Raw genomic sequence first — 144,179 nt, forward strand, 5'->3', positions numbered from 1 at the left:
CGGTATGTTTTTTTACGGCGTGTTTTGTAAAAACAATCATCTTTCTGTAAACCCGTAATGAAGTGCATTTTCGAATACCTGGACGTTATCAAAGTTTATGGCATTGTTCCAATACGACAGAAAACATTGCAAGCTACAATTAAAGGAAAAGGAGATTAGAAGACAAAATAAACTTACTGAAACGATATGTAATAATAGACTGCTGAGAACGTACTTAGCTATAGGATATACTGCCTAAGATAAGATCAAAGCAAACAGGAGTTTGAAATAGAATTCCTAACTCTAATGAAGGATCTTCAAAGGTTTTCCTTTATACATACTTTCTTAGTATTTCATAGTATTTACAAGAATTTACCGTTCTCCTTAATTTGAGGAGAAAGAAACCTCTGCCACAACAGAAACAAATGCTATCTAGTACCATGTAAACAGCTTACAATGCAGTTGATACACACGCAGAGCTAAAGTGGTTAGTATATTGCCTGGCTTAACGATTTCTTTTCCAAGACAACACATTACATATGCATACACTATTATTTCAGGATTTTTCTTTACAGGTTTGTTTCTTGGTCTTTAGTTAGGTGAAAAAGTAATCTGTCTGCCATATTATTTGCATCATTGCGGTGCTGAGAGATTCTTGTTTAAACGAGCCCGCTGAAGTTGAGGGCAAAAATACCCTTACATGACTGTATAAAAAAATACAGAAACAACCAGCCAACATGCAGGAGTAGGCAGAACTGGAAAAGAGAGAGGGGGTGACACCAGGAAGTGGTTCTCCTGTGAGAGCTCTGCGGGGAAAGATCTGTTGACAGCTGCCCTGTCTTGAGAAGTTACACTGCTTACTGGGGTCTCTTCAGAAGGATGGCAGCCAGAAACTAAAAAGCTTCATGCAGTTTGTTTAGTGCTGTTGTTTCAAGTTGACGTCAGTGAGACAGCCAAGAGAAGACTGAGAAAAACCATAGAGATCTGTGAGCGGTGTGTGAGCGATAGTAAAGGACACCGGAGAGCAGATAGCGCTTTTTTTCTTTCTTAAGTTCCCATCCCAGCTGAAGGGAAATAGTTGGGACGAGCCAGTTGAATCAGGAGAATCAACGAAAAGGTTACCGGACTGATTCTACAGCCGGGAATTCAGCTGTTTACATCGTGAGCTTTCCTTGACAAACTCAGCTAGAGACTGATGAAGTGCATCTGACAGAGAAGAACAGCATCTTCAGGAACAGGCTTGCCAAGGTGGTGAGCAGAGTTTAAAGTTCCCGGCGAAGGGGAAACTCGAGACGTTCTATTCCTATCGCTCTGATGTCAGTGGAAGCAATAGGTGCCCCAGTAAACAGAGAAACATCACAGGAGAGCAGGAGAGCTTCTGAACTGAAACATAAAAACATTCCAACCACGCGAGGCAGTAAGTCAGCTTACTCAAGAGTCAGCCTAAATGCCTCCAGTCAGTTGTGCGTATCGTGGGGAACGGACACGAGGGGTTAGAGAAGTATGAAGGAAGCCTGCGTGGATGAACAAGAAGCTCCTTACCAAACTCAAACAGTCAAAAACGGAAGCCTAGAAAGGGTAAAAGCAAGAGCGAAAACTGTGGGAGGAATACACAGACATTATTTGAGCAGCGAGGGAAAATTAAGGAAGTTAAATCGCAGGTGTATTTGGATGTGGCCAAGGTCACCGAAGACAGGAGGAGAGTCTTCTGCAGGAACGTTGATGACAAAGGAAGGGTAGGGAAAATGCGGACCCTCTTCTTTATTTACCTGGGAACGTTAAAGTCCTGAAGCACAGAATGCCATTCTTGCCTAAACCTGACTCTGTCAAGTGCTTCATTCACGCTCCTCAGTTTAAACAATCCGATGTTCGGCATTGAGAAAATGGAGTACCATCTACTGTAGGAGAAGGTTGAGTTTGAGACCGTCTAAGGAAGCTGAAAGTACGAAAGTTAGTGGGTCCTGAGGGTCGTGAGAGAACCGGAAGTTGAAGCTGCTGAACTGCTATCCGTCATGTTCGAGAAGTCTGAAGAAGTTCTAGGAGAAGTTCCCACAGGCTGAAAAAGCGGGGAAAAAAAAGTCCTGAGGGGGAAGATGTAAATGTGAGTGAGACACCAAACATCACCACCTTTTTAGACCTTATCGCTGTGAAGGCTGGGGAGAGTGAAATGAAACACGAAGAGTCGACAGCATGCATGGATTACCAGGAGGTTCTCTTGTATGCGCTGTTGACTTTATCACAATTGAGAAACTTTTCATCCTTTACCACTGCTGTCTGGGAGAAGTTAGGGCCAATTCACTGATAGAGGACCTTACTGTTTGTAAGTGGGTTGTATGTAAGATGTATGTTGAACACAGCGAAGAAGATCTGTTCTGATGCTACAAGAAACTGAGAGAGCTCTCTAACTCTACTGAGCGCCGACAAATTCCCACTTGTAACAAAGCCAGAAAGGAGGACTTAAAAACGGCACGTCAGCACTCTCACCTCCGTGCTTTGCGTGGTAATGGAGAAGATCCCACTGGAAGCTCCCATAAGTTATACGTTAAACAAAAAGCTACCCGAGGACAGACAACGACGTTTCACTCAGGACAAATCACGCCCGGCAAATCTGGTGGCATTTCATCATGGAATTACAGCGTTGGAACACTAAATAAGAACAGACATAATTGACCTGATCTTGTGGAAAAGATTTTTCACTGTTCTGCATTACAGCCTTGGCTCTTATTACAGTGGGGAAGAATGGATTTGACAACCAAATTACTCAGTGGCTAAGAAATCGGTAGATGGTTGTGGTCAGCAGCACGATGTCCATGTGGAGAGCAGTGGAAACAAGTTGTGCTCCACAAAGCTTACTAAAAGGGCTAACGATATTTAACATCTTTACTGATGACACGGACAGTGCGATAGGGTAACACCCTCAGCATGTCTGTGGTCATCACCGAGCTGTGCGGTGCAGTCAACACGCAGTGGTAACGGATGCCATCCAGAGAGACCTTATCAGGTTTGAGAGGTGGATCCCTATAGACCTCTGGCAGTCCAACAAGGCTAAGAACAAAGTTCTGCACTAGGTTCAGGGTAATTCCACCTGAACATACTGGCTTGGGGGGAGAATTGTTCGGCGGTACTCCTGACGAGAAGAGCTCCCTGATACTGGCATGTGTTCCTGCTTGTCTGCAGGAGAGAAAATCATAGAATCACAAAGGCTGGAAAAGACCTTCCGGATCATCCGGTACAACTGTCCAGCTATCGTCAGCATTTTCCACAATACCGCTTGCCTCAGTCCAACCTCTAAACGTTCCTTGAACACCTCTAAGGATGATGACTTCACCAGTTCCCCGGGTAGCCTGTTCCAGTGCCTGACCACTCTCTCAGAGAATCATTTCCTCACGTTCAACCTGGAATCTCCCCTGGCAGAACAAAACTTGAGGCCATTTCCCTCCAGTCCGATTGCTACCTATGGGTGAGAAGAGGCCAATCCCCATCTCAACACAACCTCTCTTCGCGTAGTCGTAGAGAGCAATAAGCTCACCCCCGAGCTACCTCTTCTCCGGAGTGAACAATCCCAGCTCACTCAGCTGCTGCTCACTAGGGCTGTGCCCGGCACCACTTCAACAGCTTCCTTGCCCTTCTCGGAAACGCTCCAGGGGCTCAAAGCTGAACTTGAGCTGCGGCCTCACAAGGACTTCTTCACTGATCTTGCTGACAACCATTTCTGGTATAGGCCAGGATGACACACTGGCCTTCCTTGCCACTTCGGCACACTGCTGGCTCACGTTCAACCAAGAACTGACCAATACTTCCAGAACTCACCCACTCATCCATCTATTCCACCTTATTCTCGGCCTTCAGTGCTTCAAGCCTGTGACACAGAGCCACCTGGGGAACCGAGGTAGGACGGGATGGGAGTCACCTCGTCTCCGAGCTGGGACCTGATGCCATTTCTCCTGTCTTCTCAAGTTGGCTCTCTCGATTTGACCATGGCAAGGGAGCGGGTCCACCACAGTTTGGGGGTTGCAATCTCTGCTTCCTTCTCCAGGAGTCACACCGCCAGTCTATCTCCCTCTCACATTCTCTGATGCTTCTTAATCTCTTTACCTCCTCCCTAAGCTACAGCAACAGGCTGAGCAACCCGTCCACCTCGCGCAGCTTGAGTCCATCCCGTCCTGCCGCGGCAGCAGAGTTCTCAGGCATTCCACATTTCTGGGCAGGCCCTCTGTCTGGGTCTTCACGCTCATCTCGGGGCAAAAAAAATTTGAAGTTGTTTCCTCATACAACTAGAAGTGGAGATACTGAGGAATTTCTATTTAACTGGTAGAGTTATGTTAGATACATAAATTCAGCAGAGTACACTGATCGCATCAGAGTATTAAGAACATAACCAAGACCATCAAAAGTGATATGTATATAGCCCGAATCATTTATTTTGTTTTATCTTATTTTTAATTCTGTTCGTGCTTACAGTTAACAAGTATGTCCTCGTCGTTCAGCGGACACGAAGAGTGGCATTAACTCATGCAAAGAACAGGTGCGTGGAACAGCACACTGTTTTTTTCAACCACGTTTCTACTTATACTACGGATAGATAATACAGAGAGATGTATAGGTATATATATTATATATATTACATATAGCTTCTCTGTATGCTATTATTGTATCAATATTTTATATAGCATTAACATTATATAGCTTCTTTCTGGGCCCTGGAAAAGTGATTCAAAGGGAGTTGTCCACAGTAGACCTAAGCTTTTTTGGTAGGACAGTACTATCTCTTCTCACAACTGTAAATTATTTCAGCAACAGATATCTAATGAAAGGGATGTCTAGTTAACAGTACAACCACCTGTAAAAGAGAAGAATAATAACATTTATTTCGGTGACGTACTAGAAGAAGAATTTTTTCACTCAGAAAAACAAGCATAAATACCTATCAATGAATGCTACGCAAAACGTGAAGAATGACACCAGTAGATCTGCGCCAGACTTTCCTTGTGCAGTGCTATATATGGAAGTAAGTGGAGTGGGGGGACCCACAGACCCAAGCTTTGGGACTTGGTGGGAAGGAGAGTAGACATAGGCCTACAAAGAAAACAGTGGCAGTGAGCTGAGGGAGGCATGTTTTGATATCCATGATTGCCAGATATCACTGAGGAATTATTTTACACTCCAAAGTAACTTCGAACGGATTATTCTTTGTTTTTTGTTTGCTTTGTTCATTTTCACTAATGTACTCTCTAAGCTGCTGTTATTTGAGAAAGCGTTTGTTGTTTGAACTGCTACATGTTATCATATTTCGTCTTCTTTTTATTTTGCTACAGTATTGGTATATTAATTTATTGGGACGTAGTAAAAGTGGTATTATTCCAGCTTAGTATCGGAGCAGTATTAGAAAATATTTTTATCTCTGCTAAGAAGTGGTTATAGATAGAACATGAATCAATTCATCCAAGATTTAGGTCATTTAAACAAGTAAACAAGTCACCAGCTGATTCTTCTTTGCATACATCATTCCACATTAAATTTCAGAAAGTAGAATTTCTATCTGATTTTATCATAAAGTAATAGCTTAAAGAGCTTCTTCACACTGAATTTCAGATTGTATCGGAGTAAAAGAAAAACTGTGCTCTTGAAAGTGGGAGCGTCTCATTATTAGAATTGAAGTGGCGGCGAGTGACAAAAGTGTTAGCAATGTAGCCAGCATCTTTTCCTTACCTGGACTCCAGATGTCAGGGTGTTCGTCACCTGTAGTGAAAGACAAAAGTGGATAAAAAAGATAAAGTGGCGATATGACAATGACAAAATTAAGCATATTGCTCGGTATGTTTTTTTACGGCGTGTTTTGTAAAAACAATCATCTTTCTGTAAACCCGTAATGAAGTGCATTTTCGAATACCTGGACGTTATCAAAGTTTATGGCATTGTTCCAATACGACAGAAAACATTGCAAGCTACAATTAAAGGAAAAGGAGATTAGAAGACAAAATAAACTTACTGAAACGATATGTAATAATAGACTGCTGAGAACGTACTTAGCTATAGGATATACTGCCTAAGATAAGATCAAAGCAAACAGGAGTTTGAAATAGAATTCCTAACTCTAATGAAGGATCTTCAAAGGTTTTCCTTTATACATACTTTCTTAGTATTTCATAGTATTTACAAGAATTTACCGTTCTCCTTAATTTGAGGAGAAAGAAACCTCTGCCTCAACAGAAACAAATGCTATCTAGTACCATGTAAACAGCTTACAATGCAGTTGATACACACGCAGAGCTAAAGTGGTTAGTATATCGCCTGGCTTAACGATTTCTTTTCCAAGACAACACATTACATATGCATACACTATTATTTCAGGATTTTTGTTTACAGGTTTGTTTCTTGGTCTTTAGTTAGGTGAAAAAGTAATCTGTCTGCCATATTATTTGCATCATTGCGGTGCTGAGAGATTCTTGTTTAAACGAGCCCGCTGAAGTTGAGGGCAAAAATACCCTTACATGACTGTATAAAAAAATACAGAAACAACCAGCCAACATGCAGGAGTAGGCAGAACTGGAAAAGAGAGAGGGGGTGACACCAGGAAGTGGTTCTCCTGTGAGAGCTCTGCGGGGAAAGATCTGTTGACAGCTGCCCTGTCTTGAGAAGTTACACTGCTTACTGGGGTCTCTTCAGAAGGATGGCAGCCAGAAACTAAAAAGCTTCATGCAGTTTGTTTAGTGCTGTTGTTTCAAGTTGACGTCAGTGAGACAGCCAAGAGAAGACTGAGAAAAACCATAGAGATCTGTGAGCGGTGTGTGAGCGATAGTAAAGGACACCGGAGAGCAGATAGCGCTTTTTTTCTTTCTTAAGTTCCCATCCCAGCTGAAGGGAAATAGTTGGGACGAGCCAGTTGAATCAGGAGAATCAACGAAAAGGTTACCGGACTGATTCTACAGCCGGGAATTCAGCTGTTTACATCGTGAGCTTTCCTTGACAAACTCAGCTAGAGACTGATGAAGTGCATCTGACAGAGAAGAACAGCATCTTCAGGAACAGGCTTGCCAAGGTGGTGAGCAGAGTTTAAAGTTCCCGGCGAAGGGGAAACTCGAGACGTTCTATTCCTATCGCTCTGATGTCAGTGGAAGCAATAGGTGCCCCAGTAAACAGAGAAACATCACAGGAGAGCAGGAGAGCTTCTGAACTGAAACATAAAAACATTCCAACCACGCGAGGCAGTAAGTCAGCTTACTCAAGAGTCAGCCTAAATGCCTCCAGTCAGTTGTGCGTATCGTGGGGAACGGACACGAGGGGTTAGAGAAGTATGAAGGAAGCCTGCGTGGATGAACAAGAAGCTCCTTACCAAACTCAAACAGTCAAAAACGGAAGCCTAGAAAGGGTAAAAGCAAGAGCGAAAACTGTGGGAGGAATACACAGACATTATTTGAGCAGCGAGGGAAAATTAAGGAAGTTAAATCGCAGGTGTATTTGGATGTGGCCAAGGTCACCGAAGACAGGAGGAGAGTCTTCTGCAGGAACGTTGATGACAAAGGAAGGGTAGGGAAAATGCGGACCCTCTTCTTTATTTACCTGGGAACGTTAAAGTCCTGAAGCACAGAATGCCATTCTTGCCTAAACCTGACTCTGTCAAGTGCTTCATTCACGCTCCTCAGTTTAAACAATCCGATGTTCGGCATTGAGAAAATGGAGTACCATCTACTGTAGGAGAAGGTTGAGTTTGAGACCGTCTAAGGAAGCTGAAAGTACGAAAGTTAGTGGGTCCTGAGGGTCGTGAGAGAACCGGAAGTTGAAGCTGCTGAACTGCTATCCGTCATGTTCGAGAAGTCTGAAGAAGTTCTAGGAGAAGTTCCCACAGGCTGAAAAAGCGGGGAAAAAAAAGTCCTGAGGGGGAAGATGTAAATGTGAGTGAGACACCAAACATCACCACCTTTTTAGACCTTATCGCTGTGAAGGCTGGGGAGAGTGAAATGAAACACGAAGAGTCGACAGCATGCATGGATTACCAGGAGGTTCTCTTGTATGCGCTGTTGACTTTATCACAATTGAGAAACTTTTCATCCTTTACCACTGCTGTCTGGGAGAAGTTAGGGCCAATTCACTGATAGAGGACCTTACTGTTTGTAAGTGGGTTGTATGTAAGATGTATGTTGAACACAGCGAAGAAGATCTGTTCTGATGCTACAAGAAACTGAGAGAGCTCTCTAACTCTACTGAGCGCCGACAAATTCCCACTTGTAACAAAGCCAGAAAGGAGGACTTAAAAACGGCACGTCAGCACTCTCACCTCCGTGCTTTGCGTGGTAATGGAGAAGATCCCACTGGAAGCTCCCATAAGTTATACGTTAAACAAAAAGCTACCCGAGGACAGACAACGACGTTTCACTCAGGACAAATCACGCCCGGCAAATCTGGTGGCATTTCATCATGGAATTACAGCGTTGGAACACTAAATAAGAACAGACATAATTGACCTGATCTTGTGGAAAAGATTTTTCACTGTTCTGCATTACAGCCTTGGCTCTTATTACAGTGGGGAAGAATGGATTTGACAACCAAATTACTCAGTGGCTAAGAAATCGGTAGATGGTTGTGGTCAGCAGCACGATGTCCATGTGGAGAGCAGTGGAAACAAGTTGTGCTCCACAAAGCTTACTAAAAGGGCTAACGATATTTAACATCTTTACTGATGACACGGACAGTGCGATAGGGTAACACCCTCAGCATGTCTGTGGTCATCACCGAGCTGTGCAGTGCAGTCAACACGCAGTGGTAACGGATGCCATCCAGAGAGACCTTATCAGGTTTGAGAGGTGGATCCCTATAGACCTCTGGCAGTCCAACAAGGCTAAGAACAAAGTTCTGCACTAGGTTCAGGGTAATTCCACCTGAACATACTGGCTTGGGGGGAGAATTGTTCGGCGGTACTCCTGACGAGAAGAGCTCCCTGATACTGGCATGTGTTCCTGCTTGTCTGCAGGAGAGAAAATCATAGAATCACAAAGGCTGGAAAAGACCTTCCGGATCATCCGGTACAACTGTCCAGCTATCGTCAGCATTTTCCACAATACCGCTTGCCTCAGTCCAACCTCTAAACGTTCCTTGAACACCTCTAAGGATGATGACTTCACCAGTTCCCCGGGTAGCCTGTTCCAGTGCCTGACCACTCTCTCAGAGAATCATTTCCTCACGTTCAACCTGGAATCTCCCCTGGCAGAACAAAACTTGAGGCCATTTCCCTCCAGTCCGATTGCTACCTATGGGTGAGAAGAGGCCAATCCCCATCTCAACACAACCTCTCTTCGCGTAGTCGTAGAGAGCAATAAGCTCACCCCCGAGCTACCTCTTCTCCGGAGTGAACAATCCCAGCTCACTCAGCTGCTGCTCACTAGGGCTGTGCCCGGCACCACTTCAACAGCTTCCTTGCCCTTCTCGGAAACGCTCCAGGGGCTCAAAGCTGAACTTGAGCTGCGGCCTCACAAGGACTTCTTCACTGATCTTGCTGACAACCATTTCTGGTATAGGCCAGGATGACACACTGGCCTTCCTTGCCACTTCGGCACACTGCTGGCTCACGTTCAACCAAGAACTGACCAATACTTCCAGAACTCACCCACTCATCCATCTATTCCACCTTATTCTCGGCCTTCAGTGCTTCAAGCCTGTGACACAGAGCCACCTGGGGAACCGAGGTAGGACGGGATGGGAGTCACCTCGTCTCCGAGCTGGGACCTGATGCCATTTCTCCTGTCTTCTCAAGTTGGCTCTCTCGATTTGACCATGGCAAGGGAGCGGGTCCACCACAGTTTGGGGGTTGCAATCTCTGCTTCCTTCTCCAGGAGTCACACCGCCAGTCTATCTCCCTCTCACATTCTCTGATGCTTCTTAATCTCTTTACCTCCTCCCTAAGCTACAGCAACAGGCTGAGCAACCCGTCCACCTCGCGCAGCTTGAGTCCATCCCGTCCTGCCGCGGCAGCAGAGTTCTCAGGCATTCCACATTTCTGGGCAGGCCCTCTGTCTGGGTCTTCACGCTCATCTCGGGGCAAAAAAAATTTGAAGTTGTTTCCTCATACAACTAGAAGTGGAGATACTGAGGAATTTCTATTTAACTGGTAGAGTTATGTTAGATACATAAATTCAGCAGAGTACACTGATCGCATCAGAGTATTAAGAACATAACCAAGACCATCAAAAGTGATATGTATATAGCCCGAATCATTTATTTTGTTTTATCTTATTTTTAATTCTGTTCGTGCTTACAGTTAACAAGTATGTCCTCGTCGTTCAGCGGACACGAAGAGTGGCATTAACTCATGCAAAGAACAGGTGCGTGGAACAGCACACTGTTTTTTTCAACCACGTTTCTACTTATACTACGGATAGATAATACAGAGAGACGTATAGGTATATATATTATATATATTACATATAGCTTCTCTGTATGCTATTATTGTATCAATATTTTATATAGCATTAACATTATATAGCTTCTTTCTGGGCCCTGGAAAAGTGATTCAAAGGGAGTTGTCCACAGTAGACCTAAGCTTTTTTGGTAGGACAGTACTATCTCTTCTCACAACTGTAAATTATTTCAGCAACAGATATCTAATGAAAGGGATGTCTAGTTAACAGTACAACCACCTGTAAAAGAGAAGAATAATAACATTTATTTAGGTGACGTACTAGAAGAAGAATTTTTTCACTCAGAAAAACAAGCATAAATACCTATCAATGAATGCTACGCAAAACGTGAAGAATGACACCAGTAGATCTGCGCCAGACTTTCCTTGTGCAGTGCTATATATGGAAGTAAGTGGAGTGGGGGGACCCACATATCCAACAATTTGGTGGGAAGGGGAGTAGACATTGGCCTACAAAGAAAACAGTTGTAGAATACTACATATTTATCTCTCCATGTTTTAGAGATTCTCTCTGTGTTTGTTTTGTTTTGTTTCATCTTTCTAGTAGTAATAATAATGCTTATGTACTGACTACTGGCTTTTTCTTTTACCTCACTGTTAGCCAAAGTCTTCATTGTCTTCTAAAAATCTCCCTAAAAAGCATTTTTCACTCTTCTGCATTTCCATTTCTAGTCACACAATTTCTCTCTTTCTTTTTGAATTGTGCACCTGTCATTGATATAATGAATAGTCTGCTGCTTCACAATAGTTTCTGCCTGATAAAAATTTGTTGATTCTGGGCATGTTTCTTGCTCTTTTTATTATCCATTTTGAATCAAGACACAGAATGAATTTTTCTGCGAATTTTTCCCAGCTTTCTTGTAATACCGCATAAAATGAGCTGTACTACTATTACAGCTTGTCAATTGAAATTAGGTATCAGAGAATCACAGGATCGGAAAAAGCTAACGATCCCTTAGTCCAACCATCCACCCAATACTATTGCTACCACAAGCTACTAAATCGCACCTTATATCTCCTCATTCAGGATGGCGACTCCACCACCCCCGCAGGCATACTATTCCAGTGCCTGACCACTCTCTGAGAGAAAATGGTTTTCCTTATGTCTAATCTAAACCTTCTCTGGTTCAGCTTGCAGCCATTTTGTTGGGTTCTGTTTGTTGCCTGGAAGAGGAGGCCAAGACCCTCCTCATCACAACCTCCCTTCAGGAAGTTATAGAGTACCGCAAGGTCCCCCTGAGCCTCCCCATCTCCAGACTATACAATCCTAGCTCCCTCTGTCACTCCTCATATGATTTGTGCTCCAGATCCCTCACTAGCTTTGTTGCCCTCCTCTGGACATTTTCCAGGGCCTTGATATCTTTCTTGCAGTGAGGGGCCCAAAACCAAACACAGTACTCAAGGTGTGTCCTCATCAGTGCTGAGTACAGCACTAAGTATCTCAAAGATGGCTCAGTTTCTAGAAGAAAGAGCTGCATCATACCTATTCCTCTCTTTTGATCATAGAAGAACTGAAAAAAATGTTTGAGAGAAAACAAGGAAATAAATCAAACGGTAGATAATGTCCTTATGAATAATAATAATAATGAAGCATGGACGGGAATAGTAAGAGGCTGGGAGGGAAGCTCAGGGTGTCTGTCTCAATCAGCCCCAATGGATATTTTCTATCCTTTGGTGATATGCTCTTCACTTAAACTAATTCTAGTGCTTAAAGACTGGCTATGTGTCCGTTTGCTGCTGGGGGACAGTGTCTAATTGCCTTTGCATCACATTTTTTTTTTGTCCCTCTTTCTTTCACATATTAAAAGGCCTTTCTCTTGATACACAAGTATTTCTCACATTTCGTTTTCTTTTCCTGTTCTCCACTATTTTAGCAGTGTGGAATAAGCAAGCAGCTAATGACTTCTTAGATACTGAATGAGGTAAAAATATTAAAATATAGTTAATTTAAATGTAACATAGAAAAACATAATCTTAGCAGCTACAAAGAGAATGGAAAAAAAAGAATGAAAAAAATCCACTCTTTGATCTGTTGCCATAATTATTTACACTCAGTAAGAAAACTTTTTTTGATAAGGGAAATTGGATAAATTATTACAATGACCACCTTCGCATAAGTAAGGATCCCACCTGTAAAGGTACCAAAGATGAGTATGAAGGTTGCTTTTAGGATTGGCAAAAATTGCTGTACTGCTAATGTACTGAGCTATTCCAATTAATTCCTCATTTTGTTTTTCTTAAATCATAGTGAGTTTTGCTATTTTCATCAAATACTGTGTTTTGAAGAAATACATTTCAGTTTGCCTCACAGCTTCATCATGTAGGTTTTTTCCCCCTCTATAAAAATTGAGTACTCTTTGGTTCTGAAAAACCTCCAAGGCTGAATATTCTTATAATATTTTTCTCTAGCTATTAGTTTTTCCTCATCAAAATGCTTTTTAATGTTCTTTGTCTAATTGTTTTTTTTTTTAACCAAATTCTAATTTATTCCACTATGCAAAAAGATTTCTCTGCTTACCATGCTTTTATCTTTATTCAAAAATATCAGTGATCTCCTCATTACGATTAGAAGAGCATGAAGAAATTAGCTTGGTGTTATTAGTTTTCCAGATGCCGAACAGTTTTCAAATTCCTTTTTTTGTTTTAATATTATTTTGGTTGATGAATTGTAACAAATAGAATACCACCCATTATACTCACTTAAAAATTTATGGTAATGAGTTTTTCTGATGGGAATTTAAGCATGGTTCATCTGTGCTTAGCCTCAAAGTATTAAGCTGTAAAGTAAATGGATATTAATAAGGTTATAGGCTAAATTTCTCATTTCAGATCTCACAGATTCCTACTGCTGAAAACAGTGCTTATAAAGATGGCTAAAAAAACAAAAACACACAATAAAGTAAATATTTACATTCATTAACTGTAATTACAACATGGTGACAGAACTGAAGGTTGAGAAAGATAAATGAAGAACATATAATTGTGCAATACCTCTGAAAAGCAAAGCATTTCAGCTTGTTTAAAAGAAGAAATGTGAGTGAACTTCTTTGGCATACAAAAAAACAGTCATCATGCTATGGAAATTGCTTATGTAAGGCCTTGAGCACTGGCCTTTTTCTATCATTAAGACAGGAGATGTTGACCAAGGTAAACTGAATATGCTTCACTCTGTTTTTATAAATGTAACAGATAAATGACTTTTTCAGACATCAGAAATAGATGCCTTTGTTTCTGTGAAGGCTATTCTTTTCATATTCACTCTCCCAACATTACTGCATAAAATAGAGAAGATACAGAATTGGTCACACAAAATGAAACTTTGTCTGATCTTCACTTCTTATTGCCAGAGTTCTTTAGGTGTTGATCGTAATTTTGCAGGCATTAAAAAGAAGAATAGAGAGCTTGTTCTTTAATTTCCAATCTAGATATTGTCCTTCTTGTTTAAGAAGAAAATACTTCTTCTGTATACTCAATCTTTTCTATAAACAGAATTACAGAATCACAGAATCACCGAGGTTGGAAAAGACCTTCAAGATCATCCAGTCCAATCATCCACCTATCACCAAGAGTACTCACTAGACCATGTACCTCAAAACAAAATTGAAATATTCCTTGTACACCTCCAGGGTCGGTGACTCCATCACCTCCCTAGGCAGCCCATTTCACTGCCTGACCACTCTTTCAGAAAAGTAGTATTTCCTAACATCCAGCTTAATTCTCCCCTGGCACTGCTTGAAGCCATTCCCTCTTGACCTGTCACTAGTTACACAAGAGAAGAGGCTGAACCCCAGCTCACTACAGTCTCCCTTCAAGAAGTTATAAAGAGCAATATGGCCTCCACTCTTCTCCAGACTGAACAATCCCAACTCCTTCAGCCACTCGTCATATGTCTTGTGCTCCTGACCCCACATCATCTTTGTTGCCCTTCTTTGAACCTCTCCAGTGCCTCAATGTCTTTCTTGCAGTGAGGAGCCCAAAACTGGACACAATACTCGAGGTGCGGCCTCACCAGAGCTGAGTGCAAGGGGACAGTCACTTCCCTGTTTCTGCTGGAAACATTGTTCCTGATGTAAGTCAGGATGCCATTGGCCTTCTTGGCCACGCAGGCATACTGCTGGCTCATGTTCAGCCAAGCATCAATCAATATCCCTAGGTCCATTTCCTTTATGCAGTCTTCCAGCCACTCAGCCTCAAACTTGTAGCATTTCCTGGGGCTTTTCTAGCCAAAGTGCAGGACCCGGTATTTGGCCTTGAACCTCATCCCATTGGCTTCACTTAGCTTAGCAATCCAGTCTGTCCAGATTCCACTGTAGGGCCTCGCTACCCCCAGGCAGATTGACATTTCCAGCCAACTTGGTCTCATCCACAGACTTACTGAGGCTGCCCTCAATGCCCTCATCCAGGGTGTCAATAAAGATATTGAAGAGGACAGGCCCCATCACCAACCCCTGGGGAATACGACTCATGACTGGTCGCCAGCTGGATTTAGCTTTATTCACTACCACTCTCTTGGCCCGGTCTTCCAGCTAGTTCTTCATCCATCCAAAAGCATACCTGTCCAAGCTGTGGGCTGCCTGCTTCTGCAGGAGAATTCTGTGAGAGACAGTGTCAAAGGCCTTGCTGAAGTCTAGTTAGACTATATCAACAGCCTTTCTCTTGTCTACCATATGGGTCACTAGAGCATAGGAGATCAGGTTGGTCAAGCAGGACCTGCCCTTTGTGAACCTCTGCTGACTAAGTTCGATCCCCTGATTGTCCTGCACATGCCATGTGATCTCCCTCAAGACAATCCACTCGATAACCTTCCCTGGCTGTGAGGTCAGATTAACAGGCCTGTAGTTCCCCGGATCCTCCTTACAACCCTTCCTGTAGACTGTCTAAACAGCTGACTAGACTGATATGTGAAAAAAAAAAAGAAATAAAGTAGCTGTTATTCCAAACAGCCTGCAGATAGACTGATTATAACTTATAGATATTGCTAGTTGAATAATTTTGTCTATGAAAGAAGAATAACATCCTCTTTCACACCTGAAATACGTATATAATATAAAAATAGCTCTATTGTATGCAGCACAAAAATAGGCCTATAACTGGAGCTCAATTACTTTTATAGTATCCACGCTGAGGCACGTGGAATTACACTGTGATCTGTGAGAATCAACAGATTATCTCCTAAATTTCTTGGTGTTTCTCCATAGCACATGAAAGGCTCAGTAATAACTGAGAGTACTGTGTTTGAAATGAAATCACTAGATTGAGAGTTCTGAAGGATGGAGAATAAGAAAGTGTAAGTTCTCCTGAAATAGAGTTTAAAGCTGTGCCACAAAATGTGATTTCCTAAGTTGCTTTGCAGTACTATATGCAAGGAGCCCTTTAGCTTCCAGTTCTCAAAAGGGGGGTATTGAAGTGATGTCAATGCAAAACTTTCCATGACAGTCAAGGTAATGAGTTCATTTTCAACATTCTCAACAGAATTATTCTTTACGATGTAGTCTGCAGTGATGCCCAAACTACAATACATAGTACAATAATTTGCAGATCTTGTTACATCATAAGTACTTAAATGCAAATTTGGAACAATACCTGTGCACTGCTCCAAAAGCAATTTCTTTTTTTTTTAGCCTATGACATGAGAAATGGATGTTGGTGGAACAGCAATAGAGACTGATATTCCACCACATTTTCTTTCCATGTGACAGATGGCAGTCTGACAAAATGGCACCTGGCATGGAAGTGTCTATGCAGAAAAGGTGTGCCACTGAATTTCTCAAAGTGGAAAAATTGCACCCGCTGACATTCATCATCACTTCCTGAATATTTATAGAGACCAAAAATTAGATGCAAGCACAGTGAGGTAGTAGGTGCTGCATTTCAATAGTGGTAGTACAGTGACTCATCTCTGCTGGTGCGTATTTTTACTAGTGCAGCATGCAGGCTCCTGTTCATTGCTAGCAAAAATGCATATCTGATGGTGATGACTATTGAAGAATGGTATTTTCTATCTGAGAATTTTCTCTATCAAATAGCATTAATATGCTCTTTGTACCTTTAGTAGTCTCCATGAAATTAAATAAAAAACATTATTTCAGTGCAACATCTGTATTTAATCATAATCATACCTTCATTCATAATTGTTGACATTCACACCTGTAACTGTAACAGTTTAATAATTTAAAGACAAATTTCTTCTCTGTCCATTCCACAGCTGTTTACAGTAGCAGAAGAGGATCACAGAAGTTCAGAAGTTTTAGATGACTGGACTTCTAATTCTTACGGAATACATCTGAGTTCGCATGTACAAAAAATACAATGATATACAGGGGCAAATTCATTGAAGATCCAAAAATTCAGGCCCCAGTTTGAAGGAGAGAAGTTAATGAGGGATTTTATTGCTGTACCAAAAATACCTAGCAGGAGTGCAGTCAGGAAACTACAAATCTCTTCTAATAGGAAATAGGAGAGAACGAAGAGGCAACTCAAGTTGTAGTGAGAGGAGTTCTGATAAGATATGAGGAAATACATTTTCCCTCTGAGAGTAATCAATTATTGGAGCAAGAACAAAGAGAACTTGCACTCTGGATGATAATCTACCTGGATGGGATACAACCCACACTGCTCTTTCATAGCATCCCCTTATTTAAGCAAAGGATTTGACCTCCAGGGATCACCTCCAACGTAAATTATTCAATGACTCTGTAATTAAGTTAATGATAAAAAATACCAGTGTTAATAAAACCTTATCATTAAGGTCTTTTGCTTTCTTATGACTATTACTGTAGAGTGATTTTCACCTTTTTTTTTTTTTTTTAAATCAGATTTACTTCAATGAAGCATCCAACATCCTTTCCCACTTCTGTAATTATTTAGTGTTTAGAAACACCACTATTCAGTTTGAAGAGACTCCCCAGATACGTTCAAATCAAGCATAAAACGTAATCTTTAAAGTAGTAAATGTAGACTTTCCTGTCTGACATCATTACTGTTAACAGCATAATTAATTCTATTAAAAATATCTTCTGTTATTGTTACAGTGCAATCTGTTCACATCTTTGACAACTTAGCCTATAGAGGTGATGTTCATTTTTAGTCTGTACATTTTATGTTAATCATGTAAACAACAAAAAAAAAGGAATGGGATCAGCGTATTTGATATTAAAAAATACAGAAGAAACTCTACAAGGTGATTCAGTTACCTAATCTGAAATAATACCTAAACAGCACTTAGTGCTGTTTACACTGTTTAGTGCAGTGACATGTCCCACACTGCTGTCTGGCCTAAAACAGATGTCTGGGAAAGTTAATGCTTTCCTTCAAGTGCTGTACCTGTACTGAATACACAGGCAACTGAATGCATACTCTGGCTGAGCTAAGAGATATTTCGTATGAGGCTACCATAAAATGCATGATTTTATTTATAGAATCAGTGAATGGTTTGGGTTGGAAGGGACTTTTAAGATCATATAATTACAACTCCTCTGTCTTGACCAGGGACAACTTCCACCAGATAAGGTTGCCCAAAGTCTTGCTCAACCTAGTTTTGAACTTCAAGGAAGGGGCATTCGTAACTTCTCTTGATAACCTTTTATAGTGCCTCATCACTCTCCTTGTGAAAAATGTTTCTTTATATCTAATCTAAATCTATCTTCTAGTTCAAAGCAATTATTCTTTGTCCTATCACAATACTGCAATACTTAAAAAGTACCTCCTCATCATTTCTATGGGACTTCTTGTTGCATTCTGACTCCTATGTATGGTCTTCCCAGAACCATTTTTTCTCCAGGATGAACAATCCTAAGTCTCTTATAGATGAGGTCACCAAATCACAGAATTACAGGAGCTGCAAAGGACCTGTAAATATCATCTAATCCAATCCCCACACTAAAGAAAGTTCCCTAGAACAGGTTACAGAGGAAAACACACGGGTCTCCAGAACATCTCCAGAGGAGACTACACAGACTGTCTGAGCAGCTTGTTCCAGGGCTCTGTCACTGTTAAAGAGAATTTTCTTTGGGTGTTTATATAAGTTACTACATTCAAGCTTGTACCTATTGCCCTTTGTTATGTTTCTGGCACTACCAAAAAGAGCCTGGCCCCAACCACTACACTTCTGCCTGTTGAATATTTATAAGCATTGATAAAATCCTATCTCAGTTGTCTCTTTTCCAGTCTGAAGAGTTCCAGGTCTCTCAGTGTGTTCTCTTAAGAAAGGTGTTCCATGTCCCTAATCGTCTGTGTAGTCCTCTGCTGGCTTCTCTCTAGAAGTTCCCTGTTTTTCTTGAACCTAGGAGTCCAAATCTGGACCCAGTACTCCATCTGTGTCCTCATCAGGGCAGAGTAGAAGGGGAGAACTGCTCCCTTCAACCTGCTGGCCACACTCTTTTTAATGCACCCCAGGATACCACTGATGTTCCTGGGCACACTGCTGACACATATACAACCCTGTTGTCCACCAGGACAACCAGGACCTTCTCTGCAGAACTCTTTTCCAGAAGATTAGCCCCTAATCTCTATGAAACATTTCTTTTGGAGCAACTTAGCACATTAAATCCATGGTGAGTGCAACTTGAGTGCATGCTCTGTGCGAACTGGCAAAATTATTAATGATCTCAGGTCAACATTAAGAGATGACATACACAAGAAGAAAGGAATTAAGATAAATACTATGAAAGCAAATGAAACCACACTGTGATTGAAAAGAGCAACGTTGTGCCCAGCAGCTAATAAACTATTATATCACAACAATTTTGTTTTAACATGGTCTATCCAGATCTCTAAGTATCTCAAGCCTTCATACTTCACGTCAGGAACCACAAGGGATGTTATTTAACCTAGCAGGCTATCCCCTAATTCACTCACTCCCCCCCAATAGCATTTGAGGAGAGAATTGGTGAAAAAAATAGACAAAGTAAAAGTCATGTGTTAAAAGAAAGGATATTTAGTAAGACAGAAAATAAAAGCAAAACTAATAGTAAAAATAATAATATGTATTTGCAAAACAAGTGATGCACAGCAAAATTGATCACCACCCATCAACCTACCTTGTCCTCAAGCAGCAGATGTTCCCTGCCCACTGGCCAGCTCTTCCTAGTTTTATATTTTTTTGCATGACATCCTATGGTATGGAGTATCACTTTGGCCAGTTTAGGTTAGCTGTTTCAGTCTCCTCCCAGTTCCTTGTGCCCTCAAAGTCTCACCGCTTGAGAGAGAGTAGAAGAAGCTGAAATATCCTTAGTTCTGTGCAACGCTGCTCAGTAACAAAACATCAGAGTTATATCTTAGACTTTTATCAGAGTTTTAACATAGCCAGAACATGACATCATATGAGACACTGTGAAGAGAATAGCTCAAATCTGAGCTGAAACCAGGACAGCATGTGAGTGTCAATGAACATTAGAGATGTTTATCAAAGATTTTAAAGAATAACAAAGAACGGGAGGACAATAAGCTGCAAAAATGCCAGGAAAAAAAATTGAAGTAATTATCAGTGAATGCATAGTAAAATACAGTAAAGTTTTGTAGGTAAAATTCTGAAATATTAATTTTCTCATAATAGCTGAAGGGAAGTCACCTAGATATTCAAAGAACATAGACACTGTAAGCTTATCAATACATGACAGCTTTAATGTGTAGGAATCAGCAGATGTGTCTAATTATTTTTTTTCATACTGCACAACTACATTACTCTTATCAACACATTATAAGTAAGTTACAGATAAATAATTTCAAATGTATGTCACTGCAAGTGGAAAAAGAAAACGAGTAAAAAAAAAAAAAAAGAGTAAAATAATAAAGTAAAGAGCAGCTCTCAAAACCTTCTGTCTATTTATTTGATTGATTGAATAGTTTTTGGCTTTATTTTATAAAATTCTAGTACAAATAGCATGAAATAGTATGAACTTCTCATTTTTGGTTGCTTCAGGTACCTACATAAATAATTCCAAGTTCTTGGAGCAAAACACACTTTGAATTTTTAACTATTAAAAATTTAAAAGATACCAGTATGCTTTTTTTTTTTTTTTTTTTTTTTAACGGTATAGATATCTCAGAAAACATTATTTTTCATCTCCTGATTTAAAGGGCCAAACATTCTGCTCCTAAACTCAGTGACAAAAGTATGATGTTAGAAATAATCTGAGGGTTTTTTGCCCATGTCTGATTATTACTCAACTGTGGAGGATCTGGTTCAACTTCTAGTGCTGTTAACAAGGCGAAAGAAGAAATGATTTATTCCATACTCAGATACTAAATGGAAGCTTCTGATTCCAGTTTGAACTATATAGGAGAACTTTATTTTATTTTAATTTTATTTTATTTTATTTTATTTTATTTTCTGTTTTTGTGTTAATGTTTATAATTTTTATAGCTGTGGCTGGAAAGTCCCTCACTGAAATTTCCTGATCCTCTTTGATAACAGTTAAACATATCGTTGTTGAATCTCAGTTGTTCTCTTTATTGGCTGCTTCAGGATTTTTCCACTTCTCTGTCTTGTATTTTGACATATAATTCAGAGCTTGTATCTGATAGCTCTTTTGTGCAAATATCTTGCAATACATATCACTTCCTTTCTTGAAGATACAATGCAGAATATTTCTACTTCCAGAAATTCTTCATCATTATATTGTTTCCTGAAGGATAGTATAAAGTATCTCTATTTCTAATTTCATTAGTCTTAGAACCATTTATTTCCTCATTTTCCTTCTTTTTGGTTAACGTGCTTATTTTATTCTATTATCTATAAATGTAATATGTGAGATTTCCATTTCTCTTTATCCAATTTGCCTTTTATTACTTTGGCCTCAGAACAAAACAGAGATTTCTCAGAATACTCTATCCAAATCTCTGTAACTCATTTTTTCATCATTTGTCCTTTTCAATTTCGTTAAAATATTCTATTCTAACACTTAAGGAATAAATAACAATTTTACAAACAGTGCCTTACTAACCAAAGAACATGACTATCTTTTAATTCTGACTGCTGTATTTACCTTTTCTTTCCTGTAATCTTCAGCTTTCATTAAAATAATCTCCATAGATGTGCATTTAAAATGTTATCTTTCCACATATAAGCATATGTATAATTATACATGTATATGTGTGTTTTTTATACATATACAGATACTTAATTATGAATTAATACATTAATAGAGCAATAAGAGCAAAGAGCAATAAGAAAGAGGTAGGGGAGAGAAAGAGAAAACAACATTGCTCTCTGGTAAAAATGAAATTTTACTGCCATTTTTCAAGTGTGAATTTTTTGAGAACTGTGCTAGTGAATTGCTCATTGTTGCCTAAATGTTACATTTTTTTTCCACAGGCATATTCATTCTGAGCACCCACAACGGAGATGAGATGGAAGGTCAAAAAGGGACATCTTGTAATCTGCAAATGGTTTTTATCTTTCTCTCTCAGTGGAAAATGTAAACAGAACAGCATACAGTCCTCTGGGAGATGTATTTCTTCTTTTCTGGGGCAGTACTCAAAACTGTCCACAATGCACAGAACTGGAACATTAACCCTTTAATTCCCAGTGCACTACATGACATTATGATGTGGAATACTGATACCAAAAGATCACCAAATCGTGACACTGCATCAGCTTTGAATCACTTCTCAAAGACATTTCTTGTAACAAGATATTTTATGAGTTTGTTGTCTTCTGTTAGAGGAAAAGAGTGTTAAAATGTTGCATGCTGTTACGTTTTAACTCAGCATGCTCAGCACCTTGGTCATTTGCTCACTTCCCCTTTCCCAGTGGAATCAGGAGAGACAGAACAGAACTTGTGGATTGAGATAAAAATATTTACTATGCTAAAGAAAAGGAAAAAGAAAATATTTATGACTATGCATATATATATGTGAATTTATAAAACAAGTGATGCACAAGTAATTGCATACCACCCCCTAAGCTATGTCCAACTATCCCCCTTGAACAGTCGAAGTGGGAAGAGCTCCTATCCTCCTGTCATGGTTTTATGGTTTTGGTTATCAGTATTCCACACCATAACATCATGTAATGCACTGGGGGTTTGACTTCTGATGTTTGAGTTCCGAATGCTTGTCCGACGGAGAAGGACTACATTTCCCCAGGAGGCTTTGTGATCAGTGAGGAGATATAACTGTGCAAAGTAACCTGATTCCTTCTTCTTTGCCTGCTGTGCTTCACAGTCTGCGCTTCACCATCTGCTTTTCTTCATCCACTCAACTGGACTGCACTTCTCACCTCAGCATTGTGGTGAGGCCTATCTACCATTCAGACAAACTCTCTCTCTCTATTATACTTTGCTAATACTATATTTAGTAAATCAGTTTCTTCCACCTCAGATTATTGCCATTGTTTTCAATCATTTTGGGGTCCCCCATTTCCCTTTTCTGGAGGCGCTGATCCACAGATCCCTCTGCCCCGCTGGTCACGGAACCGGGCCGAACCAGTCTGTAAACCGTTGACATTCTTTGGTGGAGAATGCAGGCAAGAGTTGCTTTCAAGCTGTTTAGAACAAATCTCTCTCTCTGCTCTTGAAGAGCTTCATTGGGAAAGCATATCTGTTTCACCGCTACTCTCTGAAAACATGACCTTGAAAACTCCAGGCAGACTGCCAATACCGTAGAATATTTGTAAACTCTGAGCTTTGCTATCACGCCTCTGTAAAAAAAAAAAGAAAAGAAAAGAAAGAAAAAAAAGAAAAAAAAAGCTTTCTCTTGTGAAGCTGACATTTAAGGGACTGTATGCTACTGTTTCTTCTTTTCTAATGCTCAAAACATACTGGGCATTAATTAAGCTTGCCACTTTGCTCTATGGAGCAATAGGCATATACAATCAATTGAAAACATGTGGCGTACATTCACAAAGACTGCACCAGAAAGGTACGCCAGTACATTTGCAGCAATGTATGGCAGAGGAGAAAGAAGATCCCTTACAAATGAATTGGTTAATAAACTTCAAGACTTTGAGTTACATTTAAGCCCTCTACGAGCTTGTGTTTCAGCCATTGCAAAAGTAGCTGAAAAGCTGGACAGAATGGAGAACAAACAAGAAGATATAATAGAAAAACTATCAATTGTGCCTGATGCTGATGAATCCATGATGGTAACAGATACATCCAATGAGGAACAGAATTCCCAAAACAGCCTACTTGAGGGGCTGATCAACTTGATTTCCTCCCAGCCAGTGTCATCCAATGTCTCAGCTATCAAAAGAAGACGTCCTCCTGCTCGAGCAAGTGACAACAGTAAGACTATGTCACGTTTTGCCTTGTGGTATTACTTACGTGACCATGGAGAAGATATGGAGAAGTGACATAAACAACCTACTCCTGCACTTCAAGCACGGGTAAAAGAATCACAAGACAAATCAACCACCAAGGTGAACTTCTCCAAGAAGGTGATTGCTCCAGTTGCTGCAGACAGCAGAGGTAACAAATAGAGGGGCCCTGCCCCCAGCCAGTTGGGGGAAAGGGATAATAGAGTTTATTGGACTGTGTGGATTAGATGGCCTGGCACATCAGAATCATGGAAATATAAGGCCCTGGTGGATACTGGTGCACAGTGCACTCTAATGCTCATGAGTCACCAAGGGACAAAATCAACTTATATTCATGGCGTGACTGGAGGTTCCCAAGAGCTGACTATGTTGGAGGCCGAAATCAGCCTCACTGGTAAAGACTAGCAAAAGCACCCTATTGTGACTGGCCCAGGGGCTCCATGTATACGTGGTATTGATTACCTCAGAAGGGGATATTTTAAGGATCCCAAAAGGTATCGATGGGCTTTTGGAATAACTGCTGTAGACACAGCAGGTGTTAAGCAGTTATCTGTTTTGCCTGGCCTATCAGAAGATCCATCTGTTGTGGGGTTGCTACAAGTGGAAGAGCAACAGGTACCGATAGCCACAAAAATGATGCACAGGTGGCAGTACTGCACCAACAGGGATTCCTTGCTCCCCATTCAGAAGTTAATTCATCAACTAGAGAATCAGGGAGTGATCAGCAAAACTCACTCACCTTTTAACAGTCCCATATGGCCAGTGCGTAAAGCCAGTGGAGAATGGAGGCTGACGGTGGACTACTGTGTACTGAATGAAGTCACACTCTCATTGAGTGCTGCTGTGCCAGATATGTTAGAACTCCAGTATGAACTGGAGTCAAAAGCAGCCAAATGGTATGCCACCACTGACATTGCTAATGCCTTTTTCTCCATTCCTTTGGCCAAAGAATCTAGGCCACAGTTTGCTTTCACCTGGAGGGGCATTCAGTATACCTGGAATCGTTTGCCCCAGGGGTGGAAACATAGCCCAATCATTTGCCATGGGCTGATCCAAGCTGCACTGGAACAGGGAGGTGCTCCTGAGCACTTACAGTACATTGATGACATCATTGTGTGGGGCAACACAGCAAATGAAGTTTTTGAGAAAGGAGAGCAAATAATCCTGATCCTTCTCCATGCTGGTTTCGCTATTAAGTGAAGCAAAGTTAAAGGACCTGCCCAGGAAATTCAGTTCCTAGGTATAAAGTGGCAAGATGGCCATCGTCACATCCCGACAGATGTGGTCAACAAAATCACTGCCATGTCTCCACCCACTAATAAGAAAGAGACACAATCGTTTCTGGGCATAGTGGGTTTTTGGAGAATGCATGTTCCAAACTACAGCCTCATTTTACAACTTAATCAGGTGACACGGAAGAAGAATGATTTTGTGTGGGGTCCTGAGCAGCAGCAGTTTTTGAGCAGATTAAACAAGAGATAGCCTGTGCTGTGGCCCTGGGGCCAGTACGGATGGAACAGGATGGTGAAGAACATCCTCTACACTGCTGCTAGAGAGAAAGGCCCCACTTGAAGTTTGTGACAAAGGGCCTTAAGAGAGACTTGAGGCTGATCCCTGGGATTCTGGAGTCGAGCCTACAGGAGGTCGGAAGGGGGCTACACTCCAACTGAGAAGGAGATCTTAGCCGCGTATGAGGGGGTTCAGGCTGCTTCCAAAGTAGGTGGCACTGAAACACAGCTCCTTCTGGCACCTCAACTGCCAGTGCTGAACTGGATGTTCAAGGGAAAGGTTCCTTCCACCCGTCATGCTACTGATGCTACTTGGAGTAAGTGGATTGTGTTGATTACGCAGCGAGCACAGATGGGGAACCTCAGCCATCGAGGAATCCTAGAGGTCGTCATGGACTGGCCTGAAGGTAAAAAGTTTGGAACACCACCAGCAGAAGAGGTACCACGTGCTGAAGAAGCCCCACTATACAATGAACTACCAGAAAAGGAAAAGAAATATGCCCTGTTCACAGATGGATTGTGTCGTATTGTGGGGAAGCATCGCAGATGGAAATCTGCTGTGTGGAACCCCACATGACAAGTTGCAGAGGCCACTGAAGGGAAAGAAGAATCAAGCCAATTTGCAGAGGTACAGGCTGTCCAACTGGCCTTAAATGTTGCTGAACGGGAGAGGTGGCCAATGCTCTATCTTTACACTGATTCATGGATGGTAGCAAATGCCTTATGGGGGTGGTTACAGCAGTGTGAGCACAATAACTGGCAAAGAAGGGGTAAGCCTATTTGGGCTGCTGACCTATGGAAAGATATTGCTACCTGAACAAAAAACATGGTTGTAAAGGTGCGTCATGTAGATGCTCATGTGCCCAAGAGTAGGGCTACAGAAGATCAGCAAAATAACCATCAGGTAGACCAAACTGCCAGAATTGAGATGGCTCAAATAGACCTAGATTGGCAGAACAAGGATGAGTTATTTTTAGCTCGGTGGGCCCATGAGACCTCAGGCCATCAAGGAAGAGACACAACATATAAGTGGGCCAGAGACCGAGGGGTGGATTTAAGTATGGATGCTATTGCACAAATCATTCATGACAGTGACATATGCGCCACAGTTAAACAAGCTAAAAAAAACCTCTCTGGAAGGAAGGGCAATGGCAAAAGTACAAATATGGGGAGGCATGGTAGGTTGATTATATCACCTTGCCACAATCTCGCAATGATAAGCGTTATGTGCTCACCATGCTGGAGGCAACCACCGGGTGGCTTGAAACATATGCAGTACCCTATGCTACCACCCCGTTTCCCTTTTCTGGAGGCGTGGATCCGCAGAACTCTTCGCCCTGCTGGTCACGGAACTGGGTCAAACCAGCCCATAAACCATTGACACCTCTTCAAAACTCCCCTTGCTTTGTGTCATATAATATGGAATATCTCTTTGGCCTGTTAAAGTCAGCTGTCCTAATTTTGTTCCCTCCCAGCTCCTTGGGCCCTTCACTGTGAATAACCTTGGCTCTAAATTGCACTGCTAAGGAGCAACTATAAGCATCAATGTGTTATTAACGTTTTTCTCCTAAAATCAAAACATAGTGTCATATCAGAAACTCTGAAGAAAACAACTTCATCCCAACTGAAGCTAAGACACTTGTCCAGAACCTATATGTGTGCACGACAAACAAATTTCTTACCTTTCTGGCCAGTTCTTTAATCTCGCAGATAAATATACAATTCTCCACTGTTTGGAGAAGTAGACTAAGGGAAGAAAAATCAAACATTGGGAAGGATGTTTTACAGTTAGTATAGCTAATTGGTAATAGTTGTCTAGACACTGATAAAATCTCTATTCTAGAGCATTTAAATTAAGACTGTCTTTAAGAAAGGTACAAGAGAGTTCAAATTCAAGATCCTTAATAGGTACATTATTCGAATGCATAATATATTTGTGTCAGTTTGGATGTTCATATTCCCCTTACACTCAACTTTAGAAATATATTCTTGAAAGGAGGGAAGTTACTGAAATTAAATTACTTAATATATGTTTCACAAAGTATGAAGTATTCACATGAAATTATAGCAACATCAGTAAGTGGTGGCCTGCAAACCTTAAACAACAACAACAAAAAAGCAAAATTCAGTTAGTTTATATACTTAGATATCTTGTTATGCTTTGCCAAAATTCCTCCATATAACTCCAATGTGTATTAGTGATTCAAAAAAGATTTCCAGTAAAGAGAAAACTTGAAACATAATAGGGGAAAATGAAAATCTGAGTGATTCAGGCTAACTTCATGTCTTTGCATTCCAAAACCAATATAAAAGAAATGTGGATGTACTCATAAAACTATTAATTTTAAAGTCTAAAACATTAATAAAATATATAGATGATAGGTAGATAGATAAATTGACTGACTGAAATCAGTGATGAAATCAACTTTGTAAGCTCCTTAAACCACTGCCTCTTATGAAACAAATTATAACACACAAGTAATTGTATAAATCTACATACTCAGTCAGCACTGGGCACCTATTCATTTCTTCAAATAAAACAGGGAAGAAAATAAGTGCATGATTTCTGTTTAGAAACTGGGGAAAATGAAAATATCCAGAAATCTACCTGCTGTTTCATATCACCCTCCCCGTGAGGAAGTTCTTTCTCCTATTGTGCAGAATTTTCTATGTTCCATTTAAAGGCCATTTCCCCATGTCCTGCACCCGAAGACCACTGAAAAGAGGTTGGCCATATCCCATTTGCTGCCACACTTAACATATTTATAAACATTAACAAGATTCTCATTCTTCATAGACTCATAGATATACTCAGGTTGAAAAGACCTTAAAGGTCATCAAGTCCAACTGCAGCTTAACCATACAACCCACTGCTAAATTATCTCCAAGAGCACTACATCCAAATGTTTTTTAAACACATTCGGGGATGGTGACTAAACCCCCTCCCAGGGGAGCCTTCTGTAAATAAATTTTTCCTAATACCCAAACTAAACCTGCTCAGTTGCAATTTGTGGCCATTTCTCCTTGTTCTGTCGCCTGTCATCAGTGAGAATAGACCAACCCCACTCACACTGCAATCAGCTTTCAAGTATTTCAAGCCTCCTCTTCCTTAGACTAAACTGCTCCAGCTCCTTCAGTCCACCTCACAGGGCATATTCTCCAAGTCCTTCACAAGCCTTGTTGCCCTTCTTTGAACCTGCTCAGACACCTCAATGTCCTTTCTGAATTGAGATGCACAAAAACTCAGGGCTGAGGCCTCACCACTGCAAAATACGGGGGCAGTATGACTTCCTTAGTCCTGCTCACCATACCATTCCTGATTCAAGTCAGGATACCATTGGCCTTCTTGGCCCCCTGGGCACACTACTGGTTCATCTTCAGCTGACTCTCTATTAGTATAGCAAAGTCCCTTTCTGTCAGGCAGCTTTCCAGCCGCTACTCCCCAAGCCTACAGGGTTGCCTAGGGTTGTTGTGACCAAAATGCAGGACCTGACACTTGGCCCTATTGAAACTCATCAGTTTGCCTTGGCCCAGTGCTTGGTGATCTCCTGGTTGACTTTTAATTGATCCATGCTGGCTCTCCAGATTATCTATTCTACAACCTCCCCTGGCACGGAGGTGAGACTGAAAGGTCTGTAGATACCAGGATCATCTTTCTGGCCCTTTTTGAAGATGGAAGTTGCATCTGCCAATCTCTATTCCAACAGGACATCCCCATTTATCCAGGACTGTTGAAAGATGGTGGAGAGTAGCTTGGCAACTACATCCGTCAACTCCCTCAGCACTCTGGAGTGGCCTCATGGATTTGTGTGCGTCCAGCTTTCAAAGAGAGTCCAAAACCTGCTTTGATCTGATCATGAATTATGCAGGGCCTATTCTGTTCTCCATCTGTATCCTCAAACTTTGTGCCCAGGGAACAACTAGTCTTATTATTAATGGCTGAGACAAAGAAGGCATTAAGTACCTCAACCTTATCCGAATCCTTGGTTCCCCTTTGCATCCAACAAGGGATGAAGATTATTTCTAGCCCTCATCTTACTGCAGGTATTTATATGAATATATATGAATATGTATTTATAGAAATACTTATTGTTGTCTTTCACCTTAGTGGCCAAGTTCAGTTCTACCTGGGCTTTGGCCTTTCTAATTTTCTCCCTGCACAGCTTCACTGCATATTTGTAATCCTCATAAGTTGCTTGCCCCCTCTTTCAAAGACCATAAGCTTCCCTTTTGTTCCTAAGTTCCAGCTGAAGGTCTGTGTTCAGACAGAGCGGTCTCTTTTCCTGTTGGTTTGACTTTCATGACTTGGGGATGGTCAGCTCCTGCACCTTTGAAATTACTTCCTTGAAGTATTCCCAGCTTTCCTGGACTCCCATTCCCTCCAGAAATACCTCCCATGGGACTCTATCAACCAGAAGAGACCAAAGTCTGCCTTCCAGAACTCCAAGGTAGCAGTTCTGCTGACTCCCCTCCATGCTTCTACAAGGGAAAAAAAAAGGACTTGTGCAAGGCCTTTGACATGGTCCTGAAACACATCCTTATCTCTAAATCAGAGTTTTGAGGGATGAACTCTTCAGAGAATACAGAGCTTGTTGAATAATGTCAACTGGAGGACTGTAGTCAACAGTTCTATGATCAGGTGAAGGCTGGTCTCAAGTGGCCTCCATTTCAATTCTTCAACATCTTTATTAGTGACACAGTCAGATTGAGCATACTCTCAGCAAGATTGCCAACAACATCAAATTGAATGGTGCAACTTAGACAATAGATGGAAGGAATGCCATCCAAAAAAGCCTAAATTGGCATGAAAATGGATGCATTTGAGCATGATGAGGTTCAATAAAGCCAACTGCAAGGTGCTGCACTTGAATTGCAACTATCCTAGACATATGTACAGACTGGGAGAAGAAATCTTTGAGAGCAAACCCACAGAAAATTACATGGGGGTACTGGTGGACAAAAGGCTGGACATGAACCAGCAGCATGTTTTTACATATCTGAAGACTGAGAATATCCTGGGCTGCATCAGAAGAAGACTGGGCAGTAGAGTTATGCAGGTGATTTTTCCCTGCCATTATTAAGGCCTTATCTGTAGAACTGCATCCAGGCTTGGGACCTGCAGCACAGGAAAGTTGTGCAAGTATTGAAGCGGGTCCAGAGGAGTGACAGGAAGATTATCAGAGGGCTGGAACACATCTGCTAGGATGAAAGATGAGAGATTTGGACTTTTTAAGCTTGGAGGAGAGAAAGCTCTGGGGAAGACTTCATTACAGCCTATCAGTACTTGAAGACAGTTTATAAGCAGGAGAGGGATCAACTTTTAGGACTTTTAGAAAGTGATAGAACAAGGGAGAATGGCTTTAGACTAAAGAAGTCTAATTTAAGTTGGATGTTAAAAAGAAATTCTTTACTCAGAGCAATATGATGCACAGGAACAGATCGCCCAGAGTGTTTGTGAATGGCCCATCTCTAATGGCACTCAAGACCAAGACAGATGTGGCCATGGGCAGTCTGATCTATCAATTGGTAATCCTGTAAATCACAGGGGAGCTGGAACTAGAAAATCTTTAATTTTTTAGGTTTTCCAACCTAAGCCATTCTGTGATAATGTTGTGGTGTGTTTGTTCTGTTTTGCTTACCCAGAATAAGATAAATCCTCAATATTAACTAAATGTATTTTTTCCCTTTCCACTTTAAACACTTCAATATGTAAGTGGCTAAGTGTGGACTTCAGAATCAATTGCAAACGGTGTTGCGTATTTTGGAGGCAACATTTTTATTTATTTAAAATATATATATCTCAAAATAACCGAAGTCAGTCATGTTTTTCCTAATATTTCTCTGTACATGCTCTGGCAGAAAATGTTTATTGCTTACATGTCTACATTTCTTTGAAACACAACAATATTACAACTATCACCCATAATTACTTGAACACAAGAAAATTCTATTCAGGAATGGTGTTAGAGACTGCTACTTTACATAAAATTGATGTTTTCCTTAAAATCCTTGAAGTCTGAAATGTACAACTTTTAAAAGCTTTCTTAACAGTCAATTTATGCTTAGGAGACATTTTATTAGACTATTCTACTTACAACATCATTTTTTTCTGTACGTTTGGCTCATTTATTTTATTGGGTTTTTTTAGACTATCATTGGTAATAACAGTTTCTCAATATTTTTGTACAGAATCTTAACGAAAAAAAGCCATAATTAAACGGAAACAGAGAATACTTACACAAGTTACCAAGCCCTTTCAAAGGTAATGTACAAGGAGTTTACTTTCCCTATTTTTTTTAATATTTACTTGCAGTAATCAAAATTTAAGTCATCATGAGATATTTTTATGAAAATTGGTAATTTTATTTGCTTATTTTTTTGGAAGTAGATCTTCCATAGATTTTTTTTCCCCCACCTCCATAAATGTAAATGTATGTGGAAAAAAACAATAAAAAATTAATAATTATATTTGTAGATACTGTTTCCAATCTGGCAAGCACAATAAAATTCACAGCATTTCAGTAGGTCCCAAAAGAACTTATTTTGTATTGTGACTACCAAAAAAACTTCATCCTCTGAGCATTACTAGCTTCTCCCCAACACACAAATACACACAGCTCTCATAGCTTTTAAGCCCATGCCTGTGGTACCTGACTATGCAAACCTGAAGTTAGTGAGAATTGTAACAATTTCCAATTAAGTTTTCTAATTGCTATTGCAAAAACAAAAATCACTTCCAGTCTGTTTTTTCGTTGAATAGTTTAGATTATTCTAGTCTTTAATGACAGATACTTAAGGGCTGACACACATTGCTTTTAAAAGAAAATAGAGAACACTGGATGAGAAAACATGATTTGAGAGATTGGTGTACATTATTTGAACAGTTTTAGATATTCAATCAAAACCACAACAGTTTTATCTTTCTAGGAATTACTGGTTAAAGTATATAAAGGAACAAAGCAAACCATTAACTCAGAAGAAATTCAACAGTAATCTTCTTGGGCAGGATATAGAATCAGGAGCACAATATTTGTTACCTCTTCTGGAGATACTTTATTCTCTGCACAGTAAGTGCAAGAAAGCTTTCAGAAGGATACATTTCTATCATGATTATGTTACATTATTTTGCACAGCAATTTATATTTCTCTTTGCTATGAGAGAGGCTCAACATATGTTTCAGACAAGAAAATCAGAAACATAAAAGCGTTTTTTGGTCATCTTCCCTATTCCCCAGAGAACATAAATTATTTCTACTAGAAGACTCCTAATCACTTTCTTCAATTTTTAACTTGTTTTATAGTGATCAGACTGGTAGGACTTCCTTTCAAAGCTTATTCTACAGTATTAGACACTGCTAAGAAGTTTCTTGGTAATTAGGTTAAATTTGTCTTAGTTTATGAGTCAATTTTCTGCTTCTATCTTTGTAAATACATCTTAGAGAGCTTTTTCCTCTGATGTTCACAGCATTTATACATTGCAGAATATTGTCATTAATTAATATGATGATAAGAATGGTTTTGTAGAGGTAGCATGCTGAGAGTCCATTTTGAGAGCTCTCTGCAAGTTATTTTACTGTGTAAACTGAGCAATAAGACTGATCTTCATTAACAGGTAAATCTCTAATTTTTTGTCTGCCAAGACAGCAAGCAAGAGATTTTATAGGGAACACCTCACAGAGGATTTTTCTATCAAAAGACAGAAAGTCAAGAGAGTTTCAGTTTGATTCAACCATGATAGCAAAACTGGACACTTTTAATGGGTATGTTTAAAATTTACCAAAACCTAAGTTCTTATTTTGATCTAATACCAAAGTTCAACTTATTTAAATTTAGACAAATTTTTATGGAAAGAAAACATCATCCTTCTCTCACATTTGACCATGACAGATGTAAAGCAATGGAATAAATGTAGATGGCCCGGATAATTCAGGATTTCTCAAAGAAGAAGAGACACAGTCTATTATTTCTCTCCACTTCTATAATAGCTATGTATCTCCTGACAAAGTAATCAGATTGTAAGAGCAAAGACTGCATGGTTTTCTGCATAATAGAAACATGCATGTAGGATTATTTAAATCATTCTAAAGTCTTTTTATTAAAAGCATGCCTTATTTTTGTAATTGAAATTCTTCTATCAGAAATATTTTAAAATGTGTATCTCTGATCAGAAATGCAGTAGTAAAAGTTCAGATTCAGCAGTAATAAACATAATTCTAATTTAAATGAAAGTGTCCTGAACACTCCTCAAGATTATAGTCTACCTCACACTTTAATAGTTGATAAATTGTATGACGTTCATTGAAAACTTATTTTTAAAACAGTCCTAAGGTCAAATTTGAACTTTAAGTGTATGAATAAATTCCTGCTATCTTGCTATTTTTGATGGCAACTAGGTATTTGAATCTGGTCACTTTAGAGAATTGAAACTGCTTTTACACTGCATATTAAAATCTATTATTTCGTTAGAGAGTCCACAATTTCAAAGATGTATTGAATAGGGAAGATTATTCATCATGGACATCCTATTTCTATATGAACAGTTAAGTTGAAAAAAGAATAAGAGACATAAATCTCTTCATGCAGAAGCTGAAGTATCTAAAAACAAAACAGATGATCTCAAAACATATAAGCTAAAGTAAATATGGAGATCAGTATTGGCAGTAAAAAGGGTTAAGTTTGGCCATTTTTGAAGGAGAAAATTGATGAAATGAAAGACCGGAAAAGTGCCTGTATGGGAATACTTCGTGTCAACATACAGGTGAAGCATACTTCTCTGTTCACCATTGGTAGATAGTGCATGTAAGCGATCTGTTATGGACACAGGTCTGAAAAGCAGAACAAGACAAGTAAATTTAAAAGATCCATAGCTATATGTTATTTTTCAGTTATGGGGACAGTAAAGAATAAGAAATGAGTGTCCATAGTACAGCACTAAAGTGAAAGAGCACTCATGATTTTCACTACCAGGAAGGAAAAAAAAAAAAGAAAGGAAGAAAGAAAGAAAGAAAAATTCAGTTAAACAGAGATATTGAGTCATCAGTATACATGCTTGATGTCTGGCTCTTTCCCATGACTTTAGGATAAACAGTTTTCAGATGATGGTGATGCTTCTTTTTTAAGAATCTGTTCTGTACCTATGTGAAATGTGTCTCATTCCTGACCCAGGACTCTGGATTTCAGTGGAAAGAAAACAGGTACTGGGGATCTGACAATAAATCAAAACCTGGATCATTTACCCATAAAGAACACAGGCAGAAGACGTACTGCAAATAATTACTTTTCAATGTAAATATATATATTTTGCTACAAGGAAAGTGTAAGAAGCTAGAAAAAAAGAGCAGGGGAAACTCTAGAAGATGAGCCTATGCAAGAGGCAGCATATCATTCTTTTTGACAACATCTTTCATCTTCACCTAGCTCCACTGACCCTCATCATAGAAGGGAATAATGTAAGAGAATCTGTAGGCAGATGGGAATATGTTAGATGTAATATAAGAGGAGCTTAGAAAGGTATTTGATAAAGTGCCTGAGGAAATTTGGCTTTAAAGAACATGTTGGCATTATCTGAGAGCGAACATATCTTCTGTGAACTAAAAATTGCCTGAAGGACAATGAAGTACAAGAGATGTAAAATGTTTTGCTGCCTGGCCTGTGGAAACAGTATGTTAAATAAAATCTGAAGAGTTGCAGTGGCAAGAACAGAAGAAATACTTACGAAAGGAGAAAGGTAGAAAATACGAAACAATGAGAAGAGCAGCACAGAAGTCTATTCTGAAGAAAATCTACTCTAAAAGTAAATGATTGCACATCAGTTTACTGAGTGGTATTTTCAGTAGTGTATAACTCCAAAAACTTCTTTCAGAACCAAGCCACAGTCAAAGGATACATGCCTTCCACATTTCACATTTACAGAGATATCTACAGACAATATTTATGGGATTTCTTTTCTCTAGATTTGAATGACAAATGACAACTGATTACTGGGCCTTTCATTCAAACTGAATATTTATCACGTTTAATGTCTACAGACATTAAAAGACTCAGTTTTTAAAGGAATCTTTGTTTTCTGCAGAAGAAATCACCCAACTCTTGATTTTACTAGTATGTTCCAGTGCAACTACTAATGGGTCTTGCAACTCACAGATCAAAATTGATTTAGAAGATGGTAGAATAATGTAGGAACCACTCAAATGCACAGTGAACTATCATTTTTGAAATTACAAACCAAAAAATTACTGACTCTTGAAGAGGCCTGATTTTGGGAGCTTATAAAAGGTATAATTTCTTACAAAACTAATTAAGTTCAAATACTTTCACTTAATTTTTCTCTAAATCATGTCAGTTTGAAATCACAGAATTATAGAATTGTAGGGGTTGGAGATCTAGTCCAACCCTTTGCTAAAGCAGGTTCTCCAGAAAGTGTATTTAAACATCCAGGAAAACATCCAGGAAAGCTTTGAATACCTTCAGAGAGGGAGATTCCAGAACATTCTGGGTAGATTTTTCCGGTGTTCTGTTGCTATAGAAGTTTTTCCTCATGTTCTTGCCCCTTTCCCTTTAATCTCTCATTGGGCACCATTCTCTTGACAGCTGCTCTTCAGATCTTTATATGCATTGATAAGTTCCCTTCTCAGTCTTCTCCAAGATCAACAGTCTAAGATCTCTCAGCCTTTCTTCATAAGAGAAATGCATCAGGCTCCTATTCATCTATGTAGACCTCTGCTGGATTTTCTCTCTAGAAGTTTCCTGTCTTACCTGAACTGAGAAGCTCTGAACTGGGCATAGTACTCAAGCTGTGGCCTAACCAGGGCAGAATAGAGGGGAAAGATCACTCTTCTTTGACCTGCTGATGGTCGCATATTTTTTTTTTTACTGCACCCCAGGATACCACTGGCATTCTTGGTCACAAGTTGGCACAGTGTGAATCTGTTGTTCACCAGGACACCAAGGTCCTTCTCCATAGAGCTCCTTTCCAGCAGATCAGCCCTTAACCTGTATGGATGAGTCCAGTTATTCCTTCCAGGTTTGACTGTAACTTGCTCATGTTGAACTTCAATACTTTCCTCTTTGACAACTCTCCTGACAGCCCCAAATGGCAGCACAACATTCTGGTGTTTTAGCCACTCCTCCCAGTTTTGTATCATCAAATTGAGATCATACGCTATTCCTTCACATAGATCCCTGGTGATGATGAGCAAGAGCAGACCTAATACTGACTTGTGGGGAATATATTTACAGGACTCCAACTAGATTCTGAGTAACTGATCTTAATCCTTTGAGCCCTACAAGACAGCCAGTTATCAGCTAATCTCACTCTCAATTCATCTATCCTACAATTCTTAATCTTACACATGAGGATGTTATGAGAGACAGTGTCAAAAGCCTTAAATTCATGGTATATGACAGCTACTGCTCTCCCTTTGTCTATCTAGCCAGTTGTGACATCCTAGGAGTCCATCAGATTGTCAGCCATAATTCCTCCTTGAAGAATTCATATTGCCTACTCCTAAAAATCTTTTCTTCTGTTTGCTTGTAGATGATGTCATGAAATGAAATAGTGAGTCTTAACACATGCACACAGATGTGCATGCATTTGGCTGCACAATTTTCACACCTCCCTTCAGAAGTACACACTATCATGGCTTTATGATTTTTGGTTCTTTTTATTCCACACTGCACTGGGAGTTAAAGTGTTGATGCTCCAGTTACATAGAAGAACTACATACTATATATCCCAGAGGACTTTCTGTTATTTGTATTTCTGTGATCCGCTCTGGGGAAAAGATAAATACCATCCACAAAATATTTTCCTTCCCCTTTTTAATCTCAGCAGTGTGTGAGCTCCATAGATCATCTTACTTCAACATTAGAGTAAGGCCTTCGGTTTTCAGAGCCTCTCATTTAATTTGATTAATTAGCACCAATTTCAATAATACTGTATTACATTTTATCATATTTTATTATAGTGTGTTACCTTGCTTTCCAATGTCTTCTTTAGTAAGTTTGTTTGTTTCTCCTCAGATCATTGCCACTGCTTTTTTTTTAGACCCATCTCTTTTCCCCTTTTTCCCTTTTTTCCCTTTTTCCTTGCCTGGGGCATGGATTTGTGAGTCCCACTGCCCCGCTAGTCATGGAACCTGGCCAAACCAGCCCATAAACCATTGACACACACACAGAAAATAAAAACAATACACACTGTGTCTCTCAGCTTGAATTGATGATTTAAAGTCACCAATTTAGCAATGTTGAACTACTCCCTTCTCTACAGCCTCCCTTCAGGTAATTATGGATAGCAATAAGGTCTTCTCTGAGCCACCTCTTCTCCAGACTGAATAATCCAAGCTCCCTCAGCCGCTCCTCATAAGACCCCTGCTCCAAAACCCACACCAGCTTTGTTGCCCTTCTTTGAACATGCTCCAGGGCCTCAATGTCTTTCTTGTAGTGAGGGGCCGAAAACTGGGCACAGTTCTTAAGGTGCAACCTCACCAGCGCTGAGTACAGGGAGATGATTACCTCCCTGCTCCTGCTGCCACACTATTTCTAATGCAGGCCAGGGTGGCATTGGTCTTCTTGACCACTTGGACGCAATGTTGGCTCATGTTCAGCCAAGCACCAACCAACACCCTCCAGGTCCCTTTCCTCATCACAGTCATTTAGCCACTCCGCCCCAAGCCTATAGTGTTATCTGGGTAATTGTGGCCAAAGTGTAGGATCTGGCTCTTGACCTTGTTAAACCTCATCCCTTTCACCTCAGCCCAGAGATCCATCTAATCTAGATTCCTCTGAAGAGCCTCCCTACCCTCAGGCAGATTGACACTACCTCCCAACTTGGTGTCATCAGCAGGTTTACTGAGGGTCCACTCAATGCCCTCATTCAGGTCATCAGTTTTTATTGAAGAGGACAGGCCCCAGCACTAACCCCTGAAGAACACCATGTATGTGTATATATAAATGTGTGTATGTGTGCGTATGCCATTCTTTATATTTCATCATACATGACAAAGAAAATATTTTTACATGCAAGAATACTTGAAAAGTGAGAAGTGCCCCATAAGTGAAAGTAAAAAAGCAAGAAGGCTTCACAGTGACTGAGAATAAGGGGGGTTATGGGGAATAGTTAGAGATAGTTTATAGAAGCAAGAATGTAGACCTTGTTAGAAAATAAGAGACGGCAGACACTGGGTCTGGGATAGTGAGTGGGATGAACGGGGGGGTCTGTATATTAATGAACTCTCAGCGGTGTAATGAATATGTATCCGAATTCCAGGAAGGCTATTGATTATGTATTAGTTTGGCCTATAGCTGTAGCACAATTTTTCCAGATGGTGTGCAAGTTAGGAGGAATGATCCCTCTTGCACCCAGTGTCTATGCAGCACTGAATAAACCATACCTGCTTTGTAACCTTACTTGGGTTACAGAGTTTGATTCCCCATGTCAACACTTTTGCAATTTTATTGTTTTGACTCTAAAATTTATTTTATATCTTCTGGACATTGGTGAGCTTTACAGATATTTTGTCTTGAATACAAAGATGTATTGTTCTTCACATTCCTGTTGGCATCCATTACTATGTCAAAAACATAATCTGTTGCATGTGAGGAAGTGCAGTAAGAAGAGAGATCTATTTTTAACAATGCAGAATATAAAAGTTCAACTTCTCTGTTTCTATCCTACATGAAAGTTATAGTCAACCAAACCAAATCCACAGAAGTCCTCAGTTCATTGCATTCGTTTACCATATGTACGTTATTGTCCCTTGCCATACATATTTCTAAACTGGAAGCATTGTGTACAGTGACGGTTTATGAATCTGTACATAAGCCAAGATCTAGTTTTGCATTCCCAATAAAATGCACGATTTGTACTACCTCCGACTTTGTGTTGAGTACTGCAGTGGTTCTCAAACTGGCACTTCTTCATGCAATTTTTTTTCTTACTATTAAATTTAAGAGTGATGGATGCAAATGTTCTAATTTAAAATTTCTAGCTATAGATAAATGTCATAACATTAAATTATCTACATTATTTGCATATTGACAGATAGCCTAATGCAGCTGTGTTAATTAGTTTTAAATAGAGCAATGTATAAGTGAAGCGCTCCAAGATAAAGCAAGGATCATGAGGGTTTCTACATTGCTACATTTCAATTTTGGTTTGGAGAAGTGCAAATGACATCTGAACTAAGCTCTTATACAAACTTGCAAGATGCTAGAACTTTTCCAAATACTAATTAAATTTTAATGATCTGTCATATTTGCAAGTTGTACATAGCAATTACTTATGTCTAGATGCATTAAGCGAGGAAAATATTATATGAATGGATTAAAAAGAACTCTAAAAACTTTCAGACTAGATAGCAACCTAAGGTTTTAATATTTTAATGTGCCATTTTGGTGTACTTTTTTTCACTGGATGTATACTACACATGTGGTATTCCTAATTATGTGTAAGACACTAATGAAGCCAGCAGAAAGAACTTCTTATCAATAAATCCATTCTTCTAGATTCTGATATAAACAAACATAAGATCACATTGTAAAATGAGTGTGAATAGTGCCATTATATTTTCCTTTAAGTACAACAGATGAGACAATGAGTTCCAGTGAAAGAGTGATTTGCATTAAACCATAAATATTGAGAAATCAGAGTGATATAAATCTAATAAGCTAAGAAAAAAAATCTAATAACAGACTTTACATTAAATGTTATTTTTTTTGAGGAGAAAATTCTTCACTTTGAGGGTAACAGAGCACTGAAACATGCTACCCAGAGGCTGTGTGGTCTCCTTCTCTAGAGATATTAAAATACATATCTGAACACTTTCCTGTGTTGTGCTGTACTGTAGGGAACCTGCCTTAGCAGAAGGTTGTAACAGACAGACGCCAGAGGTCCCTTCCAACCTCTACAATTCTGTGATCCAAAATATTAATTTGCTCTTGGGTTTCTCAGTATAACAATTTTGAAGATGGACTAACAATCTTTGCCCAGTCTTCCTCCCAAAGTAGCCTAATGTGTGTTGAAATTGCTAGAGACTAACAATGTAGAAGGAAATGACTGGCACGTGCTGATTTCTGTTTCAACACAGGAAGATCTCACCATCTCAGTCAGTTATTCATTATGTATTGGCAGAACTGAGAAGCCCTCAGCTTGCTTTGTGATGAGATGGTGGGAGTTAATTTAGCAGAGGAAGGAACTTAACACTCTAGATCAGAAAATATTTCCTCTTCCAAATAGTGCAATAGTTGGTACATTTGAAAAAAAGTATGTATTTCATCACAAGAGCGAGCTGCTTGCACTGAGAAGTTGTCTTACGTCTATAGCCATCTCCAATTTGTTTTATTTTTCCCTGGGTTACCATCTGTCTCAATTCAGTTATTGGAGGGGATGGTTCAACATGTATGTACCTGGAGGAAGAAAAAGGCAGCAAACAAGGTAAAATATTGTCCATTGATTTACTGCAAATTCTAAACTACTAAGGAATGCGGGGAAGATGGGGGAGATGGGAAGAGAGAAATCCTTGAAATCTGTTTACAAAGTCACCATCAGGAATCCAGAGACATCTTGTTGGTCCATAAGGAGGCAGCAAGTTGGTCAGTGATGTCTCATTGACCTGCATGGCTGCAGGCAGAGGGTGTACCCATTCTTCCTCAGAAGTCTTTGGATTTTTGTTCCCTGCATAACATCCTTTTGGTTTCTGGGGGTACTTGTTTTGTTTGTCCAGGGCAGTGGTAGTTGTAACTGCATGTCCATGCCCTTCCCATTGTGTAACTGGCAGTTGATCATGTGATTGTCACATGGTGGGCTGCTAGTTGTGTGCATTGACTGCATGGTGGTCCTCTCCACTGAGATGACCTCCATGAATCAACTTAAAAGCCCTAAATAAGCAACAGCTGAAAAGGTCTGGTTGCTGAGCCATGTGCGTTTCTCTTTCTGTTGTACTCATGATAACCATTGACCCCAAAAGCTTGTCAAGCAGGTTATGTCTCAGATGGGTGCCAATGAACAGGCCTTGAGCCAAAAATTTTTCCAGCTTCTTACACCATCCAAATATAAGGCCCACCTTGCTAGGTGCCACAGGAATGGAAATATATACCTCCAGCAGCTATCAGTACAGCCACATACCAAGGATAAATGCAATGCATGAATCATAGAATAATAAGGTTGGAAAAGACCTTCAAGATCATATAGTCCAACCATCCTCCCATCATCATTATTACCACAAGCTACTGCTTGTCTCACCTCATCCAGACCACTCTGGAACACTGCCAGGGACGCCAACTCCACAACCTCCCTGGGCAGGTCATCCCAGTGCAGGACCACGCTCTGAGATAAAAAGTTTTTCCCTATGTCTAATCTAAATTAGACATGATTTAGAGAGATTTTTTTTCTTGTGGCCACTTCCTCAGGTCTTGTTTGCTGCCTGGGAGAAGAGACCAAACCCCTCCTCATCACAACGTGCCTTCAGGAAGTTGTAGCATACAATGAGGGGGTCTCCTCTGAGCATCGTCTTCTCCAGACTAAACAATCCCAAATTCCCTAGCCCTCCTCATAAGACTTGTGCTCCTCACCAGTTTTTTTGCCCTTCTCTGTACACATTCCAGAGCCTCAATGTCTTTCTTGTAGCGAAAGGCCCAAAACTGGGCACAGTACTCAAGGTGCAACCTCACCAGTGCTGAGTACAGAGGGATGATTACCTCCCTGCTCCTGCTGGCTACACCATTTCTATTGGAGGCCAGGATGCCATTGGTCTTCTTGGCCACTTGGGCACACTCATCTTCAGCCAAACACCAACCAACACCCTCCAGGTCCCTTTCCTCTTCACAGTCATCCAGCCACTCTGCCCCAAGCCTATAATGTTGCATGGGGTTATTGTGGCCAAAGTGCAGGATGTGGCTCTTGATCTTGTTGAACCTCATCCCATTTACCTCAACCCAGCAATCCATCTAATCTAGATCCCTCTGAAGGGCCTCCTAACCCTCAGGCAGATCAACACTATCTCCCAACTTGGTGTCATCTGCAAACTTCCTGAACGTACTCTCAATCCCCTCATATAGGGGATTGAGATCAATAAAGATATTAAACTAGATGGGCCCCAGTATCAACCCCTGGGGGACACCGCCTGTAATGGACTGCCAGCTGAACTTAACTCCATTAATTACTGCCTGTTGGGCATGGCCCTCTATCCAATTCCTTACCCAAAGAAGGGTACAGCTGTCCAAGCCAAGGGCAGCCAGTTTCCCCAGGAGACTAGACTTCTTGCTGAAGTCTAGGTAGACTACATCAGCAGCCTTTCCCTCGTCTACCGGTCTGGTCACCCAGTCATAGATGGAGATGAGATTTGTCTAGCAAAACCTGCCTTTCATGAACCTGTGCTGGCTGGGCCTGACCTCCTGGATGTCATGCGTGTGCCTTGTGATTTCACCCAAGATGATTTGCTCCATAACTTTCCCTGGTACTGACGTCAGACTGACTGGCTTGTAGTTCCCTGGATCTTCCTTACGGCCCTTCTTATAGATGGGAGACACATCGGCAAACCTCCAATCCTCTGGGGCCTCTCCAGATAACCAGGAGTGCTGGTAGATGTCAAAGAGTGGCTCAGCAATGACCCCCACCAACTCCCTCAGCTCCCTAGGGTGGAGCGGACCTGGTCCCATAAACTTGTGACAGTCCAGATGGAGGAGGAGCTTACTATCTCCACCTGCATCACCAGGGGTGTATTCTCCGTGCCATCCCAGACTTCCAGATCAGGGCATAAATTGATGTTTATATAACTGATAACTGATCTGACTACTAAGGGCAGATGTAAAGAAGGCACTAAGGACTTCAGCCTTATCCTCAGTGGTCACATTCCTCACTGAATCAAGTAAAGGATGGAAATTCTCCTTGGTTCTTCTCTTACCACTGATGTATTTGTGAACTGATTTCTTGTTCTCTTTTATTGCAATGACCAATCTGAATTCAAGTTGGACTTTTGCCTTTCTAATTTCCTCCCTGCATACCTTAGCGACTTCCTTGTAGTCTCCTCAAGTAGCATGCCCTTGTTCCAGAGGAAACGATTTTCTTCCAGAGTCTCAACAGTAGTTCCCTGCTCATGGGTAATGGGGTTGTGTGGTTTTAAAAAAGAGCAGCTTCCATTTTAGACAAACTTAGATCCATCTGATACCTTCTCTCTCTGATAATTAATTGGCAGGGCGGTGGGAGCTGACTGGAAGGGATGTAACATCCAAGATAGCTTAGCATGAATTATAAACTTGATTACCTACAATCTGACACCCTGAGAAGCACTCTCAGGATGATTACTGCCTTTGGCAACTGGATTCCTCCTTGTTCATGGACTAGGTCATTTTTTATTAAAGCAAATTAAGAGAGAGGAATTTATTGAGTTTTGGACAATCTACTACTCAGTGCATTAAGGTTGCCTTACAGGGAGGGCTGGAAGACAGATTTGAATGAGAATTTGATTTAAACAAGCTATCGACAGGTATCTCTGTGAAAAGAGAAGTGTATAGAACATTCAAGAAGAAAATATATATGCCAGGAAGACCTTTATTTTTCCAGTAGCTGTGAAAGTCTCTGCATATGCCATATAAAGATAATGAGAGGGGTGGTCCTGAAGTGCAAGCACAGGAAATGCAGGAAATGTTTATGATGAGGATAGGCCCTGCTATAATTAGATATGACATAAAACGGTGCTGACGCATGTAAAGGGATCAATATAGATGCAGCTAGACTTCAGAAGCACCGTGGAACACCTTACAAAGTAATCACAGTACAGTGATTTATACAGTAATCAAATGGCTAACTGCTACTTTTAGATGTTTTTGATAGAAATTTAAAATCTAATGATTAGAAATCGTTTTCATAAATGAGAGAAAGAATCTTGTTCAGAACTCTTAGCAAATTGAAATTGAAATTAGATACAGTGTAAAAAAATAAAGCAGAATAACAAAGGAACAAGAAAATCCTAGTATCTGAAAATGCAAGGGCCCTGGATAGTTTAACTCATCTCTTTCTACCTCAGTAGGCCTCCATTCTGGGATTTTTACCGTCATGTCTAAGTAATAAGAATTACTAACATAAGTCTTAAGACCTGTTTTTTATTTCCTTATATGTTCACACTGAAACTTAAAATTTAACTTTCAGTCTAAAGGCATCCACTGTGTTCTCACTTACTGTCATAAAATCTTAAAACAAAAATGGGAATCTATATTTTGATGAAGTAGTTCTATTAACATGTAAAATAGATAACACACAACCTATATAAACTAACACATAACATAAATATCATATAGCAACATAATGATATTAATATTTTAAGGATACATTTGTTACAAACTTTCAAACCTCAGAGCAATAAAATCTGAACACATGTAATTCCAAAAATGCTTTTGTATTATCTTCTAGAAGATATGTACGTAGAAATCTAACTTCCAATCCAAGACACACTGTTTTTCTAGTATCATATGTATTACTGGTACTAGAATCTTAGGAGACAAGTAGTGTGTCAATATTTTAAAATGTTAACCAGTCACTTCACATTTCACTCTCCAGAATGATGTTAGAATGAAGAATTACAAACAATCTGCATGCAAGTAGAAGACGTATAAGATTTATAAAGCAAAGCACTATGGAATGGAAATGAAGAATGGAAATAAAATTTAGGAAATAAAAAATTTAGGAAATAAAAAATTATTCTAAATAGCTTTTTTTTTTTTTTTTTTTTTTTTTTGACAGGTTTATTGTGTTAGTTAATGAAATGTTAATTTTTTAAAAAATAGACTAAGTACATTAAAAAATCTAAGAATAATACTGACCTGAAACACATTAAACATATCTTAGAAAGTCTGAAATTCTAGAGATAATGGTAAACTCTAGATCTGGCATAAAATCAGTCAGATTAAATTTCGTACAGATAAATGCAAAGACCTGCACCAGGAAAGGAGTTGTCAAATGCAAGAATTCAAGTTGGGAAATATCTAATCAGGCTGAAGTACTTTAAAAAGGAACTAGAGACTGAGCATATAACAAAATTGAGGACAAGTCAAAAAAGTTTGATGTTGTTGCTAATCAGCATGTCATACAGCCACCACCATAATGAAGATGTATTCTGTAGATTATATTATATGTAGGACACTGATGACAGCTATTCTAATCTACTTATTCCAGGGAATTATCATTTTCACTATATTCTTAGCTCTGGATATAGCAGTTAAAGACAGATATAAGCAAATTTGCAGAAGAAAAAAGTCACACTTTGAGGAGAGACTGTCACTGTAGTCTGCTTTAGTTCATAGAAAAAACATAGGATGATACAACAAACATATTCTAAGTTTCTGCAGAGAAGGTGGAAGAATAGTTGTCTTCTGGGACCACAGAGAAAAAACTCCACTATAAGTACAGTAAAGGGTAAAGGAAAACCTATAGAAGTTATAAAATCTGTACTGGAAATTTTTAAAATACATGGTAGCAGGAATGGCCTAAGTGAACCTATGCTGCTGAGACAAGGAAGACAAATAGCACAGTCTCTCAAGGCTGTTTACAGTTGTCCACTTCTTTCAAGCCAAATTTATGCCATACCACTCTAGTTGCAATGAGTTCCATTAATAGATATGATATAGCAAGATTTGTACAGCTCCTCAGACACTGCTGGATTACTAAAGTTAATCTGACTTCGCAGGAAAAATTCAGCTTTTTTTTTTTTTTTGTGTTGCTTTTAATTAAAACAAGCCACTGCAGATTGGAATATTATATATATATTATATACATTATATATTATACATGTATTATATACATTTTATTCATTTTTGTTATTGCTTTTTAGTTCTTTTAAAATGATTTATCTATAGCATTATAGATATCTATATAATGATTTTAATTGAAGCTGATAATGTAATATGTTAAAGACTGTAAATTATGTTAAATGTCTTCATACTGTTGGTTAGCTTGCTTGGCTAAACATACAAAAGTTAAAGCAATTTGCATTTTTTTTTGTGTGCGTATTTCTTGTATTTTCCTTGCATTGAAGGCACAAAGAGAGACAGTCATATTCTGTATAATGTCTCAAACGAAAGCTTTAAAGGACTCAGTTAGACTTTATTTAAATCTCTTAATCAATCATTTAGTCCCTTTTTGATCATGACCACTGTAGTTTGGATACAACTCTGTTGCACAGTTTTCTCGATACATACAGTTCCCAGTAAAATATCTGAAAACAGAAGAAAGTTCATGGATGGCCTTTTTGAGCTTTTGAACTGTCAAATATCAATACACTGCCACGATAGCCAAATATTTACTTTGATTACAGCCACAACATGTTTTCAGATTTATTGTCTGGATGCACAGCAAATGGAATAGAATAGGAATAGAGCTCATTTCAAAAAGCAATACTAAAAAAAAAATAAGATTCGATTTCTTTGATAATCACCATTTAGACTACAAGAGCTTGGGGCGTAAATAGAAAATTATTCTGCATTCAGTAAAGTGATACGTATTTCTTACTTTTTTTACAAATAAATAACAAATAGCATTTGAAACAAAAAAACAGGATCTAACATGTTCAAGGTTAGTATAGCTATTTTGGCATATTCTGTTTCCTTTTCTGTATAATCTCTACTTCTCCTGTGAATATGTAAATTAGAATGATTCAACTAGCCAAAATCATTCCCTCTTTACACAAATTAGAAAAACAATAGAGTCCAAAAAGCACTCAGTAAATTATTCATTTTGTTTATGATTCACTATTACATTGTTCAAAAACATTTTCAGGACATACATCAAACTCATACATCAATCACCAATTAGATAACATTTATAATGGTATCTAACTGGTGATATACATGTACAGTTACCCTGTTAGCAAGCATACAAGATTATTTTAAGTGTAAATGCATGTGTAAAATTGTGCAAGTGTTTATTCATCTGGATTTGGTTCCCTCCTTTCAAGATGAATCAGATTAGAGAGCATAGATCAACTGAGCTCAACAAAGTAACATCTTTGGAAAGAAATAATTAACTCAGGGCCTACACACTGTAACTCTTCAATGACCATTTGCAGCCCAACAGGCATTGTTTCATGCCTCTGGGGGTGGAGTCATTTGTTTAAACCGTAAGGACCACATACTTCTGGGAAACATTAATTAGCGACATAAGACACTGAATACTGGTATAAGACTTTCAGCTGTTTTTTGGACTGATTGTATCTTGTACAGGTATACTGCAGCCCACAGTGCAGTGTTTTAGGAAAGAGGGGAAAAAAAGAAAATGGTGAAAAAGCCTGAAACACATGGCACTGGGCTTATGCAGGTTTGATAGCAGGGAGTCTGCAAAGATGGCCTTTGTAAGAAGACCTCAATCACCATCAGAACCCTCACTGAAAGGACTATGTTTAACCTGCTATACCAGGAGAGCAGAGACAAAGACAGCGGCAGAAGAGGTGTCAAGAGTGAAGGCAAGCCTGGTGACAGGAGAGGATGAATATTTTCCTTAAAGGTTTAAATATTTGTTGTCTCCATCTGCCAATATCCAAGTCAGTAACTAAATGTTTTGTATTAAGTTCAATTCCCCACACTGAATTTGTTTTTCCTGCAAGGGTGATTCTGGAGTGGTTTTCCTATCTTTATCCTCAGCCAAGAGTTGTCTTGTTCTCTCCTACGTTCTGTCTTATTCTTGCTGGAAGGCGCAGGGTAAGCAAGCAGCAGTGGGGGCACTCAGCTGCCAACCTCACCCAATCCAGCACAGTAGTGTTCTTAGAATTCTCAGTCAGTTGGAAACCTCCACTAGGCCGAAAGATTTCTACTAGTTTACATACATACGTAAATAGAAAAAAAGTCTGGTGACTAATAGCAGTCTGGCGCTCAGGTACACAGTCACATCTGTGGAAACATAGATATATTCATAAAAGATTTCTTTCTTCATTTACATGGGTTTTGTACTACATGGTTGATTACATTAATGTAGGTATTTAAGTAGCTATATCATCCTAAAATTTTGACAGACTGTGAATTGTTTACTTCATAGTGCCACCCAGAAATCTACTACAATCTACTAATTTTCTTGAATGAGTACTACTTTTTTAATATTTTCTTTGTCAAAACGTACCTCATTTAATAATAATCAAATGCAATACGGTTACATTAAACAATTTTTTTTTCAGTTGAAGCAAGAAATAGTAACAGAGACAGACAGATATGGATGTCTGTTCTAAAAGAACTAAAAAAAATTCTAGAGAGGGCATAAAACAGATTAAAAAATACAATTTTTATTCCAGCTGTTCAGTGATCATACCATAAATCATGTATATTTTTAAAGATTTGCTATAGTCTCTTGCTTCTCACATAGTTTAAAGATAAGGAGAAACTCACTTTAGAAATTATGAGGAAAATTTTTACTCAGAGGATGATGAGAAAGAGAAATTTGTTCCCTGGAAAATCTGTGGATGCCCAGTCCATGGGGGCATTCAAGGCTAGATTGGATGGGGTGCCAGGCAGCCTGATCTAGTGAAGAGATTCTATGTGAAGGAAAGACATTTTACACTAGATAAGATCAGATCAATTATGAAAAAATCAGTAATGCGGAAGAAATAATTTTCTTACATTAATTTGAAATTTTTTAAAGAAAATATTGTGTTTTGATGTTAGTCATCTTAATGACAGAACTCTGGGAGATGGTGAGCAAGTTGAATTGTATCAAAGAATATGAGAAGAATATAGACCAGTGAAATTTCTCCCTACCTTTCCTAAGTCAGGCCAGGTAGACAAGATAAGTGATATGGAGAGTTCCCTATTTTTCTCCATCTGGCTGAACACAGACATCTAAAGAATAAGAAAAAATGGCACAGCACGACAGGCACATCTCAGTGACTACACAAGATAGGTGTATGATGCTTTGCAAAGGGAAACAATAAATATTGATCTGCCTTGGAGGTTCATCTGCCTTGGAGGTTAAGTCATCCTGTGCCTTGCATCAAAACTGCTTCCACAAACAGAAAAAAAGATAGATCATTGTCAAAGGAGACTACCTTCTAAAGGGTCTGAAGACCTAATATGCAGGCTGGACCCACTTCGTAATGTTTTCTGTCTTCCTGAAGTCTTGCAGATGTAAAGGAAATTTCCACACTTCAGGACAGCATATTTAAATCATATCTAAATCAATTACAACATCTGGGCTCAGACAATTCTATTCACTATTTGAAAGCAGACTTTATTCATTCAAAATACAAATATTAGTGTTGTGATAGCATTATGGAAGCAGTTTCTTCACGAACATTGAAAATGCATTAATAGAGACCGCAATCCAATAGTCAATTTTGTTTAAAATTTGGAGGGTGAAATCTGATATCTTTCTGCATTTATCCATCTATACTTTGCTCTGATAAGGTCCCAAGAGAATTAGTATTCAATATTATGGTTTCATGTCAACTGAAAATGCAATTTATTTGAAGTTTAATTAAATGTGCATCATGATTTCATGGTTTTTCATTGCTATTCCACATCACAACATTATGCAGTGCACTGGGACTTAAAAAGTTAATACTGCCATTCCGTGGATTGTTGACATATATTTCATAAGTTTTTCCTTCCTGGTTTCAGAAGACAAGAACGAACTAACCCCTAGAAAACTTCATTTTTCTGTTTCTGCTTTCCATTTGGAGGGAGAGATAAAAGAGGCTTTGCTCCCTGGCTGCTTCATTTACGGCATTTGAGTAAGGGCTTCAGTTTCAGAAACTCTCTTTTTCCTTTTATTTGATTTCCTAGCCAATCATATTTAATTATATTTTATTATCTCATGTTCCTCTACTATATCTATATCTATATCTACATCTATATCTAGTCAATGAAATTTTTCCCCTTTGCTCATTGTAGTCATTTTCCTTTGTCCAGGCCCATTTCCCTACCTTTTCCCTTTTCATCCTCCTTCTCTCTCCAGGGCATGGATCCATGGGTCCGTCATCCCTTTGTCACAGAACCAGACCAAAACATGACAATATGCAAAAGTTACATTAAGTTAGATTTTAACATATTTATAATCTTCATTCTTCTTTGGAGTTTAAAAAAGGGAACTGAGCATGCCAAATATGAAAACAAATTCTGGAAAACTCACTGATTTGAGATAGTAGCAAGAGTAATTGCAGTCTCCTCTTACGTACCCAAAAGAACTGAGTACAGAGAAAGAAACTTATTCCAATAGTTTCAAAAAAAACAAAACAAAACAAAACAAACTACCCATTATTTTGCACAATAGAATTATTTCCTAGAGGAACTGTCAAAACTTGCAGCATCTGGTAGAGAACAGAAAAATGCAATAAAGAGAAGTAGAAATACAGAACCATTAGTCTAACATTCCTAGGGTGCAAGGATTAAGCCTGTTTTGAATGACAGAATAATTAAAAGCATTTAAGTCAGAAAGAGCAAAAGTTAACAATAAAATATTAGGGGGCTAAAATAAGCTGATCTCAAGAGATTTTTATTATAGCTGATTTCACAAATGAAGGGAACTCCAGGCACACATCTATCTGGCCTTCAGTAAAGCAGTTGATTTGACATCACATTGAAAAAAATAGTAGTCAAACAAGTGAAATTGAAGGACTAGTGCTTAAATTATGAGGGCTACTCTGGAAGTAAAGTGTCTTATTTTATAATTCTGGCCAACAACATCAGAGGCAGATGCTGATGTTATGGCAGTAGAGTTTGAGGTCTTCCTGAGAATGATCCATTAAATGTTGTTGCTGTGCAACAACAGAGAGGTAGTCTATGTTTCAGAATGGTGTTCGAACTAGAACTGTGTGTGAAGCAAAAGTATGCCATTGAAATCATTCATGTTGAAAAAATTGCAATCACTGGCATTCATCGGTGCCTGCAAAATATGTATGGAGGTGAAACAGAAGATGTGAGTGCAGTGAGATAGTGGATGGTACATTTTAGCAGTGGTGACAGTGACTGTGGGTCACTTCCACTGGAACAAATTTTTATGAATGCTGTAAGCAGGTTCTTCCTCATTGCTGGCAAAATATATATTGATACATAATGATAGTAACCATGTTGAAAAATAGTGTTCTGGGGCTGAGAATTTGCTCCATTTGTTACTGATTCACAGTAACGAAAGAATAGCTAAATGTGAACTGGACATTAATGAATTATTTTTGTTGTTCAAAATCATCCAATAAATTTCCCTCTTTAAGGATGATAATGTCTGTGTCATGCACCATCTATCCCTTATTTATTTCTTTATAGAGGTAATCCACAAAAGAAAGTATGCTATCCTTTAAGCATGGCCTCATTTAATCAAAAGTCAAAATATGAAATCAACCAGTATGGACGATGGTTTTATATCCATTCAACAGTTACAGGAACTTACTGTTTGTAAGTGGATGGTATATAAAATGTATGTTGGATGCAATAAGGTAGATCTATTCTGATGCTACAAGAAACAGAGAGCTCTCTAACTTGACTGAGTGCCAATAGACATTTTATAAATATATGTTTTAAGTAGAGTGATAGCACAGCCTTCCTGCAGACAGGTAAAATTCTCCCTGGCACTCCAGGGGCCCTTTGTTTTGTAAATAATTCTGGTATCAATCATAACTTGCTAACTGATTTCATTTGTAGACTGTATATGTTGTTTGTGTGTTACTTTGAAACGAAGCAGAATTTAAATGAAGTGACAGAAACAGGCTTAGTACTTCATAGACTCAGATCCTTCCCACTTTCCAGCCTGAACTTCTTATGATCAAATTCTTTCCTGTGTATTTTTTGGGAAGTGCATATTGAGCTGAGAAGAAATTAAATATTTTCAGGCAGTCTTAGAGAAGAGATTCAGCATTTGGTTCCCAAGGTTCCCATGGATACTTACAAGAAATAACTAACTACAGAAAAAATAAAATAAAATAATAAAAAAGAGTCATTTCTAACTTTCATAAAAAACTTAGAATACAAAATATTTCCCCATATTTCCCAAATGTAGCAGTAATTATATTTATTTGAGGAAAACTTTTTAATGTTTTAATGTTGATCATGTAAATGGCATGAAACAAATTGCTTGTTTAAATTAAGTTTTTGATAAATTAAAGATTAAACAGGTCTGTAGCACATTTTAAACATGAACAGTCTATGTACCCTTCTTAACCAGTCAGTTTGTACATTAGTATGCAGCATACCTCCCTTGTTTATGAACCATGAATTGACTTAAAGTGCTTTGAAAGATGAACGAATGAATGAATAAAAGCAGGGTAACAAATTCATTCATATGAAATCTCAAATTCATTCTGTCTGTTTACATCTTCTTTCAGTTATTCCTCAATAAATGGGCTTAGTGGTGTGAGAAGACAAGAGATGAAGACAGAAGTGATCTTCAATTAATTTATCTATTAATTTATTCTTTCTCACCCTGGTTGTTTTTTTTAATACATCTATTTTTTTGACTGTATAGGCAAAAACTTCGATTGTTTAATATGTGAACATATAAAAGGCTTTTCTTTTATTCCTCTAGTTATCCTATCAAAATGCTGTCATACTTGTTCATGGTGACGGCTTTCTGCTAGACACTAAAACAAATGAAATAATCCGTATTACTAACACAACTTCCCAAAAACATCAGCAAGAGCCAGAATGAATTCATGAATATTTCTGTAAATATTGTAGTAAAAATGATATAACTAATCATGTGACACTGTTAACCTAAAATTTTAGTCTTTGCCTATTTAAAATAGGTGAAAATAAATTTGTAAAATTTAGCCCATTAATTCATATTTATTCATCTAGAAAAAAAATCTGGAAAGTATGGAGTGAAGATCTTAAGTATTTCAATGGCATTACAGTCCTCATTGTTTCTCATCACACAAACTTTTACCTAATTCTGTTTTTAAAATACATGCCTAGCTTGAAATGTCTGCTACTTCCCAAGATGTCAGCAAAGCCAAAGAAGAAAATGGTGTACAGCTGAGGTAGATAGCGATTGAAAAATGAATTAGAAAACCTGATATCTGATGATGAAAGAGAACAATTAGTGGCATTTTCCACCATAGCTATTTCCAGGCTCCATAAGAAGATATTAGAAAAAAAAGAGCCCAAGCTAACAGTAAAATGAGGGTTTTCTGTAGTTACTAGTTCCTTCAGCCAATAATGCTCCCAACATACATGCTGCTCTCACAGTGCTTTATAGCAATACCTGGCAACATAAAATATCTGTTCTTGATGAGTTCAGAATGAATAATTTAGCCACCAACAATGATTTTGATAAAGTACAGGAAAATGGTAGTTATTGTAAAAGAATATGAACAAATGAAGTTTCAGCTTTATTGCTTGCTCTGCGTGTGTAAGTAATCACAAGCACAAATAACAGAGAGTACTTCATCTCTTTAAGAGATTATTTCTTTGCCTCAAAGCTTGCTTAGGAACAGTGATGGATGAGTCCAGGCAAATCAGAGTTGGAAAAATCTTTTTTTTTTTTTAAGATTTGCAGGCCAGGGGCTATGAGAGAGTGACAAGCAACAGCTTACTGGCCAAGAAGCCACAATGGCAGAAGAATAAAAAAGGGACCAAGAACCAAGAGGATAGGTGTCTGACATCAGATGCCTCATGACACAATGCCTGCCTGCCTGCTGACAAACTTGTCTGAGCTTGCAGCCTGAGACCTGCCTCTTCCTCCAAGACTTTTTCTATTGCTGTGCCTGCTTGCTGCATAAGGCCAGCCACTCTTCTGCTCTCTCCCCTGTGCTTTTGCTCTGGTATTGGCCTCAGACCATCACTATAGCCACTTGCTGACTAAGGTTGGTCACTCTACTGGTGCCCTCAGAGAATCACAGAATCGCAGAATCGTAGGGGTTGGAAGGGACCTCCAGAGATCATTGAGTCCAACCCCCCTGCTAAAGCAGGTTCCCTGCACCAGATTGCACAAGTAGGTGTCCATGCGGGTTTTGAGTATCTCCAGAGAAGGAGACTCCACAACCTCCCTGGGCAGGCTGTTCCAGTGCTCTGTCACCCTCACCATAAAGAAGTTCTTACACACATTTGTGTGGAACTTCCTATGCTGCAGTTTCTGGCTGTTTATCCTTGTTCTGTCTCTGAACACACTGCTGAAAAGAGTCCATCCTCGCCACTCTGCCCCCCACACCTTAGATATTTATAGACCTGGATCAGGTCCCTTCTCAGTCTTCTTTTCTCAAGGCTAAACAGACCCAGTTAACTCAGCCTTTCTTCACAGGGGAGGCGCTCCAGGCCCTTCACCATCTTTGTGGCCCTCTGCTGGACTCTTTCCAAGAGATCCCTGTCTATTTTGTACTGGGGAGCCTAGAACTGGACACAGTACTCCAGGTGAGTCCATACCAGGGCAGAGTAGAGGGGGAGGATCACCTCCCTCGACCTGCTGGACACGCTCTATTTAATGCACCCCAGAATGTCATTGGCCTTTTTGGCCACCAGGGCACACTGCTGGTCATGGCCAACCTGTCGTCCACCAGGACACCCAGGTCCCTCTCTGCAGAGCTCCTCTCCAGCAGCTCATCCCCCAACCTGTACCGGTGCATGCAATTATTCCTCCCTAAATGCAACTCTACACTTGCTTTTGTTAAACCTCATCTGGTTTCTTACTGCCCAGCTCTCCAGCCTGTCCAGGTCTTGTTGAATAGCAGCACAGCCTTCAGGTGTGTCAGCCAATCCTCCCAGCTTCATATCATCAGCAAACTTGCTGAGGGTGGCCATTATCCCCTCATCAAGGTCATTGATGAAGATGTTGAACAAGACCAGACCCAGCACCAACCCCTGAGGAATACCACTAGTAAAGAGAAGGCTAGAAGAAGAAAAGGCTAGTGAAGAGAAGGTTGGTGAAGAAAAGAGACCTAGTAAACAGTCTTCCAGTAACTAAAGGGGGATTACAAATTTTTGCATGGGTAAACAGTGATAAGACAAGGAGGTACAGTTTCAAACTAAAAGAGGGAAGATTTAGATTATATGTGAGGAGGAAGGTTTTTGCTGAGAGAGTGGTGAGGTGCTGGAACACCCACCAGGTTGCCCACAGAGGTTGTGGGTTCTCCATTCCTGAAGGTGTTCAAAGCAAGGCTGGACGGGCATTTGGGCAATCTGATTTAGACTTGATCTAATGGTTGGCAAACCTGCCTATGGCAGGAAGGATGGAATGTAATGATCCTTGAGGTATCTTCTCCCAAGACATTCTATGATTCTATGATTCTATGATTAGTCTGTACTTCAGGATTTTTGTACTAATCAAGATACGAATTGCATGCAGACAAAAATAATTTTAATAAATAGGAAAGAAATGTCAATTACAAATTTAACATTCATACAGAGATATTAGATTTAGAATTATTAATTTAGGGAAAAAGGCAAAAATAAAAGAAAAGAATCTCTAAGTTTAAGTTACTTCTAAGCATAACTATGAACTTCACAGTAGAATTTATAAATCATCTTTCATAAGAAATATTTAGAGAGATTTTTAGTATAAAATAACAAAATCAGTGCATGTTTAGTCATTCACAGCAAACCTGTGTCCAACTAACTATTTTATATGAACATCATCAAAATGCTTTTGGAAATAGCAAGTCGTTACTACTTTTTGAAATAATTTGTGTTTTACTAAAATTGAATCTAAAGAAAGTGTTCTGATGGAATTTAGGCAAAAGTAGAAATTACTAACATTGCTCACTAAAAAAGTTTGAAATTTGAGGGAAATGTACACTCATAACATCCTTCCGGACAAGCTCCTCCAACTATAAGATTAACAAAATGAGGAACTGGCTGAACAACAGAGCTTAAATGGTCACTGAGTGAATGGGGCTACATCTGGCTGACTGCTGTGGTATCCCCAGGGCTTAATTCTGAGGCATGTTCCATTTCAGGCTTTAATTGGTGGTTTAGATGCAAGTCTGGAATACATTTTCAGCAATGGTGCTGATGATTCTAAGTTTGGAGGTGGTGTTGACTCCTTGGAAGGATGAAAGTCCTTGCAGGGGTATCTAGATACATTGGAGTAGTTGATAATCATCACTGGCATGAATATCAGCTGAGATTTCTGCATCTGCAACAGAGTGATGTTGAAAAGATACAGAATGGGAAACAAGGTGCTAAAGAACAGTACTACAGAAAGGGACCTGGAGGTGCTGTCTGACAGCAGGCTAATCATGAGTAAACACTGTGACATGGCAGTCAGGAGGGCAAGCCACATCTTGGAAGGTATTAAACATTGCATAGACAATCAAAAGAAGTGATACTCCCACAGTATTTAACATTACTGTGACCTTACATTGAATACTGTGCATGATTCTGGGCTCCACAGTATAAAAAAAGATACTCAAATCTGTTTGGAGGAAGGCAATAAAGCTAGTAAAAGAGGCTCTCCATTGGGAGAGACCAAGGACACTTGGTTTGCTTATTCTGGAGTAAAGGAAGTTGACAGGTGACCAAATTGCTCTCTACAACTTCCTGAGGAGGAGTAATGTAGAGGAAGGCACTTGTCTCTACTGCCTGCTAACCTGCGAAAGGATGCAGAGGAACAGCACAAAACTGATCCAAGGGAGGTTCAGATTGGATATAAGGTAAAACTTCTCTACTCTCAGAGTGGTCAAATGCTAGAACAGACTTGGCAGAGAGAAGCTTATTGCCCTGTGCTGACAGTACTTAAAGCATCTAGGTAATGTCCTCAGTAATGTGCTCTTTAACTTCTAGTGAGATGTGGAAAGTTCAGACAGCTTAACTAGGTGGTCTTTGAATATCTTCTCCCTCTGAAAAGTTGAATTCAATTCTGTGCTGCGCTTTGCTATTCTGTTTTTCACAAATTCATTTTTGAAGTGGAAAACCTTTTGAAGTTAATATAAATTTTGAATAAATATCTTTCCTATTTGAAATTGTTCAGTGAACTTAGTTTATCTGCAGACTTTTTCACTCAGTAGTGCAAACAAGATGTTGCTATCTAAAGTATATTACAGAACAATATGCCTTGTGCTCTTGATTTAGAAACATGTGAGTCTGGAAACAGAAATAGATGTAATTTTTTTCCAGTCAAACAGGTTTAAATTCCTTGTATCTTAAAAGTTCTAAGTGAACTGCATAAGAGGAATTATTTGCAGAAATTATGTTGCGAAGAAAACTGAGTAATGAATAAATTACTATTACAATATCTTTACAACTTGCAAACAGAAAATGAGTAGACTATTTAATATGATAATTTGTTGTATTCTTCTGGAAATTCAGTTATAATATTAACTTATTATAAAATTATAACACAATCTGTTTTTGTATTTTTCAAGGGCTAGGTAAAAGACAAAATAAAACACACTACAAAGAAGACATATGTTTATAAAGTGTCACCCACCCCACCCAGCTCCCCCCTCCAGAAAAAAAAAAAAAAAAAAAGCTCAGAAAATTTGTTAGTTTCAGCTACATTCCCTATAAATAGACATTTATATACATTTATGCACATTTCACAGGCATTGCCTTTTCTAAATGTCAGTACCTTTTGCTTTTATACACTTATTAGACAAACTCAGCAACCAATGAAGATGGATATAACCTATGGATAAATGTCATCTGAAAGTTGTTAGGAGTCTAGTTTCACCATCTGACAAATGTTGATGATTTAGCAAAGTTTCAGATCCATTCAAGGAAGAGAAATTCCCTATGAATAGAGAAAGAAAAAATTAGACCCTACATTAATAGCTGTTAATATGAATTGCTTATGCAACAGCAATTTCAATCAATATTTATAAATCCATGCCTGATGCAGACATTTACATTGTCTTTATTTTGCTCATCCATGCATATGAAGATTGCTCAGTCATTCATACTAATATGCTCTGAGGAAATTCATCTTAAAAAAAAAAATTCCTGAGCTAGAGAAATTTAGACAAGTCTTTTCCTTCTTAAGTTTCACAATTACAGACTAACAGAGAGAAATTTCTGTCCACTGAAGAGTGAAGCTGGCAAAAGCACTACTTTTTATATCTTGCAATAAATTCAGTGACTCCCTTATTATTTTTGTAATATGTTTCAGTGGGTTTGTAAAACACTAGTGGTTTAATTTTTCCTTTTTACAAAGCTTATTTTCTAAACAAGAACTCCTTTTTAACAACATAATGGATAAACACAAACCTAAATAACTTGTTGTATAGACATTGCTTACTTAGTGAGAGTTAAGTGAGGAGAAAGATGAAACTGATATGCAAGTAATGTATGCTGAATGTTATCAGTATAGCAATAAAAAACTTTCACATTCATTGAGGTAGATGATAAACTTGGCTGGATGCCAACTGCCTACCAAGTTGTCCTCTCACTCTCCTCCTCATCTTGATGGAGTTAGTTCATAGAATCATAAGAGTTCAACTGTCAACATATTACCAGCATGCCCACTAGTAAAGCTGAAAGAGCAGTTGAAAAAACTTGGATAAAGTAATAGAGTCCACACTCAGCAAGTTTTCTGTGATACAAATCTAGGAGGAATGGATGATGTACCAGAAGTCTGTGCCACTATTCATGAAGAACCGGGCAGGCAGAAGAGTTGGGCAGGGAGGAACTTGACAAAGTTCAAGAAGAGCAAGTGTAGACTCTTGCATGCAGTCATTCCTCCCCACATGCATCAATACAGGCTAGAGAATAACCTGCTGGAGAGGACTTCTGCGGAGAAGGACCTGGGTGTTCTTTTGGACAGCTGATTGCCCCTGTGGCCAAGAAGGCCCATGGTAACCTTGGGGGCATTAAAAAGAGTGTGACTAGCAGGTAAAATATACTGGGGAGACTGGAATGAAGAAGAGAAGTTGAGCCTGGAAAGACAGTGAATAAGTGGTCAGAGGTCTTTGGTTTGTTGTCTTTTTTTTTTTTTTTTCCCCCCCACAATATTCAATTACATTATCTTTCCCCTGGCCAAGTCTTTTCAATTTATTATCTCCATCTACCCTTTTGATGAGAGAAAGTGACCAAGCAGCTGAGAGCATATCTTACATATAGTCAAAGTCAAGCTATCACAGATAGTCATATAATGGTAGTCATTAAACTAATGGAGGAGGAACCATCTTGACATCCCAACATTTTTAGTAGTTCACAGAAGTTACTTCCTTGCCCTTACATTGTGTAGCCACGAAATTTGTTGATGGCATATCAGGATACAACACTTCTATTGAAGAAAAAGATTAGAATTTGCAGGTTTTGTAAGTCAGCATAACAGAATGAGAATGGCAGGTAGAAGCACTTTTAAGATTCTTTCTTCAGGATACGTAAGACAGATACCTGTAATTTTCTTTTCTACTGATTCTTGCACCCCAGTCTGTTGTATCTCTTTTCTCTTCCATGGTCAATTTCCCTCTTACTTATTCTACTTAGCAGAAATACTTGGGGAAAGCATTTTGTTGGAAGGCTAAATTTCCATCATTGTACACTGAAAACTGGGCTTTTATCCTAATAGCAGTTGCTATGGTGACATCACAGAATCACAGAATCACAGAATCACAGAATCACAGAATCACAGAATCACAGAATCACAGAATCACAGAATCACAGAATCACAGAATCGTAGGGGTTGGAAGGGACCTCCAGAGATCATCGAGTCCAACCCCCCTGCCAAAGCAGGTTCCCTACACCAGGTCGCACAGGTAGGCATCCAGGCAGGTCTTGAACATCTCCAGAGAAGGAGACTCCACCACCTCCCTGGGCAGCCTGTTCCAGTGCTCCGTCACCCTCACCATAAAGAAGTTCTTGCGCATGTTTGTGCGGAACTTCCTATGCTGCAGTTTCCAGCCGTTTCCCCTTGTCCTGTCTCCACTCACCACTGAAAAGAGTCCATCCTCGCCATTCTGCCCCCCACACCTTAGATATTTATAGATCTGGATCAGGTCCCCTCTCAGTCTTCTCTTCCCAAGGCTGAACAGACCCAGTTCACTCAGCCTTTCCTCATAGGAGAGATGCTCTAGGCCCTTCACCATCTTCGTGGCCCTCCACTGGACTCTTTCCAAGAGATCCTTGTCTTTTTTGTACTGGGGAGCCCAGAACTGGACACAGTACTCCAGATGAGGCCTCACCAGGGCAGAGTAGAGGGGGAGGATCACCTCCCTCGACCTGCTGGACACGCTCTTTTTAATGCATCCCAGTAAGCCATTGGCCTTTTTGGCTACAAGGGCACACTGCTGGCTCATGGTCAACCTGTCGTCCACCAGGACACCCAGGTCCCTTTCTGCAGAGCTCCCCTCCAGCAGGTCATCCCCCAACCTGTACTGGTGCATGCAATTATTCCTCCCCAGATGCAAGACTCTACACTTGCTTTTGTTAAACCTCATCCGGTTTTTTTCTGCCCAGCTCTCCAGCCTATAGAGGTCTTCCTGAATGGCAACACAGCCTTCAGGCTCCTTGTTAGCAGTTACTAGTGGGCAGCAACACCCTTTTTTCACCAGGTACGCTAAGTACGCTAAGTAAGCTAGCTCCCGCCCTCCCAGGAGCTGCTTATAGCCTCACAGAAAAGGATCAAGGTTAATCACAGAGATAAGAGATAAGATAAGAATGGGCGGTGCCGGCACCACACCTGCTGTCTCAGCAGCCCGCCCACCAGCTGCTGCCACCCCCAGCACCAGCACCGCGCTTTTGCTGGTTCAAAACAGCTCTAAAAAGAGCTTTTTGGACGGCCTTTTTGGCTTTTTTTGGCTTTAGCTCCCTTACCCAGTGCAGTCTTACCTGCCCTGAAGCTGGTCTCCGCAGCAATGACCGTTTCACACGGCAGGAGAGTGTTTAAACTCTACCGCGAATGTGCCGGCTCCACCCCTGCTGTCTCAGCAGCCCGCCCACCAGCTGCTGCCACCCCCAGCACCAGCACCGTGCTTTTGCTGGTTCAAAACAGCTCTAAAAAGAGCTTTTTGGACGGCCTTTTTGGCTTTTTTTGGCTTTAGCTCCCTTACCCAGTGCAGTCTTACCTGCCCTGAAGCTGGTCTCCGCAGCAATGGTCAAGGTTAATCACAGAGATAAGAGATAAGATAAGAATGGGCATGCAGGTTGCAATAGTGTCTCTGATTTTCCTTCCTGATTTCTAGCTCCATAATAAAGGAGTGTAATATAAAATTATATAAAATAAAATATTTTGCTAGTGAATGGTTTCTGATGAGCTTTCTTTAGGGAAATACTGTGTGGACTCATGCCACCAGTTTCAACCTAAAAATCTACTGATGGGGGAAAGATAGTTATCAACTCCTTCCAGATGACTGCTAGTGGTATACTGAGTTGGGATACAACAAAGAGACACTTTCAGAGCAACTTACATACTTTGTAACACTAAAGTTTCAAAGCCAGATATTGATGATATTCACAGCTACCAAGAACAAATGTTATTGATTGTTTCATTGATGTTATTCCTTTCCAGAAAGGCATTTGAAAGAATAGATTACTTTGATATTGATATTTGATATTGCATAAAATTCATGGATGAAATTTGATGACCTTCAACAGATCATGGCTGAACCATTTAGAATTATTATTACTCCAGAACTAGTTTTTGACATGAATTTAAGTGAGAGATAAATGAGTGCTACAAAGTTATCTCCAGATCTGAGTCCACAACAGGGGCAAAAGCCCAGAAGGAGAAAAAAAGAGAGGGGGGAAAAAAAACAACTCTACCTTTTAATAGCTCAGTGTGGCCAGCCTGGTCCATGACTAATGAGGCATGGCATGCTGCCTGCTGTGCACTCCGGGAGATGTGGAGAGGAGGAAGGGTAGGGAGTTAGCAGATGGGTCTAACAGAAAAAAGAAAAACAATGGCAACGATCTAAGGAGGAAAGGTAAGATACTAAATCCAACAGAATCAAACAAAATGAGGAAGAAAAGAGTGTCCAAAATATGAGGTCTTATGCTTGTAGACTGCGGGGGAAGCAAGTGCTTTTCTCTGAGGCAAACTGAGAGGGAGCGAGTCAGTGAGGGGGAGAGCAGCTGATGTCCTGCCAGGAGTTCCACCTTTCTTCCTTTCCAGGACACCAGGTCCTCCGAGAATGCTGCTCTGCTCCTCTCCTCCCCTCCGAGAACCCAAAGTGCCCAAAAAAGGCAGTCCACGGAACCAGAACAGATAACAGCTTTAGATGAAGTAATCTCAGATCAATTCAAATTAAATGAAATGGTAAGAAGCTGTTAACATATCCTCACTAAAACTGATTACTCAGATAAAGAAACTGATTGGAGAAAGTGAATTAGACATGGAGTGTGGCAGTTTGAAAACAAAATACATTAGAATTGTGTAAGATTAAGTGCTGAAACTCTTGTATTTTCTTAAGAAAAATATGAATACTGCTGGCATTTCAAAAGACAAGGCTGGACAGCATTTACATAGAGAAGTATGAAGAAAAAGAACTTAATGACAGGGAAGAATGGCAGAAGTATGACATAAATGTAAACAGTACAAAATTACACAGAGAACTTGACCAGAGATACTTCATCTCTAACCTGATGAATGATATGTGATGACCATAGAGAATAACCTGAGTAATTATTTAGCTCAGTTTCAGTTTTGACTGTCAGTATGTCAAGACTATAAAACCTGTATGTAATGCTAGAATGAGTCTGAGTCAAGAAAGGTATTTCTTGAAGAGATGAAATAAAGTCAGTGATTTTCTGTAAGGCACGAAACTTAAATCTGGAGTACTGAAAACTGTTCAAATGACATTCAGGAAAGATGGATTTCTGCCTGCAGCAGTGTCTGAGAAGTATTACAAGACAGATAAGAGGAGTGCTTGTGACAGGAGATTTAAAGATTTTGATTTGTATAGTACTGCAAATTAAAGGTTGAGAGTGATATGACAGATTTCCATACAAATGTCAGAAGGTAAGCACAAAAGAAGTAGGAAAACTTTTGTGGTGAAAGAGCAGTATTATCAAGATAACTCATATAAGCTTGTCTAAAATAAATCATAAAATCATAGAATCATAGAAAAAGACTTAAAAGATCATGTAGTCCAACCATCAACAAGTCCCACCATGCCCACAAACCACATCCCTCAGCACTACATCTCCACATTTACTGAACACCTCCAGGAATGGTAACTCCACCAGCTGCCTGGACAGCTTGTGTCAATGCCTCAGTACTCCTTCCACCTCCTTTGGCACAACTTAGATCCGTTATGCCTTGTCCTATTGCTAGTTACCTGGGAGTACAGACTTGTACCAAGGACATAATCACCATGCAGTGTCATAAATGAACCAAAAAACGAATGCCTTTTTCTTTTTTGCAATCCTGAATCTTGATCTCAAACTACCTTATGAAAATGGAAAGCACAGCTGCATAATCTTGATGTTCACAAGACTGTGTTTAGCCAGTGTATCAAAATCCATAAACTTATTTGCCATGACTTGAGCTGGCACTGCACTGTGCCATCCCTGAGTGTTGGGTTCAGCCCAAACAAGGTTAATAGTGCTCCAGTGGAATTGAATCATAGAATCACCAAGGTTGGAAAAGACCCACAAGATCATCCAGTCCAACCATCCACCCATTACCAATAGTTCTCACTAAACCATGACCATCATGACAACGTCCAAACATTCCTTGAACACATGCAGGGATGGCAGCTCTACCACCTCCCTGGACAGCCCATTCCAGTGCCTGACCACTCTTTCAGAAAAGTAGTATTTCCTAAAGTCCAGCCTGAACTCCCCTTGCACAGCTTGAAGCTGTTCCCTCTAGTCCTCTCACTAGTTACATGAGAGAAGAGGCCAACCCACAGCACACTACAACCTCCCTTCAGGTAGTTATAGAGAGCAGTAAGGTCTCCCCTGAGCTTCCTCTTCTCCAGACTGAACAATCTGAGCTCCTTCAGCTGCTTCTTATAAGGCCTGTGCTTCCAGACCCCTCACCAGCTTTTTTGCTCTTCTTTGAACAGCTCCAGTGCCTCAATGTCTTTCTTGTAATCAGGGGCCCAGAACAGGTGACACAGTACTCAAGGTGCAGCCTCACCAGAGCTGAGTACAGGGGGACAGTCACTTCCCTGTTCCTGTTCCCTTCCTGGTGCAAGTAAGGATGCCATTGGCCTTCTTGGCCACCCGGGCACACTGCTGGCTCATGTTCAGCCAAGCATCAATCAATACCCTCAGATGCATTTCTTCTATGAAGTCTTCTAGCCACTCCACCCCAAGCCTGTAGCATTGCCTGAGGTTGTTGTGGCCAAAGTGCAGGACCCAGCATTTGGCCTTGTTGAAACTCATCCCATTGGCTTCAGCCTAGCAATCCAGTCTGTCCAGATCCCTCTGTAGGGCCTTGCTACCCCCAGGCAGATTGACACTTCCAGCCAACTTGGTGTCATCCACAAACTTACTGAGGGAGCACTCAGTGCCCTCATCCAGGTCATCAATAAAGATATTGAAGAGGACAGGCTCCAGCACCAAACCCTGGGGAACGCCACTCATGAATGGTCACCAGCTGGATTTAGCTTCATTCACTGCCACTCTCTTGGCCTGGTCTTCCAGCCAGTTCCTTATCCATCCAAGAGTGTACCTGTCCAAGCCACAGGCAGCCAGCTTCTGCAGGAGAATTCTGTGAGAGACAGTGTCAAAGGCCTTGCTGAAGTCTAGGTAGACTACATTAACAGCCTTTCCCTCATTTACCAGCCAGGTCACTAGACGGAGATCAGGTTGGTCAATCAAGACCTGCCTTTATGTGAACATGTGCTGGCTGGCCTGATCCCACACATGCCATGTGATCTCCCTCAAGACAATCTGCTCAATAACCTTCTCTGGCACTGAGGTCAGGCTAACAGGCCTGTAGTTCCCTGGATCCTCCTTAACCCTTCTTGTAGATGGGAGTCACACTGGCAAGTCTCCAGTTTTCTGGGACCTCACCAGTCAACAAGATGCACTGATAGATGATGGAAAGCAGCTTCGCTATCCCCTCCACCAGCTCCCTCAGCACTCTTGGATGGATCTCAACTGGCCCCATGGACTTGTGGCTGCCTATTTGGAGTAGTAGGTCTCTGTTTCCTCCTGAATCATGGGGTTTTAGTCTGCTCCCCAGCTGAGACTACCAGGTCAAAGAGTGGAGTACTGTAAGGATAACGGACTTTTAAAGACAGACCTAAAGAAGGCATTGAGAACCTCAGGCTTTTCCTTATCCTCAATGGTCACACTCCCAGCTTCATCCAGTAAACAATGGAGGTTCTCCTTGGTCCTCCTCTTACTGCTGACATATTTGTAAAAGAGTTTCTTTTTCATTTTTACCCCAGTGGCCAGGTTGAATTCAAGCTGGGCTTTTGCCTTTCTGATTTTCTCTCTGCACATCTTAACAAATTCTTTGTATTTTTTCTGAGTTGTCTGTCCTTTCTTCCACAGGAGGTAGATTCTCTTTTTCTCCCTGAGCCTCAAAAATAGCTCCCTATTCATCCACACTGGTTTTCTTCCCCACCAGCTCATTTTGCATCTCAGGGGGACAGCCTGCTCCTGCACCTTTAAGACTTCCTTCTTGAAGAGTGACCAGCCGCCTCGGGCCCTTTTACTCTCTAAGACTGAAACACAGGGGATTCCCCTGCTAGTCTTTTGAACAAGTCAAAGTCTGTCCTCTGGAAGTCCAAGGTAGCAGTTTTGTTGTTTCCCCTTCTGGCTCCACCAAGAATCAAGAACTCTATCATTTAATGGTCACTCTGTTCAAGACAGCTGCTGACCTTTACATCTCCCACCAGACCTTCTCTGTTTGTGAACAGCAGGTCCAGCAGGGCAGCTTCTCTCATAGGCTCTCTCACCAGCTCCATCAGGAACTTATCCTCCTTGTACTTCAAAAACCTCCCAGACTGCTTCTTCTGTATTACATTGTATTCCCAGCATGTGTCCAAGAAGTTGAAGTCTCCTGTGAGGACAAGGGCTGGCAATTATACAGATTCTGGCAGATGCTTGTAAAACATCTCATCTGTCTCTTCCTCCTGGTTCAGCAGTTTATAACAGATGCCCACCAGGATGTCTGCCTTGTCAGCCCTTCCCCTGACCTTTACCAATAGGGATTCAACCTTATCATCCCCAGCCACAAGCTCAGTAACATCAAAGCACTCTCTCACAGGGGTTGCCTGCGTCACTGAGCTGAGACCTGCTGCCATTCCACTTCTCTCAAGTTGTCTCTCTCTGCTTGACTATGGCAAGGGAGAGAGTCCACTACGGTTTGGGGGTTGCAATCTCTGTGTCTTTTTCACAGAGAGTCACTCCACCAGTCGATCTCCCACTCATATTCTCTGATGGTTCTCAATCTCTCCACCTCCTCCCTAAGCTCCATCACTGGGCTGAGCAGCTCATCCACGTGCTTGCACCTCACACAGGTGGTATCCTCCCCATCCTCCCATGGCAGCAGCAGGCTCAGGCACTCCCTGCAGCCAGAGTCCTGAGCTGCAAAATTTCTGGGCAGTTGCCATAGTCTTCTTGGGGCAAGCCTGCAGTCTGGTAGAAACCATGTTTGAACATGGGGTCTTTGGGTCTGTCAGTTGGAGAGCTAGTCTCCTGAGCAAAGACAAAAGTGCTCACATATCCTGCCACAAGACCCTTCTCCCACACCTGCTGCTGCAGTATTGTAGTGTGGGCTGTGCTCACACTGACTTCCCTCCCTGTTGCCAATGGACAGTAATACCCTTTTCTCACTCAGCGCTTTGTGTGGGCAGAAGCTAGCTTCTTGAGGGCTGCTTTTAGCTTCACAGCAAAGGTTCAAAGTCAAGTTCAAGAGATTAAGAGTGGGCAGTGCCAGCTCCACTCTTTCTGGCTCAGCAGCCTGCCCACAAGCTGCCAGCCCCCCAGCACTGGCACAGTGCTTTTGCTGGCTTTAAAAAAGCCCTAAAAAGAGCTTTCTGGTCAGCCTTTTTGCCTTAGATCTCTTACCCAGTGCAGTCTTATCTGCCCTGAAGCCAGTCCCGGAGCAATCACATCACCTAGAGGCTTATGACCATTAGAAAAACAAAGAAACAGAAGCACCAATAGCAAAAAGTGAAAAGCCATAAAAATTCTGTTTATTAAGTCTCTGAATACCTGTGATATGATGATTTTTTTCAGGGGACCAGAAGGTCTGCTGAATACAACAATCTGACTGAGGCCTTAAGATTACATCAGAAAATCTCTGCTGAAAGAAAACATTTATAGTAATATCTTTTCATATTATTATTTATTCAGAAGAGAAGAGCATAATTCCTAAACAAAACAAAAATAAAAACAAAACAACAAAAACAACAAAACCCAAAATACTTGTTGATCCTATTCTTAAATCTCATTTTGCCCTTAGTATTTCTTCCTTTGCTATTGCTTTTCTCTCACATTAACATCTCTAAACAACTGCAGTTTTTTATATCTAGTTTTGCCTAAGGGTTATGCTTGTCACCTGGAATCCTAATAATAGAGAACGGTTCTAGGTTCTAGGATAATACACTGCCTGAGAACAGGAGCAACACACTCTTTCCTGTGGACCTGTAACAAATCACTGAAGCACACAGGGTAAAACGATATAAACAGTTTGTGTATTCCTCTTTCCCTGCTCTAAGTATAAAGAGTGCACCAAGGACCAAAGGGGATCATTCATCTTTGACAGTAAATATTTATTTTTCAACACAACATCCTCTCACTGGTATAAAATAGAAAAGAAACGTGGATGGAAAAGCAATTTATAGTGTTGTTATTTTAATACTTCAGCTGGTGTGTGATTTTTAAGCAACTACATCCAGTGTATTTCATACCACCAAAGTGACCCAGTTTTAGTTGAGAGGACCTGAAGAAGAATGATAGCCTAATTATTTATCACCAATCATCACTCTGTCGCCATCAAATTTGGTCGGATCTCCATAGATAATTGATGTTTCTGCTCCAGTGTCCACTAATGCCAAAACTCTGAATATTTTTTCCGGACCAATAAATCGTTAATTCTATGTAGGGCCACTGGTCTCATCCAGAGGCCCTAGGGGGACTAACATCCCTTGTCACGCCATGAATTCTTTTGCTTCCGGTGGCTCAGGCATTGTGGCCCGAGACACCTGAGGCAGCTTTTCTTTTTTCCTATTATGAACAATGAAATCCTCCAGGTTCCATGTTGTCATTGATATTCTTTCTATAGCCCTTACCCTTGATTTCTTAGGGTAGTTCTGAAATTTTTGATTGCCCTTTAGTTGTCTCCAAAGCTGGAGAAGGACATGGTTGGGCTGGCAGTCAATCTTAGCAAATTGGACCCCAGCCCGAATTAAATCATTAAATGTTTGTTTTCCGGAGACCCTTATGGGTCCTGATTGAGGAGCTCGAGTAGCTGGTATTTTGGTTTCAGTTATCGGCAGGACCTCTCAGCTTCTTCCAACACCCGAATATCGCACCTAGTCCACAGACGTTCTGTTCCTCCTAGGTCGGACACTAACTGGGCAGCCTGCTGGACTACAGCTTCTGGGGCCACCAGGAGATTTAATATAGAGACTAAAATACCATACACATGAGAGGGAGCTTGCTGTAGAATTAAGTCTCTCACCCCTGCTGAAAATTTGACCATATCAGGGCCATCAAATGTGTCTTCACAGATAGCTTCCCTTACACCCAGTTCATGGATATAATTCTGAAGGTCCTCCATGGAGGACCACAACCCTGTATGTAGAGGTATACCAGATTTATTCAGCCATACCATACGGCAGGCCACCATTAACAATTCTATTATAGAATGATTTTCATCAAGATATTGATTACCTGCATATAACCTCTGCCTGGGAGCAGGATGGACAGTCATGGTGGCCAACTTGGCTATTTCCAGGTCATTCACCAAAACACTTTCTGCCACAGAATCCCACAGTCTTAATAACCAAGTTGGCACACTTTCTCTAGGCTTCTGCCGAAATTGCTGTACTATCTGTACATTGATGCTGTACATCAATTCTGTTGCTGTGTATGACTGGGCTGTTATGTGCAAATGAGCCTGGGCAGGGGGCCACTGATCAGGCTGATTCCTGCTGTTCTGTCCTGCACTTTTTTTGTTTTCTGAGTAATGACAGGATGGACTTCTTGCGGATCTGTCAAAGTCAGATATTCAAAATCTAATTTGGATTTTTTATTTTCCTGATCAACGAATGACGGAGACCAGCTCAAGATGCCTGGGACAGACGGGCTTAGGCTCTGGTGGCGCAAGAAGCAAAGTTTATTGTTGTTGCAGGGTTTTTATATCTTTTAGCTACAGGAGTATACAATACTTAAATCAGATAACATTCATGCAGCTGACAGCAATACGTCATTATTTAATTAACTCTTTTGTATTATGATCAGTACAGTGATCAAAAGGCATTCTCTTCACAGAACACATTCTGCTCTTGGTCACGGAACGAAGAAGCTGTAACTTATGCTTGCCAGTTTCACATGGCAGTCCTTCCCTTTCAGGAGGGGCCGCATGTTCCCTGTTTGACCCTTTCAGGCCAGCCAGGTCTGTTTTGCTTAACAGTCTTCCTCATTCCACCCTTTTCTATTTTATTAGACCAGGGGTGGTGGTGGTTTGTTTTTTGTGTTTTCCATTTCCAATTTTTTAAGATGTATACGCAAATTTTGGAATTTATTTGTTGTTATTTTCATCAAGCATAGACAAGCAAGAATTCCTATTATTATCATTATGGCAATGACTATCAGCCCATAAATTCCATTTCTAAACGATATGAAGGACGGAAATGCAGATTTTAGAGCGCTTATAAATGTAGTAGTTTGAGTTACTACTGAAAGATCTATATGGTGCGATTGTATCATATCGTGAATGTGCTGTCTCAATTCCCTAAGATCTAATGATGTGTTCGCATTATTCCATATGCCTTGAAGATGATCTTGTATTTTGTTCCAAGAAAATTTGGTATTATTGTATTCAACAGGAGTCACACAGATAGCTCGGTATTCTGCATGACACAAGAGAGATTCACGAGTACCTATAATTTGTAACTGTCTTCCCAGGATGTCTACTGTATCCTTTAAGGAATTGAGACGCAGTTCAATCTTTTCATCCCATGTAGCTTGATTTTGTAACGCTTTAGATACATTAATTGATAATTCATTAACATAAGCTGCTGTCTGAATACTAGTTGTTAAAGAAATAGAAGCTACTGTAGTTACTGCTATGGCAGCAATGAGCGCAGCTATTCCAGCTATTATTAATCTGACCATTCGCTTAGATCTCTCTGTTAATTGCGAAGAAGCTTCTTGGAGAATTTCCATTCCCTTGTCAGCATACCAATAATGTGTCAAATTTACAGGAAGATAGACGTAATCAGGTTGCTTTACTAACAAGAAGGAACTACTGCTACTATTAAGACAATTAGAGATTACACAATCAGTACAACTCACTATGCTATTCACAATACTTAGCTGTCCGCTTAAAAAGGCATAAGGTTCTGGAACACAAGCTCGCATATAAAACTCAGTTGTATAACTCTCTGCAGTCGTTACCCATTTATAATTTATTTGAATCCAAGTCAAGTTTAATCGTTTTGCTTTGATTTTTTCCATGGTTGCGACTGCTTTCCATAAATTAGAATAGAACGTATGATTGTTTTTTGTCCAAATTCCTGAGACCAAATTAAATGGTCGCCCTTGATTTCCTATCATATTCCAATCACAGATAGTGGAATCAATGCACACTGTTTCGTTAGCTCGACATGCTCTCCATAAAGGTGCAAATTCTGTTTTTGGAGTGATTGTGCTTTGACATAAAGGAAAATTTAAGGGAAGTGTTCCAGAACCTCTTGTCCCATTAGCTAAATCTATATAGAGAAAATTCAGAGCCCAATGAATTCCTGTTGAAACATTGGTATCCCAATCTTGCTGCATTACCACTTTCTCACACAGGGATTGTGTTTGATTCATCTGAAAACATATAGGCATACCATCAACCTTTCCAGAATAATTAAAACGCGCAGAGAACTCTATTATATGTCCATCTGAATATTGCCCCATAAACATTGTTTGATTGTTGTAAACCAGAATGTCCACAGGTTCATCCCATGTTACTGGATGAATGATAGGAGGATTGGGTACAAATGCCCAATATGCTTCTGCTTTACAGCCATGATGTAGGATCCACAAGGTACTAAGGATCAAGGCCACAAGTCGTATTCTCTCTTGCAACTTTCTTTCCCATGTCTGGGTTAGAGTCAATCTCTGCACCTTCCTTCGCAGTTTTCCCATCCTTGTTTTCGGCATGACAGACATATTTCTCCGGTATCCACCATGGTGAGGTTTCGTCTGTAGGGAAAACACAAACATATCCTCTGCCCCAAATTAGTACAGGATCAGGACCATAAATTTTACTGTCCATTGGATTTCTCCAATATACCATTGCTTTATCTCTTGTTTTATTACTCCAATGTCTATTCGCAGCCGATTTTCCATCATCATCCAATGTCAAAAAATTTAAAACAAATAATGCATGTGATAACATAGAGGACAGAGTATCTTTAATTCCCAATGTCCCCCTTTTTATTTTCTTTAGTTGAGTTTTCAATAAATGATTAAATTTTTCTACTATGCCTTTGGCCTTCTGGATTATATGGAATTCCAGTTTTATGGTGAATTTTAAAATGTCGACAAAAGGTTGCAAAACCGCTACTTACATAAGCTGGCCCGTTATCGGTTTTTAATGATTTCGGTGTTCCCATAACGCTAAAACAATGCAAAAGATGGTTGCATACATGAGAGAGTTTTTCACCAGACAAGGCTGAGGCTACTGCAAAGTGAGAGAAAGTGTAAATTGTTACATGGACATAAGAAGATTTTCCAAAAGAAGGTACATGTGTGATATCCATCTGCCATAAATCATTAGGCATTAATCCTCTGGGGTTTACTCCAAAATGAGGAACTGGTAATAAAGGGGCACAAGAAGAACTGTTCCGCATATTCGGAAGTCCAAAGCAAATATTCACCTCCACTTAACACAGCCTTTGCCAAGCTTTTCCAGTCAGAACAGGGAAGAATATTAGCAGCTTTAAGCTCTTTCAGTTGTTTAAAAGGAATAGGCTCATAATCATTCAGAATGCCACCGTTCGCAAGTTGATGCTGTATGACAGGGAAAACTTGAGACAGAAAAAGTTGCCCAGAAAATTCATCAATTGTTTCCCCAGCTTTCCTTGCTTCTTTGAGCGCTAATTGCATAAGCAAAGCATCTACTCCAGGCGGGGGAGGCATTCGCCCTGCTCGAAAGGCAGGTAAAACAGCAAGGGGATCTGATCAAGCCTGATCGACTATCTGTTGTGTCTGCACAGCGGCATCAGCAGCCTGTAACACTGGGAATACAGCCGCTAAGTCCTTATGGTGATATTCAGCAGCCTCTTTTTCTAATTCTCCCCAATCATCAGGGGGTAAAATATCCTTTGTTATGTTAGTGCCAGGAGGTTTACAAGGCGGCAAGTCGTTTGCTAATTTACAAATCAAAGGTTGCTCATATTGGGGAGGGGACGGTGGGGGTGCCAATGGCATAGACGAAGGGATATGATCAAGAGATTTTGATCGCGATAAGGTAGGATATAACTTTTCTGTTGAGCGAGTGGTCCGCTGCCACTTCTCATCTCCCATGTCTCCTCTGAGACATTCTTTTATTAGAGTCCAAAGCGTAAAGGTATCAATAGGTACCTTCTCAGGACCATGCACAGCATAATAGCCCTGGAGTCTTTCACCCACTTTGTTCCATGTTTCAATATTAATAGTTCCATCCCTGGGAAACCAGGGGCATATTTCCTCTATAAAATCTAAAAAACGACTAATCTGACCCCAAGTCACTTTTACTCCTCGGGCAACTAATAATGATTTCAGCATTGCAGAAAAAATTCCTCGTTCTGTACTTGCAGCTTGTCCCATTTTATTTAACAATCTGTCCAATTCCCTAGTCCTTGCCTCCCTATTTCAACTTACCAACTGCGGCTCGTGGGAGGAAGCGACGCCTTTGTCATTTGGAGTCCGAGATTTCCCGGGTTTCGGCACCAAATGACGGAGACCAGCTCAAGATGCCTGGGACAGACGGGCTTAGGCTCTGGTGGCGCAAGAAGCAAAGTTTATTGTTGTTGCAGGGTTTTTATATCTTTTAGCTACAGGAGTATACAATACTTAAATCAGATAACATTCATGCAGCTGACAGCAATACGTCATTATTTAATTAACTCTTTTGTATTATGATCAGTACAGTGATCAAAAGGCATTCTCTTCACAGAACACGTTCTGCTCTTGGTCACGGAACGAAGAAGCTGTAACTTATGCTTGCCAGTTTCACATGGCAGTCCTTCCCTTTCAGGAGGGGCCGCATGTTCCCTGTTTGACACTTTCAGGCCAGCCAGGTCTGTTTTGCTTAACAGTCTTCCTCAAATGAAGTCTGTTGATTTGGGAATCCGGTCATTGTTTATAAAATGTAACAAACTTGACCTGTTGGAAGATTCAGAATTGGTTTCTTCCCTATTCATACGCTAAATTTTTGCTCTAGTTTCTCAATATGGTTTTTCAAAAGTTAATATTCATTCTCTAAAGTATTATTTCTTATTTCAGCATGATTTAAGGCATTTAATAGTGGCCATGCCACTGTGGAGGCAGCCAATTGCCTTTCTTTATTAATCAGTACATCCTTGCTAAGTCCCTGAAAGTAATCTGCCATGTGATATGGGGAGATACTTCCCAAAACATGTAAGGGCTCCCATTTTTCAATGATAACTGCTACTTCATAACAGGGAGATCCCACAGATCCTGGGATCTGCCTTGGAGTCATTTTCTCTAGAGGAGTATTTTTCTCCACCTTGACCTGCTTATAGAAATTCTGAAGAAAATACATGATGTAAATTTTAGTATATTTGGCCTGCCTGGCTCACCAACTGTATAATCAATGAATATTAAAATGCTATAATTACAAAATAAACAAGAGAGTTTGGCAAAGCAGATTATGATAACAAAAAAGGAATAGATAGAAAGCTTACCTGTATTCTGGGCTCACTTACAAAACTGAAAGAGAACAGATCTCTAGAAGAGATCCTTCCCTACTGGTAGACAGCTCTTAAATAGGTCTAGGAGGGGAGGAGCCTGGCTCCACCCCTTCCAGCAGCACAGGTGTATTGCCTTCACCTGTGCTCCTTTGGCTGACTCAATGCTCACCTCAGGTGATCAATCAGAGGTTCAGGCTGTGACTCAGCAGTTCCCATATAAACCATCTACCAGAATGTCAAGTAGATTTGCTGTGATGATTGGTTTCACAGTGAAGAAACCATGAATTCAGCTGTCTGCTGTGCTATGGAGGACTGCAATGTAATACAGGCGGAATACTGTGTTTCCAACATAATCTTTGAGTTCTGGATAGGATTTTATTAACTGTGTACATGTTGCAATTTCTCAGAAAGCTCCTTTGTAGTTAGTAACAAAATGTAATCAGATTCTAATCAAATTAATTATTTAATCTAATTAAATAATGATTATGAATTATTTAAATTGGGAAGAAATGAAATAATTTAAAATGCCTTTACAGCGAAAAATACTTTTAGTAGATATGATTCTGCACCAGAGTTTGTTATGTAAAAACAACCCAAAAAACAACATAATAAAGGTATAAGTGTATCTGTAACAAATCTGTAATACTTCAGCATGCAAAATATCAGATTAGTATGGATGTTTTCAAAGCTAATTAAACTGAAGTACATAATTTCTCAAGATGAGTGGCTAACTACAGAAGAGCAGAGTTGGATAAATAAGCACTCAGTGCTGTAAAAACAGTCAATACAACTGAAACTGTTTCAGCAGTAGTTGCGAATCCTAAATGTACTTAAATAATACGATTCTGGATAGGAAAACATAAGTCGCTGCCTATAGATTCAAATTTGTATTGAGTTATACCTATATAATCACCAGAGAGCTGATGTTGATTCAGTGTAAGGATTTCGGTGCGGAGGCGCAGCTTTTGACTTCTCCTATTTTTGAAATCTGATAAGTATTTCAGCAATGGTAGTTTTCATACTTTGTAAGTCCATAATATTACTACATTTTTAATAAAATGATGTTAATCTTTGTGTAAAGAGACAGCTTTGTAATATAAAACTGTTTCTGAACTGAGATATAAAATATCTCGGACTCAAGGATGTTTTAGAAGTATAACCCTATATAGATTTTCAAACCTAATCAAGAATGCTAAAAATTCATGTCTAACTCTAAAATCCTGTTGGAGTTTAAACATAAGAGAGTTGTCAGTATTTCCAGTATGCAATTGTTATTATTTTTTAAAAATATTAGTCAGTAGTTCATGTATCTGTCACATCAATACAGCTGAATTCAGTCCGTGTGGGAGGATATGTAGCTGTCCAAGTAGAAGAGCTTGCCCAAATGGGCAATGCTCCATTCCACGAACAACAAAAATGTTCTCTCAGTCTGATAATTTACACCCTTTCTGCAGGAAAAAGTGCCTGTGATCAAGTGCACGTAACATTGAGAGATATGACTGTAGAAATTTTAGTTACAGATTATCAGCAGAAAAATTGATACGGAAATAACATAGCCTGTGACACAAACATTGGTAAATATTGCACCAGTGTTAAGAAAAAAATAGTGTCAAAAAGGGATGGTACAGAAATGGGATTTCCAAAAATACTGAGTACTGTACATTTTCATAAGTTTGTGGTAGTTTAATATCATACATCTTTTTTCAAATGGTGATCTCAAATGGAATTTTTAGTAGCCCTATAGGGTCATATTCTCTTGTTTATCTTCATCTTATAGATGAATACTCTGCTGTGATGATGGGTTCCATTTGTTCCTTGGAATCATGCTATGTTTAGCACACTAGGCAATACCTTCAAGTACAGCCCACAAGAACAACTGGAAATGTATTTTTCTTAATTGGTGATCCTTCTTAATTGTTGCATGGGAAGACATGCTAACAGCTCAAGATGACTACCGAGTCTTCTAAACATACACAATATTTTACGCTTAATGATCCAAGAGATGGAACACCCCTCCTATGAGGACAGGCTGAGTGAGCTGGGGCTGTTCAATCTGTAAAAGAGAAAACTATGAGATGACATGATAATGACCTTTCACTATCTAAAGGGGAGCTACAGAAAAGAAAAGAATAGACTCTTCAGCAGGATCTGTGGTGTTAGGACAAAGCGAAATGGTTTTAAGCTCAAAGAGGGTAGATTTAGCTCATTTAACTCCCCCATGTGGCTAGTCAGGAATTTAGACAGTATGTGGCAAAGGATGGTGGACTACAGAGAACTAAAGGAAGTCATCCTTCCAGTCCATGCAGCCATACCCAATATTGCTTCTCTCATGGATACAAGAGAAACAGAAACATGTCACTGTGCTCTGGATATAGCAAAGGCATTTTTCATGATTTCAATTGCTAAGGAATCCCAAGAGCATTTCACATTCATATGGGAGGATAGGCAGTAGATTTGTTAAGTCCTCCCTCAAGGGGTATGTGCACTTGCCTATCTTTGATCATAATCTTGTGGCATGTAACTTGGCAAACTGAAACGAACTATCATCAAAATGTACAACTAAATCGATGATCTAACATTAACATCTGACTCAGTGGAGGCATTAGCATAGGCAGTAACTTCACTAACTGCCTATTTACAGGAAAAAGGCTCGGCTATAAACCCATGGCAAATACAAGGACCAGGGCCATCAGTTAAATTCCTAGGTCTTGTCTGGACAGGTAAGACCAAGGTCTAACCCAGTGCAATCATAGATAAGGTCCAAGCAATCCAAATTCCCATGGCTTTGAAGAAGTAGCAGGAGGTTTGGGGTATGTTAGGATACTGGTGATCCTTTATACCCCACCTAGCACAACTGCCTCTACACAAACCTCTATATTGACTAACCAAAAAAAGGCCAAGTATGGGATTGGGGTAGAATGGAACAGAAAGACTTTCAACAGGCAAAAATAGCCGTTAAACAGGCTCAGGTGCTGGGTATACTTAATCCAACCCTTCTAGCTGAACTAAATTTGCATGTAAGAAAATATCAGCTGGGGGTTGTTGCAGTGCCAGAATTCTGTTTGAACACCAATAGGATTCTGGTCACAGGTTTGGCATGGAGCAGAAGAAATGTACAGTATGACTGAGAAGCAGTTATTGGCTACCTATTCTGCACTGCAAGTGATAGAACCAATAACTCAGACTGCAGACGATGTTGTTAAAACAACTTTGCTGATCCAGGGGTAGGTAAAAGGTCTAACCCACATTCCTAAGATGAGGTGGCTCATTCTCAAAGAGTGGCATGCTGGGTTGCTTACTTTAGTAAGAATAGCTGTCTGTCGTCATCTCCATTAAATGAAGATCTGTAGAAGATATTTGGCCCTTAACATATTAGAATGAGACATTTGAGGAAATGACAATCACTCATCTGGAATAGAATCCTGTACAGGAGAGGAAATATCCTACTATAAATGACGTCTAATACATGGATGGATCCAGCAGAGAAAACTCAGGTAAGTGGCAAACTGCCGAATAACATCCCTAAACAAAAATGATATTGTTTGAAGATGGGGACAGACAAAGTACCCAATGGGTTGAGCTATGAACCATATGAATGGTTCTAATTCAAGAGCCTAGCGACAGTGCACTGAAGATCTTCACAGACAGTTGAGTGGTCTACTGAGGGCTCATGCTCTGGATAGCACACTCAGGACAGGACAATCTACACCTGACCTATCTGGGAAAAATATATGTAGGTTGATAACATGGAATGTGGTTAGGCACAGGACTGTTTGAGCATACAGTGTCTGTGAACACCAACCCTTGCAGTCACTAGGCAGTGATAAAGCTGACACATTAGCTTGAATTAGATGTCTGGAAAATACATCAGCACAAGTCATCATCCACTGGTTACATCAGAAAAAACAACATGCAGGACAGAAGACCATGTGGGCAATGGCCAAACACGGGAACAGCCTTACCAGATATTGTCCAAGCATCTCAGGAATGTGATGCTTACTTGTGAATGAGACCATGACCTCTGCCAGAAACTACAGCCCATCTAGAAAATATAGTCCATGTAAAGAGTACAACTCATTAGAGCAATGACATATTGATTATATGGTTTCTCTTCCTTGATATGAGAGGGTCAGATATGCTCTAACTAGTTGAAACTGTGAGTGGACTGACACAAGCATGTATCCTGTACAGAAGACAAATCAAGACTATACCATTAAAACACTAACTAGGCTGATGGCATCATATGGAACTGTTCAGGTCATCAAGAATTACCTTGGTCATTCTTGCACATTTCACAGGTGCAATTGTGCAAAAGTAGGCTGAAGACAGCAACACTGAACAGTGGTTTCACCTGCTGTATAATCCAATAGGAGCAGGCCTAATAGAAACGTACAACGGGATCCTGAAGGTCACTTTGAAGGTAGATTCACAGTCCTTGCAGGTGTGGACCAAGATACTCTCTGAAACTCTGTGGGGTTTGAATGAGAGACAAAAGCATGTCAGATCCAGTGCTTTAAGAATGTTGCAAATAACTTGGGCCTCCCTGCTTAGGATACCAATTACAGGCAAGTACACCTCAATCAAGCTGCAAAAAGACACCAGTAATAATCTTCTGTTCCCTGCATCTAAGGATCTAGAGCACCTTGGAAGAGATTTTTACAGGTCAGGAGATCAGTAAACCCTCAGGCAGCCAGTTTATGGCCAGTAGAGAATCACAGAATCATAGCATTACTCAGGTTGGAAGGGACCTCAAGGATCATCAAGTCCAACCGCAGCCTAACCATAGTACTCTAACTCTAACCAACCCTCTGCTAAATCATATCTCCGAGCACCACATCCAAACAGCTCTTAAACATATCCAGGGACGGTCATATCAACAACCTCCCTGGGGAGCCTATTCCAATGTTTAACCACCCTTTCTGTAAAGAAGTGTTTCCTAATGTCCAACCTAAACTTACCTTGGCACAACTTGAGGCTAATTCCCCTTGCCACCTGTCACCAGTGAGAAGAACCTATCCTACTCTCACTGTAAGCACCTTTTAGGTACTGGAAGAGTGATAAGGTTTCCCTTCAACCACCTCTTCCCCAGACTAAACAGCCTCAGCTCCCTCAGCCTCTCCACATAGGACTGATTTTCCAAGCCCTTCACTAGCCTCATTGCCCTTCTCTGTACCTGCTCCAGTACCTCCATGTTCTTTCTGTACTGAGGTGCCCAAAACTGAACACAGTACTCGAGGTGAGGCCTCACCAATGCCAAGTACAGGGGCAGGATGACTTCCCTAGTCCTGCTCACCACACCATTCCTGATATAAGCTAGGATGCCATTGGCCTTCTTGGCCACCAGGGCACACTGCTGGCTTTTGTTCAGCCAACTGTCCATCAGAACACCAAGGTCCATTTCCATCAGGCAGCTTTCCATCCACACCTCCCCAACTCTGTAGGGTTGCCTGGGGTTGTTGTGACCAAAATGCAGGACCTGACACTTGCCCTATTGAAACTCATGCCGTTAACCTTGGCCCAATGATCCAGTCTGTCCAGGTCCCTCTGCAGTACCCTTCTCCCCTCTGGCAGATCAACACTCCCTCCCAACTTGGTGTTGTCTGCAAACTTACTGAGGGTACACTCAATCCCCTCATGCTGTCCAGAAGGAACATAAAGTACTGGCACAATGGAACCATGAAAAGACTGTCAGCAATCACCATCAGTGTATTGATACCCTGCATCATGATGGGTATTGTGTATGTGTAGCAATGTACATTGTAGCAAAGTACAATGTATACCATTGTACTTTGTATCACCAAAACAGCAGGTTTTAAGCAGCTTAACCACCCAACCTATGCAATCATTGTTGATACTATGAAGCAGTGGAGTGCAGCAGAATTGCCTGGTCATTACCTGAACCAATGATTGAGCACCAGGTGAGAAGCTGTGGCTAACCCAGGGAGCTCAGGTACAAGCAATCACCGGAGTGACAGGAAAGGGAGGAGCATAGATTCACTCCCCTCACCCTCATTTAAGGGTTAGCAGTCTAGTGGGTAGATAATCTCTCCGAATAGACTGCATTTCTCTTGAGCTGTTGCTGGTTGTCAAAAGGAGTGAACCAGTTTTTCTTTTGTTACCTGTTATTGTTCAGTGTTTGTATTCTGTTCGGAGGTACTGTCATCACCTTCTTTTGCCATATGGATATAAAACAATTCTGAACATACAGATATTTTAGGGAATTTCCTTCATGTTTGATCTTTACACATCATCATAACAAAGCAATATGTCTTAACAAAGTAATATGTCTTCCTTTAATAATGCATATATATTTGGAAGTTTTGTCTTTTGTGTTAATTATTAGAAGACAGTCACATTTATCTTTCAGTGTAAAAAATCTTGTCAGAATTCATGCTGACCTGGAAGGTCTGTTGGAGTTTTGTGTAGAAAAGGGCAACAAAAATGATTCATGGAATGGAATACCTCTCCTATGAGGATGGGCTGAGAGAGCTAGGGCACTTCAGCCTCAAAAAGACAAGGCACTGAAGTGACCCAATAGATTTCTTTCAATTTCCAAAGAGGAGTTACAGGAAAGAAGATGACAGACTCTTCAGCAGATTTGTGGTGTTAGGACAAAGAGAAATGGTTTTAAGCTCAAAGAGGGTAGATTTAGGTTAGATACTAGGAAAAAGTCTTTTACAGTGAGGGTGTTGAGGCACTGGAACAGATTACCTTATGTTGTGATTGGAGACTTTCAAGATGAGGCTCGGTAAGGTCCTATGTAACCTGATCTAGCTGTCGATGTTCCTGGTCATTGTGGGGGAGTTGGACTAGGTGTCCTTCAGAGGTCCCTTCCAACTATAAGGATTCTATGATTCTTCAGTACTTTGGACTTTGAAACACTGGTGTTTCACAGCACTGTTTTTTGTGAATGATTATCATTTAACAAAGAAAGAAGGAAACATTTTATTGGGAAAATGTTGTAAATGGCATCATCAGCTGACATGAATATACTAACTGAATATATAATTTGACCAGTTTGCCTTTACCTTTCATATTTCACTTCTTCTATGTAAAAAAAAAAAAAAAAAAAAACAACAACAACAAAAAAACCTCTAAAAAGGACACACACACACACACACACAAAAAAAAAAAAAAAAAAAAAAGAAAACCTGCTGAATTTTGTTGCTAAAATCTCTTATTTCTCCACATTTCATAAAAATAGTGTTTCTATGTATAGAAATTGTTCTATGGTTCTAAAAAAGTGTTTTGTTATTGCTTTGAAAAGTCCCTGACAAAATGATCCTGGAACATAGAGCAAGGAAAGAGGGAACTAAATCAGCTAGCCTATCGATATACTTGATAAGCAGTCAACAGATTATTTAATAATTATATAATTTTGATGGATATCTATGTAATTTGAAGTGTATGTTGAAATCACAAGCAGGGCAAATACATTTGGTCTATCTTTTTCCCAGAAGAAAATGGGAGAAATATGGTACCTAGCAGAATTTCTAGCACCATTTTTGCCTTAAATACCTGTTGTGATTGTATGTGAATATTGCCAACTGCGTTGCATGGGAGAGCTATTCAGATGACTGACAGCAGCAAGCTCAGATACTGGGAAGTAGCAGATACTTTTGGTAAATGCAGTAGCGCAGGGCTCCTGGCAGGGTTACCTAGCCAGTAACCTGCTTCTTGCATTGAGAGGGTAGGAATAGTATTTCTACTATCTCTTCACTGATTGTACTGATGATTTTACAGCATATGCTACACTAATATTACTGTACAACTTACAAATCATCATATCATAGAGTCATGACTGAGAGAATGGCCTGGGTTGAAAAAGACCACAACGATCATCTAGTTTCAACCCCCCTGCTATGTGCAGGATCACCAACCGCTAGACCAGCTGCCCAGAGCCATATCCAGCCTGACCCTGAATGCTTCCAGGGCATCCACATCCTCCTTGGGCAGCCTTTTCCAGTGTGTCACCACTCTCTGTGTGAAAAACTTCCTCCTAATATCTAACCTAAACCTCCCCTGTCTCAGTTTAAAACCATTCCCCCTTGCCCTATCACTATTCTCCCTTCTAAACAGTCATTCCCCCTTCTGTTTATACGCTCCCTTCAAGTATTGGAAGGCCACAATGAGGTCTCCCTAGAGCCTTCTCCTTTGCCAAAACAATCCTGGTTTCCTCAACATTTGCTCATTCATTTCTCATTGGAGAAGTGCTCTAGCCCTCTGATGATCTTAGTGACTGTCCTCTAGACATGCTCCAAGAGCTCCATGTCATTTCTGTACTGTGAGCCCCAGGACTGGATGCAATTGGCCTTCTCGGCTGCAAGCGCACACTGCTGTCTCATGTCCAGGATGAGGATAATAATTACCTGTTTTTTTTTCTCAGGAGTTATTTAGAATTTGTTTTAGATGAGTTTGAATTAAGTGAATTGTAAAACTCATCGTAAAAATTATTAAATTCATAAAAAATTGTAAAAGCCATAAGATTTATGAAATTTATGAAATCATTAAAACAGTTTATATTCATTCTTCTTAACATTCACATCAGGACGTATGTTCTTAATTTTTAAGCGTGTTCCTAGAGAAGTTCATTTCTTCTAATTGGGTAGTTTCTCTATACGCCATAAATTTTGGATCCCAAGTCAACTTTTTTTTCCAGCAAAATGTAAAGATGTGTCTCAAAATGTATAGGCTAGTATCTCAAAAAAAAAAAAAAAAGAAGAAGAAAAAAAAGTGTAGTATATGATGAATATTTTCTATTCCACTGAGAGAAGAAATCCTTTTTAATATATTTTTCTAGTATCCACTTAAAGACTTGCTATGATTTGCAAATCCTTCTTCACAGAAACACAGAGTTGTAGGGCCTGGATGGGACCCCTAATGGTCGTCTAGTCTCCCTGCCAAAGCAGACCCCCTCTAGGTCCACTAGGTTGCCCAGGTAGGTGTTTAGGTGGGTCTTGAATATCTCCAGAGGAGACTTCACAGTCCCGCTGGGCCTGTTCCAGTGCTCCATCGCCCTTACTGTGAAGAAGTTCTTATGCGCATTTGTGTGGAACTTCCTATTCTGTAGTCTGTGGTGTTTCCCTTTGTCCTATCTCCATGGACCACTGAAAAGTGTCTGGTCTTGTCTCTTTGCCTCCTGCACCTTAGATATTTATAGAAATTGATCAGATCCCTTCTCAGTCTTCTTTTCTCAAGGCTGAACAGGTCTACGTCACTCAGCCTTTCCTCATAAGAGAGGTCCTCTACGACCTTTATCATTTTTGTGGCCCTCTGCTGGAGGAGAGGGTCCCCTCTGGCCCTCTCTTTCCAGGAGATCCCTGTCTTTTTTGTACAGGGGAGCCTAGAACTGGACACAAAATCCAGGTGAGACCTAACCACGGAAGAGTAGACAAGGATCACCTACCCCCTTGACCTGCTGGCCATGCTCTTTTTAATGCACCCTAGGATGCCATTGGCATTCTTGGCCACCAGGGGACACTGCTGACTCATGGCCACCAGGACCTTTAGTCCACCAGGACCCCCAGCTCCATCCCTTCAGAGATCTTCTCCAGCAGGTTATCCAACAGTCTGTACTGGTGCATGTGATTATTCCTCCCCTATGTACAAGAATCTACACTTGCTTTTCTCTCTGTTCAACTCTCCAGCCTCTCCAGATTTTGCTGAACGGCAGCATTAGCCTTTAGGTGTGTAAGCCATTCCTCCAAGCTTAATATCATCAGCAAACTTGCTGAGAGTGGACACTATGCCCTCATCAAGGTCGTTGATGAAGATGGTGAACAAGACTGGAATCATTTCCTGAATGAAATGTTGCTATGTGCTATTTTGCTTAGCAAACAAGCATAAAAGACTTCAGAGGATAATTAATAAATATTTCTCTAATGTGACCTACTCTTGAAACACTTGAATGGCACTAACATAGGTCTTAAAAAATTATATTGTATACAATGTGTAGAGAAACGCATTTGAATGAAATAAACATGAATGTATATAATCATTATTTTAAAATTGTTATGTAGCATAGCACAAAAATTTAATTTTTAGCTAGCTATTCCATTCACACACTCAAAATGTAGCAAAGAATGGTATATGAAAGCATTTAATAATCTCCACAGATATGACATGATTATGTTTGAACTTGAAATTTCATCTCCATTGCACAAAGTAGTTTATTTCTTGTTATTTTTTTATTTTTGGGATAAAAAGTTATGTAATCTTTTAAAAGTGCTCTGCAGCCAAGCTCCTTGGAGAACATCTGGTATGTCCTTTAAGAAAGTTAAAAGAGAGAGATGTTTTCCCCTGTAGTGACCTTGAAGAATTAGTGATCATGCAATTTATATTTAATATATTTTTACTTTTGCAAAACCCACTTCCTGCTAAAAATCTTTTTTTTCTGGATGGTCTTCTTAGAGGAAACAAACATACTTTTTTTTTTTTTTTTTTTTTTTTTTTTTTCTTTTTTTCTTTTTTCTTTTTTTTCCATGACTTCAAATATGCAGGTTTTTCTGAGAATGAATCAGAATTTCTGATCCATGTGGTATTTTTAGGGATGTAGTAAGCATCCCACTTCACTGGGGATCAGTTTTCCTAGACCTCTTGTAAATAAATTCATTCTCCAGCTCTGCTGAAGCAAAGTGTGAGATGCTAGGCCAAGCTTCTGTGGTGGGCTGTGAGACTTCAAGCTGATTTTCTGTTAAGAAAAATCACAAGATTTTGTTCCTAAAAAAAAAAAAAAAAAAAAGATTAAGGCTGGGTACAGCAATCCAGAAATCCAGGAGAACAGCAGAAAGATATATGCCTGGGATCTTCATGGATGAAAACCTTCATGATCCAGCAGTGTGCTCTTGCAGCTTGGAAGGCAAATGGTATCCTGGGCTTCATCAAAAGAGGGGTGGCCAGCAGGGACAGGGAGGTGATTGTCCCCCCCTACTCTGCTCTTGCGGGGCCCCATCTGGAGTACTGTGTCCAGGCCCGGAGACCCCAGAATAACAAAGACAGAGAGCTTTGGAGAGGGTCCAGAAGAGAGCCACAAAGATGATCAGGGGACTGGAGCACCTCCCCAACAAAGACAGGCTGAGGGAGCTGGGCTTGTTCAGCGTGGAGAAAAGAAGGCTGTGGGGTGACCTCATTGCAGCCTTTCAGTACCTAAAGGGAGCCTACTAACAGGAGGGAAATCAACTCTTTGAAAGGGTAGATAACAGCAGGACTAGGGGAAATAATTATAAGTTGAGGGAGGGGAGATTTAGGCTGGATGTCAGGGGGAAATTCTTTACAGAGAGAGTGGTGAGGTGCTGGAACAGGCTGTCCAGAGAGGTTGTGGGTGCTCCGTACCTGTAAGGCCAAATTGGATGGGGCCCTGGGCAGCCTGGTCTAGTATTGAATGTGGAGGTTGGTGGCCCTGCATGTGGCAGGGGGATTGGAGATTCATGATCCTTGAGGTCCCTTCCAATCCTGGCCATTCTGTGATTCCATGTTTCTGTGATTTGTATATTTAGAAACTTGAAGCAGTAGGCTTATTGATTGGTTCTGTGTAAGAGGAAGCAATATAGTCATCTCTTACCATAAATTCTCCATGTAATCTGATTTTAATTTAAACCCTAGTTTTATCTTATCGTTCATTGTACTGGTTTTTGTTACAACTTGCTATTTGTGAGATTCTCATTTCTAATGTTTATTTTTCCAGTTCTTACTTAAATGCAGGAAGGATTTAGTCATTAAATAATTATGTATTCCAGTCCCAGCATTCATCCTCCCAGTCCTAGTGGCAGTGAAGGCTATAACAATAAGCTACTCTCTGATGCCTCAGAAATGTCCTAAATTAATAATGACCTCTTGCTACCTGTGATCCACATGGTTGTCTGGTTGTCACATGCTCTTTCTCTAAACTGATCACTACAAAAGTAACAAATTCTTTTGATTTGTTTAATAATATCCTTTGGAAAAAGTTACTCAAATCCACTGCTGTGTTGCAATAAGCATTTGAGAAAATGAAAAAAAAAAAAAGTTGAAGGTTATAGATTCGAAAAAACCTGTAATGGGTCATTTCCCTTGTGTATATCTGGTACAGTTATCTGTATTCTTTTATATACTTCTAAGTACAATATTCAAATACCCACTCTGTTCTTCAAAAGTGGCAAGGTCTCTATGTATTTAATCTGTACCTGAGACAGTATTTTAAAAAATTGCTGGTGCAAACTCCTAATTTTAAAATAGATCTGCAACATTGGTCAAATATGAATGTATGAAGTGACTTCATTAATTCAAGCAGTGACTGAGAAAGGGTAACAATGTAAAATATGAAGAAGACCAAATGAAACAAAGCAGACTTATAAAAGTGGAGAAGAAACAGAACAGTATTTCAGCCTGGGTGAGCTTTGAAATATCTTATGGATAGGAGTCAAATTGATGGGTCCAGGCTCTTTTCAGCAGTGCTCACTGACAGAACAAAGGACAGTGGACACAAACCAAAACACATGGAGTTTCAAGTGACAGAAGGACTGGACACAAAGTGGAACACATGAAGTTCCATATGAATGCGAGAAAAAACTTCTTTGGGAGTGACAGAGCACTGGAACAGGCTCTGTTTCCCAGTGACCCAGTGTCTCCCAGAGACACTGTGGAGTCTCCTTTGGAAATATTCAAAGCACATCTGGCTGCCTTCCTATGCAAACCACTGATAGGGAGATCATGTAAGTCCAACCTCCAGGGGGTTGGACTGGATGACCTCAAGAGCTCTGTTATCCTGTTATCCTGTGATCATGTGGTTCTGTGATCTTGATTTGTACAGAGGATGTTATGGACTCAGACATTCAGTTTTGTTTGGAGCAGTGGTTTCTATGGCTCAGCAGTGAGCCATTCCACTCAGAACCTTATTGATGGATTGAATTGACTGGACTGAATAAGCCAGAGAGGACCTCTTCTGTCAGTTTGGCTGGGCTGCTCAGCCAAATGAATTGACACAAACAAACACCAAGTCATTTGAGGCTGCCCTATGTGATTCATACTGTAGTCAGGATTGAGTGCTAGTATCTCATCTTTTTAATTTAAGCTCTTTTAGCACTATTTCCCCTTTCATTTTTCTGCACAATGCATTACACTGACATACAAAGACAGTGACAGTCTTTGCCTGACTGTTCTTAAGTTGTACTGCAATAAAAACAACATATAGCAATAAAGGGGCAGAGTTACAGCATGCAGTTGAAAGAGCAAATTGCTCTGGAAGAAGCAAAGAATCACTGTGCAGTCTTGCAGCACTAAGAATAATAACTTTCTGTCACTCAGGCAAGCATAAGCAAGCTTCACAAGTTCAGACTTTCAAGAAAACTACAGAATTCTTTCTGTGTAAACCTATTTTGAACATAGGAAACTTGTATGCAAAAAATCAAGTTTTTAGCTTAACAGTTGCATTATCTTTCTTTTTAATGAATCTGGAAAACAAACACACACACATAAAAAAGCCCCAGTCAACTGAGAAAAACTCCCAGTCAACCATAGTTGTATCATTATATTTTCTGAATATATTCTATATTTAAAACATCTCTTGATAGGTGTTCTTTCAGATTTATCATTTCAGGTTCAGATTCCCTAAGACACAGTTGTGTTTAGCACTTCTCTCTCTCACCTAGTATTGAAATGTAGCATATTTTATTTTAGAAAATATGATAACTAGAAATGCTTATTTCCTTACACTTGCTGAATTCCTTACATTTGCTCCTACAGGGTGTTTTTATAGATGCTAATAAATCTGGCAGAGTCCATGAGATTACTTACGTGTTTAATATATGGTAGGTACAGAAATATTTTGCCAGGTATGTTTGTAGAGTTCAGCACCCTTCAGCACCTCAGTACAGCAGCTATTTTATTAAAGATCCACATTTCAGTAGAAATAATCTAGTGCAATTATATATTTTGAATACAAGGTGACTCATATTCTATTCTTTCTTGCATAGTTTTCTGACTTTGTTATATTAATCTTCCATGAATTTGTTTCTCAATTTTTAGTATTGTCTTTCTAGCTAAGGAACAGATTTTTATTTTTATTTTTTTTTTTTTAAACTTACTATTTCTATCTGGAAGTTAGACTTTCAGTTGTTTTGTGTTCTGTTGGCTTCTTTTACTTAGTACTTCTGCTTATGTCATACTTTCTAAGTGAATGGTACCTTTACTTAGTTCTCCTGTATCTTTTAGCTAAGAATCCCAAAATGTTTTTCAGATTTGAACAAAAAATGAGGTTGCAGGCATTTCTGCTGTTTCATGAACGGTGATGATAGAATCACATAAAGATTAAAGAACTTATCTAGAGTTATGTAGAGAGTCGATAATAACAGAGAATAAAACATTCCTGCATACTAGTCTGTATAATTCTAACCAGTAGATTAAATCTTTGTCAGATGTATTAAATTTCTACCCTTTGTTTTCCATGTGAAATGATGAAAGTGTGCCTCTTAATTTTATGCTCAATTCTCCACTCACTTTCTAGACATTTCACAATTTTCTTCAGAGCAGTCTTTTGTTTTTTGTTTTTTGTTTAACTTTGAATCAAACATTGGTAGATGCAATTTGCTGTAGAGTTGCTTGCAGTGCCGAATGGCACTTCTCTTTGATGAACAGAATACATTTTATGAGTCAAACTAAAAGTCAGTATGAGTTATACACAAGCAAATACTTTCAAGATGGTCATTTTAAAAGCTCTTGACTAAATGCTAGCCTGCCACTGGCTGTTTCCTAGGAGTTGAGAATGATGACGGAAAACATTTATCCTTTCTACCTGAAGGAGGCATTTCAACTCTTATTTCTGCCTAGGGTTTTGCATATGAAAAGCTTCTTATCACATAATCACAGAATCACAAAAGCACAGAATTGAAGGAGTAAAGTCTGGCTCCACATCTCCTAGACCCCATTTAAGAGCTGACTACCACTGGGGAAGGATCTCTTTAGGAGATCACTCCTCTTGGAGTCTTGTCATTGAGCCCAGGACAAGAGTAAGCTTTCCATCCATCCATTCTTCTTTGGTGTGATGACCTGTTTAGCCTAACTTTCCTGTATATTTGTTAATTATAACATTCGTATGTTCATTGATTATACATGTAGATACAGAGCCCTTTAAATCAGCTCAGGCAGAAGCCACAATCTGCATAAGGCTGAAATTTACAAGTAAATATTGTTTTTCCATCTCCCTTCTATTCTTTAGAATTTAAATTTGTGCTTATCCATTTATTGCCTCATGTTCAATTTGAAATTACAAAATAATACTAATAAAATCATTATTTAGAGCTCAGTAAATATTCAGTACAAAAAGATAGTTGCACACTATAGGAAAATAATCAAGATGATCACTTGTCTTAAGAATTTCCTTCCATTAGCTTTCCCCAACAAATGAAATAAATTGGATATTTTATCATTTTGCATATATGTCTAGAGCTTATGAACATTCACACGACGAATGCTGTATGAAAAGATATGCTGTAGAAAACATATTTTCTCCCAGTCATGTCTGAAGTTAGAATCTTAAATCCCAATGTGAATATGTACATAAATTAATATTCATTGCAACCATCAATTTTGGATGAACTTGATTCCTGTCCTTAACCAAGCTGAATTGAGACTTCTGGTCTCAGAATTTAAGGTGTGATACAAGAAGAAGAGTACGTATTGATATCTCATCAACCTTTATATCAGTCCCTTGAAAAGAATAAGGGAAAAAAAATCCAAAAAGTATAGGAATGCATGTCATAATACACTGAGCCTTTATGTTCACTGGAAAAACACGAAACTTCAGTTTCTACAGCAAGTGTTTTTCTCACTTAGCTGAATTTGCTCTTTTAGACTTTAGTTTTCAATGATAACTTGGCAAAGAATTCGTAATGACTCCATAAGTAAGCATCTCTATGAGTGGAGTTATGTTCCATTATATACATACACATTCATATGTATATATTCATACTTTCTGGTAGTGAAATATGGATGAAATGTAGTTTGAGATCTTTGTGGAAGAGATCCACTATGATATCTACAGCAAAACATCATGATATTTGGATCCTGGTTTGTCTTGAAAGAGTATATGGAGGAGGTGGTAAAGGGACCAACAACATTTCCAAATCTTGGAGAAGTGCTTTTTTTTTTTACCCTATAAGTAATCTCAGTTTGTAATTACGTCTTTCTTTACATCTTCCTGCAAGTTAATTGAGTGGTAGGTATGATCTCATGTGATCTGTAGTCCTGAGCCTATACATGCGTCTTGTGTCACAAAACCCTGTAGGGAACCGTATTTTCCAGTTATTCTTACAAATTACATTGAAAGAAATAGAGCAATATGAAATTCAGAGTACAAAAAAAGGTAATGAGGGTGGGAAGAAAAATCAGCTTTTCAAAGGAAATTCTACACAATTACATTTTTATATAAACTTTTTGTTTAAATTCCATGTGTGTTTATACACTGTTGAAATAGTAGCATGCTAAAGCATTGAGAATTTTTTTGTCTGAATTTTGTGACAATACAAATATCTTATTATATATAATGAACCAGAGTCTAGTGATGAAGAACTTAGTAAAAAGAGTAAAAAAGAAGTTGTATGCTTTTTCACTGCATATCCTAAAAATTAGGTCAGTTGTCAGCAATGTGGCATGTTCATTAGCTGAGTTTTAGAACTAATCTGGAAATGACTGTTATCTTTAGTAAGCACAACTTTCCTTTGTATTACTGCAGTATGAAAGAGAAATATAGATGTCAGATCTTATCAAACATTGGAATAAAATTTAGGTAATCCACTGTTGTACACATCTTATTTTTATTACTTGTTGTCCAAAACCCATTAAGATGCTGAATTGAAGGGCAAAGATGTATAACAGAATAACATTGTATTTTGCAGCACTGAAAGATAAAACCTCTCTGATGGCATAGGAGGAAAAAAAAGCTGTAGTTGAACAAACTAAATTATATTTAAAAAAGAGAAAACAATTTGGTGAATTTTGGTCTGATTCCCTGCTATACTGTCAAGTATTTGTCAATTTGGTATTAGAATATTTTGAAGACTGTTGTGTGTTAAACAGCTGAGATACCTAAGTGTTTTTTAAGGAGACAATGCTAAGACCTCTGCATGCCTTTGAAAAGTTTGTGCTGTTGCCTTTTTGTGCTTCAGCTCTATAGTTGTGATCTGAGAATAACATAATGCACAGGAAGACTCTGAGATCAGATGTATTAGAGGTTGTGGGTTGATCAGAATCCTGATGAGGACCATGAAAGTACTATGGACTAAGACAACTCCTGGCACTTCACTGTTTCAGAACCTTAAACAAAAATAGCCCAATGCAGAAATTATTTTCAATGGATTTATAATATGGAAGAAATAAAGTCTGAAATACAAGATAGCCAGCATTTCTGATAGAATTATTGAATGACTTTTTCATTTGCCTTTGTCAATTTTAGACAGAGATATGTACTGGTACTCCCAAAAATTCAGCCATTGAAAAGCAGCAAACCAATCATAGAATGGTTCAAACTGGAAGGAACCTTTAAGACCATCTAGATCCAACCCCCCTGTAATAGGCAGGGACACCTCCCTCTAGATCAGGTTGCTCAAAGCTCCATCCAGCCTGGCCTTGAATGTTTCTGTGGAGAGGGCATTCACAACCACTCTGGGCAACATACTGCAGCGTATCCCAAGCTTTTCTGTAGGCTCCCTTCAAGTACTGGCTGTTGTAAGTTCTCCTCAGAGCCTTCTCTCCTTTAGGCTGAAGAGTCCTAGCTATCTCAGCCTGTCCTCATAGGGGAGATGCTCTAACCCTCTGATCATCTTTGCAGCCCTTCTTGGGACCTGCTGCTCAATTCTTTTTTTGTCCTTTTTGTGTTGTTCTCCAGTCCTTTTTGTGTTGGCTCCAGAAGTGGACTCTAGGTGGGGTCTCATGAGAGCAGAGTAGGGGGGAAGAAGCTCCTCCCTTGACCTGCTGGTCACACTTCTCTTGATCAACCCAGGACATGGTTGTCCTTCTGGTTTTCAAGCACATGCTGCCAGCTGATATTGAATCTTTCATCAACTAACACTCAGGACTGCTCAAAAACCATTCTGCGCCCAGCCTGTATCTGTGCTGGGATGGCCTCAACCCAGATGCAGGACTTTGCACTTGGCTTTGTTGGACTTCATGAAGTTGACATGGGTCCACCTGTCCAGGTCCGTCTGGATAGCATCACTTTCCTCTAGCATGTTAACTGCGCCACTCAGGTTGGTATTGTCATCTGCAAACTTGCAGGAGGTGCACTGAATCCCACTATCTGTATCTCTCAAAAAGATATTAAATAATACTGGACCCAGCACCAATCCCTGAGGAGCTCCTGGTCAGATGAGCTGATCAAGATATTCTCACTTAACAGACTATTGGCAGGAAGATTCAACTTCTACTGCCATATCACTAACATTGACTTCTGATGTTGTGGGCCACATAATAAAATAGGATCATAGAATCACCAAGGTTGTAAAAGTCCTCCAAGATAATCCAGACAAATCATCCACCTATTACCAATATTTCCCACTATACCATGTTCCTCTGTACAATATCTTCTTCAATACCTCCATGGATGGTAACTCCACCACAGCCCTGGGCAGCTCATTCCAGACCTGACCACTCTCAGAGAAGAAATTTTTTTTCTAAGATCCAGTCTGAATCTCCTCTGGCACAACCTGAGGCCGTTCTGTCTAGACTGATGTGTGGTTGCACAAGAGAAAAAGCCAACTTCCACCTTACCACAACCTCCCTTCAGGTAGTAGCAGAGAGCAATGAGGTCTCCCTTGAGCCTCTTATTCTCCAGGCTAAATAATCCCAGTTCCCTCAGCTGCTCCTTATAAGTCTTGTGCTCCAGATCCCTCACTAGCTTTGTTGCCATTCGCTGGACAAACTCCAGGGCCTCAATGTCTTTCTTGCAGTGAGTGGCCTGCTGCACTCAAGGGGAGGCCTCACCACTGCTGATAACCGAGGGATGATCACTTTCCTGTTCCTGCTGGCAACACTATTTCTGATTGAAGCCAGGATGCCATTGTTCTTCTTGGCCACTTGGAAACATTGCTAGATCATGTTTAGCCTAGTGTCAACCAACACCCCCAGGTGTGTTTCTTCTCAACCGCATTCCAGCTACACTGCCCAAAACTGTAGAGATACCAGAGTTTGTTGTGGCCAAAGTGCAGAATCTGATACTTGGTCTCATTGAACTTCATCTCACTGGCCTCAGACCAGCTATTCAGCCTGTTGAGATGCCTCTGCAGGGCCCTCCTACCCCCAAGTAGATCAACCCTTCCTCCCAACTTGGTGTCATCTGCAGACTTTCTGAAGGTGCACTCAATTCCTCCATCCAGATCATCAAAAAAGCTGTTGACAGGCCTCAGTACTGACTCACAGAATCACAGAATGGCCAGGGTTGGAAGGGACCTCAAGGATCATGAATCTCCAATCCCCCTGCCACATGCAGGGCCACCAACATCCACATTCAATACATGACTAGAAAGATAATGCAACTGTTAAGCTAAAAACTTGATTTTTTGCATACAAGTTTCCTATGTTCAAAATAGGTTTACACAGAAAGAATTCTGTAGTTTTCTTGAAAGTCTGAACTTGTGAAGCTTGCTTATGCTTGCCTGAGTGACAGAAAGTTATTATTCTTAGTGCTGCAAGACTGCACAGTGATTCTTTGCTTCTTCCAGAGCAATTTGCTCTTTCAACTGCATGCTGTAACTCTGCCCCTTTATTGCTATATGTTGTTTTTATTGCAGTACAACTTAAGAACAGTCAGGCAAAGACTGTCACTGTCTTTGTATGTCAGTGTAATGCATTGTGCAGAAAAATGAAAGGGGAAATAGTGCTAAAAGAGCTTAAATTAAAAAGATGAGATACTAGCACTCAATCCTGACTACAGTATGAATCACATAGGGCAGCCTCAAATGACTTGGTGTTTGTTTGTGTCAATTCATTTGGCTGAGCAGCCCAGCCAAACTGACAGAAGAGGTCCTCTCTGGCTTATTCAGTCCAGTCAATTCAATCCATCAATAAGGTTCTGAGTGGAATGGCTCACTGCTGAGCCATAGAAACCACTGCTCCAAACAAAACTGAATGTCTGAGTCCATAACATCCTCTGTACAAATCAAGATCACAGAACCACATGATCACAGGATAACAGGATAACAGAGCTCTTGAGGTCATCCAGTCCAACCCCCTGGAGGTTGGACTTACATGATCTCCCTATCAGTGGTTTGCATAGGAAGGCAGCCAGATGTGCTTTGAATATTTCCAAAGGAGACTCCACAGTGTCTCTGGGAGACACTGGGTCACTGGGAAACAGAGCCTGTTCCAGTGCTCTGTCACTCCCAAAGAAGTTTTTTCTCGCATTCATATGGAACTTCATGTGTTCCACTTTGTGTCCAGTCCTTCTGTCACTTGAAACTCCATGTGTTTTGGTTTGTGTCCACTGTCCTTTGTTCTGTCAGTGAGCACTGCTGAAAAGAGCCTGGACCCATCAATTTGACTCCTATCCATAAGATATTTCAAAGCTCACCCAGGCTGAAATACTGTTCTGTTTCTTCTCCACTTTTATAAGTCTGCTTTGTTTCATTTGGTCTTCTTCATATTTTACATTGTTACCCTTTCTCAGTCACTGCTTGAATTAATGAAGTCACTTCATACATTCATATTTGACCAATGTTGCAGATCTATTTTAAAATTAGGAGTTTGCACCAGCAATTTTTTAAAATACTGTCTCAGGTACAGATTAAATACATAGAGACCTTGCCACTTTTGAAGAACAGAGTGGGTATTTGAATATTGTACTTAGAAGTATATAAAAGAATACAGATAACTGTACCAGATATACACAAGGGAAATGACCCATTACAGGTTTTTTCGAATCTATAACCTTCAACTTTTTTTTTTTTTCATTTTCTCAAATGCTTATTGCAACACAGCAGTGGATTTGAGTAACTTTTTCCAAAGGATATTATTAAACAAATCAAAAGAATTTGTTACTTTTGTAGTGATCAGTTTAGAGAAAGAGCATGTGACAACCAGACAACCATGTGGATCACAGGTAGCAAGAGGTCATTATTAATTTAGGACATTTCTGAGGCATCAGAGAGTAGCTTATTGTTATAGCCTTCACTGCCACTAGGACTGGGAGGATGAATGCTGGGACTGGAATACATAATTATTTAATGACTAAATCCTTCCTGCATTTAAGTAAGAACTGGAAAAATAAACATTAGAAATGAGAATCTCACAAATAGCAAGTTGTAACAAAAACCAGTACAATGAACGATAAGATAAAACTAGGGTTTAAATTAAAATCAGATTACATGGAGAATTTATGGTAAGAGATGACTATATTGCTTCCTCTTACACAGAACCAATCAATAAGCCTACTGCTTCAAGTTTCTAAATATACAAATCACAGAAACATGGAATCACAGAATGGCCAGGATTGGAAGGGACCTCAAGGATCATGAATCTCCAATCCCCCTGCCACATGCAGGGCCACCAACCTCCACATTCAATACTAGACCAGGCTGCCCAGGGCCCCATCCAATTTGGCCTTACAGGTACGGAGCACCCACAACCTCTCTGGACAGCCTGTTCCAGCACCTCACCACTCTCTCTGTAAAGAATTTCCCCCTGACATCCAGCCTAAATCTCCCCTCCCTCAACTTATAATTATTTCCCCTAGTCCTGCTGTTATCTACCCTTTCAAAGAGTTGATTTCCCTCCTGTTAGTAGGCTCCCTTTAGGTACTGAAAGGCTGCAATGAGGTCACCCCACAGCCTTCTTTTCTCCACGCTGAACAAGCCCAGCTCCCTCAGCCTGTCTTTGTTGGGGAGGTGCTCCAGTCCCCTGATCATCTTTGTGGCTCTCTTCTGGACCCTCTCCAAAGCTCTCTGTCTTTGTTATTCTGGGGTCTCCGGGCCTGGACACAGTACTCCAGATGGGGCCCCGCAAGAGCAGAGTAGGGGGGGACAATCACCTCCCTGTCCCTGCTGGCCACCCCTCTTTTGATGAAGCCCAGGATACCATTTGCCTTCCAAGCTGCAAGAGCACACTGCTGGATCATGAAGGTTTTCATCCATGAAGATCCCAGGCATATATCTTTCTGCTGTTCTCCTGGATTTCTGGATTGCTGTACCCAGCCTTAATCTTTTTTTTTTTTTTTTTTTTAGGAACAAAATCTTGTGATTTTTCTTAACAGAAAATCAGCTTGAAGTCTCACAGCCCACCACAGAAGCTTGGCCTAGCATCTCACACTTTGCTTCAGCAGAGCTGGAGAATGAATTTATTTACAAGAGGTCTAGGAAAACTGATCCCCAGTGAAGTGGGATGCTTACTACATCCCTAAAAATACCACATGGATCAGAAATTCTGATTCATTCTCAGAAAAACCTGCATATTTGAAGTCATGGAAAAAAAAGAAAAAAGAAAAAAAGAAAAAAAAAAAAAAAAAAAAAAAAAAAAAAGTATGTTTGTTTCCTCTAAGAAGACCATCCAGAAAAAAAAGATTTTTAGCAGGAAGTGGGTTTTGCAAAAGTAAAAATATATTAAATATAAATTGCATGATCACTAATTCTTCAAGGTCACTACAGGGGAAAACATCTCTCTCTTTTAACTTTCTTAAAGGACATACCAGATGTTCTCCAAGGAGCTTGGCTGCAGAGCACTTTTAAAAGATTACATAACTTTTTATCCCAAAAATAAAAAAATAACAAGAAATAAACTACTTTGTGCAATGGAGATGAAATTTCAAGTTCAAACATAATCATGTCATATCTGTGGAGATTATTAAATGCTTTCATATACCATTCTTTGCTACATTTTGAGTGTGTGAATGGAATAGCTAGCTAAAAATTAAATTTTTGTGCTATGCTACATAACAATTTTAAAATAATGATTATATACATTCATGTTTATTTCATTCAAATGCGTTTCTCTACACATTGTATACAATATAATTTTTTAAGACCTATGTTAGTGCCATTCAAGTGTTTCAAGAGTAGGTCACATTAGAGAAATATTTATTAATTATCCTCTGAAGTCTTTTATGCTTGTTTGCTAAGCAAAATAGCACATAGCAACATTTCATTCAGGAAATGATTCCAGTCTTGTTCACCATCTTCATCAACGACCTTGATGAGGGCATAGTGTCCACTCTCAGCAAGTTTGCTGATGATATTAAGCTTGGAGGAATGGCTTACACACCTAAAGGCTAATGCTGCCGTTCAGCAAAATCTGGAGAGGCTGGAGAGTTGAACAGAGAGAAAAGCAAGTGTAGATTCTTGTACATAGGGGAGGAATAATCACATGCACCAGTACAGACTGTTGGATAACCTGCTGGAGAAGATCTCTGAAGGGATGGAGCTGGGGGTCCTGGTGGACTAAAGGTCCTGGTGGCCATGAGTCAGCAGTGTCCCCTGGTGGCTAAGAATGCCAATGGCATCCTAGGGTGCATTAAAAAGAGCATGGCCAGCAGGTCAAGGGGGTAGGTGATCCTTGTCTACTCTTCTTTTATCAGCACTCTGAGCTCAGCCATCCTACCAATTCTTTATCCAGCAAAGAATATATCTATCCAAGCCACAGGCTGCTAGTTTCTTCAGGAGAGTACTGTGTGGGAGACAGTGTTAAAGGTTTTGCTGAAGTCTAGGTAGACTAAGTGAATAGTCTTTCCCTCATTCACCAGGCAGGTCACTCAACCTATGAAGGAGATCAGGTTGGTCAAGCAAAAACATGCCATTCATGAACTCCTGCTGTCTAGGCCTAATCCCCTGGCTGTCTCACACATGCCTTTTGATCTCCTTCAAGATGATCTGCTCCATAACCTGACCTGGCACCAAGTTCAAGTCTGACATGCCCATAGATCCTCCTCACTACCCTTCTTGTAGATGGCAGTTACACTGGCAAGCCTTTCCCCTGGGACCCCTCTGGTTGATCACGAATGATGACTGATGCTGGAAAGCAGCACCTCAGCGCTCTCAGGTGGACCCCATCCTAACCCATGGATATGTGACAGTCCAGGTGGAGTAGTAGGTCTCTAACTGTTTCCACCTGAATCATGGGAGTTTATTCTGCTCCCCATCTGAGGCTTCCAGGTCAGGGGGTAGAGTATCCGAAGAATAACTGATCTGATATTTAAAGACAGATGTAGAGAAGGCAGTGAGAATCTCAGTCTTTTCCTTATCCTCAGTATTCATGTTCCCTGTTGCATTCAATAAAGGATGGAGATTTTCCTTAGCCCTCCTTTTAATATATTTGTAAAAAAAGTTTTTTGCTCTCTTTTACCCCAATGGACAAGCTGAGTTCAGGCTGGGCTTTTGCCTTACTAGTTTTCTCCTTGCACATACTAACAACTTCTTTGTACTCTCCCCCAGTTGACTAGCCCTTCTTCCACAGGTAGTAGATTCTTTTTTTCTCCCGGAGCCTCAAGAATAACTCTCTATTCACCCATCCCCATCTTCTTCCCCAACAGCTCATCTTGCAGCACAGGAAAATGGCTTGCTCCTGTGTCTTTAATACTTACTTCCTAAAGAGTGAACAGCCTTCCTCTACTCTTCAGGACTGAACTCTAAGGGAGCCTTCCTACCAGGATCCCAAACAGTTCGAAGTCTACCCTCCAGAAATACAAGGTAGCAGTTTTGCTGGCCCTACTCCTGATTTCATCAAGGATGGGGAACTCTACCACTTTGTGGACACTCTGTCCAAGATAGATCCTTATATCTAGCTCTCCCACCGGTCCTCGGGTTGTGAACAGCAGGTCTAGCAGGGCACCTCCCCTGGTAGTCTCTCTTAATAACTTCATCTTTCATATATTCTAACAATGTCCTAGACTGCTTCTTCTGCACTGTATTGTATTTCCAGCATATATCGGTTCCCCACGAGAACAAGGACTGGTGATCACACAGCTTCTGACAGCTGCTCATAGAACTCTTCATTTGTCTCTTCGTCCTGGTTGGGTTGTCTATAAGAGACCCCTACCAGGATGTCAGCCTTGTTGGCCCTCCCCCTGATCCTTATTCACAGAGATTCAACCTTCTCATTCCCAGCCCCAAACTCAGCACCAATGAAACACTCTCAAACATAGAGAGCCATGCCATTACTTGTCCTTTCTTGCTTATCCCTTCTGAAGAGCTTATAGCCAACCTTTGCAGCACACCAGTAATGGGAGTGACCCCACAGTGTTTCAGTAATGGCAGCAAAGTCATAGTTTGCCTGGTGCGCAGTGGTTTCCAGCTCCTCCTGTTTGTTGTTCATGCTGTGTGTACTGGTGTAGATGAACTTCAGCTTAATCCATTGCCTCACTCCCACTCCTAACACCATTCTCCCAGTCTCACCTCTAGCTAACCTGGTTTTATCCTCTTCTCCCTTCGTATCTAGTGTAAAGCCCTCTCAATGAGTCCTGCCAGCTTCTGGGCTAGGAACCATTTCCCCATTTAAGACAAGTGAGACCCATCAGCAGTCATCAGGCCAGGCATCAAGTAAACCACCCAACTGTCAAAAAAAAAAAAAAAAAAAAAAAAACACACATTCTTGAGATTGCATTAGACTCTCAGCCACATATTTACAAGAAGGGCTTCCTGCTTCTCTTGGTATTCCTCCCTGCCATTGAAGGGACAGAGGAAAATATGAACTGTATGCCCACTCTGTCCACTAACTGTCCCAGTGCCCCGAAGTCCCTTTTGATTGATCTCAGGCTTCTTTCAGCAGCTTCACTGAACTATCAATAAGGCCTGAACTATCAATAAGGGATAATTATCAAAGAGCTGAATCAGACTAGGAAGTTTCCTGGAAACATCCCTCACCTCTTGTGTAAATATTGCACATAGTTGGCCAGACTGGTGATACTTGTATACAAATATTTCTATTATTTTTATTTTTCTCATCTGTTTAGCCAACCATACAATACATTTTGTTGTTTATAGAAGCTCTTTTTGCCTTTTCTAGGAAGAATTATTGATCCCTAGTACTCGTTCAGTAGATTCTTCTCACAATATGTATAGAAGCAAATCAATCTCAGTGATATCTCATGACTTGTCTGTCTAAATTCTCGAGTAACTGTAATCAGCACTGAGGAAGTTTAAGTCTTTTCTTCAGGAGTGTTTCCAAAATCTAATCAGCCCATAACCTCCTTTCAACAATAACCAATGGAATAGAAACTACATGTGAATTTAAATGAGTAAAGGATTGCCAATTAATACTTTGAAAGTCAGCACCAACTTTGACCAGCTGTGAGCTGGTCAAAGAGTCAAATTCTACACATAGTCCACACTTGTAGTTCAGAAGTTCTAATGCTGTGGATTCACACAGAAATCTTTCATCTCAGCCAACCTGAAACAACATCCTTCAGCTGTGGGATTTGATCCTGCTAGATGTTTTTCTGTTGAACAGAAAAGTAGCACAGAGCATATATTTTTCTTGTAGAGTAGATATGGATATAATTATATAGATATTGATACATACAGATACATTTCCAGTAATTCTGGAATTTGCATGTAACAACAAATTCTTCATAGGTTCTATATTTTATAACTGCAGGCTGTTGTAAGAGCTCACTCAAGAAGTGATCTTGAGTCCTACTGGAACAGAACTGATAGAAGGCAGTAATTCTTTATATACTTCACAGTGAACAGTTTTTGGTGTCACTCAGGGTTTATGTGATTGACTATTGATTTTATTGCCTCATATTAGCCTTTGTAAACATTACGTTAATCAACTTCTAAATTTTTAGCATTGTAAAATGTGATCTTACTTAGTAACACTGAAAATGTCAAACAGAATCTGTGTAAAGTAAAAAATATGCAGATATATCAGTCAAAATAAGAAATCACTTCTGCAAAACTTTAGCTGGTATAAAAGTGATCACTGTTACATATCTATATATATACTGTTATTATATATGTAATTAATAAATTACTTGTTATTATATATGTAATTAATAAATACATGTATAAACATTTATCTGCTTTCCTGAAATTTGTCTAAATATTTGATCAATTGTTAAAAAGAAAAAAATCTTTAAGTATTTACAAGGAAATAAATTTCAATTTACTGCAAGAAAATGAAGAATGTTTGGACATTTAGGTATATATCTTGTACCGTGTTCTGGAACTTCCTGAACTCTCACAGTAATATGTTAAGAAAATGAGGAACACAACACCGAGAAAAGCAGCCATCAATTCCAACACAATATGTCTTTATCTAATAATAAACTATCTGATTGTAATAGAGAACAGAAATCCAATTTTTTTTTTTTTTTTTTTTTTACTTCAGTGGCTGTCAAAAGAACATTCTTGTTCAATTTACTTTTTCATTTTTGATAGTACAATCAACTCTCATATTTAAAACAGGAGTTTCAAATGAAGTAACTTATTTCAGCTCCCTTGACGAACACATTCTACTAGAATTTGTTTTGGCTCTTTTTATTTATTTATTTATTTATTTATTTATTTATTTATTTATTTATTTATTTTTAAGTTATTAACACTGGCTTTTGAAGTGTTCTTTTCCTTCCTTACAACAGAATATGGAAAATATTATGTATTCATTGTTTGTGATATAATGCATGGTGGCCACTGACACAGGGAAGAACACCAGTTGTGCTAGACAGTTAGCATCCATATAATGAAATAGCAACATTAGTATGACTTATAACTCTGAGAAATTTCACAGTTTCATTGGTTTCAAAACACAGAAGAAAAGTATATAAAATATATACTGGATGAGACAGAGCACTGTTCTCAATTCTGCTTTCCTTGTATTATTCAGCTGGACTGAAAAAAAAATGCAATGAATTTCATAATGGGAGAATAATTTAAAATTTAAAAAAAAAGAAAAAACTTCTGAATTTAAACATAAAATTCAGTGTTATATGACATTTTTCTATGGTCACATCTTTTAACCAGGTTGCTTGATGTGCTCTACAAATTTATATTTAAGTATGTGGTTCCATAATAGTTAGGTTAGCTGCAAGACAGACAGAAAGACAGATAAATCATCCTTTATCAAAGTGTTTTTAAGCATTCCTATATGGGAAAAGAAAAAAAAAAAAAAAAAAAGAAAAAAAAAAAAACAACTACTGTTTTTGCACGTGGTTCTTCCTAAGGGAAGATATGGCTATTTCTAAGTTCCTAGGAGTACTGATTCTGGCTCATTTCTACATCATAACAGTCGAAGTGCTATGCATTTACTTAAGTGTTCAACAAGTGTAGGGCAATTATGTAGTATATAATCAAATCCATTCCTAATATAATCACAGAAAAAATGTTTATCTCAGGAGTACAATACTGTCCTTCCTGTTGAAGAAGTGTCAGAAAGGAAATTTCCACAGCATAGAGCTATTTTGAATTTCAGTTACTGGTATCAGATGAAAGTAACTTTATTGCAGCAAACCAGATGATGTAAAACTAATACAGGATGTCAAGGAAGAGAAATGATGCCAGCAAATCGTCATGAAAAAAATCTCAAATGTGAATTTAGTATTCTACATAAGAACACAAGATAACATGAAAAGATATGAAACGTAATTATTCAAAGCAAGTAATACAGCTATGGTTATAGTAAACGCACTTCTTAAATCACTACCCACGTGATCCTTCAAAAAAATGGAAGCATTCAAAGGAGGAAGTAATAAGCTAAATACTTAATCAAAGCATAAAGTGAACTATTTTCTACATCCTAAGCACTGCATGTTTTGAAGTCCTCTCGTAAACATTTTCCTCAGATATTGTGAGAAAGTCTGAAGCAATTGTAGTTCTGTCTCTTGGCAGTTAATTCTTCTTTGTTCCTTTTCTTTCCTAATGAATACATGTGGAAAGCACTTTAAAATCTTCTTATTGACACAAAATGAGAAAGAAAAGATTTTAAAACCCAAAGCTCACTGGACTGTTGCCACAATTCTTTGACATTCTTTTCAATCCATCAAAAATGAAGTTTATTACTGTTATATTCCACAGGACTGTTTAGTATGCACCATGCAATATCTTACTGAGACTCAGGAAATCTTGGGATCATTCATTTAGAGAATTACCACTATGATTTAAAAATATGTCTACCTGTCCATAAAGTGTAGCATAGCACTGAAGGCATCCTCACATGACCAAGATAGAAGAATTTCTGTCATGTTAAAAACAGATGCTTTTGTACCATGTTTCCATTTATTCCAATGCTAGCAGTCCAGTTGTTGCATCAGAAGTGTATGTGGTATCTCAAGCTAATTCTGGAATTACAGAAGCTAATTTCAATAGCAGTTGCAAAACCTCAATAGATTACCACTGCTAACCTATGGTGCTGTAATACTATTTCCATACAGTTGTAAAAACAACTATCATTACTGTGCAGTTTATAACAATAAACTTTACTGAAGTGGTAAACTTCACTGATATCCAACACAATTTCATCATACAGTAACGTGAATGGCCTTTGCAACTGCAGTTGCATTCATATACACAAATAACCATAACTCAGTACAAACCTGAGTCAGAGTCACTTCTTCCTTTCCATGTCCTTGGTTTCAAAGCATTTATTCTATCTACTATCTGACAATACCTCCAGCAAGTTTGATAATTGACAAAATGTCGAGCTCAAATCTGCTCTCATACTCAAAAAATATGTTCTTCCAAGTTGACATCCAGTGAATTTTTATTAATGTGATTATTTTCTGCTTGAAATAGGAAGAAAAATATAGGAAAAGTAATGTCTATTTTAGACATTAGGACTAATCATGAAAGTATTGTGGCAGCAAGGATCATCACAGACTTGGTTGTGGGGAAGTCTCTGGACTCTCAGAACATACTAGAGACATAACAGCACACCAGTGTGGTTAAAAGCTATTAGTCTGCTTTATTGTTAAGCACTACTGTATTTATACATGTTAATGAGCATTCTGCAAAACATTCTTCAACACAGGCGCTTAGCCAATCAGAGCTGTGAGATGTCCTTTCTTGTTCTAAAGGTGTCCTTGGTTTTCATGCTGCTTATCTTGCTCCACAGCTGCTGCTCTGAACAGTTTTTTCTTTTTTTCTTTTTTTCTTACATTCCCACACTTGAGTACTCTGCAAATAAACTGGGAGGTCCACTGACAGATCCACATTCACATTGAGATGGACAACAGATTACTAGTATTTTTCTTTCACTTTGTTAGCCCTATTTCTACTAGACAAAATGGAACTAAAATGCTAGGATAATAACCCCTTCTGTACATAACTTTTTAAAATATTAACCAGCAGAAATTAATTTAAAACTTTGAAAAAAAGAGGTCTTGGATGCCAAGAATCACTAGGCACATATTTTAAAGTATAATGCCCATTAACATCAAGGTTGAAGAAAAGTACTTTTTGTTTTAACATGGCCTCCTCTGCTCAGGCATAATATTTTCTGACTTCTTTCTAACCTCTACATACGTCTAGGTTTTTGATATTTCTGGAGCTGTGATGGAGTAAAGTAATCAATATACCATCAGAGAATAACCTAGTCCTGTAGCCAAGGAGAACAAGAAGAACTTTGTTTGCAATGTGGAATGAACAGAATTGTCCTTCTGCATTACTTGGAAAGCTCCCAGTGTACATGTTGACTCTATGGAAATTTTGTTAAATTGGCTGGGCCACAATCCCTGCTCCAGAAGAATTTTGGAAATGGAAAATGGAAATGGAAAGAAGTGAGTAATATATGAATTACTCAAATTGGTAGCTGAATCTGAAAATGTTTTCTCCAGCATTTTTTTGGCAAGTAGTTGCTTTTCAAACAAATATCCTCTCCTTAGGCTAAAGTGAGTAACTTACTGTTTGTAACATTTACAAAGGTAATCAAATCTGGATGTAATGGTCCATTGTCTACTTAGGTTGGATGTAAGCCAAACAGTGGCAAATGTTGGAATGTTTTTTCAAAAACTTTAGCCAAAATGTCTTTGGTTTTGTTCTTCTCTTAAAAGCTTTAAAATGCCTCAGAGCATGCTAGCTTAAAGAAAATGTATAGCTTCTCTTTCATTTAATGAGCAGAAATAATTGTGAGGATGCATTTTGTCAGGTGATAAGGACATGAAGTGAAATGTATATAAACCTAGAGAATGCCCTAAGAATAGAAGAAATGAAGATATAAAACTAACTGTCATACAGTCACAGCAAACATTTCAAGCAGTACCAGAAATATTCAGATTCTCTTCAAGAATGCAACTGATTACTGTTTCCAGTCTTTTGCTTACCATTCTTTTTTTTTTTTTGCCTGCTTCACAAGTTTTTATGTTTGCAAAACCTATTTTCTTCCTTACAATGGTGTTTTGTTTTGTTTTAATCTTTATGTTTGAAATTATTCCTGAAAGTCATGAATTTATACCAGCAGTGTATATCTGCAGTAGTGACAATAATCATCACCTCATCATTTAGAGAAGACACACAAAGGCTATGTTTTCAGGTTGTACACATTGTACAAAATTCATATTTGTGCCATATAAAACAAAGCAGATAATACATTTATTCTTAGGAAAATTGATAGAAGAAACTTTAATATGACTGTTTTCACCCAGCCTGAAAATAGTGAATGCAGTGAGATGAGAGGGACAAGCTAAGATACTTTACCTTTAAAATACAAATACAATTGCCCATTTATTTTCCAAAATATTCATTTAGAATCATTGGAGTACTATTGTCATATTTATATGTACAAATATGAATGTTCATATTTTACATTCCAAAAAAAAAGTATTTGATAATATTTTATTGATCATTTCTTGATAGGTGAGAAGGGATTAAATTTTTTTTCAGTAAATTTGGAAAATCATTCTCCCACTGTTTTAAAATCATCTTTCCATTTTTTTATGTCCAGTGCAGACACAAATTTAGAGTTAAAATATATTAAATGGGTATTTTATATTTGGAATAAAAGAAACTTTCTTATGCTGATTCTCTGACCCAAAGTGGATCAAGATTTGTTCTTGCAGCTTAAACTATTTCCCTCTATATGAAAAAAAAAATCATGAAAAAAATATTTCTATGCACGTAATAGTGGTGAACAAACACAATTCAACAATAAAACATCCTGAAGGAAGATAGATGATAAGATTACAAGGTCTTCTTGCCTGAAATAGTACCTTTAGGTAGCTCAAATCTTGGCAAAAATATAACACCGATGGTGCAATACTTATTTTAACAGTCTGTGGGATTCTCTTGAAAAGGCATGCTGAAGAAAGGGAAAAGTATATTTGGGTGAAATGTGGAAAACAAGACCAGATGAAGGTCTGGTAATGGTTTTCTGCCTAGTCATGCTGTTTAGGCTCTTAATGCATGGCCTGTGGCAGTTTCATCACTGGGAGAACCAATAAATCTGACTCTGCCCCTCTAAATCACAGCCTAGACTGATGTCAAGAGCCTAACCCTGTGACTTCCTCTTGCATGTAGTGCCACTCTTTTGTCACGTTGTTTCATGTCAAGGTGTATCAAGATAATCAAGACCATGTCTCTGCATCAAGATAAAAACATGGGACAACACTCACAGATGTGTTTCCATGTCTCTAGGCTTAAGTAAAAGAAATAGGACCCAGGGAAGGCCTTCATTACTTTTGTGAAGGGGCTGTGCAAAGCTTATCAGACTAATTCCATACAGAAGAAGCAGTCTGGCAAGTGAGTAACAGTAGACCAAATGACAGTAGAACAGAGACCACATGACAGCAGAGTATAAAAGCAGCACAGGGACCACTGTTGAGTAGGATTCCCTCTCAGCTGGACTGAGTCTCCCACCCTGTGCTCTAAAATCTGGACCTATCATTGAACTCCAGGTTGTATTATCCTCACTGTAAATATCTAGAAATCTCCCTTCTTCTCAGGGATAATGCTTACAGCCCTCTCTCAAGGAATTCTGTTTATTACTGAGTATTGGGGGAATGGCAGGCTCCATTATCTAGCAATTCATGGAGTGTGGCGTGTACTTTTGGAGTTTTCAGAACTTACTTAACAGTTCTGTGGGGAGCTAGGGATGTGCATATGTTATTTGTTGTATGCTTTGCCAAGAAAGTTTGTTAGTGTATGTTTGGAATTTTTATCTGTTGAGCATTTGCAAACTGAGATTGTAATTGCTTAAGGACATCATTTTAAATAATGTTATATTTAGCTGCCTGACTTAGGAACAGTGAAGTGTGTTAACTGAACTCTGCAACACCACTTACCATAAGGCAGGGAACAGTGAGCAGTAGAAAATCAGTGCAAAAATGCTGACCAAGTGCATTACAGTCAATTGGCATAATTATCAGGAAACATACTCAGTAAAGAAATTGTGCCCAGCTATCAACAGGATATCATGCTCAGTTATCAAAAATGGAAATAATGTCCTTAACCAATTTTCTTGTAGCAATAACTGTAAACCCTCTATCCAGGGTATGGAGTGGGCTAAGGCTAACTGGAAAATTTAGGAACAGGTAGCCCAGAGGATAGAAACTCAGCACAAAGAACAGAAGAAAGGGTGGAGAAAAGGTGAAGGTATGATATGCTTGGTCCTAGGAGTACGTCTGTCACATGCTTGACAGGAGCAGGCATAGCAGCCTGCCCCCAATTGTAAAATGGTGTTTAAAGAACTTAATGCCAAATTAGACAAAAGTAAAGTATCTCTGTTTACTGAGGAACTTAAACAGGAGAAACAGAGAAGTCAGGACTTTAAAGCCGAAACTGACAGGCAGAGTTGCAATTGAGTTGTAAACTACAAATAACAATCTACATTTAGAATTAGAAGCGGTGATGTAGGAAAAAAGAGGAAATAAAAGCAGCTCCTGCTGATACTGAAACTCAGGAAAGTAAGTTAGAACAAAAGTTGAAATTAATTATATCCTAGATGCCTATCACATTTAACTCTTTAAAGATTCAGAAATTGGTATCTACTGTTGAACCCAAAATGTAGGACAGTGATATCTGGGACAAGGGACCTCCCCCTGCGGCTACACTCAAACCTGTTGTAAAGACAGAGATGGTAACTGAGGCAGGTGGAAATCACCAGCCTGGCCTATTACCATCACCACCAGGACAATTCCATGGTCCCTGGCCAAGTTAGCCTAATTACAAGATAAATGCTCTAGGATACAATAGGAATCAGAGGCTGAACATCTTTGAAGGGCATCTTAAACAGGAGGAAATAGAATTATGTTAAGTGTTATGGAAGCCAGTGGATTTTGGAGTCCTGGTGTCTTTCTCAATATGATACCTGACAAGAAAATTATTCTCTGACACCTCACACAGACTACTGGGCAGGAGAATTTGACCTGCAGGACCAGGGTGACCAATTAATCATATGAACAGCCAGCTTTTCAGATCTCATATTGTCTGTACAATAAGCGGCCTGTATTCAGGCCATGTATCAACAAGGTCTAGTATCTGAATCTCCTATACTAGCTCCAATTCATCTGATCAATTCACTCTCCTATTCCAAGGTCTCCCCGAGAGCCTAAAGACATTTATGACAGGAATACAGAACCACATCAGAAATGCCATGAACTCTGGGTAGTACACTAGATCAGATAGATGGCAGTCCCTGATCCCTACCTGGAATGATATGGTGCAGGATATTATTAGTTACAGATGTCATGCATAATGGTCTGCCAGACAATTAATACCCCAAGAAAATGTTAATGGTCCCATTAAGAGGATTTGGTTCATGCAGCAATATACTCCAAAGACACAACCTGACACACAAGGGAGAACAAGTATCCAACCAGTTTAAGGGGCATATGAGGCATGATCCTGATAAAAATAAGTTGTGAAGAAATATTTCAGTTCTGCTTATTTCTTCACAACTTATTTTCCTCTGGCTTAATTTTCCTCTTGGGGTATATGATTTTTTGTTCAGGTTCACTAGATCTCATGAGGTCTTCTCCCTTGTCAGAGGTCTGAGGGGAGCTGATGGAGTCCTTCAGCTTCCATCTCTGACAAGTCTGAGGTGCATGTGCAATTCAGAACCTGTCTCAACTTGCTCAGTTCTACAGAAATATTTCTTTTCCTGACTGTGCACAAAAGTTTAAGCAGAGAAGTTATATCCAAAACAATTTTGAAGCAAAGCAGTTTCAGAAGAGAGAAAGGTAATCCTCAGGGAAGGACATAAGTACAAAGAAGCTCTACCTCCCTGTCACTGACATAAGATGTCTCTTTAGTTTATCCAGCAAATAGTCTTGTGCCTACTATTACAACTTTCTGAGTTGTGATCTATGTTTTTGGAAGAATTTAGAATGAATTATTGACAAAATATAGGTTGTATGCTTTCATTGTTTCCCAATCAGATTACTTGACATCAACAAAAATTTTCCCAAGTAAAAAAATTTTAAAATGGGAGTATGTCTAGCCATATCATATCAAAGCAGAGGTACACTAAGTACAGCATACATTTATGATATGCACTAGACTTCAAACCTTTGAAACTTTTCGACAGACTTCAGACTTCTTGACCATAGTACTGTTAGGAAAAAAGAATAAGGAGAGGAAGGAGAAGGAGAAGGAGAAGGAGAAGGAGAAGGAGAAGGAGAAGGAGAAGGAGAAGGAGAAGGAGAAGGAGAAGGAGAAGGAGAAGGAGAAGGAGAAGGAGAAGGAGAAGGAGAAGGAGAAGGAGAAGGAGAAGGAGAAGGAGAAGGAGAAGGAGAAGGAGAAGGAGAAGGAGAAGGAGAAGGAGAAGAGAGAGATTTTCTTGAGAACACCTAGGGATCTTTCCCTTTCTAAAATTAAAAACAATTAAAATAAGGTAAGACCAAGAAACTCTGTTACTAAAAACATAGCTGCAACAGCAGCTAGGCATAGGCATACCAAGAAAATGATTTTAAACAATTAGTTAAAAAAATAAAAATTCTATTACACTGCTACAATGAACAGAATCTCTATTTACAGAGTTTTATATGTTAAAAATTTCTCTACATTTTTAACTCTGGTAGTGCAAGTCCATACATCACTCAGAAAATCTCAGGGGAAAAAATCAGTAGCCACTCTGCATAGTGTTGAATAAGTACGTTTATTTACATATAGACTCTACACCTGTACTCAGCCTTCACACAGAATATTCTTTCGTAATATGGGCCACTGTTAGAGCCCGACGGACTAAATAAAATCAATCCATGTAAGACTACCAGTACCAGTGAAACAATGTCCCTTTTCTTTCTCTAACCCAACCTACCCTCCATATTGCTACAATGTTTAGAAGTTTACTTCAAGTGGCTCCTACTAAGCAATAAAAAAAGTTACTCAGAAAGTTAGCCTACCCTGGAACGACCAGGTAGCACAATGTATATGACTCGGCATACAGCACAATGTATGTGCCTCTGCAATAAATATCTTGAACTACTGGTATTTTCACTCCTGACAATAGGAGTCTGTTGTGAAATTTCTTGCATTCTCATCCACAAGAATTCAACATGGAGTGTAAACTTTCCTATAATGAAAAATGTAACACAGTGCATTTCTTCAGGCAAGAGTGGGCAAACTATGCCTGAGAAACACGCAATGCCTTCTGCTCCAGGGATATGCCCAGACTTAGTTTGTTCTCTAACATGCCAAATATCTAGAGTAAGTGATGAAGTTAAAAGGAAAAGCAAGAGGCATCCAACCTCTCTTTTCCACACAGAAAACAAATCAAAGCCACTGTCATGCCCACAGCCCAGATTTTTGGGGTATACACATACTTCATGTGGGTTGTAAAATAAGAATAAACTCTTCCTTTCTCTCTCTGGCTAATGTGGTTACACAACTACTCCATAGTCTCAAATTTTTCATCACTTATTTATCTCAAGTCTGATTTTTTTTTGATACACTCACAGTGACAGTTTCACAAGTATCCTACTCTCTGCACTATCAATTTATTTATTTATTTATTTTTTCTAAATGTCACATATTTTCACTGGGAAGACGGAGCATTGGGACTTGTATTTTAGGGTAACTAATACTGTCTATAACATGAATGATCATATAGCATGAGTAAAATGGCAATTAACTTTGTGAAATGTGTACAGTTCCAAGTGCATTTTAGTACAAAAATAAATAAATAATTACATTGAGAAAGATATTTTTTATTACTGTACAGCTCTCCAGCAGGTCCATTTGTTATAAATTTCTGATATTTTTAAGTGATAAATCGCTATCAATTAAGAAAAACCTCTTTGGCATTTTTATTATTGATTTACGATCATGAATAGTTAAGCAAGAGGAATGCTCTTGGTATTACCTACTGCCTGTAGCTTGCCAGCTGGACTCTGCATTTACCATTAACTGCTTACCTAATTCCTGACACCTTGCTCCACCTTTGTATGTTGCTTCAGGAACAAATACAATTAAAATAATAATAATAATAATAATAATAATAATAATAATATAATGAAAATAAACTAATAATGAGTAAGGCTGTGGGAAGACAGAACAGTATATTGCCTACATAAAGTAGCTCTGAAGTAATTTCCATCCAGCATACATGGCTTCCACTTCTCTTATTATTCTACTTCCCCAAGAACTAAACAAACAACTTGTTTAGTACTCATAGCTCCTCAAGACCTGGTGTTTTTACTTCATCTTAGAGTAGCAGTGCCAAGCTGCCCCAACCTTTTACAGGTCTGTATCAAACCCTTGAGCTAAAGATTAGGATAGTGGAAAATTGTTTAGAATTTTTTCTTGTTTCTACTGCCATTCTTCTTTTTCTACCTCATATACAGAGAAGGTATCGCTCTGGCAACAATCAGTAACAAATCCATGAAACTAACGTAGCTAAGTCTCTCCTCAGGATGGGATTCAAAATACGGTCTCAGCTGACCTGATTGGCCATTTCCAGTCTCAAAAAGAATGTCAGCACTAAAAAGTTGAAAAAAACATGATGCCTTTTTCATGGCTAAAATTCACTCTTAGAAGAGATTGACATCGCTTTATCCCTATACTGCCAGAGACTGAAGTATTAAAATGAACCGAAGTCATCAAAGAATCTTCATTTATTTCTTTGTTTGGAAACTGTTTTTCCTTCCTCTCGTTGTATGCATAGCTGCTGCTAAATCTGATTCACCTTTTTACTGAAAATGTTTCTCTTACTATCACAAATCATATGAATCCCAGAAACTACTTGCACTGCTGCAAGTGAGTCACAAAGCAAAGGTTGTGGTAGGTTCAGAAGCTACGTACCTCACCACTGAGGAGTGGGCATGAGGAACACAATCCGACATTCTTTGTGAGCACTGTCTATAAGCTGTGGAGCCTTGCTAAGCATGACCGGCTATAAGCAGTGTAATCCATATCTGCTCAAGGGGAATACACCATCATTCTCAGATACACAATGATTCGTACAGATACAGTGCTGCCAGCATTTCCCAGACTTCTTTAACAGTTGAATTTCTTATTGCATCTATTGCACTGAATGCCAGTAAACATTATAGTATGCTTAAGTAACCCATTTTTCTCATGTTTCTTAATAGTAGTTTGCTAATTTTTTTTTTCCAACCCAGAATATCATGGCAGTTACACCAACATTAAAGCTACTTAGGCATTTCCAACCAAGATGGGATGGGGAGATCTTGCCCTTGAGAATCCTTTAAAAACAAAAGTCATATTCCTTTATACCAATTAAAAAAACAAAAAACAAAACAAAAAAAAAAAAAACAAAAAAAAAACAAAACAAAACAAAGAGTTACCTGCATACCTGTTCAGGTGAGCAAGGGAATGATAGCTGTGTAATAACTTTTCTCCACATACACCATGCTTAGTTCCCTGTTTAGACTTTTATCTGAAACTTGAGTTTTGACAGCCTTGCTACAGGGAATTGCCTACCTTTATTAAATGGTTTTGCCACTAGTCAAAATAGAATTTAAGGTGTCATTGTTTCAGAAAGACTACAACACATCAAAGACAGAAAAACTGCCTTTTTGAAATCCTGGCTTTTTGATATTAATCTGAAGTGACATTGATTTGTACTTGTACATATGTGTATATACTACAGAGAGTGTATATGTGTACAGTGTCAGCCTGTGTACCTTATGAAAAAGAACCAGTGAGTAAGCAATAAACAGCAGTCCTTAGCCAAAGATATTTTTACTGAAGAGAAATAGCGGAGAGCTCTTTCTAGTTTCAGAGCGGCTGTAAGTGCCATATGGGAATCCTTACTGTCCTGAGAACCCTCAATTAAAGAGTACATTGCAATAATAAGTAACAGATGCAGGGAAGGTATGAGAGCTGGCTCAGGAAGGCAGAGAGGAAGGTTTTTGTCACTTCTGGCAATGCTGGCTGCAGAATAGTAGACTGCTGCATTGTTCCTAGATGTTGAAACACTGCTGTGGAAAGAAGTTTGCTTTTGTAATTAAAGAGGTGTAGTAGGGGAAATTTTTTTTGGCATTCCCTTATGGAGGAATGTTCCCTTTGAAAGACGTACCATTGCCAAGAACCAGTTCTCCAGTAATGTAAAGCCTTCCCTTTCACAGTATGGGTCAGCATCAGGAAAAGCATAATTGAGTAATCACTGTATTAAAAATCATATGGATAGATAGTCAGACAGACAGACAGAAGTTCATATTGGATCTGATCCAAACCACATTGCAGTTATTAGAAAAATCCCACTGATCCCAATGAAATTTGGTCAGAATACAATGTATTTGGAAAACATTTTGTTTTAATTATTTATCTATAGATTTTTCCATTTGCTTTAACAAAAGACAGGAGAAGTAACTACACAGAAATGAAGCAGTTTATAGTATACTTTGTTAATCCATAGGTACCAACATAAGAACAGCTTGTTTTTCTAGCACTTATGTGCATTCAGACAAGATAGTGGAGAAAATAGGTAAAACTTGTCACAGTTATATCTTTAGTTGATAAGAAAACTATCAAGTGACCTAAAAACACAGAATTCTTGTCAAGGGAAGCAGAAAATTCCCATGGGACAAAGAGCAGGAGAGCGGGAAAAAAGAGATGGTTGGAGTAAACATGTATACAAGTAAATGAGAAGTCAGTGAGTAGACTGGAAGATGAAAGTAGAAATATTTACTGTCAAAATTATGAGGAGAGTGGAGGAGAGATAAAAGGTAAATTCTACAGAAATAAAATGTACTTAATGTGCTGAGAAGAAAAAAATGGTAAATAATTTATGGAAATTTTCCCACATATTTTGTGAGATTCTGTAGGACAGGAAAAAAAAAAAAAGAAAAAGAAAAAGGCAAATCTATTTAGGCTGAAGCAGCTAATCAGATCAGTGATGAGATTACTAAAACTGGAAACATATTTAGCAGGGAAAACACCTCTAGAAGAGATACTATGGATAAAATAGCAAGAAGGCTTCATAATATCAAAGCAAAACCTGAAAACCTGAGATGATAAATGAGAAGATGGGGTGACTCATTCTACTCAAAGCTGCTTTTACACTCCACTACCAGAAGTTATGCTTGTGGGAATCAAATGTTGTTTCTGCATTAGAATTGTATAATATTATTTTATATTACATGATCTCCGCTATCATAGTTCTTTTTGGCAGTCCTTCTACTTAACTTGGGAAAGATCTCTGATACGTTTACATCACTTATCGTATAGACGAACCTTCCCATGAACACACACTCTGTATATTGGTGTATATATGTACATTTTGTCATACACACTGCAAGAATATCCTGGATGAGATCAAACCGGAGAACTAGTCATGGCATGCCCGAGGAAGCGCCTGAAGAGACATTGGGAAGGCCTGACATCATCCCCCAGTGCTCTTTGTTTAACGATGACTTTAAAGAAAATCACCATATCAATAGGACAAGGAGAGCACCGAGACATCTTGGAAACAACAGGATGGCTGCTGACTGACACCAGGTAACAAATAAATTAACAAGTAAATAGCAAATGTAAACCTTCTGATAAGATTGTGAACCTGGAGTACCCAGCCATTGGGGAAGCAGGGTAGGGGGGGGACAAGGGGGAGAAAACAAGGTATAAAGGCTGTCATGATGTGTCCATAGGCGGGCTCTTGCTTGCTGGATGCCCGCCATTGTGATCGCGAATAAATTCTGCTTTTATCAGAGATACCATCCTGACAAAAATTACTTGGGTATTTCCAACAATTTGGGGGCTCGTCCGGGATATTTATCACCTCTTTGGGAGTTTCCCTACTGCCCTGGACAGGATAGGTGTACCCCCCTGATTTCAGCCGTCCTGTCTGGATGGTGAGGTGACTCCTTGGTACGGCCGATAAAAAAACAGAGACTGTTACGTTAAGGACAGGCTTTGTGAAAGCCAAGGGGCAGGTAGGCAAGGGTGTTGGCCATTGCGACCTGGTAACTTCGTGCACGGACCAAAGTAAGGGAATTCAACTCTTTCCTTGGGGGTCGGTTGAGACTCTTGAGTGTGTGTGACTGAGACGCACTTTCAGTGCGAAGCGAGTGCTGAGTCCCGACGTGCAGTTCCGTTGTCCCGCGAAGGGCATGGCCAGGGACGGACAAAGCGGCTGTTGGTGAAAGGAGGGACGGAACTGTTGGTGTACAGTACCCTGTGCACTTGAAGTGCCAGCAGTACACCCCTATTAATCCGAGATAGGAGTATAGTAATCCTGAGGGATTGGGCCTAAAATCCGACAATCAGAGTGTCCTGTGAGCTGGGGAGTTCACGGTAGAATTATGGAGGGATGGGTAATAGGAGTTCCCGAGAGCAGGGGAAAAAGGTCCCCAGAATTGTGCATAGAGATAGCCCCTTGGGAGAAGTGTTTCAAAATTTGAAAATAATCTCAAAACTAGGAAAAGAACAGGGAAAAGATGTTTAAATACTGTATACAGTAGAGAGCCACTACAGGGAAAATCATTATTTTGACCAAAATAGGAGTCTGACGAAAATTGGGCTTGTCAGACTTTGTATTTATATGTAAACAGTAAGACTCCTTTTCTGAAACAGAATTGGCTTAGGTTGCTTAATGAGTGCAAGAAGTAAAAACATGTTCCTCACGAGGAGTCGAAGTTCAAAGGAAATAGGAAAGAGAAGCAGAAACATCATAAATGGGATCCCTTAGATAACACCCCCCTCCCACCCCCTTTTCAATTTCTAAAGCAGCGGTGACCTCTCCAGAGGAGGAGAGTGGGTGCTGCTGATCTGTGCAGGGTCCTGGAGAGAGGATGCGCTTTCGATTACTGAGGGTGTTGGAGTAATGCGAATGGGACCTGGATAGTTTTCCTTTCTCTAATACTAACCTTACTAATACTCTGCTTTATCCTTTTAGGGTAGTCTTAGGTCAAAGGGAAATATGGTATGCTAATGCGTGCTGTTTTTACTAGAAGGGAAGTTAGGAGTTTCAAGAATAATTCCTTAATTGAGGATCCTATAAGTGTAGCAGAACAATCAGATCAATTTCTGGGGCCTAATTTCTACTCATGGATGGAAATGATGTTTATCATTGATATGTTGATTATTGGAGAAGGAGGTTGGTAGCTATGCAAGTGTGGGAAATGAAAACAGAGGGAAGGTTGGGCTCTGGAGGGAGGCAGAGAGAGGAAGGATCCTGAGGATAAATTGTACTGATTATTGTCACTGTCTTTGTGATTGTTAAATGTTTATGTCTTGAAAGTGTTATGTTATGTCGTGTACGAGGCTGTTATGGAACAAGGGGTATCTAAAGTGGTACGAGAAGACCCCCTGGGTTGTATTTTGGCTCACTGGAGAAACATTGCTGGTGAGCCAGGGGAATATTGAATAAGAAACCAGGAACGTAAATGGAGTAATGGGACCAGTTTTATAATTGAGTACCCTAATCATGGGACCAAGTGCTGGATGTTTGTGGAAGTTGAGGAATTGTGCTGTTTGATTTGTGGATTTTGAAGGCACTGGGAGAAACCGTCTTAATGGTATGCAGAAATGCAGTTGTTAATGGTATGCGGAAATGCAGTTTTTAATGGTATGCGGAATTGCAATTGTTAATGGTATGTGGAATTGCAGTTGAGAGTACAAATAGTGGAATTGTGGAAAAACAAACAAACAAACAAAAAAATGGCAAAAAAGGTTAAGGAAAACAGTGAGTTTAGGATATTAGAGTTGGGCCGGCAGGAGAACACATCCCCGCACCCCCCCCCCCCCCCCCCCCCACTGCGGCTTATAAGAACAACTTGGAGTGGGAGAAAGAACTGAGGGCTGGAGCCTCCCACTGTAACTGTGAAGGGTGTATTACTTGTGAATGGGGATGGGACGGGACATTGGAAGTGAGAATAGCCACCATCTGCAGAGAGCTGGGGAAACCCAATTTCCCAGTGTGAGCACTGGAAGCCTGGGGAGAGGAGAAGGTAAAACTGAAATATAATGTTAGTAATGTTTGTGATTATGGAAGTTTGGAAAGTGAAAAGGGTTTGGGAAAAACAAGCTGAGAAAGGCAAAGTTGAGCAAGGTGTTAATAGGGATGTCCCTTACCTAGAAGAAGAGGTAAGGGGAAGCCTGGAAAGGCTCGGGCAGAGTTCCACCCCTACAGGACCAAAAGCAGGGTTAAGAGGCCCAGACATATAGGGTGTTTCATCCTTCTCAGAAAGGCACAGAAGGATCTTCTGTCCTTCTAGGTGGAGGCAGTCTTGAGGCATGGGGTTGACTCTGGTGAGTATCACCTTGATGCCTCTCTTGGGAGAGAGTTACACTGCTTTTGCCACTGCCTCATCCCCCCCAGTTCTTCACTATTGTTGCTAGGGGGAGCAGAGGAAAGGGGGTTCACTGCAGCAAGAACATCATTTGTCTGCCTGTTCCCCTCTATCACCTGTTCGCAAGGTGGCAGGGGGTGACATGCTCCATGTGGAGCTTCAGCTGGCTGCTTAGATCTCAGGGCCAATAGGGACTGGCACCACCAATCAATGTCCCTCTCACATTCCCTTATGGTCCTCTGTCTTTCCACCTCCTCCTTCAGGTCAACCACAAGGCTGAGTAAGAAATTTGGCTAGTCACATCTAATACAAGTGCTGTCTCCATCTCCTAGCACTGCAAAGGCCAGACTCTGGCATTCACCAGACACTGTGACCTATGCACTAGCATGTTGTTTCGGGACTTCTAAGTTCAGAGAAATTGTACTGTTTGTGAATGTGTTACAGATTTTTCTCAACAAACTTGTTACTTCTTAAGAAGTATTTATCACAGAATCATAAAATTGTAGTATGGCTTAGGTTGGAAGAGACATTAAAACGCACCCAGTTCCAACTCCCTGCTGTGAACTTGCTACCCACTGGATGAGGCTGCCCAGGCCCCTCTTCAACCTGACTTTGAATAACATCAGTAGTGGGAACACCATACTACCCTTGTAAGAAAATAAGATCCCTTCAGGTTCTGTTAAAAATCCGTATTGGACATCAAAAATCATATGCAAGATCAACATGCTTACTGAAATCTAGGTGTGACAACCCCATTTCCAAGACTGTAGACTACTATTCTTGTGCTTGTTTTACCCTTTTCCCTCCTCACACAAAAGTCCAGAATCAGACATTTTAAACTAATTTCTTCTAGACCTAAAGTAGATGCTTCTGAAAAATATTATAAATTATCAGATCTGAATATTTCTGATGTATAATATCAGAATATATTGATGACTACTCAAACCCAAGAAGACTTCAGACAAGTTCAATCTAAGAAGGAAGAATCCCATCCAGAATGGGGAACATGGGCTATTTTAGGTACATTGCAAGAGAGCAGATAGTGTTTGAAACTAGCAGTATCAATGACAACTAAAATGGAAGCATGTAGGAAATGTAGTAAAAGAGTGACTAACAAAGAACAGTAAATCTTTCAAATAGCTTGAACAAACATGATTTTGTGGAACAAAATAAAACCATTGCCTAAGAAAATATTTTGTCTAAAGCACAATACATCTAAGTGTGCAACAGCAATACTCAAATTGTTAGAAAATAATTGTAAGAATGTCAGGAAAAAAAAAATACAGTAAATACAAGCGCTACTGGTTGTAGTAAAAAATTCTCAAAGATAACTGTTTCAAAGACATTCCCCTCGGTTATTAAATGTCAGATCCACAAAGAAAATCCTTCTAAAGCTCAGGAGTATTTGATGTAGGGAGTAAAGTTCTGCAGACACCAGAAGATCTGCTCAGGCACATTAATAGATTTCCTTTTTTGTTAGTGTGAAGTAGATGAGGCTTTTGCCAGAACCTTATTCTTTGGTTTTAAAAGTAAAAAGTTCAGATATCCTGAAACAGACTAAGAAAGAGGGCACTGTCTTCTCTGAACAGTGATTTCAAAGCTGGCTATGGAATTAAAGAAATGGCACCTGTAATTGTCTTGCACCAAGCTATTTCACTGATTCAATAGCATAATAAATTCAGCTTATTTTACTACTTAAACTGGCCTTACAGCTAATGATTGTTACTGCCAGGAAATCTGTTTGTACTGCAAGCATTTTGGATTAGAGTCCATCTTTTCCATTATATAATTTTAATGTACAGCACAAAAAGCTGGAGATACAGAACAAGAATGACTGCAACAAGCACAAACAGAGCTCGTTAGTGGACAGTGAAATATTTTTTGCAGTCTTTGGAGTAATGGATACAAGAAGAAAGAATAAAAATGCCCCTTGCTGAGCAGAATGCCTCTTTCTAACACCACGTCGGTGTTAGAAAGTTTTCTTCCTGGATTTCAGATGACAAAGTGAGTATGGCATCTTTGATTTTTCTATACGAAGTATAACACAATGTCAAGCTGAATAGAAGAAAAGGCTAGAGCTTCAACTGCTTGCAAGTTTTTCTGAAATCCAAATTATAGATTTATTTACAGTATAAGATATTTTCTTTACACACGAAGCCAGAAATTTCAAAGCTAGAATAAAAATCCTTGATATTATTATTATAAATAAATATGTATTTGTAGCCAGGAGTGTACATTCTGTGTGTATATGTGTACACACACATATCACATATAACAAGGAAGGGATTTAGCACGTATACACATATGCACACTTGATATAAGGAGTGCATGTGTATACATCCTTTCCACACTCCTCCAACACATACACATGCACAGAAATCACTTATCAGAGGTGTTTTTTGCTTTTTTTTTTTTTTTTTTTTTTTTTTTTGCTGTTTTATTTTTAAAACCTCTTTGAGGATTCAGGATGCCTGCTAGCTTCCTGACTCAGCACACCAACATAATCCCACAATTTGCTGTTAAATATTCTAAGATTTTAGCCCACCTTTAATCACTCTATTCATGTCAGTAAATGGTAATCCTTTAGTCAGAAATTTAATACTGTCACAGGTTGCTCCATGAGTAAGGCCAATTTTGCTCTATGAAAACCTGCAGCATTAGTAGATGGAAAGCTCTTTTACAGAAAACCCAAACCAAAAAGACAGCTCCTTTTTACAGCAGCACACCAGCTCAATTTTCAGTCTTTCTTTCTCTCACCAGCCTACTTTAACACAGAATAACATTTTTCTTCAGTTTCGGGAAATAGGAAAGCAGGTCCTGGAAGAGATTTGAAGTCCAAAAAATCTAACAGATACTTATCTAACCAATTAGAGAAACAGTAAAAATCCATATTATTCTAATATCTCTCTTCTTATTGCTCATCTCTCCAACACAAAAATACAGAAAACATATGAAATCTGGCAATCTTAAAAATTAAAAAATCATTCCAATTAGTTCTCTGCTCCACATGGGTCAATGGCTACTTAAACAGCAGGTGCCCAAAACACAAGCATATTTTGCCCAGATCTCCTAGGATTGCAAAGACTCCCGCATATGCTTCAGGAATTCTATTCCTTTCATTTCTTCCAGTGTTGTAGGACCTGCTCTCAGCTCTGCAGGCTGAGCAATTTCTTAGCTTAAGTGTTTCAGTCGTTTTGTTGGCCCTGAAAAGCAAAGATTTCTTCTCAAGTGATAGAATATCCTTAAGTATGGGTCAATAGCAAGCAGAACAATCTTGTAGCTTTTCACATTTGTTAGAAAACATATTCCAGATGGGCTCAAAATTAACAAAACATTTATTAGTAAATGTACATTAATATGCCCTCATCTATTTTTTACAAAAACCCTACATCCTATTGCTGTACTTCTGCATTTTGCACTGAGCTACTGGAAAGAATTTTCATTTCTGTAGAACCTTGTCAAAATCATCTTAAGACTTTTTCTTCCTGCTGTATCATCCACAGTTTTAGTTCAGTACTATCTGTTATACAAACCTTAGGAATTAAAAACAACAACAAAAAAAGTCATCCTTCGAAACAACAATCATTTGGAGGCATAAAGTCTACTGTGTTGGTATCATTTGATGAAAGGCATTACATAATCACAGATTTCATGTAATTCTTCTCCACTTGTTATTTTATTCCATTTTGTTTCATTCATTTTTATCAACATTATGAGCCAAAGCATGATAGATAGAATTGCTCTCACTTTTCCTGCTCATCTGAAAGTGGTAAAACTTAACGAGTTTTAGAGTTACAGCATACTTATATTTTATAATATTTTACAGAATACAGAGTTACTGCTGACTCCACAGTTCAGTATTGCAGAGCACAAATATTCAGTGAGTTCTTTTTGTTTGTTTGTTTATTTTTTTAAATAAATACAATAAAATAAAATACAATAAATAAATACAAATAAATAAAGCTTTAGGATTTACCACTTCACTTCTTCACTTAATTTGAAGACTTTTGAGAAAGCAATTTGTTGTCTTATAGACTTGAAATAAGTTGAAGATTGTGCTACTGGACAATTTCATAGTCACCTATGGCCCTTATCACCACTTGGTCTTCATCTTTCCTTGTTCCAGGGTAGTAGTATGCATCATGAGTTGATTCAGTACCCCTTTCTTCTTTTCTCTTGGAATTGAATTGAAACTGAAAATGAAAGGATTTCAAAGAGGGCAGGCAGAAGACCAAATAAAAACATTTGAGTCTTTTTTATGCAAAGAATAAAATATCCATCCTTACATTTCCCGAGAACCATTAATCTTTATCTGGTTCAGTGAAAAATTTATGAAAGTTCATCCTAATCTCTGGCAAAGTGCAGGAATGAAGCATAGGATGCCTCAACCTTATGTATATAGGTCATAAGTTTCTTGGTTTTTAAGCTTGGTTTTAAGCTTCTATGTTTTTTAAGCAAAATTCAAACAGGGGCTATGTAGGATCTCTGTTTAAAAGCACAGGTAAATTTAATACTTACAAAGCTTCCCTGAAAAATAAGAACTTCTCATACTAAGCATCTATCAGAATTTGAATGTGTATTAATCATTTTTAAATACATTTAAACAGCTATACTTGAGGTCATAATTCTCTTTGACCTCAGAAGTTGCAAGCACTCTTGCATGAATACAGAATATATACATGTAGGATCCTGCACACATCAAGGAAAAATCATCATGATTACAAGCATCCCACAGTTCTAAAGGAACTGGCTGATGTAGTTTTTAAGTCGCTCACCATCATACTTGAAAATTCATGGCTGTTAGGCCAAGTTCTTGGAGACTGGAAAAAGAGAAACATCACTCCCTTTTCAAAGAAGGGTAGAAAGGAAGATGTGGGTGATTACAGACCTGGTGGACCTCCATGATGGAGTGACAGCATCAGTGGACATAGAAAGAGAAACTGATGTTGTCTACATGGCTTTTGATGTTGTCTCACATGACATAAAAATTGGAGAGATATGGATTTGAAAGACTGATAGATATAGAATTGTTCAAAAGATCACAGGTCACAGCCAGAGGATTCTATGCCCATGTGGAGGTCAGTCACAAGTGTTGTTCACTAGGGATACATCTTGGGACTGGTGCTCTTTATCATCTCTATCATTGATGTAAACAATGGGATTAAGAGCGCCCTCAGCAAGTTTGCCAACACCAAGCTGAGAGGTGCAGTCAATATGATAGAAGGAAGGGATAAATCCAAAGGAATCAGGACATACTTGAGAAGTGACTCATGTGAACTGAACAAGGCTCAGCAAGACCAAGTGCAAGATACTGCACATGGGATGAGGCAATCCCAGATATATGAACAGACTGGGAGAGCTCCTTGAAAACAGCCCTGCAGAGAAGGACTTGAAAGTTCCACTGGAAGAAAAGCTGGACACGGGCCAGCTGTGATCTTGCAGCCTGGAAAGTCAACTGTATCCTGATGTGCATTAAGAGAGTGGTGGCCAGCAGGGTGAGGGAGGAGACTTTCTCCCTTTTACTTAGTCCTCATGAGGCTTCATCTGCAGTGAACTGGGCCCCCAGAACAAGAAAGATATATAGCTGTTAGAGTTGGCCACGAAGATGACCAAGGGGCTGGTGTACCTCTCTTAAGAAGAAAGGCTGAAGAATGTGGGCTTCAAGGGAGACTTTAATGTAACCTTCCAGTACTTAAAGGAAGTTTATAATCAGGAGGGAGTTCAACATTTTACCCAGTTTGGTAGTTATAGGACAAGGTAGGACAAGAAGTTTTAAACTAAAAAAGGGGGGATTTAGATTAGACATCAGGAGAAAACTATTTCAGAAAGGGTGGTAAGGCACTGGCACAGGCTGCACAGAGAAGCTGTGGATACCCCATCCCTGGAGGTGTTCAACACCAGCTTGGATGAGGCCCTGGGAAACCTGATCTATTGGATGGCAACCAGACCATGGCAGGAGGTTGAAATTAGACAATCTTTAAGATCTCTTCCAACCCAAAACATTATACAATTTTATGATCAAGCTGGTAACACACTAGTTTCATTATCACATTGAGAGAGACCATAGGAACTGATTGTGAGTTGGAAAAAATTACATAAAAGTGTTTGAAGAATATTTCAAAACCAATAAAAAGAAATAAAACAAAACACAAACACTAAAATAATAGCCAAGTCAACATATGACTGTAAATTATGCTTGAAAATACTTATTTCCTTGTTCTTTCTTCTTTTTTTTTTTTTAACACATCAAATATATGAAAATCTTTTCTAAAACAACCACCAACAGAGTAACCCTTTCATTTTATTGATAAATTCTGTTAAGAAAATAATAATAAAAACAGGAAATTTACTTTGTGTCAGCTTCAGAATAGATGTAATCTGTTCTGTCACTTGCCTCTGGTTAGACTGGCTCCTAGTACAGGTAAGTGCATGTTGAAAACAGAAGGATGAGGGAGAAAAAAATATCCTCTTACTAATTGTAAACAAATCTCCACCTGCTCAATTAAAATTTAAACTAAGTGGAATAATTGCACATATGGCATGTATAATCATGACAACAATACCATCCTGTTCAATTCACTGTAATGAGAATCTACAACTGCTTCCTATGGTATATAATAGCACCAAATTAAAATAACTAAATGAAATAGCAGGCTAAAAAAATATAGTCCCCCAAGAAGTCTTATGTAAGCACAGGATCTGTACCTCAAAGCAGTTCAGAAAATAAATTTGTGACTGTAAAATGCAATGATGTTCAGTAAATGAGGACAGTCCTTTCATCATTGCACAGGTCTTATATTCTGTCTTTGCAATGAACTTCTCCCAAGCCCAAGATCCAATTGCAACAGCCAGATTTCTGAGCTGTATGCATCCATGGCTATGATACAGTAAGAAAGAACTCCGAATTCTGAGTCACATTGTATTATATATGCAATCATTTGCTCTATAAATATAAGCAACATAACTCAGAAGGGTTGTTCAGTGGATGAGAATTTGACACCAAGTTTTATTGCATCTCTTGCTGGCTGGGAAAAATAATTCTGACATCAAAAAAGTGTCACATTTATAATTATTCAAAACAACAGTACATAGTTATTGTAGTAACTAGTACCATCAGAACTATTTTTCAGCCTATTTTGCAGGATTTGTAAGCCTGTTCTCAGAAAAAGCCCTCTTAATCAGCTCCTTGCCAATTAATGCACTCTGAAACAACAGTTACTATAAAATTAAAGGATTTATAATTTCTTAGTATCTAGTTTGCTTACTGGCATGATCATATACTTCATGCTATTAGCCCCAGATATCTTTTTCAGCTCAACTATCATACTTTCTAAATTGCTTAATTTCTTGCCAAGCCTTGTTTCCATCACTCTTGTGTCACTTGTGCTGGAACAAACAGTATCCTTAAATCTAAGGCAGGAAAAATAAATTTACGTTAATCATTTAGAATCATGCATTAACATCATTAGTCATATATAATCATTAATCATCATGCAAAGATTTTACAGACTATTTTTAAACTATCCAATAAAAAAGATAGAAAGATGTGAGTTTCAGGACAGAAATTTTAAAGCGCACACACATTTGTCTACTGGGACAGGGAAAATCCTGAGATGACAATCAACATCAGCTATCAGGCATGTCCAATCTATGGCCCAAAGCTTTGCTCTTTATCTTTTTTGTTTTACTTTTATCTTTTCACTTTGTAACTTTTGTGTTGCAATTTTTTTGAGTCCACTGATTAGGCAATAAAGAGATTTATTCTGTCAATCCTCTTCTCCACTTTTTTTTTTGTGTGTGTGTGTGTGTGTGTGTGTGTGTGTGTGTGTGTGTAAGGTTAGAAAAAAAACCACAGAATGATGTCTTGCTATGTAGTTGAGCTATGCCTAAGGGCAATTGAAACATTATCATGCCAACTAAGATTGTGGTGCCAGATCACTAGGATACAGGAAGTCTTCTTAAAAATCCTTCTGCTCTTTGCAGTTTCTCCTCTGACATGCTGCTATTCCATTGGCAATTAAAAACAAACAGCACAAAGAATTGCAAAAAAATAGTCATTTTACAATTCAACTGAAATATGTGAATGCTGGTGTTTGCCAACAAATAAAACAGTGATTTCACGATCACAAACTGCTGGTTGTCATACAAACCCACTATATTAGATTAGGCTTATAAGGCAGGATCCCTATATATAGCAAATATTTTTTTAAAAAAGAACGACAGAAAATGCCACATTAAAAGCAAGAATGTGCACCACACATTGTACAAGTTATTCATATCAGCTTTATATCAGTTCTGATTTTGAATGGATTTTCTTTTTTTTCTTCTTAGTTTCCCTTTTTTTAATTGAAATGATACTTTTAATTTTACTGTAAATACAGGAGATACTCTTAGTCCCCATTATTCAAAGCTATATCAGTGTCTTCTTCATCTACTGGAAATACAGCCATAACTTTCTAAGCAGAAATTGCTATAATAAGTTTATTATAACTGCTATAATAACTGACTGCTTTCACAAATATCTGAAAGATGCTATGAGACAGTAGGCCTAATTTTCCCTTCAGAAAAATCCATTAAAAAACAAACAAACAAACAAAAGAAAACAACCAAAAAATCCTCCCTCTTCTTCTCACTCCTAGGACATGCATACAGTGATAGAACCTCTGCAATTCTCAAGGATAACATAGAATCAGTGCTAAGCCACTGCGCTAACTAAAAGCTGTAAACATTCCTCTCCTTTTGCTTACTGATATTGAAGCACACCTCCTTTGCGAGGGCTCATTATCAGTAGGCTACTCAGGCCTACTCACCAGGCTACTAGGCCTGAGGAGGGAGGAAGCTTCCACATCTCCAGCATTTCAATTGCCCAGACTTTGAGAGCACAATAAAATCAGGTACTGGCAACTAAATCTAATCAAGTCATTTAAAGTTGTACTGCTTTGAGTTGAAACAAAAAGCGCAAACTACTGCTTGACTGTGCTGTCACTTCCTCACTAAAGTTACAAGCACAAATGAGGTGGATGGATGATTGGGCTTTGCTACTTTTAAAATTGTTTACATATTACACAAAAGAGACAGTGTTATAAATAAGGAAGGAATTAACAACATATAATTAAAAGCTCTAAAAGATAATGAGAAGGTTAGTGAAGACAGAATGTCATGTTCTTAACAGAAATGCAAAGGTATGTGTTCAGTGTCTGAATTCTCAGTAAACGCTTTTCAGTTTTTAAAAATATTCTTAAGCACTTGCAGTTTCTATGATGTCAGGGGAAGTTCGGAAGTTTGGGAAGCAGGTATTTACATTTGTTATATAAAAGTGCTAAAACATGTTTTCTAAAAAGAATTCCATCTAGTTTGAATAGATCAGTCCAAAACATTAATCTGTAAAATAATTGTTTCAGTATGGATCTGCTTATATGAAATATAAATACTGTAAAAGTACAGATTTACCTAGCTAATATTCTCTGAACTATCAACTGACAATTGTAGTGCACTGCCTGATGAAATTATACATTTAACCATGAACTTACAGGCTTGACTTGAGTAACTAAAAGTGTTTCTTAAGGTTTATAAAATAAATACCTGACCATATATATATATCCATACCTGGTTGGACTGGCTGATCTTGAAGGTCTTTTCCAACTCCGGTGCTTCTGTGATTCTGTGATTCTGTGATATGAAAATGAAAGAAAAGCAGGAGTGGCTCAGAAGTCTTACCAGTTACATGTGATGTAACAACAGCAGTGGGAATTTACACTTATTTTTTTCATTATAAATATAAATTCTGGGGATAAAGAAAAACCCTGTTAATCCACCTACATCCTGCACTTGACAGTCTGTTCTTCCTTGGCAGATTCATCATCTAGGAACCCTAAATTGTTATTTGTGTTTGTCAAGAAATCCCATTCAATCAGTTTCATTGTTACAGCGTACTTACTGTGGCTTTTTTTCCTTCAATACTTCTGCTTCAAAAATCTAAATATCTAAATATATGTGCGTGTGAAAATAATATTTGTATTATTTTCTTTAACTAAACTAGTATGGACAGATATTAAAATGCAAACAAGAGTCTAACCTAAGGTTTGTTAATGCAAGAGAAATTAGTATCTGGGTGTTGCTCCTATTTTCACTGAGTTGACTCAACATCAGAGGTGGTTGGTGGTGGCATGCCAGCAGGAGTTGAACGTTCTCACCAACAGCCCATTTCATTTTGTTGCCATATGACAGATGGAAGCAAAGGGCAGTCTGGCAAAGTGATATCTGACCTGGAAGTGCTTATGAAGCAAAGATGTGCCACTGATTTCCTCTACATGGAGAAATTGGCACCCATTCATAGTCATCAACACTTGCTGAATGTTAATGGAGAGTGATGAGTGGATGTGAGCACAGTGAGGTGGTGGGTGATGCGTTTCAGCAGTGGCAACAATGGATAACCTCTGCTGATGCAGGTTTGTAACTGTGGCATACAGACTTTTGTTCATCTCTGGTGAAAATGTACAGCTAATAATGGTGACTATGTTGAAAAACAGCATTTTTGTAGGTGAGAATGTTCTCTATCCATTATTGTGCTCCTTGTATCTGTTGGAGTTTCCATGGAAATAAATGGGTCTCAGCTGTCTCAAAAAGAGAAAATGTTCCTAGCCCAGGTGCTGGAAGGACTCATTGTGAGGGCTTTAAACTAGGCACGAAGAGGGAAGGGTATAAAATGAGACTCACTAGAGAGGAGCCTGGAAGAAAAATGCCAGATTCGGGGTGTGGCAAATGACTTAGCTGAGGTGCATTTACAGCAATGCATGCTGCATGTAGCATGAGCAATGAACAGGAGGAGCTGGAAGCCATCATGCAGCAGGCAAGTTATGACTTAGTTGCCATTGCTGCAACGTGATGGAATCACTCTCATGACTGGAATGCACAGTTCTGCTATGGACAGATACAAACTCTTCAGAAGGGATAGGCAAGGAAAAAGGGGTGGTGGCATGGCTCCCTATGTTAGATGGTGTTCTGATGTTGTTGAGATCAGGGCCAGCAATGTTAAGGTAAAGCTCAGAGGGAAGGACAACAGGACTGACATTCTGCTTGGGGCCTGTTAGACTACCTGACCTGATGGATGATGCATTCTACAAGCAACTAGCAGAATTTGCATGATCACCAACCTTTGTTCTTCTGGGGAACTTAAATTTCCCTGATATATGCTGGAAAAAAATAATACAGTGCAGAAGAAGCAGTCCAGGGTGTTAACAGAACATGTAGAAGATAACCTTCTGATGCAGCTGGTGAAAGAGTCCACCAGGGGAAGTACCCCCTTGACCTGCTGCTACACATAGAGAAAGAATGATGGGAGATGCAGAGGTCAGGAGCTGTCTTGGGCAGAACGACCATGAAATGGTAGGGTTCTCTATTCTTAGTGAAATAGGGAGGGAAGTAAGTAAAACTGCTACCTTGGATTTCTGGAGGGCAGACTTTGAACTATTCAGGCCTTGGTAGAGAGGGTCCCTTGGGACTCAGTCCTGAAGGATAAAGGGGTCCAGGAAGGCTGGACACTCCTCAAGAAGGAAGTCTTAAAGGCACAGGAGCAGGCTGTCCTCCTGTGCCGTAAGATGGACGAGAGGAGAAGAAGACCCGTGTGAATGAACGAGGGAACATTTTCTGAGACTCCAGGAGGAAAAGAGAACATACCTCCTGTGAAAGAAGGGGCAGGCAACTCAGAAAGAGTACACAGAAGTTGTTAGAATAGATGGGGAGAAAATTAGAAAAGCAAAAAACCTTGAGTTCCATTTGGCCATCGTAGACAAAGATTTAAAAAAAAAAAAAATTACAAATATATTGTCAGTAAGAGTATGGCTAGGGAGAGTATTCTTACTGGATTATTCTATACTGGATATGGTGGGGAATGTGACCACTGAGGATAAGAAAAAGGCTGAAGTTCTCGATGCCTTCTCTGCATCTGTCTTTAAAAATCAGACCAGTTATCCTCAAGGTACTCTACCCTCTTACCTGGAAGTCTGGGATGGAGAGCAGTAGAAAGCCCCCACAATACAGGTGGAGACAATTAGAGAATTTCTATTCCATCCAGACTGCCACTAGTCTACAGGGCCAGATGGGATCCACTTGAGGGTGCTGAGGAAGCTGGAAGGAGGCAACAGCCAAGACACTTTCCATCCTCTATCAGCATTCCTGGTCAACTGGAAAGATCCCAGAAGGCTGGAGACTTGCCAATGTGACTTCCATTTTCAAGAAGGGTGGTAAGGAGGATCTGGGGAACTACAGTCCCTCAAGCCTGACCTCAGTGCCTGGTAAGGTTATGGAAAGAGGCTAAAAGAACTGGGATTGTTTCATCTGTAAAAAAGGAGACTCAAGGAATACCTTATTGTCCTCTACCTGAAATGGAGATTATGGCGAGGTGGTGTCCAGCCTCTTTTCCCAGATAAGTAGAAATAGAATAAGAAGGAATAGCCTCAGGTTATACCAGGTGGTGTTAAGGTTGGATATTAGGAAAAATTTCTTCTCCAGAAGAGTGGTCAAGCACTGGAACCAGTTGTTCTGGGAGGTGGTTGAGTCACTGTTGCTGGAAATGTTTAAATGTCATACTAAGGGGCAAGGTTTAGTGAGAAATATTGGTGATAAGTGTATAGTTGGACTAGATGATCTTACAGGTCTTTTCCAACCTTAACGATTCTATAATTCTATGATTTTAAATAGGAGGTATTACATTTGGAGAGACCTATACGTATGACTGTATTTAATTTCCTGATAATTTCTATTATAATTTCAGAAACCAAAGTAGATCTTCAGCACCCTTCTCCACTGGCAAGCTCTACTAATTTCCCAGGGATGGCTGCAGTGGAATCACCTTACTGTCAGACATCTTTCCTCCTAATAAGATTTTCTACATCTACAATATGACAAAGCTTTAAATTAAAATAGTAGATACTTCAGTAATCTTCAGAAATTAAAATATTATTTGTTCTGTGATGTACTTATTACACATGATTCCTAATTATTGACTAACGATTTCCTTATTTGATCAACAGCTCTCTCAAGTAGCTTTGAAATAAGAAATAATGAAAGTCTGCAATAAAAGTGTAAAAAGTGAGGCAAACTGTAGGTGCAGTGTGTTACACTGCCACACCACTCTCAGCAGCTGCATGCTATTAGAGGACTAATCAAAAGCTAAAGCACACTCTTGAGGTCACTGTTCGAATGCCTTTTGAACACTGACAGACATAGGACATCATCTTCCTCTCTAGGAATCTTGATCTGGTGTTTGATCACTCTCAGAGCAGATAATTTTTTTCCAAATATCCAGGCTGAACCAGGCTGACCAGTTATTCCCACATCCTACTATTTGTTCCCAGGAGCAGAGCTTGGCACCTCCCTCTGCTTCCCCTCCAGAGAGCTGCAGAGAGCAGTAAGGTTGCCTCTTGGCCTCCCCTTCTCCAGAATGGACACACTGTTTTCAGCTTCTCCTCACATGACATGCCTCATAGCACTGCTGCCAGTTGTGCTGCCTTTCTCTGGGTGCTTTTGAGGGCCTTAGTATCATTTTTATATTGAGCTAAACAGAACTGCACAAGATTTTCAAGGTGCAGCCACATCACTGCTAAATTTAACAGGAGGATAATGCATTTTGGCAAGTTGACTGTGTTGTGTTCAATGCACTCCAAATGCAGTTTGCCCTCCTGGTTGCCATGTCACACAGCCTACTCGTGCTAAGCCTGTTGTCACTAGCACCTCCTTTCTACAGAGCTGCTCACCAGCCTCTCATCTCACCTTCTGTACCTGTGTCTAGCATTACTCCAGCCCTTCTCATATTCTTCAGCTCTGCTGTGTGGACATAAGAAAGGTAGCTAGGGACAATTAAGAATCCTCTCAGGGCCATGAAGGAAACAGAGCAAGGTTTGGAATAGATAAGGCGCAAAAGGGGAGCTGAAGACTGCTGCCTACCCACTACGAGTGTCACAGCTGTCAGCCTCAGCTGCTTGAACCTCTTGTCAGTTCACACCACATACTGTGCTCTGGTATGTCAAATTCAGTCTCTGAACTGGATGACAAAGCAAGTTTCCCCCAGCATTTATCAGTTAAGCAGAAGGCAGGAGAGCAGCTAGTCTATGGAATTGGGTACCCCACTTCCCTTACCGTCCCCCACACAGTCATAGTCCACACTTTCCTCTTCCCTGCAGACAGCTGAGCACTGACTTGTGCTTACTGTTCACACACTTTACCCTGTCTGTTTGTATTTGACACTATCACAATATCAAATGTCCTTTTCACATCACAAAGGACAGAAGAGCTATATTAACCCATGGATTTTTCTACCAACAGGAGCAGTTACACAGTTTCCATGTACATCCATGTCCTGCTATAAAACTAAAATGAAAACTTCTTTACTACAGAGACAAGACCAGAAGGATTCAAGAAAAATTTCTCCTCTGGTGCTCAGACTGTACTATTTCCTAATATAAATATTTGTTGAAACATAAATGTCTAATTTGTTTCTTAAAGTGACACAAACAGGAAGCAGTAGCTAATTGCGTTCTGAGTTAAAAATCCTTGAAACCCCATAAAGCAAAGTTCAGATAAGACTGAAGGTGTAGTTGTATTTATAGACCTCTAACAAATGGTTAATTAATAAAACTTTTTTGCACTGAAAAGCAGAGTTTAAAGTATCGTGTCCAGTAGACAATATCTATATGACTGTGAAACATAGTACCCTGCCTACCATCTTGAAAACCACACAGAACTCCGGCCTTTACTGTCCCTGCACAGCAGCTCTTCTTCTATCTTCTGGAGCTGTATGTATAGTTGACATTTGCTAACAGATGCTAAGGTTTTACCTACAGAAATAGCCAGATGAAACCAAATCCTAATTAGCTGATTCCACATTACATTTTGCCACACATTTTGCTGCATCTAGACACAGGTTACAAGGATGGTCAAAACAAATTATTTATCCAGGGAGTTGCTTAACTCCCTGTTTTATCTCAGGTTTTATTCATGAAACACAGCTAGTGTTGCAGGCTACTAGTTTTAATAGAAATAGTCAACGCAACTTAAAATTCAGTAGCTCATCTTGTCTCTGCTAAGCTGTTGTTTTGTTTGCTTATTATTTTTTAGTTTGCTAAACTGCATTTCTTATCAGCTTAAATAAATAAAATTGTGCACACATTTAGAAAACCTCCTAAAAGACATGAAAATAGGGAGCTAGAAAAATAATCAATTTCTAAATAGAAATTTACTAGCTTTGCTTGAGCAGTTACAGAGAAGAAAGAAGTGCATAACTCACACCCATTTCTAATGCACCTTTTAAATGAACAAGCTTTTAAGTCATGGACTGTGAACAACTTGGTTTTGAAAGAACACACTAATATATCAGAATCTTTTTAACCTCAATAAGAGTGAGAGATCATATATTTAATAGTATTCCAGTATTTTTCAGAACAAATTCCAGCTATCTCTTCGGCTTTTGTAACAGAATAAAGAAAGGACCATTTTTCCTACCTGCCTGGGAAAGCAACATTCATTAAGAGTGAAAAGGGAAATTGTTTCAGCTATTGTTACTGGAAATTGCAATACATTTTGAACTGAAAAGTTGGTTCTAGATGAAGATGTGATAGTTTCCAAAACTTTTCTTTCATGTATCATGAGGTAATTATTTCTCTAATATTTGCAGCCACCTGAAAGAAATTCTGCCCACAAAACTTTGAAGTCTCAGATCTATGTAAAATATTAACCTTCTTAAAATTCTAAAGTAGTTATGTATTCAAACAGCAAAAGGCTATTCATTTCACTGAAATAGTACTATAAAAAAACCTTCATTCTATAAGCTTTTCAACTTCCACACCCAATGTAATCTTTATTCCTGAAAATAATTCTATCTCCTGGAGATTTATAAAATAAAACAAGAAAGAAGTATCATAAAACTGTAGGGTCTTTAAAATGGTAGAACTCTGATTTTGGATTGCAGAAACACACTGAGCAGTGATTTGAATGTTGGTAAATACACCTGTGTTTTCATCGAAGTAATCAAGCTTCAATACTGTCTTTGGTATTAAAGCCTCGAGCTTATTAAAACATAAAAAAAAATTTTTTAAAATAAAAAAATAAAAAGGAAATAATGCAAGAACATTCACCATTTTTGCCAAATATTATCCACAAAATTACATAAGTTACTCTGAAAATAATGCCTCATATTTATTTTCATGGAAATTATAACAAATACAAGCAGCAAAATAACAGCATGTAATCAGTATTTAATAGAGAAATTTCTCAGCTAGAAACCACTATCTTTAACCACCATTAGTTATTCATTTTTACCAGTGCTGAAGAAGAGCCTGCATTCTGTGCTCGTAAAAATCTGCACCAGTGGATATGACCCACCATCACTGTCACCACTGCTCAAATGCACTGCTCACGACCTCACTGTGCTCACATCCACTCTTTGGTCTCCATAAATGTTCGGCAAGTGGCAATGAACATCAGTGGGTGCAATTTTTTTCACATGGAGGAATTCAAAGACACATCTTTGCTTCATAAACACTTCCAGGTCTGATGCCATTCTGTCAGACTGCCTCTCTGTTGCTAAAGGCAACAGAATGTAAGGGAACCTTGGTGAGAAAGTTCAGCCTCTACTGCCATACTACCAATATCCACCTCTGACACTGGGGGCCAACATAATAAAATCTGAAGCAATACTTTTGGAGCAGCCCTCTTAGTTTAATTAAACTAAAATTTCTGGTGGAAAACTGTTCCAGAAGTTAAATTATTTCTTTCATAAGCAAGTGTAGGAAGGATCAATTAATTCTGTTCTGAGATCTTTTCGCTCAAGCAGTTATTAATCTTCCTTGGGTTTTCTCCGCTTTTTTTTATGTACATATTTTTATGTATATATGGGTTTTAGGTAACAAAGAATTCATTATGAGGTTTTGAGGAAAGGGAGTAATACAATCAGTCAGATATGAAAGCTTTTGGAATTAGAAATTATTAGGAATTAAGAACAGAACATAAATGGTAGAATACAATTCCCAAAAGATTGCACATTAGATACAATATTTAAGTATCACAGACACAGCTAAGATTTTGTTTTGTAGAATTCTAATTGTGCTAATAGTGCTAATTATTTACTATTCTGATAAAGTGGCACTTCCAGTGCATATGTTGTGTATATGTTACACTGGTTCTAAATCACATAATTTCAGGAGCCATATCAAAGTAGATAACCTAGATCTCCTATATAGCCTGGTGCTAATTCAGTTTTGTGAACATTTATTTCAGAGGCAATGCATTTCAAAGCCTATTTGTGATAGCAGATAGTGGAATAGACTGAGGAACAGGTCTGAATTAAAAATAACTCATAAAAACCTAAATCAGTTCAGAAAGTGATATGAAGAAACTTATGCTGACACTACCACTAACAAGAAATGACTGTAAAACTCTGACCAGGGTCTTATTAGTGCCCTAAGAGATTTCCTTTGCATTTTTTTCCCCTTTTCACTAAGCATTTTATATTTAAAATACACTGACTCTGACCAGAGTTCGTCAATATTCCTCATATTTCAAAACATATTTTAGTCACAGCCAGAATTCACAGCCAGTTTTTGCCTTTTTTTTTTTTTTTTTTTTTTTTAATTTAATTTAAATTGAGAGCAACAAGATGTAACAGAAACTGTAACTCCTTGAAAGCAGCCCTGTGGAGAAGGACCTGGGAGTCCTGATAGATGAAAAACTTAATATGAGCCAACAGTGTGCTCTTGCGGCTTGGAGGGCAAATGTTATCCTGGGCTCCATCAAAAGAGGGGTGGCCAGCAGGGACAGGGAGGTGATTGTCCCCCTCCACTCTGCTCTTGTGAGGCCCCATCTGGAATACTGCGTCCAAGTGTGGAGCCTGCAGTACAAAAAAGACAGAGAGCTGTTGGAGAGGGTCCAGAGGAGGGCCACTAGGATGATCAGGGGACTGGAGTACCTCCCCAACAAAGACAGGCTGAGGGAGCTGGGCTCGTTCGGCGTGGAGAAAAGAAGGCTATGGGGTGACCTCATTGCAGCCTTTCAATACCTAAAGGGAGCCTACAAAGGGGAGGGGAATCAACTCTTTGAAAAGGCTGATATATGTAGGATGATGGGAAATGGTTTTAAGTTGAGGGAGGGGAGCTTTAGGTCGGACATCGGGGGGAAATTCTTTACAGAGAGAGTGGTGAGGTGCTGGAACAGGCTGCCCAGAGAGGTTGTGGATGCCCCGTCCTTGGAGGTGTTCAAGACCAGGTTGGATGGGGCCCTGGGCAGCCTGGTTTAGCATTAAACGTGGAGGCTGGTGGCCCTGCATGTGGCAGGGGGATTGGAGATTCATGATCCTTGAGGTCCCTTCCAACCCTGGCCATTCTGCGATTCTGTGATTCTGTGATTCAACAATACCACCAAACCAATTTCCTACTTAGACACCTGACAAATATCTTTGCTGAAACTCCTATAGTGCCAAACACAGGAAGAAGAAAGCACTGCCACATACAGGACATTTGAACATTTAATATGCAGTTCCAGCAATACTGTGGGTAAGTTTAGGAGGAATGGAATAAATGTGTGCTCAGTGAGATGATTTGAGAACTGGCCAACTGGCAGAGCTCGGAGAGTTGAGATCAGCAGTGGAGAGTTTGGTTGGTGGCTTGTAACTAGTATTCCCCAGGGTTTGGTACTGGGTTCAGTCTTGTTCAACATCTTCAATGACATAGATGAAGGAGTAGAGTACATCCTCAGTGAAGCTTGTTAATGATACAAAGCTGTGATGAGTGGCTGACAGAGCAGAAAGCTGTGTTGCTGCTCAGCGAGACCTGGACAGACTGGAGAGTTGGGCAGAGCTACATGATGGGATTCAACAAGGACAAGTGTAGAGCTCTGTAACCAGGGAGGAATAACCTCGCAAATCAGTACAGGTTAAGGGTTGACTTTCTGGAAAGGAAATTTGTGAAGGAGATCCTTATCTGGGTTTCCTGGTGGACAACAGGCTGACCATGAGCCAGAGGGTACCCTTGCGTCCAAGATGGTCTCTTCTATCTTGGGGTGCTTTAAAAAGAGTGGGGCCAGCAGGTTGCGGGAGATGATTTTCCTCTTCTCCTCTGCCATGGTGAGGTCACATTGGAGTACTGTGTCTGGTTCTGGGCTCCCCAACTCAACAAAGTCAGGGAACTTCTAGAAAAAATTCAGTGCAGAGCCACAAAGATAATTAAAGGGATAGAGCATCTCCCTTGTAAGGAAAGGCAGAGAGACCTGGGGCCTGGGGCTGTTCAGCCCAAAGAAGAGGAGACATAGTGGGGAGCAGTTTTTGGAGCAGTCTTCTTACTTTTACTCAGTTTTAGGCTCTGGGTGGAAGAGGAAAGACTTCATGATTCTGTTTCACCTGTCTTCACCTATGTTTATTTGTCATTTAGTTCCTTATTTATCTATCAGAAATTGATTTGCAATAATAAAAAGTTTTAAAGACTGCAATTATGCAATTGTCGATGATTTGTTAACTTCCTGGTATTGAAAATAAATTAACTTGCTTAACTGAGATAACCCAGAATTGCTTCATTAATTACAATTTGGAATATGCTATATATATAAAAGAGGTGCTGGTATACTTGTTCTACAAGTTCTTAATAAATAAATAGTGGTTCCTGATTGGGATTTATGCCTCTTTTCTCTCAGATTGGATCAGATCCTAGACCATCTAAGTAACCTGAAAGAAATTAAACCTGCCAGTCACTGGATTTGGATTAAAATATGAATTGAAATAAAATGTAAATACCCACAAAGGTAACCTATGAAGTATTACTTTTACATAACCAGTTACTAAAAGCTGTACCTCGACCATAGTAACCAAATTTGAATGGAGAGGATGCACGACGAAAGGAGGATGCTCCTCCTTTGTGGAGGTGAACTTTTTTCTCTAGTTAAGATGTTCAGGTATGACCATGCCCTTACTCTTATGTTAGCCAGTTTTTCTACCATAGTGGGATTATACTGGGCACCATGCTCTGTAGCTACAGAAAAGTAGGATGTTTTTAAATGTTTTGTACCATTTGTGTTATATTTTGTTATTGTTTAGAGGGGAATATCATCCATGTAGTATCATCCATGTATCATCCAACAGGACAGCTATCCAAAGCTCCCTTGACTTCATTATGTGTGTGTTTAAGGATCCCTTTGTAATGCATCAGCTATTTAGTATCTTCAGATTTCTTACTCCCTTTGCATTTTTCCAGTATAATGTTGTTCTGCATTTTAATAATGCTTTCAAATCTGTTTTTGCCGAAGCTTGTCTAATGCTGTAACAGAAGTAGGGAATGCAATGTGGCTAAATGTAGCGTAAAATATTCTTGATGTCCTAAAATAAAGCTGACAAATAATGAGGGATTGCAATAAAACAAATAACAAAACAAATACATACTTCGTCTTTTATAATAAAAAATACACAATGCTGTAAAAGGAGACAGAACTGTTAATATGGTAACTTAGGTATAGTAACCCAACCAAGAGGTTCTCAAACAAGTAATAAAATGTTTTTCAGTCATCAGACAAATTTCCTGAGGTGGAGACCAAATTCTCTAGTTTTAGCTGAGGTCCATAGGTATCTTTTCCCTGGTAGGACCAAAGTCTTAACAAGTTGTTACTGCTTACAAACCCTAACCACAGTCATTACGATTAACAAAGCTGTATGAATATAACAAAGCTCTTTTACTTCCTACTCCTCCAATGTTAGTGGTACATAGATGGTATTTACTCATTTTATTCATTTCTTACTCATTACCACATAAAGAAGTTTTTTAATACATTACATTGAATAAGCCTTTTATTTTATTTTCTCCTTTTTTCTTTTCCCCCTCCTTCACTGATTTTAATTGTCTTTCTCTAACAGGCCACTTAAAAAATCTCAAAGTACTCAATGTAAGTTTTAATAATTTGAAGTCTGTCCCTCCGGAGTTGGGTGACTGTGAGAATCTTGAAAAACTGGATTTGTCTGGAAATATGGAAATAAGCGAGCTTCCATTTGAAGTAAGACAAAAAACTATGTTTTTTACCCTTCTTATTCAGAATACAAACAGATTAGGTCACATTCCTTCTAGTTTCTCATGATAAAATTTTGTAGTAATATCACTGAAAATGCCTTAGTGTCAGCTAAACAGGATGAAGTTTCTTTGTTCTGACATTCAAGTGAGTAAATTTCCTCATATTTGTTTTGATGTATGAAAGAGGATAAGATGCCGAAGGGAATCTTGCCTGTAGTGATAAGGAGAAAGCTGCATATAGCTGTTGAGCAAAGTGTGCCTTGACAGTCAAATTCACATACTAACCTTCATTTGTTCCCGATGTCTGTTTTCTTTAAAAAGAATATGGAGAGACATAAAAAATACTGAATGTTGCAATGAGTATAAATGTCTGTCCAAAATGTATATTACATGCGAGACAAGGTATGAATATATAGAACGAAGACTGAGAAAATGGCTCCCAGGCATGTACCAACATCTGCTTGTGTTGGATGCATAAATGTTCTCTGTCCTGGCTGCTAAGAGTCTTATTGTTCACTAACAAATGAAACCATTAGCTGGTACCTGAGTACTGAAGATATAATCAATATTTCTAAGGTTCTCATACTCCTGATTTCTGGTTGATAACTGAGAAGAACATCAGGGAAAAGTGCCAGGCTATTCTTTGCTGATTTCTAATTTTTTTCTCCAGACATCTGTTGTGAGTGATTTCCAGGCATTATTGGAATGACCTAAAGTTATGTGAAATTTGCTTAGGCCATGCTTATGTTCTGTTTCAAGGAAATGCAAACGATAATGAACTTTTCTTTCTGGCTTTTTGCTGTAAGGCAGTTCATTTAGCAAAGAACTGTTCAAAAATGAAGTGGAAGATATGGAGATTTCATGTGACAAATGGGCAATTGCCTAGAAATGCTAGTAGCAACACAGACAATGCAGTTGCAGGTCTTTCTTCGTCTTTTTTTCATTCAGTTTAGCAAAAGTAGACTTTAAATATAAATCGAAAATAGATACTGAACATGTGGAGTTGTAAAATCTAACCACGTAAGAACATTGAGTATACTCAGCCTCGTGGATGAGAGCAGTCTCAGTCACTGATGTTTTAAAATTTTCCAAGTTATTTCTAAAGGCCTTACAGCATAAAGATTTTTCCCAGGTCTTTGTTTATGAAACCACACATGTAAGTGCAAATGGCTGCTTATAAAACAGCAAAAACTGCAAGCAATATCATGTCAGTATGACCTAAAAAATCAAGACAAATATTGGCAGTAGCTACTATATTTCCTTTTTTTTTTCCCCCCTGGAGGATGACAGTTAATTTATACTTGAAATGACGTGGCGAGGAAGGCTGCATAAACTGCATAAATAGCCACTGGTTTAGTTTATACAGTTAGTTTCCCAGAGTCAACATTTCAAGGGCAGCTTTGGAAGCAGAACATGCAATTCGAGGAACATTTTTGTCAAATGATTTTAAAAGCTGCAGTGTCGACCTTCAATGTACTAGATACAGCTGATGTTATTCAGAGCAATTGTATCAGTATCCTTGCTAATGTAATAGGCATTTGATGCTTGATTTGCAAATGGGAAACAACTGGTAGCCACTGGCAGGTTTATGAATTAAAATATTGAATGAGTACCTATTGTCTAAAAAGAGAACACATGCTTTTAAGTGTAATGGTAGGTTAACATTTGCTAATAGCCAAATGTACACCCAATTGCTCCCTCCCTCCTCCTCACTTGGAGGAAATAGAATGAGAAAGCTCATGAGATGAAACAGAAACAGGGTAACTGCTTGCCAATTATTGTCACAGGCAAGACAGACCATGCTTGAGACTATGAATTAATTTGTTGCCAACTAAAGTATATTCGGGTATTGAAAAAGAAAGAAAATAAAACCACAGCTTTCTTAAACCACTCAGAGCTCAGTTTCACTGCTTCATTCCAGACTCTTCCCTCTGTCCTGAGAAGTGCAAAATGATGGGGACAGGTTGCAATCAATACATAGCTGCTTCTGCTCATATTTCCTCCTCATGCATGGGCATGGGCTCATCTGCATGGGCTCCAGCATGGGCTCATCTGCAGTTCTTTCAGGAATATTCACCTGCTCAGTTTGGGTCTTCTATGGAATGCACTATGGAAGTCTGCTCCAAACTGGAGCATTTGGTGTTCTCTCTGCTCTTTCACTTTTTTTTTTTTTTCCCTCGTCATCTGCCTGTCTGACGTTTTCTGTCAACGGTTTATGGGCTGATTTGGCCCAGTTCTATGACTAGCAAGGTGGGGGGACCCACGGACACACACCTAAGGAAAGGGAAAAGGGGACAAAAAAGTGGAAAAGGATAGATAGACCTAAAAAAACCCCCAAACAGTAGTGATCTGAGGAGAAACAAACTAATTTACTAAATAAGATATTGGAATGCAAGATAACACACTATAATACAATATAATACAATATAGTTTGAATTGAAGCTAATAAATCAAATAAAATGAGAGTGTGTGAAACTGAAGGCCTTACTCTAATGCTGAGGCAAGACAGCTAGTCAGGCCAAGCGGAAGACATGAGGGGCATCTCCTGATATGTGAACAGCTTTTGTCTTTTCCCTCTGAGCGGAAACAGCAACAGAACAGTGAAGAGTCCTCTGGGAGATGTAATTCTTCTTTTCTGGGACAGCTACCCAGAACTAGAGCATTAACTCTTTAACTCCCAGTGTACTATATGATGTTATGATGTGAAATAGAGATAAAAAAATCTTAAAACCATGACACCGTCCTTTATTAAAATCATGACTTCAAAGAGGGAAGCTTCATAGCAGTCTCCATGCCAACACCTTGTCACAGAGATCAAGAAAAATGTTTATGACCCCATATTACACAGATTCAATTATCTAGTGAAATTTTTGCTCAGATCTATTACTCTAGTGAAACGCTTATGTTAATTGGTCACCATTCTCCCGAGTGAGGTAAACAGTGAGAACTGGAGAATGTAAAGTAGCAAGTACATGTATGTTCTGCGCTAGTATGTTGATGAAATCCCTGTAAAACTTTAGGATGAAAAGAGCAAAATTGGCAAATGATGCATAAAATAAGGTAGAGAATTACTAAAATTGTTTTCTGCTTATAATCTTTTAGGAAGTTCAGTTTTTATTTGACTTTCAAATTCTTAAAAGCTTCTTCTGAGAAGACTAAAGAAATGCATGAGAAGAGCAACAATGTTCTTTAGTGCAAAACCTACTTAAAAGAAATAAAGGGAAATTCAACCTAACAGAAATGATCTAATTTTACCTAGGTTTTGTGCAGAGAGTAATGGCTAGAGACACACCAACAACATATACAATAATGGATTCACAGAGATTGACAACACGCCTGTAATTTAGTCAAGAGTTTTTGACAGGTTCATAAAGGTTTATGAGACCATTGGAACTGTAAGACTGAATTACACCTTCAGTAATCAGTCTCCCTGTTACTTTGCTATCAATTTTCTTCAGGATAGATGCAAAAAAGAGAAGACTTGGAGATTTAATCTATATGTTTTAGTTGTTTGTTCCTTAGAAAGAGTTTTAGGTAGAGAAATCTCAATGAGATGTATCACATAAAATGTGAGTGTAGTTAGTACTCAGAAATGGGAGCAGGAGAACCTATGACCATTACACAAAACTATATAATGGACCAAATAACAATTTTGAAGTGAAGATAGTAATTTCTGAAGATAACTGCTATATCTACTTATAAATTTATGCCATCATATAAGTTGTTCCCATGAACTTTTTTGTCAGCCAAATAAGAAATTCCTAAACTGTTACAAAGTCTGTTAAGTCTGCTAATTTATGTTAAGAAATTGTGCAAAGCGAAATAGCTCAAGAGAGAGAAGACAAGCAATTTTAGCTTGCACTACTTTTCAGGCAACCTACTGTTTTTAAGGAGGCTTACAGTATGTATACCATTCCATACCTTGACTGAGCAAGTACAAATTGCTTCAATCTCTATTTTTCTCTCTTTCACCACTGCATCTTCAACATTTCCGTATTTTAAAAGTTCAGTTTATTTTGTATGCTAGATTAATACTATGAGGGCTATACTGAATGTTATGCCTCCAGTTTTTTTATGTTGGTCCATGATGTCCAAGGAAGATGATGGTAGTGTAGTAGTAGAAGCTGAACCTCCCCAACAATATTCCATTACATTTTGTTGCTGTGTGACAGGTGGCAGCAGAGGGGGAGTCTGACAAAATGGCTTCTGATATGGAAGTACATATGAAGCAAAGGTGTGTCACTGAATTCTTCCATGCAGAAAAAAATGTATCCAATGACATTTGCCAATGATTGCTGAATGTTTGAGGAGACTAAAGAGCACAGATGTGAGCACAGTGAGGTGCTGGGTGGGGACACTGACATTGGGTCTCTTCTGCTGGTACAGATTTGTACGAGTGCAGCTTGCAGGCTCTTGTTCATTGCTGGTGAAAATTCATAGCTGATGGTTATGTCTATGTTGAAAAATAATGTTTTGTAGCTGAGAATATTTGCTCTGTGAAATAGTATTTTTTATATCTGTTGTAGTTTCCACGCAAACATACAGGAGGCATTATTTTTGGACTACCTATGTAGTTAAAAATTAGTCCTTTAATAGAATAGGTTTATTAACCTGCAGTTGAATTCAGTCTGTTTTGGCAACATTTATAAATTAAACTGACAGTCACTGGATTTGGATTAAAATATGAATTGAAATAAAATGTAAATACCCACAAAGGTAACCTATGTAGTATTACTTTTGCATAGCCAGTTACTAAAAGTTGTACCTCGACCATAGTAACCAAATTTGAATGGAGAGGATGCACTACGAGGTTTAGATGAAGTCTTCCCTGAGATTATACTTAATTTATAAAATCCCTTTGTGGAGGTGAACTTTTTTTCTCTAGTTAAGATGTTCAGGTATGACCATGCCCTTACTCTATGTTAGCCAGTTTTTCTACCATAGTGGGATTATACTGGGTGCCATGCCCTGTAGCTACAGAAAAGTAGGATGTTTTTAAATGTCTTGTACCATTTGTGCATGTATAACAGAAGTTAAGAATTACTAAGATACATATTGGTATTTTAACTGATGAATAGAGTTCCTTCCTGTTATTTTCATACATGTTATTAATGTAATTTGTTTTTCAATTAAAAACAAAAAACAAAACAAAAGAGTATTATAAATTACATATAATTTCTACTATAAGTTTTTCAAAAAAACTCTTCTGGCCTCATTTTGAGGTGTGTTTCCTTCAAAAACCACTGCTTTATATTTATTTACTAAATCACAGAATTGATATTTCCTGAACATGGCACAATAATTTCTCTATGCTGATATTTCAGAGATTTTGTTGTGTTGAAGTGCCATATCTTCTTCCATACTGTAGATTTGTGTTAGTAGTGCTACATCAGCCAAACGTATCGAAAGATGTGAGCTGGAGGAACTTCAGTGAAAGGAAGGTAAGATAAAGGAAGATAAGGAAATACTCATTTCCTCTATCACATATGCCATCTGTTGTGGTGTATCTTGTCAGTCACAGGGCAGGCAAACCACTCCCTTCCACCAGCAAC

Source organism: Tetrao urogallus, assembly GCF_951394365.1.
Source record: "Tetrao urogallus genome assembly, chromosome: Z".
NCBI lineage: Eukaryota > Metazoa > Chordata > Aves > Galliformes > Phasianidae > Tetrao > Tetrao urogallus.